Raw genomic sequence first — 144,179 nt, forward strand, 5'->3', positions numbered from 1 at the left:
TCAAGGGCCACGCACGCTCTCACCATCATTTTCGCGTAAGTATTACATAATGAAATTTTTGGTAGTAAGCCTAGCTGCATGCGACTTTGACCTCTGCTCAAGGAACACTGTTGATCGATCGGTTCCAAGCGTATATACCTACCCATAAAAACAGCCCCAGTAGTATCAGCAGCACACTGCTGCTATTAGCCCGGAAATGCAGTGGTATACGACGCCCGACTACTGTACCGGAGTACCGGAGTTTATACCTCACCGCATGTCCGGTGACAGAGTTTAGCAGAGTAGAGAGCACCACATCGGACAAGGAGACGTCACAAAGCAGAGTGCGGCGAAATGAAGTTGCAATATGCCATGACGTCTTGAGAAGGCAGACACAATAACTGGGCGCTGTATAGATGACCTTGATGACATAACTCGAGCCGCTCGAATTCGAATAGGTTCGAATTCACACTGCACGTTTATAATGAAGGTATATCTAATTAGCGGATTCCAAAGAAAAAAACAACAAGTAAACGTGGTTTTCACAGTGAATGGGCACAAAATATGAAATGCGCACAAAGCCGAACAATGTTACACACAAAATTGCAGACGGGCTGCAGACGGCGGCTCCCGCGCACATGTTTTTACTTATAGGTAAAACGATTTTGTACCTTATATTTGCAGGCTGTCGCAAAATCGAAAAAAAGCATGACCTATACGTTACATGACGCGAAATTCGTGCACGTCTATGCGTTCGCTGCACCCCGTGAAGCTGTCGAAGTTAAGCAGAACGATAAAGTCGGTGGAAACCGAGCCAATAACTAATTAAACACGCGCGGCCATTTTGCTGAGTGTGCGCTACGAAATGCGTATACTAGCGCAAATATACAATGGTCAAGATAAAATATGTGTGACTGAAAGCTCTTGCGCTTTCGGAATGTGCGCTTTGCATTTGCGGGTCTCTCTGAGCAAAAATAAAGGAAATGTTTTCGCCTGCATGCAGGGGTCGATTTCTCATAGGCTGCGAACTCCTGCTCGTGTCTGTATGTGCGACAGGCATCGACGAATCGCGGTCATGGTGCGGCAACGGTGGTCACGAGACGAGTATACAGCGCTGTCCTTGTCGTCGTCGAGCGGCTGCGCTGTTGCCGTAATTGTCCCCGTGCTCGCCGAGCCGGAACGCTCACCCGCGCAACCGGAAGGAGGAAAGCGTGCATGCCGCCGGAATGCATGGATGCATGCCTCTTTCAGCGCCAACACTTCTGTCTGTGTTACAAACGTGTACGGGGAATCTTCTTGCGTTCTCGGCACTGACAGATTGATTGATTGATTAAAAATTTATTTTCCGCCGAGAAGAGAGCCTATGACGTGTACATAGCGTAGGTATTTATACCCACTATAATAACATGCGAGGCTATATTATTAGATTTATATAATATATACACCCGATGTCCCGCTTAACTAGCGACGGGTATTATTGTTACTGATGACAGGTGCCAACGAACAAATCACCGGGATAAATCGTCAAACCGTTAACCAATATCCAATAGGGGTCAACATACATAACTAAGTATTCCGTTGGAGAGATACGTCTCGCGCTTTTATTTCCCTTTTTATAATAATAATAATAATAATAATAATAATAATAATAATAATAATAATAATAATAATAATAATAATAATAATAATAATAATAATAATAATAATAATAATAATAATAATAATAATAATAATAATGACCCCCGCCGGGGTGGCGCAGTGGTTACGGCGCTCGACTACTGTTCCCAAGGACGCGGGATCGAATCCCGGCCTCGGCGGCCGCTTTTCGATGGAGGCGAAAAGCAAGGCACCCGTGTGCTGTGCGATGTCAGTGCACGTTAAAGAACCCCAGGTGGTCGAAATTTCCGGAGTCCTCCACTACGGCGTCTCTCATAGCCTGAGTCGCTTTGGGACGTTAAACCCCACAAACCAACCAAACCAACCAATAATAATGATGATGATGATGATGATGATGATGATGATTGGTTCACAGGAAAGGAAGGACGCAGCATCTGTCTCACTTGTTTTCTGTGAGACCGCGCCGTAAAGGAAGAGAGCAAGGTCGGAGTGAAAGGGGGCAGAGAGAGAGAAAGAGGTGCCGTGGTGAAGGGCTCCGGAGTAATTTCGAGCACCTGTGAATTTTTAACCTCCACTGGAGGCTATAAATGAAGTGGCCCAGATGGTTCCGGTTGTTTTTTCCTTTCGTACCCGTTTTTTCGCGCTGTTTTTTGGATGATGTATCACCAACTCGCCCGCTTATCTATCCTGTTAAATTTTGTATGCCTCAGCCTGATTTCAAAGTAAGTTAACGAAATGTATTTTGCAGATATATATGATCCCCGAATTTCCTCCAGAAATGCAAATAATTTAATAACTTTATTGAAAGTGCAGTAATTTATTTATTTCTTCGTGGTAATTTTTAATGTAATGAATTACTTTACTGATCCTGTAATTTTGAAGTGCAAGTAATCCGTTTCTTTTAAAGTTGCTTTTACGGAAATGTGCCGTGTTCTTTGAATTCTTGAAGGTTAGTTAGCATTCGATATACATAGCTTACCTCGATCGAAAGCAGGAAAGATGTGCGGCATTGCTGGGGTCAGTGTACTACGTAACAACTATACGTAAGATAGAATACATCTCGCCAGACGCGACACATCATTTTCACATTTTTTCGTCTTCTCGCCAATTTCACAGGCAGCTGTTCCTTGCATCTGCCTTCTTAGAGCACGCGCCATTTCAAAGATAAGACAACGTTAAAAAAACAACGAAAACAAAACCAGGATGGAACACTTTCGTTGCGTTCAAGACACTTAAGGTCTATTCACACTTGCGACTAAATGAGGTCGCGCGACTACCAGTCGCGCGACCAGAGGAGAGGAGCTCGACACTACCGATGTTCACACTTGCGACATGTCGCCTTCTCGTTCTGTTCTGGTTCCGAACGAGTTGAGAGTAGCGGAGAGCTGCTGGGCGATGACAGCGAACGTCGGTAGCAGCCGCTTGCCAGGCACTTCAGCTTTTTCAGGCTAGCCCGTGCGCATGCCGCGCTCTCGTGTTGAGAACGCCGACGACGAATAGACGGTGTCAATATAAAATGTTGCGCCTGCGTTAAAACCCATTTCTCAAAAGTTCATAGTACTTACCGGATAGTCCGAATATCTTTCCAATCTCCTCCCAGGCCATATCCTTCTCCCCGCCTTTGAATTCCGGGTGCCGTTGTTGAAAAGGTAAGGGTATTCTTTAACTGCATTGAGAAGGTGCTCGATCGAGTACTTCGGGACCTCGCTGATTGGTGAAATGGTTTGCAACTAGTCAGTCGCGCGACTGGAAATTCGACCAGTGCTTGATCGGCCCGCGGCAGTCGCTTTCGACCGATGCGACCATTTGCGTCTGTCGCTTTTCGACCAAAACGGTCGCGCGACCGCCGCTAGTCGCAAGTGTGAACGGGCCTTTATTCTTCGCTTGTCCCAGGAATCGACCTCGGCGGCTTGCACTCGGTAATGTTCGCGCCGTGGGCATTGCGAGCAGGATCGCATTATTTTCGCGACCATGATATTTCATTCACGAGATTTTGAGAAGAAGAAAAAAAATCAATTAGCAATGCAACTTGCTGCCGTTTTAAAGTAATTTTGTCATGTATATGGTTCCCTCCCAAGCCGCCCTTTCCAAATGCTGGACATTAATTATCTCCTGCATCAGCTATCAGAGCCAGTCGCTTTATTTAAATTGGCAATTAGCTATTTCAAACTTTGATATTTTCTACGATAGTCTATGGCACATGCATTTTAAGGCTCCCCCTTCGTCAAACCGAACCCAAGTGAAGGAACAGCGCATGCTCTGCCGCAGTGCACAGAACACGTCACCCGGCTGCATCGTCACGGACCTCTTCTATGGAAATGGATCGAGTACCTGTGCCTGTCTTCGATGCGCGTTCGCGGGAGTGATAAGCTCACAAGACCGATGACGCGGCAGTTCAAGCATCGTTATCAGCCCTGCGCGGCCCGGCACAGATGTGGACGTCGGGCACGTTATCGCCGCTCCCTCCCGTTCATGGGGCTAAAGATAAGTGCACCAGACACGTATACACCGCCGGATAACCTGTTCCCGTGGATGTGGCTTTCCGCGCTCGCGGTTATCTCCTCAGCAGATCCGCAGACATGCCCTTTCTATACTGGAATAATATACGCTGTCACTATATGTGACGTAGTACGTCATTGGATGTCGCATATTCGCACCTGCATGAGACACTTGGATGGGAGCGGTAGCCAGGTGATCCGTATCCAGAGTAGCGCAGTTAAAAGCGCTTGAGATGCTTAACTGGCCACTCTGTTACGATTTGACATTCAAGGGAGAATAACATTTGTGCCGTAACGTGGAGACAAGTAACGAGGCTGAACAAAAAATAAAGGAGCGGAAAATAACTTCTTGGAATAAACCGACCTCACTATTGACGCGACAAGGCTCCGTTGACGGAAAATCCGTCGTCGGCGTGTTGGCGAAAAAATGGCGCTGGCAGGTGGTAGCCGGCAGCTGACATGACCCCGCACTGATTGAATGTATAGAGATGTCGAAGTTTGGTAGGAGCTGCCGGTTCGGGGTCATCTCCTTTCAAAAAAGGGAGGGGGGGGGGGGGGGGACTTAGGACCAGCCTGCCAGGACAATGTCATTCTGATTCCTATATATATATATATATATATATATATATATATATATATATATATATATATATATGTATATATTATATAAGTGCTCACGCAGGCACTTTCATGTATGGCTTGGTTGAAACGGTGCCTCTTCTCTATAGCTTTCCTCAGAGGTACATGCAGCAAACCTAATTTCCCCAATAGCCCCTAAATAAAGGCCAATTCTGCAAACGTTGTGCCACCGCTCACGGCCAACATCCACCATTTTTTATCCTGAAATGGCTCCGCGACAGATGCATTCACGCACCGGAAATATGCAAGATTGATCGCTGTGAACTTTGTAAATATGACAAACCCTTCAATCAGAGAAATGTTAAAAAGCCAAATTAAATGTTGCAATCCAATAACGTAGGGCATATAGGGAGCCGAATGTTAACAAAAGGCAATAAAGCTCGAACATCACTTCTGCTTCAAGGACCGAGTGATCCAACAAAGAATTAAAGTGCATTTAATTTTTTTAGTTCGACACAAGTGCGCCGTTAAAAAATATCCTCAATTGGGTATATATGTCTTGCTCCTGTGCGAGAACTGCGACATTTCTGCGCTTTTCCTTTCCTACAAACCAATTTACAAATTCGTGTATGCCACATACAAGAGGGGATAATATAAAAGAAAAAGCCGCAGTAATGAGGAGAATTACAGAAAGAATAAATTAGAGGGGCACAAGCCGCCATAGTAACATCCTCGTTAAGGTATGTATATGACGCGATAGCGCTTCACACATATAGACCATTTTTGGACGATAGACGATTGTTACTTTTTTTTTTTTTTACTTTTGTAATTTTTATGTCTTTTTTTATTTCTTCTCTCTAATTTTAATTTTTCTTTCCTTAATTCTTCTATTTCTTTTGATACAGCCATACTCAGTTTCGCACCTTTGAAAGTATTTTTCATTGTTTTATTATTTTAATTAATAGGTCTATACATACTCCAAATATTAATAATTAGCATTATAAGGCATTGACTCCATTCTGAGAATTTTAAGAGGTTTGAATAATAATGGTAATAATTGTTTCACAAGAAGAGAAAGCCGCAGTATCTGTCACAGTTGTTTCTGTGGGCACCTGAACCGCGCCGTCAGGGAAGGCAGGAAGGTGGAAGTACAAGCGGAAAGACAGAAAGGGATGCCGTATAGTGGAAGGCTCCGTAGTAATCCTCTTTTTCCATTTTTAATTTATTTAATTCATCAGTTAATTACAATGATTTCATTAATTCATCGCCTCCAATATACATCAATCAACCTCCAATCTACAACGGCGAATTACCATGATAAAATTTTCTCACGCTGCCCCCGATCATTTCCAACACGCAGTGGCGACAACTATATACAACCAGTAGCCAGGAATATTTTTCAGGTGGCGTTATATGCCGCCGATGAAAAGAAAAATTCGAGGGGGCACTTTGCATCACTAAACTGCGATGAGGCGAAAGCCTGGCTACTGCTATACTACTAGGACGCCGGCGGCTTTTCGACTGAACGAGCTATATAAGTCATCCGGGTCGCTCCGAGTTTGCCGAACCTTCAGTCGTTTATACTGTCACCGTCGGTTCAGATGCGTCTGCGCCTTCTCGAGACCATATGTGTCTTATGCAGACGCCTAATACAAAGCAAAGGCGAAAAAAAAAAACAAAACCCTCTGGGACACACACTCTTGGCAATGGGCGCAAAGGCAGGGAGGCGGGTCGTCTTTAAACGTGTCAATCCGCCATGCATAAGTTCGATCGCGTGGCTTTTGGGCTGCACAGACGTTGCAGATCATTTCCATCGTTTGCTTCGACAGCCAGCGTCTCTTGAACTTGACTCGAATCTTGTCTGGTGATAACGCTTCCAACCCTGCCTTGTCAGATGGAAGGAAGGATGCACTAGGTGCGATCCTCCTGTGAGGGTACAGACCTCAACCTGCGACCATCATCAACCTACGGCTACCCCAGGCAAAGCCTCCCGCACCATAAGGTTTGGGTTTTTTTTTTTGTTTCGGGGAGCGGGCTTTTCCCAGCCAAGGGGCTCATGCAATCCGGCCTGTTCCCACCGGGGCGGGGCCGCAGTGCATATGCACCACGTCCGCACCACCCCGGTGGGTCGAAGCCTGACGCGAGCAAGTCTTCTGATATCTCACTTCTAGTTTTCCGTTTTCTTCTTTGAAGATCACCATGGGGTGTCCCCATTCTTCAAAAAACTTCTTTCTCCCTAAGTGGCGTCTCTCTCTCTCTCTAGGTGGAACCATAGTTCTTTTCTGATTTTCGCCTTCACTTCAACCCTTGCGGAGTGAACGAACCAGAACAACCGGAACGACCCGAACACGCGGCTGTTGCCATCTTGTCTGCAAAGTCTTGAAAACCCGTGACAGACATCAGACGAGAAAACCCGGTGGAACCAAGAAAAGTGTTGATAGGTATAACAGCTTCATTTCGGAAAATCGGCTCCGTGATAAAAAATATACCGTAAATAATAGCGCTATGATTTCAAGTTGTTTTTACATAAACCGCCCATGTAAATTATATATTCAGCTGCGTAGGAAGATGCGTTTCGACTCCGTAGCTATAAATCAGGGACCTGTTAGGGGAATATGGTAATAGAAGGATCTCCCCTGGTGGGGCTGGTTCAGGTGGGTCACCGCTGCTTGCGGCAGGGGCTAGCCTGGCACCGAATTTATATCTGTTGTAGGCCGTCATTGCACCCGCCACCGCTGGTGGTGGACGACGACTGTTGTTGCGGCGCGCGTCTTTCTTTCCCTCTTACTTTTCTTCTCTATTTTCTCTTCTGTCTGCACGAGGCAGCGGAGGTGGCTCAGCTACAGAGCCAGTAGCAGGCCCGTGCATTTTCTTTTCCTTCTTCCTACAGCCACAACAACAACAATATGGTAATAGCGGGGAGCAGTGCTCAGAGTGCCGCAGTCCCCACACTTTCATCGCAGCATTCCGCGCGTTCACATTGTTGCCGTGCATATTACCCTATTCCCCAAACCGATAAGATTGCACCGCCAGTCGCCTGCTACGTACAAGGGTTCTTCGGACGCCAACGCCGCCAACACTGACGATTCCCGTGGACGTCAACGCCAACGACGCCACCAATGCAGGTCAGCACGGTAACAGATATATACTCAAAGCGCACTCGCCTCGAAGCCTCGAAGCTGTGAGCAAAAAACCGCACGCCCTCCTTTGTGTGTATCGTTTGGCTTGGATATATGTCGTATAGTTCTGTGTGTAATATTTCGAGTATATAGCGTTCTCGACTGTTAATGTTTTCTTAAGTTTTCATTGTATAGGTTTGGTGTAGTATAGCGTTCGTTTTTCTCTATAGTGTGTATTGAAATGTGTGTTTTCGCCGTCAATAGCGTCTCGCTTGCCCTTTCGATTTGCTTGCAGCGATCTCCGGGCTGAGACTCCTGACCAAATAAGTGGCGAGCCTGCCGTGATTCATCTTTGCTTGTTTTGTCTCGGGTCTCACGGTTTTCGCGATGGCTGAATGAACGGATTTAGCGAAAATTAGTGTTGACTCAGTTTGACTTGGATGAACCTTATGAGAAATGAAACAGCACTCACGTGAAGATGCGCGTGAAGCTGAGGAACGAGGAACGAGCGCGTGCAGCCGAGAAGAGAGCGTGTGAATTAAGCCGCGGTAGCACGCGCAAAGAGGAGGAACGTGAAATTATAATAGAACGAGAAAAAGATTTGTGTGTGTGTGGCCGCCTCGTCCGTATATGGGATCCCCTTTTTCATCAACCATGCTCCTGTCGTGTCTTCCTGTCGTTCAACGTTTAAACACACACACACACACACACACACACACACACACACACACACACACACACACACACACACACACACACACACACACACACACACACACACACACACACACACACACACACACACACACACACACACACACACACACACACACACACACACACACACACACACACACACACACACACACACACACACACACACACACACACACACACACACACACACACACACACACACACACACACACACACGCGCGCGCGCACACGAACACGCACACACACACACACACACACACACACACACACACACACACGCGCGCGCACACGAACACGCACACGCACACACACACACACACACACACACACGCCTGTGTGCTGTGAGATGTCAGTGCACGTTAAAGAACGCAGGTGGTCGAACTTACCGGAGTCCTCCACTACGGCGTCTCTCATAGCCTGAGTTACTTTGGGAAGTTATCCCCACAAACCAAACCAAACACACACACACACAAGGGGGTCTGCATGACGTCAGGTAGTTTCCTTTAAAGCTAATGACCATTGATTAACTTGTTAACTTCTATAATCATTTGGCCGCAATGATATACAAGCACACGCTCTCTTAAGAAAGGGCGTCAGACAATGCATCTTTCATCAACCATAAAAGATGGAGCTGCGTGAGGTTCATATACATACCGATCAATCACGCAGCTGGTGTGTGACATATACAATTAAGATAGAGAGGTATTCGGCACGAGAGAACAATCAGCCTTGATGCCGAACTCGCAGCTGCTTCTCCATGGATGTGCACTATGGTAAAGATATAAAGCATTTCCATTGGGCGGTCCGCACATTCATTTTTAGGCGGTGGCCGCGGTGACTGTGAATACAGCTAATGGCTCGAGCGAACCGGAGCATGAATGTCTGGATACGGGAGCAATTTGAATGAAATCATGTGTGAGGTATTATATTGAGTGCATGCGAGTGTGGAACAAATGGACGAGACGAGGTGTACACTGAGTTACGGAGACGCAAGCAGCAGACTGCAACCGAGGAGCTGTGTATGCAAACCGTTGCACCACCGCATAGGTGATGCACCGCTGAATTGAATAAAAACAAGGCGTGCAGTCTATCTCGTTGTTGGGAGTATAGATGCAAGCAGGAATTGCGTACGTAATGCTTAGCGCTTTATTGGTCACATGGTTTGGCAGCTGGGCTTTGCTTTCGCATGCTGCGGTGCATACACCGTTCAGCCGCTAAGATTTACAGTGTTGCAGTGTTCAATTAACTGGCGAACTGAGACAGAAGGAACGATTTCAAAGCGAACAGCGAAATCACCATGTAGCTGTGTAAAGGTCTGAGTACACACGCAGCATCGTATCGGAAAGATTTCCATGTGTCAGCGCCCAGTGGCGTCCGTCGGCACGCAAGTATTCGTGAGGCGCACGGTGTCAGCGGAAGCCTTTAATGACAGTCGTAGGATAGACTGCTGGCGCGTCTTCGGAGTTGGCATTACTTTTGTTCAAGCCTGCAAACAATCGGACCCCGAGCACATGGTTGGTATGGTTAGCTTGAGCGCGGACTTCTTTACTGGCTCAGTGATGTCTGCGAATCCCGACACGCTGCGAAAGAATGTTGCATTCTTGTTTGTTTGTTTTTCTTTCTCTGTTAGAGAGATAGATATGAATGAGGATGAGAGAGAGTTTTGCGCACATGGCAAAAGTATGTGCATGGGACTGGACCCAGAATTTTGTGGGCCAGAATTAGTCGCTTGGGTCTATATATGCCGTTTGTATATATGTTTTAACTGTTTGGCGCTCTCTTTGCTTGCATATATCTGCTAGGAGAGATTAGTAATAACGAGTAACGCCAGTAGGTGGACAGAAGTTAACCGATCTTGTGGATGCTTGCTGCAGGGATACGATTCGAGTGTGGGCTATCTCAGAGGCACTAAAACTGAGCGCGACAGCCTATAGTTGAGCGTTTTGTGCTTCACTGGCTTTATAGGCCGAAGTAGCCAGATCCATATTTTCCTTTGCTCAACCTTGCTGTAAATGTAAAGGTTGCTAATTATCAATTCATCTCTTTGTATCTCTTCTAGTGTCGTTATTCGTATTATATAATGATTGGTTCACAGGAAGCAAAAGGCGCAATACCTGTCACAGAAAGAGAGAAAGAGGAGCCGTAGTGGAGGGCTACGGAGTAATTTGGACCACCTGGGGATCTTTAACGTGCGCTGACATCGCACAGCACACGGACGCCTCTTCATTTCGCCTCCATCGAAACGCAGCCGCCGAGGTCGGGTTCGAACCCGGGTACTCCGGCACAGTATAGTAGGGCGGGGGTGCAGTGGTAATACAACCGTCCTGAATCAGCTCAGGAGGAACCTGGGAAATTGACTAGCTGCATGCACGTTTGTAGCAAGTATTTTAACTCACGCGGTATACCAGCCGACTTTACTCGTATATATAAATCGTCTTACTGCACGATGCGCATGGACTAAAGGGTTGAATTCGTTATTGCCGAAATAAGATGTTATTGAGGCAGGTTCGATCTGTCTAAGCCGCTGAAAACAGTTAACGGTTGACTGGATATTCTGAGCGAGAAAAGTACAGATTGTGACAGCTATACTAAATGTGCGTCCACGTAAAAAGAACGGACCGCCATTTGACGCCCTTGCAAGGTCGTGTCCGGCGCGCACATGCGATATGGGAACATTATTTAATTAAGGGGAAAATAATGTTGTAGATGTTTAACTGCCAGCTCTCAATGGATTTCGACCACCTGGGTACACGAACAGTACACGAGCGCGTTCTGCTTTCGGCATCGAGACGCGGCTGCCGCTGCATGCGATTATCGGAAACAAGTTGTTTTTTTTTTTTTTTTCATAACTTTGTTTATTGCCTCAGGTCTGAAGTTATAAGCTTAGTGACTCTTCGTAGAGCCCAAGGCGCTTCCGCAAGCAAACGAGGGCTTCTCTATAGTGCAAGTGGATCGCGGAACAGCTTCACATTCTTGTTTTATCGTTCTTTTCAAGTTGACTTGAAACAGCGCATAATGCTATGCTTACCTTTATCGTATACAGCAGAGAAATACTCTTGTTCATCATCCGGCGATTTTTGAGGTCGTGTTGGTTAATGTAATCACCCCACGGACTCTTCCAGCATATGTTAATCTGTGGCTGAACAACCAAGAGCACAGTGATGTGCACGATTTTTCGTTTTAACCAATACACATTTTTCTTTAAGAATTGATGAAGATGCGAAATTGTGGTCAGTGCGGTTGGATTATCTGGCGGGCATTATATAGTAGTATACATGCCTTGCACGTGAGGTCACTTCCACCCTTGTACAGCGCGAGCGGCCATGATGATGAACTGCCGAAACGGCCTGTTACGACCAAGCATCCGCATTTGCGCGCTCTATTGTTCGCCTGTGGGCATGGATAAGTTTTGTGAATATGTGGTGATGGTCCAATGGCTCTAAGTGAGCCTGTTTCCAGGAACCCTGTTTTGTAAGCATGTTTTGCTTTGTGGACAACCTGCAAATGCCAAATTGACCCTGTCAAGAGAACGTCTGGAAAAACACAAAGAAACGTCCCCCTGCGGGAAATAGCAGGAAGTGCTTTCTTTCTTTTGTTCACCCTTCCAGTCGAGAAGTACTATCCTCCAGTGATGAATGCCTCCTATCCAAAGGAGACGACAGAGTGACATGTCCGCTGACGTGCAGGACAAGAAAGGAGCATGACTCATACGGCCATTAAGTGATTTCCCGGGAATGCAGGAAAGATTTGCTATTGTCGAAAAGGGACCATGTTGGGAGCCCTATGCGGCGCCACGTGCACTCGGGTTTCTGAGAAGTAAAACCCCTTGTCAGAACCAGCCTGTGGTTTCTTTGCTGAAGAATAGAAATGTACCTCCTCTCCTCGCCGTTCCCAAGCTTTTCCCGCCAACAAGTGATCACGCCCAACGAATGAATGCCGGACCAGTCAGTGCTTCAGACCATCAGTGCAGTGATGTGTTCGATTGGATGCCGATACCTGAGGGGCGTGCCCTGGATTTGGTTGGTCAGCATCTTCAGAGAGGGGCTGGACATAGGGGGTTTTTAAGGACGCTGCAGAGCACGAAATGTCGCTCTGGGCCCTGGGTAAACGGCTCATCCAGTCGCTTCTCGCTATGAACTCTTAACGCTTGCCATTTTGCTGATGTACCCTTCTTTTTCGTGTAAATATTGTAAATAAGTTTTCTCAAAGTGCCATTAAACTTGCTTGTACATATTTTACCAACTTCGAAGATTCAGTCCTTCTTCAACCCGGAGTCTCTGCACGCTACCAAGTGAAGGCCGGGTCGCCATAGCCCCAGCGTCACGACAACTGGTGGCAGCGGTGGGGTCTGAATCTACAAGCACAACGACTGGTGCCCAGCGTTGGGATCTGAATCTACAAGCCACAACATCTGGTGATTGGAGGTGGATCTGAAGCTACAAGCCACAACACCTTGTGATCGGAGGTGGCATCTCAAGCAACAAGCAGGAGCAACAATCGGCCAACAAGAGGGCAGCTCGGAACATCGATCGCATGTGTGGGTGAGTGCTTGGCTTTTCTTCTGATGTGGACCAGGTTCTAGAACAGGGTTAGATTTTAGAACTGGTAAAGAGAGTGTGGAAACGCCTTTAGGTTGGTAGTTTGCACAGTTGTTTTGGAAGTAGCCGACACTCGGAGCGATCATGGACCTACAAAAGCTGCAGAAACCGGACCTGTTGCTATTGTGTGAGGAATTGGGAATTGATACAAGTGGTTTGGCACGAAAACCCTTGATTATAAAGGCAATCACTGATCTGGGAACCGATGATGAGGAGCTCAGTGAAACATGGAACCTCATCGGTCAAAAAAAGGAACAGCTCAGACAGCAGAAAGAGTGGGAAAAAGAGGAAAAGAAGCGTGAAAGAGAAGCAAAAAAGCTGGACCAAGAAATTGAGCTCCGGAAATTAGAACTAGAGTTGAGCAAGAGGTCGGGCGATTGTCCCCAGCTAGCGGTACCTCTTCTCAACAAGGAGACAGATTTCAAGATGTCAAAGTACATGCAGCCATATGTGATATCAGGGGATATCGGTCTGTATCTGGCTAACTTTGAGCGAACTTGCGAAAAACTGTCCTTCCAGCGAGACACTTGGTCTCAGAGATTATTGACGGTTCTGCCCTGCGAGGCAGCGGAGGTTGTCGCGCGGCTAAGCAAGGAGGACGCGGACAACTACGAGAAGGTCAAAGCTTGCCTTCTGAGAAAGTATAGGCTTAGCGCCGAGGCGTTCAGACAACGTTTTCGGAAAGCTACTAAGTCCAGGGACGAGAGTTACCCTGAATTCCTGTACAATTTAAGAGTCAATTTGAGCGAGTGGCTAAAGAGCACAGATTCCTACAGTGATAGGGACGCTGTAGTCGAGCGAATTCTTTTGGAGCAGTTTTATAACTGCCTCCCAGAAAAAGAAAGAAATTGGTTACAGGACCGAGGCGACATTAAGTCGGCAACTGAAGCTGCCGAAGTCATTGAGGAGTACGCTTCGCGCCGACAATTCAGCAACCCAGCAGTGGATAGGCTCCGCAATCCCAAGTTGAGTGTAAATAACCGTCAGAAAAGGCACTTTGCTAGATTTGCAAACGAAGAAAGGAAGGCTTCTTCAGGCAAACGCCCTAGAAAGGATGGCAGTGAGAAAAGTGGGGAAGTGACCAACGCGCAGAACACAAAGAACAAGCTTGGGGCTAGGAAGCCGCTCACATGCTTTAGGTGTAATGAGCAGGGTCACATTGCCGTCAACTGCCGGAAAGAAAAGTTTGTTTTCTCGTATGTCAGTGACTGCGATGAAAATATGCAGCTTTTGGAACCTTACATGCATGGCCTAGTAGTCAACGGGAAGCCTTGCAAGGTACTGCGCGATTCGGCCGCAACGATGGATGTTGTCCATCCGGTGTATGTGTCGCCTTCCGACTATACAGGACAGTGTGCATGGATCCGCCAGGTAGTGGAGGAACAGAGTGTGTGCTTGCCAATCGCGAACGTGGTCATCGAGGGCCCTTTCGGCAAGTTAACAACCGAGGCTGCCGTTTCAGGAAAGCTTCCTAAGTGCTATCCGTATTTGTTCTCCAACAAATCGGACATGCTACTGCGAAAGAGGGGCATCCTTTTCGGAGACAGAGTTGTGCAAGCCTTAACACGTGCAAAGGCGCGAGAACTAGCTACACTGCTCATTCCAGAAGAATCCACAGCGGAGGAAATGGCAGTTAAAACAGTGGTCGATGCGGAAGATAGCCGGTCAGAAAACTTTGAGAGCGAGGCATCTCAGATAAGTCAACTAGAAAGTGAGCTTGATGAGACGCGGAATGAGGACGTTCTAGAGAGTAACCTCTTGCCGCCGGTGTTTAGTAATCTCACGAGACTTCTAAGTGGAACCCGAGAGGACTTAGCTATGGAGCAAGCCAATGATCCCAAGAATAAGCTCGAAGTACAGTGGGAAGGACCTGCTAAAGTCGTTGCAGAGCTTTCTGACACTAACTACGCAGTGAAAATCCCCGATAGGCGTAAAGCAGTGCGCATTTATCATTGCAATCTTATGAAGCCTTATGAGCAGAGGGAAACCATGGTAAATCTAACGTTAAACCTTCCTGAGGAGATTGGGGATAACTTGATTTGCCTCAGCGGAAAAGGAAGCAACGCTCAGGAGCTTCTCAGAAAGACGGAGCAGAGAAGAGAACTAAAGAAATCCCAGCTGTCCGATCTGGGCGAGCTAATAACAGAGTTTGAGGCCTGCTTCGTGGACAGGCCAGGCAGGACTGATTTGACTGAGCACGATATTGAGCTGACTTCAGACGTGCCAGTGCGATCAAGGTGCTACCGATTTTCTCCAAGGCAAACAGAAATTCTGGATAGGGAAGTAACTCGCATGCTGGAATTAGGAGTAATAAAACCCTCGGAAAGCGATTATGCTTCGCCTATGATCTTAGTAGAAGCTCCAGGTAAAGACCCTAGGCCTGTGGTAGACTACCGAAAGCTAAATTCTCTCACCAGGGATCAAGTGTATCCTATTCCGAATATTGAGGAGAGAGTAGAACAGGTCAGTAGAGCGGCATATGTGACTACGCTGGACCTTACTCGAGGATACTGGCAAGTACCGCTCACTGAACGCGCCAGCAGATACGCGGCTTTCGTCACTCCGACGGGCAGCTACCAGCCAACAATGATGAGTTTCGGGCTCAAAAATGCTCCATTTTGTTTTTCCCGACTCATGGATAGGGTGTTAAATGGGTGTGAAACATTCGCGGTGCCTTATTTAGATGACATTGCGGTTTTTTCCGACTCATGGGCGGACCATATGGTACATCTAAGAGCTGTACTGAGCCTTTTGCGTCAAGCTGGACTAACCGTAAAGGCCGAGAAATGTTGCCTGGCAAGGGCGACCGTGGACTACTTGGGTCACAATGTAGGTCAAGGTTTCAGGAAACCCAGCGAGATTAAGATTTCTGCGGTAGCAGACTACCCGCGGCCGAGCACGAAGACGGAAATTCGAGCATTCCTGGGTCTGACTGGGTACTACAATCACTACATCCCTAACTATTCAGCTTTGGCTAGCCCTCTGACCGACGCTCTCCGCAAGACAGAACCGACAAATGTAGTCTGGGACGAACAAAAGGAAGCCTCCTTCGTAAACCTGAAGGCTGTGCTGATTAGCCGTCCGGTATTGCGAGCTCCAGACTATGACCGAGAATTCACGGTCCAGTGTGATGCCAGTGATCGAGGGTTAGGTGCTGTTCTCTGCCAGAGAGATGACGACGGTAATGAGCACCCCGTGCTCTACTTGAGCAGAAAACTGAGTTCTAGAGAGAGGGCTTATTGCGCGTCAGAGAAAGAATGCGCTTGCATTGTATGGGCCATTCAAAAATTGCAGTGCTATCTTGGAGGGGCCAAATTCACCGTAGAGACGGACCATTGTCCCCTGGCTTGGCTGCAAACTGCGACATCGAAGAACAGTCGCCTTCTTAGGTGGAGCTTGATTTTACAGCAGTACAATTTTGAAATAAGATACAAAAAGGGGAAGTTAAATGGGAATGCGGACGCGCTTAGCCGCTCTTTCTAAGCGGTCCGAGATGTTCCTCACCATGTATCCAAATTGATAATCAGGTTTTATTTTTTTTTTTCTCGTGCGCTTGTATATGTGTGACTATGTAAAGCAGCACGTTTGGTTTTCTAGGAATACGTGGGTCCTGAACGTCTTGAGAGTGGGCTTTTCTCGAACAACAATGGCAGTTTTCTTTTAACCTGGTCTCTTCAGACGGGAGCCGAGTGCTTGCTTCGACATGAGGTTGAGTTTCAGACAGCTCGAGCAATTTGGCCTACAACAATCAAGACAACGCGACAAGCAACAGCGAGCTTCAAGCGTTCACGTGCAGGCCATTAAGTCGTCTCTTCATGCAGCAGCTGGGACTGCTGCCCTCCGAGTCTCTTCTGGCGGGGGAGGAGGCTGTTACGACCAAGCATCCGCATTTGCGCGCTCTATTGTTCGCCTGTGGGCATGGATAAGTTTTGTGAATATGTGGTGATGGTCCAATGGCTCTAAGTGAGCCTGTTTCCAGGAACCCTGTTTTGTAAGCATGTTTTGCTTTGTGGACAACCTGCAAATGCCAAATTGACCCTGTCAAGAGAACGTCTGGAAAAACACAAAGAAACGTCCCCCTGCGGGAAATAGCAGGAAGTGCTTTCTTTCTTTTGTTCACCCTTCCAGTCGAGAAGTACTATCCTCCAGTGATGAATGCCTCCTATCCAAAGGAGACGACAGAGTGACATGTCCGCTGACGTGCAGGACAAGAAAGGAGCATGACTCATACGGCCATTAAGTGATTTCCCGGGAATGCAGGAAAGATTTGCTATTGTCGAAAAGGGACCATGTTGGGAGCCCTATGCGGCGCCACGTGCACTCGGGTTTCTGAGAAGTAAAACCCCTTGTCAGAACCAGCCTGTGGTTTCTTTGCTGAAGAATAGAAATGTACCTCCTCTCCTCGCCGTTCCCAAGCTTTTCCCGCCAACAAGTGATCACGCCCAACGAATGAATGCCGGACCAGTCAGTGCTTCAGACCATCAGTGCAGTGATGTGTTCGATTGGATGCCGATACCTGAGGGGCGTGCCCTGGATTTGGTTGGTCAGCATCTTCAGAGAGGGGCTGGACATAGGGGGTTTTTAAGGACGCTGCAGAGCACGAAATGTCGCTCTGGGCCCTGGGTAAACGGCTCATCCAGTCGCTTCTCGCTATGAACTCTTAACGCTTGCCATTTTGCTGATGTACCCTTCTTTTTCGTGTAAATATTGTAAATAAGTTTTCTCAAAGTGCCATTAAACTTGCTTGTACATATTTTACCAACTTCGAAGATTCAGTCCTTCTTCAACCCGGAGTCTCTGCACGCTACCAAGTGAAGGCCGGGTCGCCATAGCCCCAGCGTCACGACAGGCCATTCGCCCGACCGGCTGTGCTTCGCGCTGGTGGTATATCATACATGGAAAAATTAATTTTGAAAAGGAATTAAATTACATTACTAATTACTTTGCCGAAAATCGCAGAAAAGTAATTGCATTACATTACTCATTACTGCTCCCCAAAAGTAATGAAATTACATTACAATTACTTCTACTGAGTAATTCATTTCTTTGAAATTACTTTCTAGTTTCCATAAATGCAAGAACTAAGTTAGGCTATTAAACAAAACTACAACTTGTTCTCCAGAGTATTCTAGTTGACTATAGTTCTGCTCAATTCTGTCTCCTTTTGTCAATCCATTACGCTGGCTTCGGTTTGCAGCACGTCGTTTCTGCTTTCGCGCACTCTACTTTGTTGTCTATTGAAGGAGTGATGGCGCACTTGTAGTAAAAGTAATTTCGAGAGGAATTAATTACTTTGCTGCGAAATTACTACCAAAAAGTAATTCTCTACGTTACTAAATTACCAATCTGAAAAAGTAATTCATTACATAATAAATTACCGAACAAAGAATTAAATTACAGTAATTTCATTGTTGTAATTCAATTACTGCATTGTCTTGTGGCTATAGCTCCATTACGCCGGACCTCTGTACAGGCGGTTTGGGCGATATTTTCCCGTTATTTTGGGCGCAATGCCTCCTCCTCAGAGGAATGAGACGTTGCCCGGACTATTGGTTCGGCGCGAGTAAGCTATGAAGTAAAAGTGAAAATGTGCGACAGTACGGATTCATATACACAACTGGAGTCGCACGACGGCCGACGCTGTTGTATTTCCTGGAAGGCCCGACCACATAGCAGCGTTTCTTCGGCGCCTCGTCTGAGCCTCGTCGCTCGGTCCGCGTCGGAGAGGTTGAACAAACATGCATGACGGCCTACGAACTGGCATCTGCAAGCCAAGGCATGGGAGAATCCTGGAAGTTCGAAAAATTGTCCCCCGTCTGTAGCTAAAATCGTCTTATTCAGCGACGACGGGAACTTACTGGGGAGGGTAGGGGATCGCAAAGGGTACAAAGGCGCAGGCATGCGCGCGGACAAAAGAGGCGCTTTTGCTTCCACGAAAACGAGTTGCGCCTGTGGCGGTGGGTGCTGCAGTACCCATGCTTGGCTTCTCATTGATCCCCACCTGCAGAAAATTGCCGGTGTCGACGCTAAGTTCTGGCACGTCGCCAGATACCTGCGTCTTTGCAGAACTGCACCTCTGGCGACGCCGATAGCCGAGACGCTGAAGAAATGCTGCCATGTGGTTCGGCCTGAAGTGACCCATGGTGATATCGTCAGCTATTTAGTTCATTCCTCCAGCTTTGTAGGCTTGGAAGAAATGAAGGCATTCAATCATTAGAGCCGCACAACTATTTCACCAGCGGGTGAGTGAGAAGCCTGACTGCTATGCGCCTACAAGATGAAAAGCGCTTCTGCTCGGAGATGTAACACGAAATGGTTTTAAGAGAATGAATCGCCGCGACTTGAAGAAGAAGAAAAAAAAAAAGTTCTCACTGTATCGCCTACATAGCCATTTCATTATATTACCTTCAAGGCTGCTCAAGCGTTACACTGAGTGGAAAGAAAAAATTAGCTAAAGATACATTTACGCAGCACGGATTTTTCCAGTTCGGCGCAGTTTTTGACATAAGAAAAAACAAACAAACAAAAAAAAAGAACAAGGATAATTCTGGAGAGAGGAAAAGGTGAAAAACAGAAACTGCTTGGGCTTACTCTTAACAAAACATATTTTGTGAAAAAGTACTGGGGTTTAAATGTAATGTTGAATGGAAAGTTCTGTAAGATAGTTTTCATCGGACAATGGATACTTGCTGCATCCACGACCAGTTTATCTGCTGTGCATGTGCCTATTTTGCTCAAAAAGAAACGTGCTATTCGTGTCTAAGCCGAATAATTTTATCTGCAGGTCAACCACTCTCAGAGGCTCAAGCGATAGCCCTGACGGCGTCCCTGAAAAAAAAAAAAAAAAAAAAAAAAAATTCATTTGCGCAGTTAACCAAATGCGGCAGTTGTTGAAGCACGTCCAAATGGGATAAAATGTGAAGTATAACGCTATAATCCTGCTTCGCCTAAAGAAGCAACGCGACAACAGACAGCGTCCAAACGTATAACAACCTTTATGAGAGTGCATGCTATAGAGCGGTGTTAGAAAGCATTCACTTCATTCAGTTTTCCCTTTCCACTTCTTTGCAAAACAAGTTCCCGGTACATGGAAGCTACCTGTGACGAAGTGCGCTGCGCACACTCGTAAATTCGGGTTGTTGGACTCTGCAGACCAACGTGCGCCGACCTACAGGTGCTCAGCATCTTGGTGCGTTTGCACATATCTGCGATGGTTCTCGGCAGGCGAAAAACGTGCGTGTTTGCCGGCTTATTCTTTCGCCTCGAACTGTCGCTTCGGTTGCAGCGGCCAAATATATAGCGCAGAATACCATTTCGGTTTGGTTTGTGGGGTTTAACGTCTCAAAGCGACTCAGGCTATGAGATACGCGTAGTGGAGGACTCCGGAAATTTTGACCAACTGGGGTTCTTTAACGTGCACTGACATCGCACAGCACACGGGCGCCTTGCTTTTCGCCTCCATCGAAAAGCGGCCGCCGAGCACGGGATTCGATCCCGCGTCCTTGTCAACAGTAGTCGAGCGCCCTAACCACTGCGCCACCCCGGCGGGGCCAGAAAACCATTTCGTAGCTGCGGAAAGATGCAAACGAACATGAAGCAATACAACCTACATGTACGCAGAAATGCACAGGCGATCTGTATGACAATGGTCCGCCAGCATCGCCGACTCGCATTCCTCACTCACCGGAAGTGACGTCGGTGCAACCCATATATGCAGGTAGTTAAAAAACTCAGATTTCATTAATAAGATGAAGAACAATTAATTTTTGGTTTAGGGCATGGTGTTATATATATATAGCGGAATACATGGTACATTATTTATGTCAACCCCGTTTATAAAATTTCTATATCGATACTGTGGCCCTATATATATAGATATATATCAAACGCGGGGATGTCGCAAAGCGACGCGGTGCTGTAACCTTATAAAGTTGGTAGAAATGTACGCGCTGAGGTGGCTCTGTGGCTAAGACGTTCGTCTCTGGAGTAACCGGCTTCGAACCCGATAGCACCAGCCGCGTTTACGATGGAGGCGAAACGCAAATGAACCCGTGTGCTGTGCGATGTCAGCGCACGTTATAATAACGTTAAATTCAGACATGGTGCTAGCACACAAGAAAAGCATGCACACACAGAAGGGACAGGAGACGCGCTAGACTTGCAGTGTGTTCTGTCCCCCTACCTTCTGTTTGTCTTTCTTGTGCATGCGCTAGTGCCATGTTTAAAGAACCCAAGGTGGTCGGAATACTACGGCACCCTTACTCTCTCTCTTTCCGGATCCGTCCTTCACTTATACGGCGCGGGTCAGGTGCCCAAGGAGAAGGTGTGACGGATACACGCGCCTTTACTTTCCTCTAAACAAATTTGCATATTTACTTGGGAGACAGGAGAAATGCACGCGGCTGCAGAAGTAAGGACCTTGAACCAGCTGCGGCTAGACGTGCTCTTTGTATATACATTTGGCGATAGTTTCATGCTTTCCCAACGAAAGAAATAAAAAGTTCTTAACCTGCAGGCTGTCACTTAAATATATTGAGCTGCTCAAGTAACATGCGATGAACACACACATGCACACACTGAACAGTGTACAGCTAGAATCAATATGAAAGGGAACACAGGAGCGCGTGGCCTCCACGCTTTCAAATGCGCTGTCACCGACAGGTGATAAGAATCAGTAGTAGTGTTTACATGAATGCGACAGCTAGCGCATCGCATTCATGCAAACAGGGGTAATGCGCTAGGAAAGCCCATTGCATTAATGCGCCAGGAGGGGCTGGATTTAGAGGGGAAAAGTCGACTTATCCTCTCAATCTCAGTAGGTGACACCGCTTTCCGCCACCACCGCGCTGGAGATGATGTGCTACATGTAAACGCTGTCGCTTCGCATTACCGTGAGGCGCTACGAAATGCGATGCGAGGCGCTACTGTCGCCTTCATGTAAACGCGGCCAGTGTTAAAGACGCATCCGAAGTAAGCTTGGTGGGCTGCTCTTTCCAAGCATACCCTTGGTACATACCATTCTCGTCTTGTGTTGGTGGCAGCGCTTTGCAAAGCGCGGAGGTCACGCGCTCCTGTGTTCCCTTTCATTTTGCGTATAGCTGTACATCCTGTATATAGACGACGTGTGCATAAGTATCTGGCCGTGGCCGTCCATGTTGGACTCTTTAGGGGAATTCGGTAATAGCGGGGCGAGATTTCGCATGCCCATTGTGATTACCGCAACCCTCGCCTATTCATCGCAGCACTCCACGCGTACGCAGTCAGTCCGTCATTACCCTATCCATGGGCCCCCTATTGTAAAACTCTCTACTACTATGCACATGTAAGCGGACGCACTAATACGATCTGTTCATATAGCGTATACATGTATCCCTGTGAATTCATCGTCTTGCCCTAAAAACGCCGCGCCGAACTTCTGTTAATATAGGCGCACACACGATCAAGCGCCGCTCAATGGAGTGTTAGGTCTCGAAAGGACAAAATATACCTACCGCAGATATAGGAGCATAACGCAGACATCCAATTATGGAATGAATTTCGCATACTAATAGAACCTATCATCTTACTCTTGTTGGAAACAGACTGAATGATTTGAATAAATTCCCCTTTTGTGCCCCATCCCGGTGGTGCAGTGGATATGGCGCTCGCGACTGCTGTGCCCATTCAGGAAAAGGGTGGGATCCCGCGGCGGTCGCTTTTCGATGGAGGCGGGAAGCAAGCGCCCGTGTGCTGTGCGATGTTAATGCACGTTAAAGAACTTCATGGTGGCGGAAATTACCCGAGGTCCGCATTAAGCCATCTCTCATAGCCTGAGTCACTTTGGGACGTTTAACACCACATGCACTACAAACAAAACCTCCTGTTTTGTTCTCCTGGAAGCATAACAAGCCAAAGTATATTCTAAACTGCTCCGTGTGTGGAGGATTATGGGAGAGCGGCTTCTCCTTTAATTTTAGGACAGCAAGGCACCGCGCACGGCATTTTATGCATGTCCATACCATATTCAGGGAACAGTAGAGTCGAAATGCTGTTCACTGCTAAACTGAAAAACAGTAAATGGGGAAATATTAGAAAGAGCGCATGGCCTTCGAACCAGGGTGTACAGAAAGGCCTACTAACATGCGCATAAAACGAGCACGCGTGCGTACATTCATGCGTTTGGTGTCCTCAGGGTTTAAAGCAGTGACTGCATGACCACGAAGCAGGCAACAATGTTTTATTATTTTTAGTGGTAATCGGAACATTTCTTTTCTATCGTTTTGCAGTGAACATTGATAAGAATATTGATAAAAACCATTAATATATTTTCTAAAACCCGAGACAAAGAAAAAAATGATTGTCTCCTTTGCATAAAACGATCTGCCAAACAGGCCGCAGACGCTTTCTCTCCGTTTTCACCTGTGCTCGAATCACTAGAGTCCCTCCTCCGATGGAACCAGAATTTAAGCACTGGGTGTTCTATATGCTCACTGTGGAAACAAAACAAAGCTTATTAGCCATGGTCTAGTATTAGCGAAATGACAGTGAGCCTGTAACCTACAATATGGGAAAGGTAGCAAGCAAGAAAAAAAAAAAAAGTCGCAGAAGATTCATTAATTCTCAGGATGCTCACCGAGAAACAAACTTATTTGCGCGAACTTTCGCTAGACAGCCGGGGGACGCATGCAAAAAAGAAAAAAAAAAGAAAGAAAAGAAAAAAAAAAAGGCAGCCGTCAACAAAAACGCATCCCGCGTGAGCAGAAAACGAAACCCATGAAGGGAACAACAATGGCGAAATGGCAGCGCGGTCCTAACAATGACGCACAAAGGGCAGTCAGGGCAGCGGCGACGACCTCAGGTGTATTGTCTTCTAAACGCGCCAGCGCAGCCGGTGCGCGCACTAATTGCGCGCTCCGTCAAGCCAGCCACCGCCGCCGGGTAACAACCTTCAAGCGAGAGAGAGCTCGCCCCACAGCAACGACAGGCACCAAAGCACGCGCACACAAAAAATGCAGGAACGCCGCGCGACGCGGGGGAGCGAGCGATACGAAAGCGGTTCAAAACAAAACGAACAAAAAAATAAAGCAGCACAAGCAGGGGCGAGCGGCGGCGAAGGGGCCCGCGAGGCTCCACGGCATGCAGGCAAGCCGGCTGCAACAGCAGCAACGACAGCGGCGGCTGCTAGCAAAGCCGGCCGAGCCAGCAACCCCGCACGGCTCAACAGCGAGCGAGGAACGCGGCCGAGCGCAAATGCCATTAGCGTCCGCCGAAGGAGCGCACGGTTCTCCCGCGCGCTCCCATTTGCTGACGCGCACCGAACAAAAGCCATCCGGGTTTGGTATCACGTGGTTTTCGTTCACCAATCACGAGCCGTTGGAGGGGGCCTCCTGCTTCTCCTCGGCTCTGCGGCGGGGAGAAGACGGGCCTCACCATTTTCCAGCGGAGCTGCGGCGTCGTGTTGTTGTGTCGGGACGCGCTTCGCAAGGTTTACCTCACTTTGGACCGTTTGTCGGCCTCTGCCCTCGGATCCGACGGTGAGTGCAGAATCTGCACGTTCTCCCGATTGCGCTCGTGCATGCTGCTTGTCGCTGCGACGCTCCGTTCTCGAGCAGCGAGCGATTTCTGGAGCGTCGTCTGCGACCGGTCTCCTCGGCGGCCCAACATGGCGACTCGGAAAGGTGCGGCGCTTGTCGTCTGCTCCCCGGTTTTGCGGGGCTCGCTCGGCCGCTCGCCGTCTCCTCGGCGGTCGGCGCTGTGCGCTCTCAGTTGCGCTGGCCTTCGCTTGGCGCTCTCGAAACGTCGCATCTCACGTCGGCATCGTGGATTAGCCGCTGCGACGTGATTCTGGGAGCTAACCCCCCCGAGCTGTCACTGCTGCCGATCGCCGAGTTTCTCTCATCGGTGTTGTTCCCCGCGTCGACGGCTCTAGCACGCACGCCGGCGCATTGCCGGACGATCTGACTGCTGGAGCAAATCCTCTAGTGCCTGCGCTTAATGTCCACGCAGTCGTTATGCTGGCATGGCGATTATTTTAGCCTGCTTCGAAGAGAGTATGCTGTGCCCCGCTCTGCGGTTGGCGTTTCGAGGACTTCGATTAGGGCATCACTCCAAAGTGAGGCGCTTTTTCGGCCTAATCGTAATTGTTAGCGCCTTTATCTATTTTGGGGCATATAGTATACACACTAGAGGTGCCTGCCACGTAGTCCGCTTTATTGATACTGTCACCGTTCGAGCACAGCGAACTGAACTTGGGCGTTGTGTGGTGAGCGCCCGCTTCACGTGGTGGCACCATGGAGCGTTAGGCCTAACGGCGGAGGGAGATTGCGGACAGAGCTCTCCTTGCTTCGAGCGCTTGTTAGGGGCCCGGAAGTTGGTGCGACGTCCAAATTTCGCTTTAGTAAGGTTTGTGTATAGTCCAATGGTCCCAGTTCAAGCCCCATCTGGGAGTTTCTGGTCTATTTTTGACGCTTTTTGAGCTCTTCCGTCGAAGCACCCGAATGCTTGTGAGTGAATGACAAGGTTTGAGTTCCGAGTGAATGAAGACACTTGCACTCCAGGAACGGGTCTCAACTGTTACACCACCAAAAGGACGACGCACATTAGAAATTTCATCCGTCTCCGATCCGCGGTTGCAACGCGAGAGGACTTTGTCTGTTCGAGCATCAGGCGAGCTCGTCCCACTGGCGGGGTTTCGGTTCTTCGAGTTCTCAGCGCGCTCGTTCGCACCCTGGGTCACCAGCTTCCCCCAATTTGTCGTGTCCTTACGGTTGTTTTTCCAACTGAACACGACCGGTATGGCTCGCGGCAATTTTACCGCACTTTTCGGGCGCATCGTTTTTCGGCCTGCCGCTCGGAGCCGCGGTTTCGCGCCAATTCCGAGCAGACAAGTATTTACGTGAGCACCAAACGTCATTGTGCTACTTCTGGACTCGACTATGGCCTTCAGTTCACTACATTTCAGGCTGTCTCGCACGTTCGACCTTGCGTTTTCAGAACTGATCGTGTAGTGGTATAGTATAATACGTGTTCTGCAAGAGAAATAGGTTTACTGTCTTAGCGCACGCCTGGGCTGCTTCATTCAGACATGCATGGATTCAGCTGTTTGCATGCCGTGAAAGGATGACGAGTCGATGTGGGCTCTGCCTTTTCCTTAAACATTCTCACGTATATATCAGTTCAGTCGTGTCCGACTCTTCGTGACCCTATATGGACCATATCACACCACGTTTTCCGGCCTCTCACTATCTTCCTAACATCACATAACTTCATCTGCAGAGGATGCCATCTAACCATCGCGTTCGCTGCCTACCCGTTCTCCGGTGGCCCTCAACTTTTCCTAACATCAAATCTTTCTCCAGCGACTTCTCTCTTCTCATCAGATGACCAAAGTAGCTGAGCTTTAACTTTAGAATTTGACCCTCATATGAGCAGTCAGGGTTTATATGGTCGACAATATCAACTGATCACATATATGTGTATGTATATATATATATATATATATATATATATATATATATATATATATATATATTATATATGGTGCTTTTGCAGGGTTTAAAAGCAAAACGGCTTATAAATATGGCTGACAACAGAAAGGCCATTTGCACTCATTATGAAGGCTCTCTGTTTTCACGATGTAAACAGCGCAAATAACAAGGGACACAGGACGAGCGCGCCGACTCTCAACTAAAGGTTTATTCGCTAAGACCTTCATATATATATATATATATATATATATATATATCAAATGGATATACAATCCAATCAATGGACGAAAAACACACACAAAGAAAGTATCTGTTCCATCCCCTTAGTCGCGTTTTCGCGGTTTGTTTCTGAGGTTTCGCGGCAACTCCTGCAAGGCGAATCTGCCCTGATCAGTTGCAGATTATGGCTTCCTTCATAATTTTCTCATATCTCTTGAGAGATCAGGGGCTGGCAGTGATGCCTGTAGGCCAACTTGTGCATGTTGAGTGAAGATAAAAGAACAAGCAATGTCGATTACTGATGTCGTCTAAACGTTCATCGCGTATATCAAGGAGCCTAAGGTTTTATTGCGAAAGCACGCGGGGTCTGTAGACCCCCCTGGTCCTTGAGGATGAAAAAACGATGACGAAGAAGATGAACGCTCGGTCACCCGTATCTAATGCTTTCGCTGCGTATTCGGTTCAGATAGCGTTGAACCCTTTTCATTTTTTCGTTAGCCATGTATATATATATATATATCTGCCGACGCGAAGTAACCCCGTACGAGACAAAACCGAAGCAGCAACTACCAACCAGCAGCATTCGGCCAACACTTCGTCTTTTTCGTCGGCAGATATATCTGAGAACACGCATTTTAGGTGCCACCGCATCCTCCGCACAAAAACTAAAAACCCTTTTTCGCTGCCGGTAACCGCGCCATACCATAGCTTCAGCTCACTCGAGAAATGAACAGGAATGCTGTCATATAGTGTCCTTGGCACCCCGATTCAGAGATTGCTACATTATTGAAGGTTACCCGATCATTCGTTTTAAATGTCCGGAGAGAAGGGAAGGATCCCAAGGGTGATGTGGACGCATTTTCTCAAAGGAAACGAAATTGTCGGCATTCTGACACTCTTAGAACGCCAGAATTCATCAGTCGCGTCCGGTCTACCATTTATTGAAGACCCCGGCAAGTCGATATGAACCTTCGCCAAGGAGGTGAAGGCTGACGAGGCCACTGTCAGACGCGTGGTTCATGATAGACCTGCGCTACAAGTCTTATGCTATGCAGAGGGGAGTTCAAGTCCGAGAAAACCATATAGAACCGCCTGAGCTAAGCTAAGCGCCTCATGAACAAATAGCAGGAGAGCCCGGAATGCTGTGATTTTTCTCCGATGAAAAACAAAAAGAAAAACAAACTTCATCCAAAACCAGAAGCTGAACCGTAGAATTGATGGGTGGCTGTGCAAAGGTCCTGAAACAATCCTCTCTTTGATGAGGACAAAATCTCCAGCATCAGTGATGGTCCTGGTGTTGTGAGCAGTGAAGGAGTTGCGATGCCCCCACTTTTTTTTCTTCAAGTAGCAGGGTCAACGCTATTGCTTACACTAAGGTGCTGACCACGGTTGTGAAGCCTCGGATTACTTCTGTGGCACGTGCGAGGCCATGTTTTAACAAGACCCTGCGCCATCCCATACAACCCGAGAATGGATGGCTAAAAACCTCCACCACCGTGTCACTTCAAACACGTGGCCTCCCGCAGCTCCCCAAATCTCAAACCAATGGGCCATTATACGTATATATGACGTGATTGAGAGGGAGTCCAGTAGACACCCACACAACACCGTTGCAGGCCTAAGATGCACTATTGTAGATGCAATGGTAAATGTTCAGAAGACTTATACCTCACCACTGCCTGCGGTCGGTTTCGACACCGTCCGTGATTGCTGCTCTCGGCGGTTTCATATAAATAATAACATTCAATGTTCTCTGCAAGCAGGTGACCCTGGTCTGCTAATCACGTTATATAGTTTCGACATCCATACGCTCGAGCAGCCAGTACTATATAGTTTCGAAATTCTTGTGTGCGCTATGACGTCGGGGAACAAGTATTAGAGACCGCTAGCAGTGAAGCACCCGGGTACACTGCACCCGGGTACCCGATCTGCATGCAGCCGCCACATCGGGCGTTCTCATTGCGCCTCGATCCTTTGAGCAGCCATTGCATATAGCCCTTTGGTGCCCTCGGTCGATCTTAAACATTCATTGGATCGAAACTGCCATGTATAAGCTGGCTATCGCGCCGCTTGCGGCGTTCAACTGAACTGCGTGCATGCGCTAAATGTTGAAACCCACCGGCAAACAAGAAACTAAACGGCGATAATCGCAACTTAATACACATCGCAAGCTTTCGCTGTCTAATACGTGTGCGTGCACCGCCATACACGCATCTTCGGCAGCTCGTCAAAAGCATATTGAGGTGGACACGGGCGTGTATCTGCCATAGATTCCAACACGCGACTCTCTCGTCTCCTCCCGAGAGGGAGCGGAGGCAACGCCGCGCGCTCTGTACTGGCAGCGCCATCTGCCGGCTGTCGCTGACAAACGTGGCGTACGTCCCGTGCGCGAGTGTCTCCTCGATACCCTGATTGAGGTTACATCCCGTGGTAGCCGAAGCTGTATATCTTTGACGTAATGCGAAATAGTATAAGTTGCGTCCGGTGTCGGCAACGGACCTTCCCGGTCGTGGCGCGCTTGTTGCGAGCTCAGCTCACTATCTTCGTCCACTCGCGAATTTCTTGTTTTTTCTTGGATATCTGGAAATTTGCTGAAATTACGCGAAGCTTACATAGATTGGCGTGGCCGCGGGCTCCCTCTATAGGTATACAGCTATACGTATCCGATGCTGGTGCGCGGGGTCATACGGATAAGTTGGAATGAACAGGAAGTTCGAAGAACAGGCGAGTTGAAAATCCGTGGAATGTGTAGGGGGTGTAAAGCTGCCTGGTTGTAGCAAGTGTACGTCAGTTAGCGACTGATGAGAAAACGAATTCTACTCTTTAGTACCAATTGTTTCATCTCGCGCATCGTTCACGGCGATGCGAGAATGCGCCGCTTAATTGTCGTGCTCGAGGTTCCTGGTGGCATGCATGTCATAGAACGAGCGACGTCGGGTGTGATAACTCGTTAGCGATTCGTTTTTATTTTGTTATCACTGAAAGTGTGAATAATTCGCAATATCGCATCATGTGAATACATGATGCGATATTGCGGATCCATCCGTAACGTCGGTGTTATAGCGGTTATGTAAGGACATAACCTCCTTTAAGGCTATGTTAAGGAGGGAGAGATCTATGTGCGCTCCCGATTATAGCGGTTATGTAAGGACATAGCCCCCTTTAAGGCTATGGTAAGGAGGGAGAGATCTATGTGCGCTCCCGAATCGCGCCGTGAGCGAGGCAGCTGAAAGCATGGTGATGGACTGCGCATTGACTGCGATCAACTCGGGTGTTTTGGTATATATACGTGTGAGGTTCAACGTCCCGTAGCGACTCTTGCTACGAAGGTATACACGGTGAAGAGCTCCGTAATATTTTCGACCATGCATCTGGCAACGTGCACTGACATCGTGTACGTTTCACACGGGCGGCTTTTATACGTTTCGCCTCTTCCAGGCAGGAAGTCGGGTTATGCATTGCGGCGACATATATGTCGTAAAGTGCTTTGGCGCCTGGAAGTCGGGTTACATTGCGACGACATATATTTCGTAACAGTGCTTTAGCGCCTTTTTTGATCTCAAGAGGAGAGCACTTTCATGTGTTGCATATAAAACCGCGACCGGCTTTCACAGTGCAACGGACGTGTTATTAGCGCGGGTATCGACGCATCTGCGATACCGCGTTTGTAATCAATGGAGGTCCGTGCCATGCCAATCTCGGTGCTGCTTGCTGCGGATCTGTTACCGCATTTATTAAAGTTTCCGCGATGTGACGCATGGCAGAGAACTGTATGCTATAATATAAGCACGTGGACAGTGCACCCGCTATAGTCATCCGCCAGTTAGACGTTTCTTCTGCGGTCGTCACTGGGTGCCATTAGTCACTTTTCATCCACTATAGCCGCAGAAGAAGTCGCGTAGCCCTCATTTCGCCGTTTAGGCTTTATTATTATACCAGTACGCGATGACTTACGTCAATTCTTCTATGTCTAACAGTTTAAGAAAGAAAGAAGCGTATTTCTTAATGCACAGCTGCTATTCGAGGCTAGAGTGCATGCATTCGGTGGGCGCGGTGCAGAAGAGCGGCGCTTCGGCGTTTGCAGTCGGTGGGAGACAGAAAGTGGGTGTGTTTTGGCGATGGCTTTTCGCACGAAAATTTTCGCGAAAATATCTTTTCCAGAGCATGCAACAGGTCCCCCTTCATGTATGCCTGCTATATATATAGGACTGCCGGATGTGCACATATGAGGGAGCGGCACAATCAATTTCCAGCGGAACATGTGTATGCAGTTGCAAGGGGTCACATGTGCTGCACATTGTGCACTGCTGCCGTCTCGTCCAAGTGCACTTATAGTGAGTGCGCCGTCAGTCCCTCGAAGCTGCAGCATGCATGCTTTCTATACTTCGTCTCACAAGATGTTTGCAGCACTGCGAAATGCAGAGGCACCCCGGTCCAATCAGGATCGCGCGTGCATTACAATAGGCAATTGTGCTACTATACGCGCCTCTCGCCCCCCAAATTGGCGGGGGTGAAAGTAGGAGCACAATGCTCTATTATAGTGCGCAGGGGTCCTCTAGCTGCCTTTCGCAGTGCTGCAGATATCTTGTGAGACGAAGCCCCAGTGCACACACATGTGCCTCAGTCGGTGTATCTGTGCACTACCACGCATTCTGTTCATGCAGCGCGGTTCATTGAGAACTCAACTTGCTCCGCCAACGTGCGCGCACGGACGCAGCCGCGAGGAGGTATAATAATGCGCGGGCGGCGAGGCAACGGCTGCTCGGTTTTCCGGTTCATTCCCCCGCGGCCAACGATGCAGGGGCGCGCCGCGTTCGAGAGCGTGCATACAAGCTCGCACAAAGAGTGACCGAGAGTTCGTGTATGATGCATGCGCGGCGGTGTTCGACAGGGCTGACGGCACGCGTCATGAGGATTGAGCACATTTAGTGTGCTTTAATAATGAAAAGGACGTATGCCAACCTCAGCTGGGCTGTTTGCTGATGCGATTCCGCAAAGCGCGCGGGAAACGAGGCAACATCGTCGATCGAGCGAAGAACTATATCCGATAATTTTCGTGCGACTGTGAAATCAGTTATGGCTGCATGACCATCAACTCAATTCGCGTGGCGCATGGAATGGTCTCGTATTCAATGCACGAAAAAAAAAAAACGCACCTGTGCAGATATGGACACATTGCTACCGTCGCGCGATTAATGTCAGGTTCTTCCGTAAATTTACAGAAGTAGACGGTATTAGGTATAAAGACGGGCACACACAAGGCGCTGGCGAGGTGCGAAGTTTCACTTGGCTTCGAGCACTGTCCATGTACGCCTGCACTACGCTTTTTATTGGCCTAATGGTACGGCTTAGTTAATGGTGTTGAGCGCCCCAACGCAACTCACGCTAGATGCCGTAGATATATAGTGCTTCGAAGTTTAGGCTGCCATGCTGTTCTTCAACTTGCACTGGTATCGCGCAGCACACGGGGGCCGTGATTTTCGCCTCCATCGAAAAGAGGCTGCCGTAGTCGGAATTCGATCCCGCATCCTTCAGCGCAGCAGCCGAGCACCCTAACTATAGTACACCACTGCGTCGGGGTATATCAGACATGGCAGTAATTGAATTACAGTAATGAAATTACTGTAATTTAATTACTTTTTCGGTAACTTCTAATGTAATGAATTACTTTTTCAGTTTGGTAATTTTGTAATGTAGTGAATTACTTTTCGGTAGTAATTTCGCAGCAAAAGTAATTAATTCCTCTCTAAATTACTTTTACTAAAGTGCGCCATCACTCCTTCCATAGACAACAAAGTAGATCAAAAAACAGCGCGGCTACTTGGGACAAACAGAGAAGGGAGAATAACGGACAAGCGCTGACTAACAACTGAAGTTTATTCGAAAAAAGCACAGGTAATATACACTTTTTTTCTTCAAGAACCAGGACGCATGCGCTCCCAAACAAGCATCAGTCTAATCATGGGAATCCAAATATACAATCTCAGTGTCATGCAGAAGCACCGATGGCGTGCTCACGCAACTATCCCCTTTTTTATGGATGTGATAGGCTTCCGATAACTCCCTGGTTAGTTGATCCTTATGCCTGTAGATTACATTAGTGTTGTTAAAAAGAGGTGTGCATAGTTTTTTATCAGGATATCTCTGATCATTATTTAAAGGGCAGTCCCTGTAGTGCAGGGCAAGGTTCGAAGATGGGGCATTTTTCAAAGATGCCTTATGTTGGCGTAGCCGGGTGTTGATACATTTACCTGTTTGGCCTATATACCTCCTTCCGCAAGAAAATTCTATGTCATACACCACGCCTTCAGCACATGGTACGAACTTAACCTGGTGGTTTATTTTACACGACCTCCTCTCGCTTTTTTGTTGATTCTTCATTCTTCTGTCCACTATGGCACATATCTTGGCAAGTTTTTTGGGGGCTGAAAATACTACATCAACACCATATCTTGATCCTATGTTCCTTAACCTATGCGACAACCGGTGTACGTACGGGATGACTGCGTACTTCTTTCTACTGCCCTGCTCCTGTGGCTGAGATCTATCTACCGACTTTAGTTTTCTTAAAATTTTTTTACAGGCAAGTGAGATTACCTGATCCGGATATGCCGCCAATCTTAATCTGTCAATCTGCTGTCCAAAACTACTAATCATTTCATGCTCACACGATTTTGAAAGGGCAGACCCCAAGCACGCGACAGCTATACCACATTTTACCAATTTTGAGTGGGCTGATTTGTAACTAAGTAACGGCTTCTCCGAACGCTGCCGGAAAGCCCAGCATACATGATCTAACTTTAATACTAACCTTAAATCTAAAAATTGCAACTCCTTGGCGCTCAGTACCTCAAAAGTAAACCTCAAACCCTGCCCGCAACTATCAAAGACCCTCAAAATTTCACCAACCTGCCCCATTAAGTCCCCCTGCACAAAAATTAAATAATCATCAACATACCTAAAAACCTGTTTTACACCTACCCCCAAGCTACTTTTTATTGCCCTATCCACATAGCAAAGAAAAATATTACTTAGTACGGGTGCTACTTTTGAACCAATGCACACCCCCGCTTTTTGAGCATACAGTGCACCCTCCCATTCCACAAAAGTCGACTGCAAATAAAACATTAACAGTTCCAAAAAAGATTCAACAGACACCCCACAAGCCGAAATAAACTCTTCTTCATCATTATCAATCGTTATACAATTTCTAACATACTGCAGGAGCCTATCCTGAGGAAGGATAGGCTCCTATCCTTCCTCAGGATAAAGAATAAAATTATTAGAATTCTCTTCCTCAGGATAGGCTCCTGCAGTATGTTAGAAATTGTATAACGATTGATAATGATGAAGAAGAGTTTATTTCGGCTTGTGGGGTGTCTGTTGAATCTTTTTTGGAACTGTTAATGTTTTATTTGCAGTCGACTTTTGTGGAATGGGAGGGTGCACTGTATGCTCAAAAAGCGGGGGTGTGCATTGGTTCAAAAGTAGCACCCGTACTAAGTAATATTTTTCTTTGCTATGTGGATAGGGCAATAAAAAGTAGCTTGGGGGTAGGTGTAAAACAGGTTTTTAGGTATGTTGATGATTATTTAATTTTTGTGCAGGGGGACTTAATGGGGCAGGTTGGTGAAATTTTGAGGGTCTTTGATAGTTGCGGGCAGGGTTTGAGGTTTACTTTTGAGGTACCGAGCGCCAAGGAGTTGCAATTTTTAGATTTAAGGTTAGTATTAAAGTTAGATCATGTATGCTGGGCTTTCCGGCAGCGTTCGGAGAAGCCGTTACTTAGTTACAAATCAGCCCACTCAAAATTGGTAAAATGTGGTATAGCTGTCGCGTGCTTGGGGTCTGCCCTTTCAAAATCGTGTGAGCATGAAATGATTAGTAGTTTTGGACAGCAGATTGACAGATTAAGATTGGCGGCATATCCGGATCAGGTAATCTCACTTGCCTGTAAAAAATTTTAAGAAAACTAAAGTCGGTAGATAGATCTCAGCCACAGGAGCAGGGCAGTAGAAAGAAGTACGCAGTCATCCCGTACGTACACCGGTTGTCGCATAGGTTAAGGAACATAGGATCAAGATATGGTGTTGATGTAGTATTTTCAGCCCCCAAAAAACTTGCCAAGATATGTGCCATAGTGGACAGAAGAATGAAGAATCAACAAAAAAGCGAGAGGAGGTCGTGTAAAATAAACCACCAGGTTAAGTTCGTACCATGTGCTGAAGGCGTGGTGTATGACATAGAATTTTCTTGCGGAAGGAGGTATATAGGCCAAACAGGTAAATGTATCAACACCCGGCTACGCCAACATAAGGCATCTTTGAAAAATGCCCCATCTTCGAACCTTGCCCTGCACTACAGGGACTGCCCTTTAAATAATGATCAGAGATATCCTGATAAAAAACTATGCACACCTCTTTTTAACAACACTAATGTAATCTACAGGCATAAGGATCAACTAACCAGGGAGTTATCGGAAGCCTATCACATCCATAAAAAAGGGGATAGTTGCGTGAGCACGCCATCGGTGCTTCTGCATGACACTGAGATTGTATATTTGGATTCCCATGATTAGACTGATGCTTGTTTGGGAGCGCATGCGTCCTGGTTCTTGAAGAAAAAAAGTGTATATTACCTGTGCTTTTTTCGAATAAACTTCAGTTGTTAGTCAGCGCTTGTCCGTTATTCTCCCTTCTCTGTTTGTCCCAAGTAGCCGCGCTGTTTTTTGATCTTGCAATGCACCAACTAGCTCAGATTTCCGTTCTTCTACAACAAAGTAGAGTGCGCGAAAGCAGGAACGACGTGCTGCAATCCGAAGCCAGCGTAACGGATTGGCAAAAGGAGACAGAATGGAGCAGAACTATAGTCAACTGGAATACTCTGGAGAACAAGTGTAGTTTTTGCATTTATGGAAACTAGAAAGTAATTTCAAAGTAATTGAATTACTCAGTAGAAGTAATTGTAATGTAATTTCATTACTTTTGGGGAGCAATAATGAGTAATGTAATTTAATTACTTTTCTGCGATTTTCAACAAAGTAATTAGTAATGTAATTTAATTCCTTTTCAAAAGTAATTTTGCCATGTATGGGGTATATTAGCCTATATAAATTAATGAAGCTGCACATTAGCATGAGAGTGGCGTGGAAAGTATATTGCGACTATAGCGGCATAGTCTTCCTGAATGCCAGTCCTGAGAACACTTTGCACCGTATACCAGTTACCGTTATACGTTATTTTCGTACATGTATTTACTGGACTGTTCTTGCCTCTTTTGGACAATCGACTCGTTTACTGTTGCAGTGGACGCCTGAAAGAGTATTGGACATAAATTAGTTGACAAGCGGCCTTGTTATAGTCAACATTAAACTAACTATTCCATCTCCCGCTTCGCAAGTGCACTTTTTAGAGCATCTCCTATGCACAAACCTCAAGGTCAGTGGATGGTGGAATTGTGACCTTGAACTCGCGCTGCGAGAAAAACGTCATGCCCAGACACGAAAGCAACTCCGGGCAAGTATACGTTGCCGCGATATATGTTTGTTCTATACGTGTGCTCCAACAGAGGTGAACTTTAAAAAAAAATAAAAATAAAATAAAATAAATGAAGCGGCGACAACCAACTAAGGTATAACGTCTCCGTGATTCGCCGGCGCCACCCAACGCGAGAGCATGTGGGTTTGGAGCAATTTGGCGCAAGGATGGCGTCACTGCCGACATGTATAAGAAGGAAAGCAAAAAAAATTCCGACAGCTCTGCAGAATCTGCAGCGCAGAAACCGACCACCGGCGGCTGCGTTTCGATGGAGGCGAAACGAGGAGGCATCCGTGACATGCTGTGCGATGTCAGCGCCGCGGACGTTAAAGATCCCGAGGTGGTCGAAATTACTCCGTTACTTTCTCTCTCTCCACTTTCACTCCCACCTTCCTTCCCTTACGGCGCGGTTCAGGTTTCCACAGAAACAAGTGTGACAGATACTGCGCATGTCTTATCCTGTGAACCAATTATTATTATTATTAATGCGAAAGCCTGTGCGTTGCTGCTGCACGGTATACATAGAGGTTCGATTCCCGCGGTGGAGACAAGATTTCTATTTTTCTGGTGACGTCATGAGAAGGCTGATTGACAAGTGGAATCCCGCGGAATCTCTCTCGACGCTTGGGACACTTCCCGCGGACGGACACGTTGGCGACTCACGAGCCATTAAAGGCTTTCGCCTTAACAAAATGTAGAAGTTCAACTATCCCTGACCAAGTTTCATGAGCGTTGGCCGTCGGCCGCATTCGATCGGCCTTGGCTCGAACCCTTCCGCGCTTAGTAGGCTCTTGGTTCGATGGTCTGGGTATGCCGGCTGCGGTCTCGGTCTTTAGCGACACGACGTGTATATATATATATATATATATATATATATAGTTTCAGTAGTGCCTGATATTGATAAAATACTCAGGGTTGCTTTTAGTTGATTTGTAGTTTTTTAAATTCTAATCAAAGTTTTGCATTTTTTGTATACTTTTGAATTTGGACAATATCAAGATAATATGGATAAATAATGGTCAACTCTAGAGCTTCAAACTTCAAGGCCCGGATAATGCAAAAAAAAAAAAAAAGGTTTTAAGTGGCAACACTTCATTTAGTCGTGCCGGAATGTATAAGGCTGAATATTGGCAATTTTCAGGACAGACGCTCAGTGTTGTAGTGACTTTCGGAATTTTTAGCAATATAATGCAAACACTTTTTTAGACTGTAATATTTCTGAGGTACTGACGATTCTTGAGACGGGTTTTAATAAAAATCGTTAAAAAAAAAAAAAAAACTGGATTCAAAGTTGTCCCTGTTTTCAAATTTCGGGCGATAGTGATGCGCTGTGGAGAACACACCTATAGCCATCTAGAGCTCCAAACTTGAGTGAAATTAAGAACATGACCCACATAATAAAGAGAGAAAGTGTTAGTGCAAACAACGTAAGGCATCATGTTAGTATGTAAGTTTAAAAATTAACCTTTTTGCACCACTCGTGAAGCAATATATATATATATATATATGTTATTTCCATACTGCCATAATTTTACTGCCTGATATTTATAAAGTGCCTAGGGTTGTTTTTAGTTGATTTCGATAAGGATCGAAGCCGAGTCATCATCATCATCAGCCTGACTATACCCACTGCAGGGCGAAGGCCTCACCCATATTTCTCCAATTAATCCGGTTCTGTGCTAGCTGCATCCACTTGACCCCTGCGAACTTTTTAACCTCATCCGCCCACCTAACTTTCTGCCGCCCCCTGCAACGCTTTCCTTCCCTTGGAATCCAGTTTGTTACCCTAAGCGACCATCGGTTATCCTCTCTTAATTCGCACTACATATCCTGTCCATGTCCTGCCGCCAGGTAATCGATTTAAATTCAAATCAAAGTTGTATTTTTTTTTATATTCTTGACATTTTGCCGATTTCAAAATAATATAGGGAAAGAACTAGGAGGTCTAGAGCTTCAAATATTTCCAGAAACAAATAATGGCGCGCAGGTAATATATACAAAAAGTTTCAGTGGAAACACGCGTTATTTAATCATGTCAAAAAATAGGGTTGAATATGGCAATTTTCAGGGCAAGCTTTAGGTTTTATATTTATATTTATAATATTAAACAATGTAATGCATCACTTCGTTGGTCCTTGATATTTATGAGGTACTAAGAATTCTTGAGAGGGATTTGAATAAAATTCAAACTTTTTCTTAACTGATATCAAAGTTGTCCCTTTTCCGCTGTTTTCAAATTTCGAGCGAATTTGATGCTTTGTGGAGAACACACCTAGCGATCTAGAGCTCCAATCTTTGTGTGAAATTATGAACGCAACATGCATAATAAACACAAAACGTTTTAGTGCAAAAAACTTAAGCTATCATATAAGGTTGAAAGCGAACAGTTTTGCAGTGTGTCGTTCCTGAAGCAAAATTAAGAATTTTATTACCAAATCAACTGCAGCAATAAAACACGTTTGTAGTAGTTTTTTGTAAAATAAAAAGTTGCACAGATTTAGTGAGTAAAAGATAGTAGATGTTAGCGCGGAAGCAAGAGGTCTCCAAATTTGCAACTTTTTGAAATGGCGAAAACAGCCTTTTCCGCCTGTACTTATATACAATTTTTTTTTTTTTCGCGAAACCTATACGCCGTATAATGCAAAACAAAGGTCTATTCCTTTGTGTCGAGATAATTTCTCACCACATATAAAAATTGCATTGAAAACAAAAACAAATTTTTTCTTCCAAAACTGTTAGCCTTCTCACAAAAACAGCTTTCACTCTTTGCATACTGAGCAGTGTATATAAACGCAAAAGCGGCGTTCGAAATATTTTTTGGTTCCGCGGTTGAAATATTTGGTTCCGCGCATGCATGGCTGAACGGAAGAGCATTGAATACGCGGCAACTGCAACATATAACTAACATCCGCTTGTTGCATTTCGTTCGATCAGGTGTTGCCAAACAAGACTCAGATTTTATTGCAGGGCCATATATTGCTGTGTCAGTGAAAAAAAGGAAGCAAACAAAGGAGATGAAAAGCGCAGTGTAACTTTAGGCTTATTTTTTCCCTGGTAAAATATGGGGCTTCAGCATGATTTTTCTATGGAACAATTCTCAAATGGGTCGGTGTTTGCCGCAGCCTTACATCTACTTCTTATTAAAATGGAGAGGCAACATATACTATATAAAGCGAGAAATGATTCCTCCCGAATTTAATTGCGATGCGGGCCTTTCCGGTGGCTCCTATAGGTTTCAGCGCCTTGTCAGTAATCGTCGCATCACATTCCTCCCGAACTGTCGCTATATACATGTTAATATCGATACATCGTGGCATGCCCACGTTGCGGGGCCAGCGTCGGTGGACTGCCGCGTATATATGTGTGGTACATGTAGTTTCTTTTTTCTTTGTCCTTTCGGTCATACCGCGACTGCAGCTCTACAGCACGCGCGTACGTGATCCCCTAGAGAGATCTCAGCAATATCCACTAAATATGCGTGGCGCGTGTCTCGGAGTGCATGCTGGCGGCGGTGTCTGGGTGCCTCAAGTGAAGGACGTATAAATCAGGTTCATCAGCCACCTTCTCGCTGCCTGCTTGCCTCGCGGCCTATGCTGTTATTTTTTTTTTTCTTTATCCCCCCTTCCCGTCTTTCTTTCTCGCGCTCTTTCGCAGCGCGCCGCCTGCCTCTTTCCCGTGACGAAACCGCGCGAGCGTAGTGATTTATTTGTCGGGCGGCGGTGAGCGTTCGCCTCCTTACGTGTGCGTGTCTCGCTTCTTTTTGCAGGCGCGCCTCGTGCGTGTCCTGCGTGTCATGCTGCGCTCATGTCGGAAAGCGCGCGCAGATCTCGCGCTGTCCGACGTCTCTTGGACGCCTCTTTAAACTTACTTGCACTGCTTGAGGCTTTTTAAATGAAATTTAACGCCCAGCATTTCTGCGTACACACCAGCCGTCGGATGCTTGGTGCGCACGTGTACCGGTGCGGACAAAAGTAAACGGAGCACGCTATTTTCTTCTAAAATTTTCACGCGCTGCGTATTTGCAACTGGCGGTCGGGGAAAGCGCAAACCGGTGGCAGACGCCAGTGCCCTGTTACTTGGACAACAGGTTTGTCTGCTTCCGCTAATTGCGACAACAGATATTGTAGCGTGCAAAGATACTTTTATTCCTATTTTGTCACTATTTAAAAACCAACAACCAGTAGCAACTACTAATGCAGCTCCCAACCTCAAATATTCATTCCTTTTCACCAGTGCAAAAAGCGTAATTTTAATTTGAACGGAAAAGCGTGCTCCGTTTACTTTTGTCCGCACCTGTACATAGTGCATGCGCTGTTTCCTGGCACCGAAAGTTACTGGAGCAAGCAATTAATGAGGGAGCCACTTAAGCTTCGTCTAGAGGCTGACGTGTGGTCCTTTCTAATTGCTCACGTGCTTAATAGCATGCAATCGTATAAGATACCACTTCACATGAGAGGCCGCACGGCGCATGAATTCCGCTTGTTCACAAGCGTCCCTTGCAGTGCACCTTATCGCTGGTGCCTCTAGCTCGCATGTCAAAGGTCGTGAGTTGGAATCCCGCCTATAAATTGTCGAGTCAGACCACTTACTCCATCCAGCGAAATAAGCAAAATAGTTAAATCGTTTCATACATGTTGGGACTTTTAATTCACATTGCATCTTATGGCTTGATCACTTTCGTTCCACGCATGACGTCACGTTTTGCGACACCGTTGTAGGGTGTTTGAAATCATTTGCTTGATATCATGTGGCGGTGATGTCATGTCATGATCCTGTCGACCAATTAGGATTTTCGCGACACGACGCCCGGAGAAAGGTACAGTCTTTGTCAAAAGTGTAGAGCTCAAGGGGTCTGCTCTGAGCCACTTCGTATGGCTTGTAATGTATTTCCAGTGTCCCGAATTGCTTGATGGTGAGAAAACATTTTGTTTTACACTCTTCCATGGCAAGGACCTCCGCTAATGCTAAATCAGCGCCACTACACGACTCAGAATCAGACCCCCTGGACTCTATACAATTTTGATAAAAGCTGTGCCTTTATGTTTACCGTTAAGAGCGTCACGGGATAGCGTTGAGCGGGGCATTAATAAGTGCCACTAATTGGTACCGGTAATTAAGTACGCGTTACTGCGCTGTAATCTTCACACGGCATCATATATATGGCAAAAGTTTTTGAAAATGAATTAAATCACATTGCTAATTACCCCTTCTAAAAAAAAGTAACGACATTGCGTTATTAGTTCTGAAAAGTATGCAATTATACTCTTGAACTACTTTCTGTTTTCGCCTATATAATAAAAAAAAAAAAAACGAAATAGACGTCGTAATATACAACCTCTTTCTCCAGAGGCGACGTACACATATTCTTTCTTGTTCCCGCCGAATTTCGTGCAACTATACATATTCCTTTCCACTTCCATATAGTACGCGACATTATAAAGGTAAGCAAACGGTAACAAAACAACGGAAACGGAAACTCGTTTGAACGCTGGTCACCTTCACTGCCCTGCAAGGCAAAAACAAGCGGCGAACGTAACACGCTCTCCGGGAGTCGCCTCCACCTCTTGAAGCCCCTGAAAAATGTTATCCCTTGCTTCAGCGGTGCTCCCACGAATCGATCACCGCACCTTGCGCTTAATTAATGTTCATGCCGTGAATATTTATTTGCCACTGTCTCCCCACCCTTCTTTCACCACATGGCAACTGTTGAACGCGCCCCATGGCGCGTTGTTGAAAAGCGCGCTCCCAACTATAGTTTTTAACTCCGGCCGTCTAGCACCATCTATCCTTCAACTGCCTCTTCACGCGTTACATTTTGCTGCTTCGGGAACGGTTGCGACTACCCAATGGATACTCGCATGCAAGTGATCCGGATGCAAGGCGCTTATCGTGTCTCAGACGCACAGTTCTGGTCAGTTCTGTCTCTTGCAGCGTAACCAGTGACGCCTACATGACATTCGTCGAAGCGCGATCTTATGGTCTGCGTATGCTCGACGGTATAGTGCACGCATGCGCAGAGCGATAGATCGCGCCGCCGAATCTCTGGTTTGAAACTCCGAGTCATCACTCTGCCGTCATCGGAGTGTCACTTCTCCCATCATCGCAAGAGTACGCATTAAATAACACATGCATATGGCATACATGCCGCGAACGCGTTAACAGCCGCTCCCTCGCGCCGTGCCGTCTTCGTCAAGTTCGATTTGTGCGCAGGTCAGTCACGAAGCGAGATCGCGTAGGCAATTTTAAGCGCTTGCTTAGTAAATATACTGATATCAATATTTTGGCGGCTTCCCTGTTATGCGTTAACTAAGCTCTCGCTCGTATACTTTATTTTTTTCTTCCCGAGGTGCTCTCACGATCGTATCAGCGGCCTTCCACTATACGTGCAGTTTCATTTGCGGGGGACATTTGTATGTAATAAGGGGGCACCATCCCCCACCGCGGTCCTCCCCCGCAGACATAAAATCAGTTTTGTTCTGCCCTAGTGGCTTCGGGGCCATAAAAACGCCGTACGCACGCTTAATATATTGTGTTTTTCGTTTCTTCCTCCCACCCCGACTCTCCATCCGCGTTCTTCCGGGTGCTCCGCGCAGCACTAGCGGTCCAGCGCAAGAAAAAGGAGCAAAACAAATCCCCCCTCTCCCTCGTCACCCTTGGCAGTTCTGGCAGTGCGCGCCCGACTCCTCCTCGTCTTTTCCTCCCCCCCCCCCCCCCCCCCCTCCCAGCTCTGGGAGTCATCGCTCGCCCTCCATCTTTGCTCTTTTTTCCCCTTCGCTGCACGCTGTGCATGTGTGTGCGTGCGTGCAAAGGGAGCGTGCCATCTCCTTCACTGCTATCGATTTTCAAATTGAGCCCGCTCCTGTGTCGGTGGCACGTTTTCTTTCCTTTCGCTGCCGGGTTTTGGGGGTGCCGCGTTCCCGGCACTCGCGAACACTGCTGCGTGTTTTCGTGTCGTTCGTATTGCCTTTGCTGAGGGTCGAAGCACCGCTCCTTGCCGCTGCTAGCTTGAGGGGCTTCGTTAGCTTCTTGCGTGCGTCCATCCGGGGACGGCTTGTGCACGGGTGTAAAGAATATATATTTTTTCGCACTTTTTCGTCAGTCTTATCGCGGAGCCTTGGACCGATGGCGCTGTTCGCACCTTTCTGAGCATTAATGCAGTCGCCGCGCTGCGCGCATTTGCAACATTCGGAGCGGGCGCGTGCGTATTCTTTCATTGCGGATTCTGCGCCAAGGGCTTGCGATATGGCGTGTTTTGGCGGGAGCTTCCTACACGATATGTCTTCCTCGCTCGTTGGTCTTGTAACATTTGTATGACAAAACACCGCGGAGATGAACGGCAGCGTATACAGTAGAAGCATTGCCGGTGCAACAGCGCAGCCTGTACAAGTATTATAACTGCTATAATGAGTACGTATGATCGTTTTCTGGTACATATCAGCTTGAAACACTTGCTCATTGAGAGAGCAAAGTGTCGGAACGCGTAAATGTGAACCGACTGCGACCTATCGAACTTCCGAGGTATTGTAATCTTACGACGCATTGGGCCAGTCGTGATGTGTGAGCGAACCCTTCTTTTTTTCGTCTCACGTGAATGACAATTAAGCCCGGTATACATGCGTCTGTTCTTTTTTTTCTTTTTTTTTTTTCCACGACGTTCGCACGTCGAAAAGCTCCTCGCCGGCGCGACGCCCAGCTCGAAATACATAAAACAACGAAGCGGCGAGCGACATCGCGTATTCCTCGATGCGAAAGCAAATGTGATGAGCGAGTAGAAATAACCTCATAGCGAGGTCTGCGAGGGCAACGACGCTGTCTTTTCAGTTAAAATCACGAAAGTGCTCATTCCGATGCTACTGAGCTAATTTTAGCAAGTGTACATAAAAGTCGCTCACCTCGGAGTCGGAATGCACGCTCAGCCGCGGATACCAACGGCGCCGTTTTCTTCGACACATTTCGCTTCAGGGGGGGTACACACACTTTTCGAACCGAGAGTAGGTCGTGTACTAAAAAAAAAAAAAAAAAAAAAAAAAAAAAAAAAAAAAAAAAACCGATATTACATGTTTGATAAAGCGTTTATTATTGCGTAAGCAATACTATAGGGGGTATTCACATGACGTCACAGCTGACGTCAGTGTGCAGCCGACGCCATCTTTGCGTCCTGTTCTGACTAGTACGGGGCGGCGGTTAGCTTAGCTGATCATGCGCGTCCGTTTGCTTTGTCATTCTCATGCCAGCACCATTGTTATGAAAATTCAATCGGTATCATGAGTGACAGTTCGATTTATCTGCAAAGTGTACGCGATGCGGACAGAGACCTGTACGAAACAAAACTTTGGTACCGACCCGTGTGCAGTCGATATCCGCAACTGCACGGTAAGCGTCGGTCTGTGCCCACGCATAAATATGTGCGACATTCATGAATTACTTGTCCTACGGACGAGCTTCGTCACAGGAAACCAATTGCAAGCCTACTGACCACTCGAAGAACGCAACTACGTTACAAGCGGCTGGGTTAAGAGCCGCGGTTGAAGCAGACGAACTCGCTCTTTGTGCAATTACGTGCGTGCCGTCCAACGTTTATACCAACTAAACAGCTGAGTTTTTGTAGCTGATATTCTGCATAGAAATGGCGTTTGGTAGTCAGTATCATTTATACAAAACTTGTTTAGTGTACTTGCCTCAATCGATCAGAAGTCGGATGTTTGGATCGTCTGTGGCGGTAAGGAAGCAAAAGAAACCGCTGCCACAGGCCACAGGCCACTGCGATGGCACCGGTGGCGCCACCTCGTTGCCTTGCGGGCTCGAAATAACTTTTTTGCAACAAAACTCTTGAAATACAGCGCAGTTCTGGCCAAGCTAAACTTGATTTGTTATTAGAGATAAAGAAGTTTATAAAGTTTTTCAAACCTTCTGCAAAACAACTCTGCCCGCCCGCCTACCTTCCTTCGCCGAATCTGCTTTGATTAGCAGCCGACACAGACGATGCGAACATCCGACTTCTTCTGATCGAATGAGGCAAGTGCGGCAAACACGAAGTTTAGCGAGCCCTCTTTGAAGGATTTTATTGCAGCAAAACACGACGAAGAGGTGTTGGCGGCGCGCTGCATGCATGCGCATGACTGGAAGCGATACCGCGCTGCTCTTTTACCGGGAATGTGTCTTCCGAGTGCGTGAAAAACAGTCGTGCACGGATAGTGACAAGAGCTGGCTGCTAGGGCACATCCGGAAGATTTCAGTTCAGCCCATTTTGACATACATTTCTCATATTCCATGATACTTGTGCGGTTGAGACGAACCAGCCACACGTGACGTCGCATCTCGGTGAGGTATCTCGTTCGAGAGGAGTTGTTTGTGTGTACTACCGGAACCTTAAAATGCCGAGGTCGTTCGCGCAGCTCTTTAGCTTCCGTTGTTCACACTGTGCACCCACCTATTACCGCCTACGATAGCTCAATAAACAACATATAGCTTCGGATGCCACTGCTTGTAGAACCGCACGACAGCACTTGACACGTACGTTCGCTCTGTTCGTTCCGTGGACACAAACATGGCCTACTGCGCCTCAGTTACCCACAATGCACCGCGCACAGCGCGTCAGTGAATACCCCCTATACGCTAGGTTTCAACCCGTCGCGTAAACCCGACCGGTAGCCACGTTTGACCTTTAGAGCGACGGGGCCCCTCTTCAAGCAGTCGGGTAAACCCGGTCGGTAGCCACGCCGCGCCGCAGAAGAAGAAGAAAGAACAGAAAGAGGACGCTACGTCGTCTTTGCTATATACGCAATCTACGGGGTTTAACTAAAGCTAAATACCTAGCTAATGTTTTTCACAATAATCACATTTCTGCGACAAAATTTTTTGCATACCTCGTCGGCCATGTTCGCAGCGGCCGCTCAAAGCGGAAATACCAGCTTTTCGCGCTGCTATTGGCGCGCGTGGGCAGCAGCTTCCGGTTCCACTGACGCCGCGCCGCCCGCGCGTCAAATATCTGGCAGGTACAGATCGGCGGCGGCGCGCGTTTTTTCCGACGCTGGGTGTCGAGTGCGCGCCGTCGGGCTAAAAAAATGTCGACTTGCCGCGGTAAAAAGGCTCCATGTATCACGGGGGCTTTATGAAAATGGGCTGGGGTTTTCGCACGTGGCGTCCCGAAATGTTTGGGCACTGAAGCTACAGCTTTACCTACCGTATTTTTTTTAATAATCTTCACGAGTCGTGTGAGGCAGCAGCATTCCGGTTGGTGACTCCCAATGGCCGGACGATGAATCGAACGGTGTGCGGGGCTTTAGTGTTTCTTAGGCCCGTTTCGGCGGCCTTATGTCCTGCCACTTATTGCTAGTAGAACCTTTAATTACTTTGTAGAGTCTTTCACACCCTTCTGTAGAGCGCTGGAGTGGCGCAGATCTCTGCATAAGAACCATTTCGTGGCAGGTTCATATATATATATATATATATATATATATAATATAGCGAAGTATACGCTTCATTAAAAAAACATTTTTTATTTTTCATTTCACTCGACGTTTCGACCGGACTCTTGTGAAAGATCGGTCTCCGATCGTAACGTCGAGTGAAATGAAAAATAAAAAATGTTTCCTTTAATGAAGCGTATACTTCGCTATATACTCTTTTAGCAGTCTAGTACGTTATGTCCTGCCACTTATTGCTAGTAGAACCTTTAATTACTTTGTAGAGTCTTTCACACCCTTCTGTAGAGCGCTGGAGTGGCGCAGATCTCTGCATAAGAACCATTTCGTGGCAGGTTCATATATATATATATATATATATATATATATATATATATATATAATATAGCGAAGTATACGCTTCATTAAAAAAACATTTTTTATTTTTCATTTCACTCGACGTTTCGACCGGACTCTTGTGAAAGATCGGTCTCCGATCGTAACGTCGAGTGAAATGAAAAATAAAAAATGTTTCCTTTAATGAAGCGTATACTTCGCTATATACTCTTTTAGCAGTCTAGTACGTTATGTTCTCGCAACATATATATATATATATATATATATATATATATATATATATATATATATATATATATATATATATATATATATATATATTATAATCTCATTCCGCGGTATAGCGGAGCCTCGCATACCTCAGAGTAGTATAGTCACGCAATCTGTGGGCGGTTTTGTAATTTCGGTTTTCATTGCATGGTGAACTGTGCTCAATCGCCCTGCGCAAGGCTGACGCAGTGCCTCGGGCGCCAATGCTTCCGAACAAACAGCGCACGCGTTCGCTCCTCGTGTGAGGCAGCGGAAGAAGCCGAGAAATGGCTTCGCGTTGTAACCAAACTTCTTTCGTTTCTTTCGCCTGGCATGCGCCGCTTGCAGTGTGCTGCAAAATAAACTAAAAAGAAATCCAGTACTCGCTCTCAGCCGGCGGCGCTTTTCGTCCGCCGGGGCCCGCCCCATTCTCCAAATCACGCGAGCGCTTGTGTGCAGGCGGTGCTTCGTTTCGAGAGTTGGGCTCGGCAGTGGCACTCGGAACAGTATGCCACTTTGAATGGAAGGCTATAGTATATAAAATACAAAGCGCGCAAGTGTGTGCTCGGCTTTGCCCTCCCCGTGTAAGGATAGCTAGCAAGACTCCTTCCCAGAATGCGTCTGAAAAAAAAAAAAAAATATATTATAAAAGGGTCTTCCAGGAGCCGGGCAAACCGCGTACTCCTGTAACACTGGTCGTATCAGAGGATCTACCCTGAGGCGCCAGGCGAACATGAGTGCATGCATGAGGCAGCATTTCTTTTCGAGCTCCCTTAAGGCAGGATCCACCTTCGCCGACCATCTCTTGTTTTTCGTTCACTCGGCCCAAACGAGGGGCCGCGTTTCAGTGTATTTTTTGCAAAAGAAGGCATGGCGAAGCGAACTCGTCAGCGCGTGCTGTTGGGTGGCCTTTGAACCGCAGAAAATGTTATAAGCGTTTTTGATAGTATGCGTTTGGTGCGCGGTTGAATATTGTGCAAGATAAAGTGTGCGCCGAATGCAAGCTAAGTCCAGCCACTGCCTCGGATATAAAAACCGTTATGTACGACGTCAGTTTGGGGGCGGGTTTTATTCTTTGCGGTTCTTTTCTTTTCTGTGTGTGTAACTTGGTTTCGGGTGCTGCTTAGGCGCGCATTGTACGCTCTCTGCGTTACACGGCGGTCTGGTCGGAAGCATATTACGAGACGTCAACACATGCGAAGTAATGTAGAGCGGCGATTTGGGATAGTTAGCGCGTGTGCTGTTTTCCTTTCTGACCCCACCCTTAGCGCTGCTTTCGCGCTATGTGAACGTAAAGTTAGCACACACTGTAGAATGTGTAATAAAATCTTGTATAGGAAATCCTCGCCTGTTCACCTTGCACGCCATACTGCGCTCGGCCAGCATTATCTCTCTCCGCTGTCGTGAGTTCCTTAGGAATCGGGAAGACAGTATTTTCGGCAGCTTTCTTGTCGCCTTCCAGTAGCAGTCCTTGTGACAACCAGAAATGAAACAGTGAATTTAGTCGCAAGTTTTACTACGCGTTTTCAGTTCGCTCCTGTGGAAAGCCGTGTTGTGATCGGAGCATAGCTTTTGCAGTACTGACGGCGTCGGATCCCAACAACCGCTGTTTTGGTGGCGGCTCCCAGATGGCGCAATATGTACAGTTGAAAGTGCAGCAGGCTTCGAATTCGCCGGGGGCGCCAGAAACCGACACGTCTTGTGCTGGCGGACAGCGAAACCCCTCCGAGAGCTCAGCACTGTATTTAGCTGTCAGGCGAGAGCACGGATATTTCGTGGGATGGGGGAGGCCTGTCGCCAGTGGTGACAAAGGTCTCCCCACTCCACCGCTGCCGCGACTCTTCTTTCTGCATGCGTTTCACGGCGTCGCTCCCTCCTTGTTCCCGCGCTCCGCGGCTTGAGGGCGAAAGCCGCGACACGTTAGCACCTCGCTCACCCTCGCCCTACCATTTCCTCCTCTCCCACCGGCTTGCCCCCGGTGGTGTTGCCCCCGCTGCAGCAGCAGCCGGCGCTCGCTGGAACGACTCCGTCAAAAGGCGAGGAGGGAGCGGGCCAGATTACGGCTGCTGCCGGCGCTCTTTGCAGCGCCGTCAATGCCGGAGGCTCCTTCGCCTCCACATCCCCGGCTTCTTTTTTTTTTTTTTTTTCCTTCCCTTCACACTCTTTCCTTCTTCCGCCGTACCCCCATCGTTTTCTCCTGGCCGGGCCCGCGGTCCGGTCTCCCAAGCGGCGCGGTTCCCGTTTTGGGAGCAAGACGCGCGGGAGCGGCATACCAGCACGCGCGGCTTTCGTTGTGGCGCACATTTTCGTCCCCTCCTCGCCCACTTTGTGTTTTGATGCGCTCGAATCTTTCTCCGGGGCCTGCCGCTGTAGCTCGCTCTTCCGCTCCTGGTAAGTTTCTCCCTCCTCCGATCCATAAATTTGGCTCCTCGCACGGTGTGGCACAGTGGGGAAGTCGGTTGGACGGTCTGGCCCGCCGGACGACCTTGGCTTTGTTTGTTTGCGCGTCTCATTATCCCGCCAACCGGTACTCGGCCGTTTTCCCCCCAGGGCGCCGCTGCTGCTGCTGCTTCGCTGCGTTCTCTCTTTCTTATCTCTTCATTTCCACGCGAGCTCGAGACGGCGTGGGGCGGCGAACTTTGCTGCGAGGACTGAGGAGGCGTTGCTTTATATTTCTGCGCCCGCGCGCGTGTGGAAGAAGGGCGAGGTGCGGTGACTTCTGCGAAAAAGAGTTAGCGCCTCCGTCGTCGGCTTGTTGCCCTCCGCTGGTTTGTATTCCGCGCATGCCAACTGGTTGCAAACCCTCGCCGTGTTCTGCCGCTAATGGGGAGACGCCGCGCTCCCGCCGCTAATTTGCATGATGAAGCGCGCGCTCATTGCGCTAAGTCGGAGAGCCGCTCCTTTAATTCTGCACTGATAGGGTATGAAGTGCTCTTCACTTTGTGTGCCTCTGGTTTCGGGTTTAAATGCCTGCGTAGGAAAATGTAAACTATCCGTCATCTAGTGGTTTCTACATTGCCCAGCCATTGAATTGAAACCTGAAATTGGTGTCACCGAATGAGTGCCCCGAACTGTCTTCCTCGTGTTGGAGCAGCCTGCTGCACAGTGCTGATGCGTCGTGCCTAGGCCTAACTGCGCTCGCCCAGCTCACGAGCATCCGCTGGCCACGAACCGTGATTTTCTTGCGCCATCTGTACTTTCTGTACTTCAGCGCCAGCACTTTTACGATACGCTGTGTAAGCGACGTTATCACTCATGGGCGTTTGATATGCGCGGCTGGGCTCCTCTCTCAGAGGCCTTATCACGTTGACTGTACCGCGTTGTGGCGTAGAAATCCGTGCATGGAAATAGGGTGCAAATTCTGCGTAATTTGCTGCGATATAAAATAGACCAATCTTTGTGTGGTATAGGTATTGCCAATTGTCGAATATGCTCTGCGCTGCTTCCTTGAACAAGGTATGTCTCCAATTCTTAGGCTTAATTGCGCGCGTTGACCCATGGTGCTGCAGAATGATGTGTTTACCACTGTAGAATAGGAGGCGTGCCAGAATGCATGGTAGACATGAGCTCGTACTACTCCGACCTTTCTCGCGTCATATTACCTGCGTTCTGTAAGCAAAGAAGAAAAAAAAAACGGTTATGCAGGTTGTTTTCGCTAAGAATCCAAAGGGCGTAACGTCAAGCATAATAGGGAGTTTTAGAATAGGGGGACCCAAGGCTTGGGGCCCCCAAGGAAATAGCATGCGGCGGCGCAACGTGCTAGCCGAGCGGCGAGTTTTGGAATAGGGGTTTTCCCGACGCAGCGAAGCCGGGCTTGCGTTCGTCGATTGCAGCGCCACGACGGTAAACCAAGAAAAAGCATTTAAATATATAAGAGCCAACAACGCTATATTGTTCATCAAAAAGTGCCACTATTGTACAAAACTATATTAAAACTACCCGCTATATAAACTGTTTTTGTCATACAAGACGAAATCGGCCAATTGCCAATCCAGGCCGAGGCCGGGAAAACTCATTTGAACCTTCCGCGCTTTCCGCCGTCTGGTCCCCATGGCAACCAAACGAGGCGAACTCGCTAGGCCTAGCAGCTCGGTAAATCCGGAAGCAATCAGAAAATATAGGGCGTTTTATTGCTAAAATTTGGTGGTGCGGGCATCATGAGACATAGCATAAGCTTCGTTGGCCTTTCGTTTGCCATGAACGCGTGACACCATGGAGCGGTGACGACGAATGTGTGCCGAGGCGGGCGGCCGCCGCTTGGCTGGTCGCCGCCGTGTTGCCGTAACCCAAGCGACCCAACGGCGGCTTGGGGCGAACGCTATTTCCGAAAAATAGGGGCCGCCCCAAGCGTTAACCCAAGACCCCAAGCGCGCCTTACGTTCTGCGCATGCGCATTTCGACGCCCCAAGCTCCTTGGGGGCCCCAAAGCTTGGGGCCCCCTATTCTAATACTCTCTAATGTCACCATTAGCGAGTGGCACGCTGCTTGCCTTCTTAGAGCTTATGCAAATAAGCCGTCCCTCGAAGATTTGAACGCGAAAGGGGCCGAAGATTTGTTCGAATTATGCGGAATTCGAGTAAAGCGCGGAATATGCCATTTTAACATGGACGAAAGGTTGGGTTCGATTAAAACCGGAAGTTCGAATTTTGCGAGTTTGCATTCACGAGAGTCCACCGAGTAGCTTTAAAGGTATGCGCTATAATATTTCGTTCGGGGTTGAATGCCTCTTTACTTTTTGGAACAGCTGTCTGTTAACGATGTTATAAGTTGCTAGTGATTACAAGCGGTCCGCACAGCCCGATGTCGACCCTACGTCTCGTCATCTGACTCCCCACGGTCGTTGGTCCCTCTTCCTCGCCAGGGTTGCCGGACCGCTTGCCGGCGAGGCTTTTATGTGCGGGGCGTTCTGAACTAAAGCTTTCATGTGCCACACATCCTAGTTAGTATCTTTTCGTCTGCAACTTATTGCGGGGTTCAGTACCAGTAACCATTCTGTACTAACATGTATACGCTAATTAAAGTTCGGCATTTTCCTAGCCATTCTGCAGGCTTGATGTTGACTCCTATATCTATGCTGATATTATTACGAGTTTCACACGCGATGTTTGCTTTTACGAATACAAAGGAAGGAAATGCAGTGGATGCTGAGACCGGAAACCGCATGGCGCTCAAATATACGCCGCCATGGACTAACGGATGCGCGAAGTTTATTATTTTTTTCCCCGCTATTTCCTACACGCTGCACAGACCGTTGTAGCGCAGTCGTCCTATTATACTCGGCGCGGGTCGAAATAGCTGCGCGAAAACAAATGCGCGCACGATATATATATATCTTTATCTTGCACAATATATATATATATATATATATATATATATATATATATATATATATATATATATATATAGCGGAGAAAAAGCGGCAGCCTTTGACTATAGGGGTCGCAGGGTGTTTTACTTTTCGACGAATGTGGCGGTATGCGCTGGTTTAATTGTTCGTGTTTAAAAGTAAAACAGAAAAATAAAATTAACTTTCCCGTGAAATTCACGCTTGCGGTTTTCTGTAAGAGTGTCATCGTCTGCGTCACCGTCGACTTCTTTGGAGCGAGAGTTAACTGCGATTATGTACTGTGGCAGAATAGATAGGTTACATGGAACACTCGTTCACCACTCTAATGAAGACATGTATGGCCCGCAGTGAACCGTCAGTAAATCCTTGTTACGCGTGTACAAGTTCTACTTTACTCGCACTCATTCAGTAGCTCGCTTGTATACCTCACCCCCAACACGCACACCAAAGTTCATTATGATCGCGCGCCGGCAGTTCTCTCTTTTTCTTTTTCTTCCAAGAGCGCGTCTCAGAGTTCGCCATGCTTACGTTAGTTTCATTCTGTTGGCCTCCAACTCCCGCGCTTTTGCTTTCACTCGGTGAGAAGCAAAACACTGCTGGGGAGCCGGGCAGCTGGCAACAAACGAAAACACGACCGTGCGCTGGCCACGTTGCGCGAAACGGCGAAAGGAAACGACGAAGGTAGAGTGGGTATTGGGGGTTTCGTGTAAGTATAGGCTGGAAGCCGGTGCCCTCGGCCGTTTTCTTCTTCACTTCTTTTTTCCTTTTCCGCGTTCGATCGCGTGCCGCGAGCCCCGAAGAACCGCAGTATTTCCCTCCCGAGTGATGGCGCTGTCAGCTGTGTACTTTTGTGTATAGCGGGGAAGTTAGGGGGAGCGGCGACGATCAGTTGTTAATTTCAGGTGCGAACATATAGGAATCGGACGAATAAACGGGTGATTGCGGTGTATAACAGCAGCAATATAGCGAAAGAACGGGACCTGTAGGACGAAAAGGAGGCGTCCATCGCTCGTCTGTTTGTTCAGCCCTGCTGCTGTATTATGCAGGGAGCTCCCTCTGGCCGTTTGCTCTTGCATTTTGCAAACAAATGACGCCTCGCTTTGCTTTTGCAGCCGTTTCTCGCATTCATACGCCGGAATATGATGGAGACGCGTATAGAAGACGTGTAGGTATACGCGTTATCCTGCATTTCTTGCTCTTTACGCGTAGCCGTTCATTCAGTGCACGGTATACAACGAGACAGAAACGACGCTGATGCAGCACAGTTGCGGGTCGCGTAACGTCTTTTGTACGTGCGTGTGTTTCGTGTGGTGAAATGAGGTGGATTGGGGTGTGACAGAGCATAAAACACGACATACGTGCGGATTGTAAAGCGTCAATTTGCTGTCTCTCCTGGGGCCTTCCGGGCTCCATGCACGCATCCTTTTACCGAACATCACAATTCGTAGCGCGAGAAGCTGCCTCTGCCTAGTGCGGGATTCTCTTTTGTATTAACCTTAGCCATAGACAAAGTGCAGTTGACGTCGGGGAAGGGGAAGCGTTGGCTTTTCTTTTTTCTTTTTAATCTGAGCCGCGCAGCTGCCTAGCTCTGTTATATAGTGGCAGTGACGAGCCTGCCATAAATAGGGCCGTGGAATGTTGCCTATGCTTTCGATGAATGCCGTTATATAAAACTCCCGTTGGGTCCCTGTGGGAGAGTGGTGAAAACGTTCTCAAAACTTGCTCTTTCTATGCAACGATCCTCTCAATCCGCGTTCTGCCAAGTTCATGTATACGAAGCATGCGTTGTCGGTGATACCTGCCCCCTCTCCCCATTTTTCTTACTGCATATCGTAAGCGCAATGGAGCACATGCGACAGGCATACTCGTTGCGTCTTCGTCTATAAGCGTGGTGTCTGCAGCCCTGTTCTATATTTTGGACTCGCTTCGAGGTACAGCCGTCGGTACTCTTAGCGTGAACGCTCGAGCGCATGGCCTCGACGAATTTAAGCGCCGCTCAGCGTCGGCATGGGAATTGCCTGCTGCACTGTTCTACGATGGACAGCGGCGATCTTCACCGGGCCCACGCACATCGTGCAGCGGATCTCGGGCCTAGTGGCTTATGCTAAGCGCTGCAAATGTCCGTCCATCATACACGCTCGAGCATTCGTGTGAAGCGTAACTTCTGGCGACTATACGTATACGGGCTAACCTTTTGGTCTACCACAGTGCGACCGCTTCGACTCGGCGCTGCTACAAGAGTGCGTAGCCATACGCGTTGAATATTTAATCACGCTACTGATTTAGGCGGATGCAGGTGAGGCTTTTTGAATGACGTTAATTGGTGGACATACAGTCATCCTTCCCCTTTTGCCCTCCATTTGGCAGTGAAGTTGAACGCCTACACTTTCTACTCTGGAACTTTGGTTGCAGTGCGGCAGAAGGAAGGTGACGACGCCCATTTTATCTCTTTTTATTTGTCCTCTCAAACAAACAGCAAAAAAAAAAGAACAAATAAAAAGAGAGGGCCGGAGCCTAGACAATGCTTGTCTGGGCACCGGCCCTCGCGTTTTTTTTTTTTTTTTGCTATGTTTGTTAAAGCTTTAACCGGGCATAAAGTCAATTAAAGTAAAAAAGCAAAACTCACTTAAAGAAAAAAAATTAAAGTGAAAACGATTAACTTGAAACACGACATAGACTGGGTCATAAATAGATCCACAGGCAAGACGCAGGGCTCACCACACTTCACAGGAGGGAGGAGGCCGGGGGACGCCGTTCGCATATATGGATATCGACACGACGATTGCGGAGCGCACCCTACGTCGTCGCCGCGTCACGAACGGCCGCTTGTTGTGTCACTGCAGGCGTCGGATTTTACAGACGCCGAACTGTATATATTTGTTTCGTAAGAGCGGCGTCCCGACGACGATTTCCGGAAGACACAATTCAAATTGATATAGCTCCGTTTCTTCGTATCGCGGTCACACGGTCCAGACTGCTTGTCGCAGAGTGTCTTCGGGATGGCGCCGACAAAAGAGCATCAACACAAAGAAACAGCCCGGGAGGAATCTAGCAGCATGCGGCGAAATCAGCGACCCTTTCGCCGTCCGCGCAGCAGCAGCGCTAGGGCGTGTGGCTCTCGGTGCGAATTGTCCATCCACTGGACGCGAGGAAGCCAGCTGTGACGACGCGAGACCTGCCTGTAGGAGCCCCGCGCCGCTGAGGCGTGTGCTTGCCGGGCGCGGTTGAGGGGATTTCGAGCTGCCCATTCCTCATACAGAAGGCATTGTGCCCGGGAGGGCATTTTCGCTTTTCCTTTTTATTTGGACGTGTCGGTACTAGGACTCGCGGGTTGCACGGCGGCGGCCACGTCCGCTCACTTTGAGAGGTGACGACGAAGTGTGTTTGGCTCCGGAACTTATGGAGCACGGGCGGGATTTTCGACGCGGCTTCCGTGGGCGCGGCGCGCGGAAGACGTCCTTGCAGCATCCTCGCGTGAGTGCCGCAGAATACCGTCCTCCTCATCCCTATCACGCGTGCACCGAAGGGTCATGGGTACTGGGAGGGCATTGAACAGAAAGAAAAATGGCCGTCTTCCTCGTTCTCGACAGGCATCGGCAATAAGCCTTAGTACACGCGTGTGTTTTGAACCGTACTGTTTCTGGCCCCGCCCTTGATTCGATTTATGGCCAGCGCGTGGGGACGACTGTGTACTGTCGTCCGTGCTTCACGCGTCCCGGTACCTTTCTGCGGTAGTTGGGGGTCTGTATGTACAAGTGCCTGCTTTGGTTGGTCGATGGATTCCTCGCGCGCTCTAGCTCGCCACGCACTCGAGTTTAATCTGCGGTAGCGTCAAATCCCGTAGAAGAGAAAAAATGACGTAGATAGACATGCATCGTTGCCAGCTCGAGGTACGGATGAGTAGAGACATCGAAGGCACCCCCTGGGCCGACTCTGTCGCTGAGCGGTAGTGACCGACGCGGTTCACATGAGCTGAACGGAGGTACGCTTTACAGAGATGCTTCGCACTGGCGATTGCAGTCGAACGCGCTTCCCATGGCGGTGCCCGGTGGCGGGGAGGGAGCGGAGCGAGAGACTCTGTCCCTTTTCCGCCCGTGACAAGGAGAGAGCGATTGGTCTGCGGAGCCCTAATCACATAATGAGGGATGAGCACGGCGCGGAAGAAGAGGAGGCGGAGAGGGTTTGCCCGTGTAATGAGAGCGCTATTCAATTAGCGCGGCCGCCGCGGGCAAGCAGAAGTACCCCGCCGTGGCTCCTTCGCTGCACGCGGGTGGGCCAGTCCGCAGTTTGCGGGGCCGATAGATGGCGCCACACGCGCGCGCGCTGGGGGTGTTGAAGAAGCAACTTGGCGCCGTTGCAGCCCGTGCTGCACCTGTGCAAGTGTTTGGTGCTGGTGTGGACATCACTGCGATGAGGTATATGTCACACTGTTGGTTCCGCGGGGCTAACTTCACGTGATGTGGCTTTAGAAAAATTCTTTTTGGTAATGCGCGTAGACGTCAGAACGAGCGTATCGGCGGACCATAGCCTTCTATATTTTAGTCCATATAGCCGAGCCTATAGGGGGTATTCACTGACGCGCTGTGCGCGGTGCATTGTGGGTAATTGAGGCACAGTCGGCCATTTTTGTGTCCACGGAACGAACAGGGCGAACGTACGTATCAAGTGCTGTCGTGCGGTTCTACAAGCAGTGGCACCCGCAGCTATATGTTTTTTATTGAGCTATCGTAAACTGTAATAGACGCGTGCACAGTGTGAACAACGGAAGCTGAAGAGCTGCGCGAAATACCTCGGCATTTTAAGGTTCCGGAATTACACACGAACAACTCCACCTGAACGAGACACTTCCCCGAGATGCGAAGCCACGTATGGCTGGCACGACACAACCGCACAATTATCATGGAATATGAGAAATGTATGTCAAAATGGGCTGGACTGGAATCTTCCGGATGCGCTCTAGCAGCCAGCTCTTGTCACTGTCTGTGCACTTAGGTTCCGGAATTACACACGAACTCCACCTGAACGAGACACTTCCCCGAGATGCGAAGCCACGTATGGCTGGCACGGCACAACCGCACAATTATCATGGAATATGAGAAATGTATGTCAAAATGGGCTGACTGGAATCTTCCGGATGCGCTCTAGCAGCCAGCTCTTGTCACTGTCTGTGCACGACTGTTCTTCACGCACTCGGAAGACGCATTCCCGGTAAAAGAGCAGCGCGGCAATGTATCGCTTACAGTCATGCGCATGCATTCAGCGCGCCGCCAACACCTCCTGGTTGTGTTTTGTTGAAATAAAATCCTTCAAAGAGGACTCGCTAAACTTTGTGTTGCCGTACTTGCCTCATTCGATCAGAAGAAGTCGGATGTTCGCATCGTCTGTGTCGGCTGCTAATCAAAGCAGACCGCATGCAGATTCGGCGAAGGAACGTAGGCGGGCAGAGTTGTTTTGCAGAAGGTGTGAAGAACTTTATAAACAAATTTATCTCTAATAATAAATCAAGTTTAGCTTGGCCAAAACTGCGCTGTATTTCAAGAGTTTTGCTGCAAAAGGTTATTTCGAGCCCGCAAGGCAACGAGGTGGCGCTACCGGTGTCATCGCTGTGGCGTGTGGCAGCGGTTTCTTTTGCTTCCTTACCGCCACAGACGATGCAAACATCCGACTTCTTCTGATCGATTTAGGCAAGTACACCAAACAAGTTTTGTATAAAAGATACTGACTACCAAACGCCATTTCTATGCAGAATATCGGCTACAAAAACTCAGTGGTTTAGTTGGTATAAACGTTGTGTGGCAGCGGTTTCTTTTGCTTCCTTATACCGCCACAGACGATGCAAACATCCGACTTCTTCTGATCGATTTAGGCAAGTACACCAAACAAGTTTTGTATAAAAGATACTGACTACCAAACGCCATTTCTATGCAGAATATCGGCTACAAAAACTCAGTGGTTTAGTTGGTATAAACGTTGGACGACACGCACGTAATTGCACAAAGAACGAGTTCGTCTGCTTCAACCGCGGCTCTTAACCCACGTAATTGCGTTCTTCGAGTGGTCGGTAGGCTTGCGATTGGTTTCTTGTAATGAAGCTCGTCTGTAGGACAAGGAATTCATGAATGTCGCACATATTTATGCGTGGGCACAGGCCGACGCTTACCGTGCAGTTGCGCATATCGACTGCACACGGGTTGGTACCGAAGTTTTGTTTCGTACAGGTCTCTGTCCGCATCGCGCCCACTTTGCTGATAAATCGAACTGTCACTCATGATACCGATTGAGTTTTCATAACAACGGTGCTGGCATGAGGCAGAGTTACAGAGCAAACGAACGCGCACGAACAGCTAACATAACCGCCGCCCCGTACTAGTACTAGTCAAAACAGGACGCAAAGATGGCGTCGGCTGCATACTGACGTCAGCTGTGACGTCATGTGAATACCTCCTATGGGCTGACTGTCGCGCCTTCTAAACCTCGGCGGGGCTGCGCAATGCAGCCGCACACCGTGCAATGTCAACGGAGTGGCATGATTTTTAGTTTCTAGAATGACGGCTTAACTTGCCTTAGTCCATTAAGGAAACCCAGGTTGAAAATAACCGGAATCCCTCAAATGTACGGCCAGTGTTCCTATTTTTTTTTCCTCCTTATATCTTCTTCGCCCCTTACCTCACAGCTCGTTTGTTGTGTCCGCCGTGAGTCGAGCAGTAACTGCGCCTGTCCTTTCTTCGTTGCTCCGCGAACATTTACCGCGATTCAAAGCGAAATCACGTGCTGTGGAGGGAAAAGTCACCGTTGCATTACAGGAGCAAGACACTGTATCTGAACTAGCTGTATCGCTCGTGTGGGCCCGCCTTTCTTTCATCTTAAGACGGTTGTTTCTGTACACGTCGACTCGCGAAAATGATTTTTGGTACAAAACCTGGCCAGACGAGTTCATCGCTGGGCCGTTCGTTCCGCCTCGCCGAAGCGTAAGTATGCACATGCTCTCTGGGGAGGGGCTCGTACATAGCGGAAGCCGCATTCATGCACGCTCACTGTCTTTGATCTCCTGCTGCAGTAACGGGCTTTCGCTTGGGGCGAGCCGTATTGCGGCCGCCTATGTGGGCATATTCCAGGGATGATCCACCGCGGTGAGAGAGCTTGCAAGCTCGAGATAAGGTTTCTTGAGTGTTCCCGCACTCATGCGTGCATGTACGCACGAACGCTGTTGGCGCAGTAATCGTTGCCGTGTACATATACGCACCAACACTATACCGGCACGCTGATGCTCCTTAGCCGGTGTGACGACTAAGATATATGACATTGACGGGAAAGGTCGCGTAGTTCGATGTAAACGTGATCATCGCTCGCTGAACAGGATTTTCGTGCACACTGCAGCACGGAGTCTCCTTGCGCGCAGCGGTGGACACTTTATTGAGGTTCAGGTCGACGGAAGGAGACCTCGCCCACGCCGAAAATCTATCGTCGCCTGTTCGCCGTTGTGTGACACAGTGGAAAGTCGATAAACGTACCCGCCCAATTCACACTCTCGAGTGTTCTAGCCGACTACCTGTTCCCACGTCAGTGGCAAATTAAGATTTGTCCGCATCGTTGGGCTGATCGGCATGCACTCTAATCATGCAAGGGGACCACTGTAATCGAAAATGGAGCTTTTGTAATCGGGATAAATCCACACCAAGGAAATGCGCCTGTCGGCATCGCTGTTCAAGTTCGCGAGTGTATGATGCGTGAATCGGAGCCTCTGCATGCTACACTGCCATCACAGCAAAACGGCCAGAACCGGTTATCTCGGTGTGGACGTCCCCACCATGCAGTTCCAATAATGTATGCATTTTTCTTTCTATTTTTGCTCTCGGACAAAAACGTTGCCGTGGCCAGAAAGAGAGAAATCGTTTTTTACGGAGGACGGTAGTTCGATGTATGTGATTGGGTGTCCCTTTATTCCGAAATTCACTGATTTCGAACAACTTTTCCGGTCCGGTTTGATTTCGAATGATTGAGAACTCGATCGATCCCATGAGCGCTGAGGAAGCAGAGTTTGGTCACTGGGTTTGTTCGGAAAGGAAGCTATACTTCATCAGACTTGCTGGTGCAAGGACTGCTTGCGCGAGGCGTGCACTTGCGTGTGTGTCGTTTGTCATAAGCATTGTCTTCTATAGCACACTTGCAGCCAAGAAGAGTCGGAGTAAAGGTAAAAGGCACCGGCACGCGACGGCGAGGACAAGTTAAGAACGTAAGATATGCACTATAGACTCGACGGTCTGGTGCTGTATATATATATATATATATATATATATATATATATATATATATATATATATATATATATATATATATATATATGCGCATAGCCAGGGAGAGGGCCCCCACGAAATTTTTTCGTACTGTCATACACCACTGACTAAAACAATCACCAGAGCCAGAAATCAATCAGGACTTCTGGTCCGTCAGGAACACTTCGAACTAATCTCAATTGTATGGCTGGAAAACTGGCTATGATGGATTTTTAGTTCTGCATTTGTTAAATTAAACAAATGATTTTCGTCTGGAACAATACATGCGCAGCATACTCGATGGAACTAAAGGCCCGGATGGTACTATTCTTCCGTGCAATCTTTGCATCCGGGCATGCAAAATTTATGGAGGACGTAACCGCTTGTAACCGCTGCGACATCAGGATGCGCGCTAGCGTGCTTGTGGCACTCGCGTATTTACCGAGCACGGGCTGATTGATGATAAGCGGTTCGCTCTTTTGCCACTGAAAACGGGACTCCTTGTGCTGGGTTTCCGTGGAAGCGGCTCAGTTGGGCGTAACAACCCGTTTAGGCATGCCCGAGTCTCCCTAGACACGCGGCTCATATACATCAGGTTTGGCGTTCGGGTGTGTCGTTTCGCGCCTTGGATGGAGCCCTGTTCCTTGCTTTGTTCCCGGTAATCCCGGACGAACTTCACCCGTCGTCCGCTTGCTATCTCTCTTGCTCGGGCCGTGCACGTGGGCGGCGGCAGCCTGCTGCAACATCGTCGTCTAGGCGGCCCAAGCGCGCGTACGCATGCGGGCCTTCGTGGACGAGGCGCGATCGGTATCTCGCCGCCGCCGCCGCGCGGGGCATATCCGGTGCCGAGGGAGCAGAACGCGGCCCTGTGGTGGTGGTGCTACAGGGCGGGGCCTGCTGCTCCCGGTCTTCGCCGCCGAGTTCCTGCTGCATCGGGGTTGCTCCCCCTCCCGCCGTCCACGCTGAGCGCTGGCAGATAAAGCGAACCGCTGCGGGAAGAAAGAAAATAAAGGGCAACAAAAGAAAGAAAAGATAGGTCCAAACCTCCGAAGGGGAAGGGCCGCCGACCCACCGATTCGGCGTGCTCGCGGTGGAATTCGGCATTGACGCTTCGTGCCCATGATGCGAGGGTCCTCCGCGTGCGTGCGTGAATTTACGCCGCTCATGCTTTCTCCCCCTCTCGCGCGCGGCGAGAGCCCAATTCAAGAAACGAGTCCACGTATCCCCCCCCCCCCCCCCCTCCCCTTCTTTCGTAGCATCCCTTCCCGCGGCCCTTCCCCATCATCCAGCAGCCCTGTATCCGCGCCGGTCGTATGGATAGAAGTGAGGAGGTCTTTCATTCAAGGCTGTAGCGCGTCGCGGTGACGCGTGGCGTAAGATAGCGCAATTAGGATGCGTTAACTGGAAGGGCAGTCACGACGTCGCCGCTGCCTGTTTCGCTTCCGCAACGGCCGCCCGTGGTGTCGGAGTGCGACTGAATGCTCTGCGCCGCCGACATTTGGAAGCGTCGCACGTTTTTCGCGGACGGGAGAAGCTCGTTTTTTTTCGTAGTCGCCCTGCTGAATTGAATCCGACGAATTTTCTTAGAGAGACTGGTTTTGCGCAGAACCTTCTTTGTAGGGTTATATAAGCTTGCGGCCTTTGGTTACAGCGGCTGAGAAACGCGCATCATCGCCGTGTTACGCATAACTGAATGGCACGGCGCGGGGTCGCTGAAGTCCTTGTATATGTCACTTATTTCTGACTTCGTGCGTGAACACCGTCCAACGGTGTACACCTGCAGCGATGATTCTGCACTGACGGTATAGGTGCGTGTTGTCCCACGCGCTCGTTGTCTGTGTATTCCACACGTTTGTAAAACTGTTAAATCTTCGTGACACGATTTGCTCTGGCTGTCATACACAGGTGCCCTGTTGGTTTATACGTATCCGGCGTAGTTATCCTGATGGACGTGGGCGGCCGCTGTTGTTTTCGTGGAGGGCCGCCCCATAATGATCGCAGGCCGCACTCACCCGGCGCGGCAGCAAGGGGCGTAATGGTGAGGCGAGCGGGATGGCACGTGGTCACGGCTCGGCTGCTTTTGTTCGCTCACTGTTCGAGCCGTGCTTTCCGTGACGCGCGGTCGTTGGGGCCCAACTCATGGCAGCGCGCCTTTCTCTTGTAAGCAAACACAGCGCGCCGTATTTTGGCCGCACGCAGCTACAGAACAGTACGCGTTTGTTTTGTGTGCGATGACTTTGTTGTTGGTGGTTTTTAGCCGTCCGTCGCGCAGTGAATCGTAGCAAGATGCGTCGGAGGCGGCTGTGTATAAAGAACAAAGTGCTCACTCAATACCGCCCCGATCGAGTGTCCGCGGATGACGAAGGAGGCAAAATTAAGCGCGGGTCCGACGGTGAGAAAAGGGGTGTTGCCAATCGCTCGCTCATGAGGGACACTGCAGACACGCTTGCGCGTGGACGATTAGAGTGAACTTGCGAAAGTGACCGTCGTTTCCTGCGCAATCGACACCAAATATCGGAGATTATGTCGGATATATTGATCTATTCGTATTCGGCGAATGCTATTACAGGACTTAGTGCGACTATATATAAGAAAGTGATCGTTTCTATGCAAGGTTCCGAGCTCATGGCACACACGTCATCCTGCGACGTGTTGATCACACAGACGGATTCCTTTCGTTCTCTCCGTCTCGCATTTTCTTGCATACGGTGGCTGCAGGCGAACCAGCTACGCTCGTGCGGGGCGCATCCTGAGCGTCTATTTTCTGCGCGGCTGGCCAGGTCCGTGGCGCGCTGCTCGGTTGGCTGCTGCCCAGCGCAGCCTCCCTCTCTTCCTGCCTCGAGAGGCAATATGTTGCCATGTCTCTGCCAGCTCGCCGCTGCACCCGGCGACACCTTCATCCCCCCTCACTTCGTCTTTTTCGTATCATTTGCATGTCCATGTCTGTGGCTCCAGCCACTTTCTCAAACTATTGCCGGGAGCAATTCGGCTGCAGTGCACTTCTTTTTTGTTTTGTTTTCCGTAACTTTTGAATAGAAGTTAAATTACTTTAGCAATTGGTTTATTTAAATTACATTACCAATTACTGATCGCAGAAAAACCTTAGGGGACGTATAAGCTCCTTCGCCTTAGTGGTATACGGCGTGATTAAGTTAATGACTCCATTCGGCGCTCCTGTTCACACACAGTCATTGCTCTTTGTCTGTATTGCTACATTATATTAAGCTTCAATTAAGCCAACAGCACACATTTTTCTAGTACACTGCGAGCTGAATGCTATAGTCCCTCAGCCGTCATCTGGGCAACCTTCGAGTTTACAGTGACGGTCGCCTCAGGGCGCGCTCGAAGCATTTTCAGCCGGAAGCTGCGGGAAGAAGAATCCGCGAAAGCAAAGTTCCCGCTCCCCCCTCCCCCCCCCCCCCCTCCTCCTTCTCACTTTTTTTCTTCATTATTAATATCATTCGAAAGCGCGCGGAAGGTAAGCTTTCAAACGGTTGCCGTGGTCCACGTCTATTTGGCAAGGAATGACTCGGCGAGTGTAATTCTTGGGGTATAAAGAGTGGGCAGGAAGTTGGGATTCTTGGCGAAGACAATGTAGGGTTAAGGATCGAGGGAAATCAGCTAAATTTACCTTTTCCACCAGAAGACTTGTATTTGCCTTTGGGCGAAATCTTATTCTCTTAGTCGAAATGTCGGCTACCAATTATAAGGGTCTCATTTCAACCCTTGTTCGCTTTAGTCTCCGCTTTCGGTGAGTTTAAGAGGCCCTCGTAGCTTCACTTTTCTTTAATGATATTCTGAAAATTTCCGCGATTCGCATTCCTGCATGCGTTTTATAATTGAAATCGCGTTTTTTCACTGCATCTTTTTGCAGCATCGATTGCCGGGGCTTAAATAATGCACATCCTATATGTATATGCAGCATAAATAAGCCTATGTCCGCACATATCTTCAGCCATAGTGATTGTGTTGCAACGTTAAAAGAAGCAGATTCTCAATGCGACGAAGAATGCGACATTCGGCATTTGTTTGTTCGTCAGCGCCATACATGCATGCGCGTTGCAATTTACAAACTGTTCATGCTGCAGCTGTCTTCTTACACGGTTGTTGTCTGTCATTTAAGGCCGGAATACATGCACTAATAGTTTTGGGAGTAAGCATGCATGGTGGATACGCACGTATATAGGTATCGTTACATGGCGCACAGCTCGTGTGCTTCATCTGTTGTTATTCTATTACATCTATGCAAGAGGCGCCCGCGGGCGCCTCTTGCATCGTTCCATTAGATAAAATATGCAATAGACGGTCTCTAGAACGTCTCTGTACTGTTTAACGAGACATTTGTTGATCATTACTGAGGCATTATGCCGTCTCTGGAAATATGACGATGACCCATGGACTTGCGGAAGCTGTCGCTCGCCGACAAGCGTATACACGCATGCATGCAGAACTACGCGCATCCTGTCGTAATCGTTATACTTTCTTCGTTTCGCACCGTATTGCGCGCCTAGAATGCGATTCGTATACGTATATTGCATCACTTAACTATGACGCGAAGAAGCCACGCGCGTTCTTCTCAGTTTGTTGGCGATTCACTGCTCGATTGACATCTATCGCCATTGTATTCGCCTGTTCATCTGCGTTCGATTAGTTCTTGGGGGAAAAACTCTTCGCGTCAGCGCATGCGCGACTGCCTTAATTGTTGGAATTTTTCCGCTTTGGCGCTCGGGTCGCACGACCAGAGCGTGTAAGGACGGAGCTAAATGACAAAACGGATATCGCTTATATAGGTTCGAGTAAAGCCGGCTCCGAGTCATGTGCCGGGGAAAGTTTGATGTTGTCCCATCCCTCACATCGTTTCTGCGAGCTCCGACGCGAGTCTTCTCGCAGATACCAAGGAAAGACGGGGGCTCCGATAGCAGCTGACGTCGAATAGCTCGTGCACGTTTTAACCCCGAATGCATGCGTCGAGCGGATGTGCTTTTGCCAAGAATTCATGGAATTTTATGCCGAACGTGGCTCCCTCAGCTCTCCCTGAACGACGGTCGATATCCTCGGGTGCATCTATATATAATCGCCTCAAAGATATTTAGTTTGTCCGCTGTTTTGTCATTGATTCTTTGCCGCGCGCGCATAGCTCTGATTTCGCCCTGTGCTTCTCGGTACAAAAATGTGATTACAATAGACGCAGTGGCCTCTTGTAAGGTGTATATAAAATATCAGCTGACGCGTCATCGCTCCAAGTACTTTTTTGTAAGCGAAAATTTGCCCTTGCGCATGGTTCCGAAACAGATGTCTCCATCTCCAGGGGAGCATGCACACGCAAAAAGAGCTCGCGCAATCACTAAGAAGTTTGCTCCCAATGAGAGGGGCAAAAATTCTGATGGCGCACTCGTCGCACTGTGCTGCGCTCGCCTGCATAGTTTTCTATGCTGTGCGGGGGCGCCTCCTTGTTGGCAAAAACATAGCTGAGCCGCTGACTGCCTCTAGCGTGCAATTATTTCTTAATGCTGCAGATAAATGTGCGGTTATATTTTCGGCGTTTTGATGAGTCGGACCGGTGCGCCGCCTAGCCGGCTTCCCTAAATTTGATGGGTCGATAATTGATTCGGTTAATCAATTCGCTCGCTTGTCAAATGGTAATAATAGTAATAGTACCTGCAGTCGAGTGTGAGACCCGGCTTTGGATTGGGCGCGCTCTTTCTTGTGGGTTGCGTACGTAAACGTGTAGCGGTTGGCATACTCGTATATCTATCAGGAACGCGACTCGAGCTTCTCTGGCGGCAACAGTTGAACATTTTTTGAGTCCTCATTCTGGTGTCATTCGTACACTGGAGGCGTGAAAAGCGAGGCAGAATATCTGTGTGGGAATCGGGCACTTGCATCATGAGCTGCACAATTTTGGATGTTGTTCGTTTGAGCAGCGCACCTTTCTTTCCCCAAGTCCTTGTGAGGGGACGAGCGTATATGATTCGCGCTGGGCTCGGTAGTATAAGCTACAGTAGGGGTTTATTCGAGGATGAAGTAGAGGGAAGGAGGAGTAGGTCGACTCAAAAATAAAAATTGAAGTAGAAAAGAAGGAACACAGAGCTGAACAGCATATTTGGCGATACCGAGGGAAAGCATATACGGTAACCGCATTGCTTACAGGAGTGACGAGTCTGACATGTAATGCCAGAGATACGGACTTTACAGTCTCGAACGCAGTGCCGGCGATCACAGGACGGATGAGTAATTGGTGCGTCGAATAGGCAGGATCGATGGACATACCGGTTACGAGATGAAGTCATGTTCGACGTAACGAGATCATTCATTTCGTTTGGCTCGGCACAGGCAAGCGTCGTTGAATACTCGCACCACCGTATCGCATTTGCCTTTACGCAACCTGTTTATAGAGTTGCGGAACGTTATACCACACGGGCTGACATCGCGTCACGTGATCTACCACTTAACCTGCACAACGTGCGTAACGCAAAATTCTCGCTTGCAGAACGTGGCAGAATGCACTCTTTCTACTTCCTGACTCTCACGTGATGCGGCACAAGTTGTACGCTTGTTGACGCTGTGGACATAACGCCACAGCGTTCAGGACTAGAAGGAACAGCAGGTGCGTTCCTCTTAACGTCCTCTGCAAACAGGTGATATACGTTACATGGCGGGCGGAAAGTGTTGCCGCTGTCGAGATTGGAAGGCAAAGCGCAGCAAGTGTCTTTTCTTGGCGGCCGAACGAGCGCCTGATGATGTCGCTCGCACGAGTCTTGCAAGCGTGCGGGCTCACCGTCGTACACGGTCCACACGGCCGTCAGCGGCTGCGACCATCTGGCTGCGTGGCCGCGCCGTGCCCCGTCCTTCTCCTTCGGCGGAACGCCGCCGCCGCAGCGAGCCCCCCCACTCCGCCCGGTACAATGGCCCAAGGCCAACCACCCCGCGGGTGCCTCCTGTATTATGCAAGGTGACAGCGGCGCAGTGTCTCCCCCTCCTCCTCTCTCAAGGCGAGGATGCCCCCTTCCCTCTCGCCCTCCCCGTGGTCTCTCTTCTTTCTCCTTCTAGTGTGCGTGCGTGTGCGGATATGCCGGCCCTCTCTTATTACTCCCGCCGTGCCATCAGCCATCATCCCGGGGTATCACGACCCCTGCTTGTCCTACCACGGCCACCGCATGACGCTACGGCGCGCAGCCGTGGTAGTAGTACATGCGTTTGTTTGTATTGTGCGTCTGTACCGCGCGTGCTCGTCTCTTTTCTTGGGTGGCGCCAGTCGCGCGCCTGTATAAGAGGAGGGGAGGGAGAAGCCGAATTCGTTTAATCGCGGTCTGCTTTTATAGAAGGTCTGCGTGCAATTGAGTATTCGCTTGCTTAATCTTAGCACAAGCAACAGCTTTTTAACCGCTGGCATGCTTAACGTTTCGCCTTTGTCGCGTGCCGTCTTTCTGTTCGTGTAAAGCCTGTTGCGAGTGACGGTATTTCTTGAGGCCAGTAGAGTTTGCGCTCTTCCCGCGGGCGTACTTGCTCCGTACAGCCGGGTCTGCGCAGCACGTACGACTTTGGCCGCACTAATGAAATCATGGCTCATCGCGAAAGGAGGTGGGAGAAGCGGGGGGTGGGCGGTAAACCTCGGCTGAGCTAACTCCAAGTGATGGTGTGATGTAATGGAGCCTGTTTGTTCCCTGTGTAAACATCACAGAACGCTGCTCATAAGGCGGCTGCAATCCTCAAGTGACGCATTTCAGGTCGTCCATTTCATAAGTGACAAGGGAGGAAGCGCAACGCACTTTGGGCGAACATATAATTCCGGCAGAGCACTGAGGAGTGAGTGCAGGTTACGTCGAAATGTTCGCTTGGGTTGACGTGTATTGCTTTCTTTCTTTTTTTTTCTTTTTTTTTTTTTTGCCGTCAGTCGTTCAGCGAGTTACTAGTTGGGCAAACAACGCGAGTAAGGGAAGACGCCAAGCAGGAGGAAGGGGGAGGGAGGGGGAGGGGGTGCATTGAATTTGTATGCTCGCTCACAGATGTAGCCTCTTCAGCTAGGCATTCGCCTTTCCGATCGACCGCGTTGATTTCGTCGTCCTAGCTTCAGTTTGCTCAGGTTACGTCTTAGTCCGGTCCCACCCAGGGCTTCTTGCTGCAAGGCACACTCGTGGGAAAAAAAAAAAAAAAAAAATGGACGAAGCAGTTGTGCTGAACCGGGCAGAATATTGCAAATATACGCGAGGACGCGTTCTGATTTATGTAGCGCTCGCTTTGGGCGGGCTGAATGGTACGGCTCCAGCGGTGTTGGCGCGGTGACCGCGCGGCTGCGTTCCTGGTAGTATGCGCGTGGGCCGCGGTGCTATCCCGCTGGCGCTGAGGCGAGCAATAACAGCGTCGTCCCTGGACCGCTATCTTTAGCCGCCGACAGGGAGGGCCCGGAGCGCGGCCGCCTTTGGCGACACGACCGCGGGGGAAAGATAATTGACCTTGCGAGTTCGTGGACCCGGCGGGAAGGCTTTTCTGCGTTGCCGGCTCGAAGCGTCTGGGTGGCCTCGCAGCAGTCGGCGCGAACAGCTGTTGACAAGGGGCTTTTTTTGGCGAGGGATTTCGGCCATGATGTTTGCGATTTTTCGAGGCATGCGCGCGAATTTTCATTGGTTGTATAGCTAGATGCACCTGGAGCTTTCTTTGTCAATCCGTCACCTGTAGCCTTTACCCTGCGGTATATGCCCTAACGTCCTAACTGCAAGCAGCTTTAAGGATTCTGCCTGAAGCGGTAACGGTGGTGGTTCGTTACACAGGAGCGCTGCATTGCTCTTTTGATGATTATACGTTGGCATTCGAGCTGAACCAGAGCTTCTATGTCTAGCGCAGTGATGTTAAGAGGCCGAGCCTAATGATTCAGCGTTTTTCTCATTTCGTGGCCATGTTCTCTCTACATATTTCCCTATTAATGCGAAAGCATTACTTCGCTATGTCCACAGATTTATGTCCGCACACCGCGTCCGCAGACCGTGTCCGCAGAACGTGTCCGCAAAATCGTGTCCGCAAAATCGTGTCCGCAAAATCGTGTCCGTAGCAGTTGTAATTGAGAAGTGGTAGAGGTTAATGAGTGATGTCAATCGATAGAGGGTGGCGTAATGTTGCTGCCGAAAAAGTATTAGGCCAATAAGTTAATTAGGTAATCGATTAGAATAACTATAGTTCACATGAAAGGAAAGGCGCCGTATCTGTCACAAATTTTCTGTACACACCTGAACCGTGCCGTAAAGGAATGGAGGAAGGTTGGAGTGAAAGCGGAAAGGGAGACAGGGCTGCCGTAGTGGAGACGTCAAGGATGTGACACCACGAAACCGGAAGTAGAACCAAAAAAGGGCATAGGAAGTGATTGGCGCGCAATTTTAAAGTACCAAGGACTAAAATGGGTAAACGAAGTGAATTAAGCAACTGGAAGCAACCAGAAGCAACCAACAGCGGCATCCGTGCTTTCGCATTGCTCCAATGCAGATTCTGTAGTGCTCTTTAATTTTTTTACAGTGGAGGGTGGCTACGAAGCTAGTGTCCACGTAGCACATCCGCCTTACTTCGAACCTTAGTCGCACAGGCTCGCTCTCTGTTTACATGGTGTTTTTCATATATTTACTCATCTAAATTTGCTGTGTTTCCTTTTCTACTTTTACGCTATATATAGGCCGGCGCTTATTGATGTTTGCGATATGTGGCGCCCGAGTGATGTATATGTAACCCATATGGCTGAGAGGGTGCCCAAAAGAGGTAGATTAACGCGAACCATTCGGAGGCGTAGTTGTGTTGTAGAGAGGCGCGCCACGAGGAAAATGTCCACACGGGGGGTGTACGTGAGCGAAGTGAAGGAAGCAGCGCTACAAGGACGTGACACACAGCACCCGTCTGGTCTTGTCGTGTTCTTGTCATTAACGCCTTTTCTTTTTTCTCTTAACACGTATCACCTATCATATCACCTATATAATATGGCCTCGAGTCCTGATGTATACGGATGTTGCCCGGTCACTCATCGTCTCACGCGAGTGTACCCTGTGACGCGTTATTGAACCGACTCTTAGGCCCACTTTTGTTGCCCCGTGCTTGCGAACTGCCTTATTTGCCGCTGGTCGAACTGAATGTTTTGACAATGCTTTAGATCGGAAGGAAAGGTCATCTGGCTCCGAACATTTACCCTTCAACTTCGTCTTTCACTCTCGTGCTCTGCAGCAAACATGGTCGTCTTCAAGTTGTAACTGCAACACACTGTGTAGTGAACATCGTCGCCTTCCTGAAGTTTCATCTGCGCCGCTCCATCATTTAACCCATACGCCATACACATACTCCACCTGTGCGAGTGCGGGCGAAGTCCGCGAGCGTAGTGTCGGGTGAATCCACCAGGAGGCTTCTAGAGGAAGCCACTCTCGCCAAAAGTAGAGAATGCAGCCGTACCAGACTGTCAAGACCCACGAGAAGCGAGACTATAGCCCGTTGCCGAGACGCTTACCAAGCGCGGAAGCGAGCCAAGATCGAAGCGCGGCAGCGACTGCAGCCGGTGGCTTACCTTCGTGAAACATGGTCCAAAGATAGTTACATCTATTTTTTTTTTTTTTTTTTTTTTTTTTTTTGCAGCTGCCGCGCTACAGCAGTCGGCAGTTCTAATGTCCGCTTTAAACTCCCGTCGCATTGTATACCGTGCAGGAGTTTTGCAACGGACGATCGCTTATTACGTGTTTCGCGTCGCACATCGCGACGATAGAACGGAGCACTTGTACACGCCCTTGAAGAGCAAAGTGTCCTTCACATGGCCAGTTTCCCGCTATAATATGCTCCGCCGCAAGAACATCTTTGGCGCGCCGAATTGCCTGCCTTAGTAACCACGGTAGCGAGGAATAGCGTCTCAATTCGGGGACGGGCGGCGCCAGTTTCTTCGCGAAGCCTTCTCCCCTTGTGGAGCTTTTCGTTTCTTCCGCGATGCGCGGCATCCGTTGATGGCACCCCGGCGCTGGCCGAACCGTTCTCTTGAGAACAAAGGCGAATGAAGAATATAAAGACGGGCGAGGAAAAAGGAGGGCCGGCGGGGAGCGAACGACGACGCGGACGCTCTCTGCTTCCTCGTTGCCCGCGTCATATTGGAGCCGCTCGGCCGGAAGCAAAAGCGCCCTGCGGAGATGAGCCGCAGCTGCTGCCCGGATTCGCGAATCCGCGGTTGTAAGAGCGAGCGAGCATGACTTTGCGGAGCAGAGTGCGGAAAAAAGAAGAAATGAGTGGAGAGACAAATGACTTCGCCGCTTCTTCGAGCAGCGGCGGTGGCGCTTGTCACGCCAAGCGACGATGGCGCTTCTGGCGGCCGTCACTCGAGTGGGGGCAAAGGAAAACTCGGACTCTTCTCTCCGAAAGGAAAATGCCGAAGATGATATCGGGGCCCTCGCGTGTAGTACCGGTTTGTTTTGATACGCGGCGTGCGCTCGTAATGGCCTCTCGGTGCATCCGAAATTGAGAGCTTTGTCGCGGTCGACCTTGGAAGACACAAACCTGCCTGAGTTTCTTACCTTACACCCGCCGCCCCGACGCTTTATGTGTGTGCGTGCGTGCATGCGCGGACATTGCTTATGTCATGGACGGAAAGCAAGCGAAACCAATAACAGCCAAATATAAAGAACGGATGGTTGCTGGATTTGCTAAAAGGAATCCACGTGCACTCGGGGAATCCTTTGCATGGTCGTTAGATTTCAGGGCATAGAGTACGTCACGGTGGAATACGCTGCGAAATGACGTGTGCGCCTTTTTCTCTTTTCGTTTGCACAGGGTGCCGCCCTCGAACGATGCCGGGTGCGAGGCTGGCTGACCTCAACTCGGTTATTTCCTGCGTGCTTTGCGGCGGCTACCTGGTGAATGCCACCACGCTCGTCGAGTGCCTGCACTCATGTGAGTAGCCTGGGCTTTCTCTGCATCTGCTTCACAGCGCAGCTCTCTAGCCCCGACTAACCCTCTTCATCTGACCGCCACTCAAGTGTCGACAGCAGCGGTTCTATGCGCATGTCACCGCGGGAGTGTCTTTAGTGGATGCAGTAGCTGCCAAACAAGTGCACCCATGTTCATAAAGATAACTCGTACGCGCCTGTCTTTGTCTTACTTTTGAGTTGTCTCCTCTTCGCTCACCATAAAGAATGCGTGCAGTGCACACACGGCGACCGAGCCGTAAATATCGGGGAGTATCGGTGTGGAAGAATTGTGAAGGCGTATGGTGGGTGGCTTTTCGCTGCATATATACATGTATATCTTCAGCGGCAGCGTATCCTCGCGAACGGGAGAACAATCAGCAGTTTCTTCCGAAGACGACGACTTCTGTATAGGCTGCTGTTAAAGCTGTGGGCAGACGGGAACGACAGTTAAATTTTATAACTTTATGTGTTTCTGATTGCTTAATTTTTACTATTTTGTGTAATGAGTAACGCGGAATATTCCAATATGGGGCCATAATAAATGAGCCGCCCAGCGGCACGGGCAAAGAGAAAGTGCATGGCGCTACATGGCGCGTGTAACAGACGCCCTCTGTCGGCTCGTTCTTCCGCTCCGCGTGAGCCTGCAGATCCGGGACTGCGGAAGTCGAGCGCCCCAAAGTTTGGCGAGCGCTTGCTGCGTGTGACTTTCTTTTCCTTCCCTCGGTTCCCTCGCATTCGCCGCAGTCTGCCGAGTGTGCATCGTGCGCTACCTGGACACCAGTAACCTGTGCCCCATCTGCGACGTGCCGGTGCACAAGACGAAGCCGCTGAACTACATCCGGTGGGTACTACAATACGGCTGAGTTGGCTGTCTCGTGCCGCGGCATTGCGTGCATGCGTTAGCTCTTCGACTGCGTCTTCCGGCTGCTTGTGCCAAACAATTGCTGGCGCGTACCAGAAAACCAGAAAGGTTGCGGTGCAGGCGCACATGCAGCCAATAGGATTCGTCGGGTCCCCCCTTCCCCCCGCTCGCCCGCCTATTTTTGTGGGGACACCCGTGGAGCAGTTCAGCCCCCTCTAACCCTCGTTCCTCTTGCAAAAGAGAACCTTTGTTCTTGAGTTCCCTGTGAAAGGAAGTGCTGGCTGCGTGCCCGGTGTATAGTGTACAGCTAAAAATCCTAACATTGCAGTTGTTTCTGCATCGTATATGACTGTGTTGTGCCTTGTAGAACACGCGCAGTGGTTATATATTCCTGTGTGTGCCTCAACTTAACCTGTGGAATGCGTGTGAAATGTTTTTTTTCTCTTCAACCTTATCGGTATTTACCTAGAAACGCGCATTAACGTATATATACATATTATGTTCTCTCTATGGACACCCCGCTGTAACAAGTTTGTTTTCCATACTTGCCTGCGTGTAGGACGGACAACACTCTCCAGGACATCGTCTACAAGGTGGTTCCGGGTCTCTACCAAAGTAAGCGAAAACACGCTGTGCTCTGTTTATACACGCTTGTATAGATTGCGCACCGCAGCATCACGCGAAAAGCAAAGCGCCCAATCATGCAGCATCACTGCGCGTAGTGGACGCCGTGCAAACTTCGCTCCCGTCACCCCCAACGCGGGCGAAGAACACGATTTTTAGCTGATACATGTGGAAATTGCAAATAGAGGAAAAAAGTTAAAAACAAGTACTCTAAATTTCACCGTGGTCCCCTGTGTGCCATACATATATATCTGCCGAAAAATCACTGCGAGGACCTCTCTCTCTATATAATATAGCTCTGTGCCTGCGTTTATTTCACGTCATTCAAAGTGCTTAGTTTTTCGCAAACACTAGCGCTATATACCGTGTTTCCAATTGGCCGTTTCTTTGAGCGGATGTGTCATGGGGGAGCTGTGAGTTCTCAACAAAATATTCCTTTTTCGCAGGAGAGATGAAGAAAAGGCGAGACTTCTATGAGAAACACCCGGGGCCAGGTGAGCCTCATATATCTGCCGCTTCAATGGAGCATGCGAATATAGCTGCCGTTGATGTATTTAAGATGGTGTCGGCCGTTCTGGTGCGGCACCTGTACTTCGTTTCACATCCTGCTTGCAGCATTACGGAAGGGCCGGGAGGGCAGCTTGGCTCAATCAGGATGACGCGAGCGACATCATTGTGTTTTTACCACATTCTTACAGTGCGGTCGACAGGCGTTTGTTTAACACAGTCATTGAGTTTACGGAATCCTCGTTGGCCGTCGCTCTTGCCTTTCGTATACAACTCTGCAAATAGCTTATAAAACGAATTATGGCTGTCGCCCCCTTTGGTATATCTATAGCTTCAGTCAGCTTAGATTGATAGCACGAAAGGCCCGATTTATCAGTGTGTGTTGAATAATAGGTGGGATCACACTTCAAAAGTCAACAAACACTGCGATGGTTATTCAGTGTTAAAATGATGGCTTGCATGTTTTTGAAAAGCAGATAATGAATTGCTATCGATGGCTATAACCATTGTCATGCGGTATAGACCATTACGGGAAGGCTGTAGATGCTCGAAAAAAGAGCAAATAAGGAAACGTGGCATTGTGGAGATGATGGGCGGGCATCTTTTATGTGGATGACCTGCGCGGTGAGGTAATGAATGGGACAGGTGCTGTGTATACGGCGGTGGTACACCGTTCCTGACTTGGTCACATTTTTGGGGCTGGTTGTATTTGTATCAGCTATTGGACAACGCACGCGTTGCTTGCAGGTATGCCAGCGCCTGTATCGAATATTTCCGACTGCCTACCACATTAAGTCGTTCTATACAGCCGCTATAGGCACGCAGATCTTATAATATATTACGCGAGGTTGAAATTCGCTAGCGATCGTTGAGAAGCAGTTGGCGTCCTTCGGCCGAGGAACGGTTGTCGCAACCCTATAGGCTCCATGTATCATCTATGTTAAAACCAAGGCGATCGACGGTTGGTGGACACTTTCACCACCACATGGCAAGCGACTACAGATTCGCCCAGTTACTCTAGCTTGCCTGCAGCACATGGAAGAATGTTTTTGTTTTCGGGAAAAAGAAGCAGTCGGGATAATGACATATATGTCTTAACGCGACAGCCTTAGAGAGAGTTTCTGTTTTCCCGAGAATCCTGCGTTGGCGTGAACGGGAAAGCATATGAATGCCTCTGGTAGGCGGATGTTCGCAAGTTGCACGACTATAGTCACTGATAGCTTGTCGGGTTTTGCGACGTCACGAGAGCGGTTGCGAGATAGCTGGAGCTGCCAACTGAGGTCGCATCCTTCGCATTGTGGATCGAACCCTCCGGGACCTCCGGATCCCGACAGACAGGCAGCCAAGGCACGTTTGTAGGGCATTGTTATATATGCTTTTACTATATATATGGCCGGCGGTCTAGCTTTAAGGGAAAAATTAAGAGAACTGTCATTAGGCGAGCAGCAGCTAAGTGCATGCATGGCAAAGAGAACTATGCGCGTACCCATCTCCCATCTTGACAAGACGCGGCCATGTCACTACAAGCGGCTGTGCTGTAGCATTGGGCCTGCGTTTGTTCGTTTTCTGGATTGCGGTGTCTATACACGGGCGCGCTGTCTGGCGCCAGCATCGAGGCACTTAGATTCTACAGCGTGGCCTCGTTGCCTCCTTTGTTCTTTTGCCCGCCGCAGATCCTGGCGTGAAGTGTCACGAAGATCGGGGCGTCGTGGACGACGCGTCGAGGCTCATCTTCAGCCCCGACGACACGATCAGCGTTTCCTTGGAGTACAGCACGGGGTAAGCGATACGACGTAATATCTGAACAATCTCTGTACACTTGACAGTTCGATCGGCTTAATTACAAGTGACGGCTTGCAGTGTGATCTGTGATGTTGAATAGCGTTGGTAACACATACTGCTTACATCTATTGGCAATAACCGGATTTTTTTCTTCTGCGACTTTAAGAGCGCTGATACCGAAAACTAGTTTTCTTTTTCTTTTTCTTTTTAGTTTCTCGGTGTCACGGCTAAGCCCCGTTGCAGTTGCGTTGCAAACGGGAAAAGCGCAGGAAATGCTGGCTGCTATATACAGAACATATAGACTACATGATTTGGCACCAGGCCGTGTATTGTGGGCTCTTCCTATATATAGTTCCCTCAAGCTCTCATTTTTTAGGCGTGGCGGTAGTAGAGCCGAGAGGAAGGTTTTGATAGACTGTACAAAAGTGGGGAAAAGTGCGAGGTAGTGAACAAAAGTACAGGCGAAAGTTAGTTCAGCTTCAGAGGAGAGGGTGATTTTTCTTCCCCGTTCACAAGCTGCCTTCGCCCCTGATGCGCCTCTTCCGGCGACGGCAGTTCCGGCCATTCGAAAACAAGCACCTCTGCCGTCAACGGGAAGCGGTGACCCTGCGTCACACTTCGCGCGTGTTGATGATCAGCCTTGAGCGTTGCGTAATCGCTGACGTCATTGAGTAGGCGGCGTGACGTTGGCGACTGCCCGCATTTAATTCGCAACGCCCTCCCTCCTTTCCCCAACTCCATCGTCCCGAACTTTTCCTCTGCCGAGCGCGGACTCTCGCGTCCTCTGCCGCAATCGATACCGAGCTCGCCGCTGCTGTTGCCGCGCGCGCGTGAAGCTCCGACGGCTGTGCCGCGTGGCGCCCCGGCGGCTGTGCAACCGCGCGCGCTCTTTCCTCCTTTCTGGGCCGCTCGTTTGTTCCACCGGTCTTTCATTTCTTTCTCTTTTTTTTTCCTTCACTATACACAGCGTTTTGCGCGGGGAGCCGGCGCGCGCGCCATAAAAGCTTGGGTGTGCGTGCGTGCGTGTTGCACTCTGGCTAGCGGCCGCACGTAGACCGTTTTCTGCTATCGGCGGCGTTTTTCGCGCGCTCCTCGGGAGAGGCACGACCCGCGCGCTTGGCCGCTGCTAAATGGGAGGAGAGCAGTGGGCGACTGTTTATCTCAATTGGGCTGTGGCCGTATAAAGCGCGTCCTCGGTGGGGTCCACTCTCCCCTCGACGCCGCCGCCGCCCTTCCCTGGTGATTTGGAGGACCCCCTTCCACGTCGCCGGCGGTGTCAAGGCGTAGCATAGTAGGAGCGCCAGCTTGATTTAAAGGTCGCCGCGGACGCCCGTCGCCTCATTTTCTTGGTGGAGGGGTCGGGTGACTCGTGCCAACTCGCGCCGCAGGGCTGTGGAGAGTGTCGCGGTTGTGTTGATAATGGGCTGCGTCTGCGGTTTAGTTGCATTTGTACACCTTTCTTCAACTCGCTGCGTCGTGAAGTGACGCGCCAAACTGAAAGGTGGCGGAGAAGCGCAAAACATGTAACAAACTTAGCCTAGGCCTTGTGTCGAGTGAGGAGCTTTCTGAGTATTGCGTGCGAGTTTGCTGGAAGACGGCAGTGAAGCGGCAGTTTTCTTTTTTAAGCAAAAGAATACGTGTGCAACCATGTCTTGACATGTGTCGCACTAAGTCTCTCTGTCCTCACACTTCACATTTGACTGAATTGAACGCGTCTTTTTCGCTTTCGATTACATTTCGATCGCTAAAATGATCGGATCTGCAAATAGGTTTATCCGAACGCACATCGTTAGCCAGTGTTACGCGCGGGTCTGTCATGCATGGCAAACGTCCAGTTACCCTGTGCTGGAAGGGTGCATTTGCGAAAATTACATTTTCCCAGCAGCCTTGTGCGATATAGTCACTGACAGTTGCTTTTATAGTTGCCACAGTGTGTGTTTTATTCCGCTAAGACCGCATGGGAGACCCGTAGTGGTGTTTGCTTGCGGGCCTCCTGCACCGAGTCGCCTCGCGAACGCCCGCGCTCACGCGGTCGATTGAGATGCGAGGGAAATAGTCGTGGACTCAGGCACGTGCAAGGAGTACAAGTTTTGCTTGATTCGGAGCTGAAGCATATATAGTAGTTTTGATCGTCGTGAACGACGTATACGGCACGCATGGTTGCTATAAGGGTTTGCGCCGTAACCGCGCTCCCATTTCTTGCGTCCGCGCTGTCGGCTACGCGATTGTGTTATGCTAATGCTGTTTCACGTTTTCTTTCTCTGTCCTTCGCAGCAGCAAACAAGAAAAGAATTCCGGCGAGAAGAGCGGAGAGGCCACCGACTCCGGAAGTCAAACGGTACGCGCGCGCAGTGCTGACGCGACGACGACCCAATTCTTTCACAGCATGCTCCTTTGACGACTCTCGCATTGGGTCGTGTGTGTCGGCATTCTCTTGTCTCGGAGCGGACGCTGACACGTAGGGGCACGACTATAGTAGTCGCAGCTTTCCACAGGAGCACTTCGTGCCATCTTTGCTGAAGAACTAAAGGCTCCGCCTTGTCCACGTCGTGACCTTTGCCCTTTCGGTTAGAAACGGACACGAGGATTCGTTGCCCTCTCATCCTGAGCAAAAAGTCTGGGTTTCGTTCGGCCGTGTCTTTTGGGGGGGGGGGGGGGGGGGGGAGACGGCGGAGCCACGCGTTCAGGCCCTGTACTTGCAGGCGAAACGTGCAGTCCCCCTCAAAAAAAAAAAAAAAAAAAAAAAAGAAAGAAGGAAGCAGTCATGCTGTTCAACGGATTTGCTTCTAAGAACTCACTGAAATATCTGTGGATTGAGGACGTGCATATGCGTCTAATCTGTTTCGGACGGAACGTAGCGTTCTAAACCGCTGTTCGGAGCAGAATGGCGCTATGCGTGTGGTTCGTGTCGGCGTTATTGTTTCGCTCGTTTCCGTGCTGTGTGTCGACGGCCCCTCGTCTCCCGCCGCGAGCTCGGCTTTGCTCGGCAGCCGCTGCAGAGGGTCGCACGATCGATGCGCCGCTGCCGGTCGGCGGCGAAAAAGGGGTCGCACGCTGCTGCGCGCTTGTTTTGGGCTTTCTTGGCGGCGCTTTGTGCGCTCGCAAAGAACACGCGGACTCAAGAGTAGTACGTGGCGGTCGCCACAGCGCATCCCTGAGCAGCTGCGGTAACGTAGTGCTTATTGCGCGAAAAGCTGCTGGTCATGGCTACGTGCCGCGAGCGGAAACGGGCCATTACATCTCTCTTTGGTGCCTTGCCCAGCTTTGTGTCCGTGCCGCGCATAGGGTGTCGTTTGCTAAATGCGCAGGGCGCCACGCAACACACCGGCGACAACGAGACCTGGGATGTAGTTTATATATATTTTTTCCCCACGACATATGCCCGTTGAGAGTTGACTGCTTTGGCCAGCACTTATAATAGGTCTTGGCGTTGTTTGCTCTATGGGGTTTGTCCCAAATTGACTGAGGCAGTGAGAAACGTTGTAGCGGAGGACTCCGGAAATTTCGACCATGCACCTGTGGTTGTTTAACGTAGAGCCTTCGTCAAAAGTTTAGAGCCCATGGGGTATGCTTCCGAGCCGTGTAGTGCCGGTGATTTAGCATTAGTTCAGGTCCTTTTTAATGGAGAGGATATGGCAAAAAATCTCACCATCAAGAGATTTGGAGCACTGCAAATCCATTACAAGCCGCACGAAGTGGCTCAGAAGCAGACCCCCTGGGCTCCATACTTTTGACGAAGACTACATTGACGTCGCACAGCACACGGGAGCCTTGCTTTTCGCTTCCAAAGAAAAGAAGCCGCTAAGGCCTGGATACGATCCGGCACCCTTGGACATAGCAGTCGAGCGCCTTAACCATTGCACCACCGCAGCGGTGGTCTTTGAGGTGCGTAAGGTAATGCACTACTTTCTGTAATATACGTCAGAAGGCAAATACCGGAAGTCAGAGCCACACACCAAGCGTTTGCTAGAAAGCTGAGAAGTGCGCCCTTCTCCCCTCTAAAAAATAAAATGGGGGGGGGGGGGGGGGGGGGACTCGCGAGTCGCGTCATAGTGCTCCGCAAAACTTCCTTTCTCGTTTAGTTCTAGTTAGCAAGGAAATAGATGCTGGGAATGGATGCATCTCCTTCTCTCCATTCACGCGTCAAAAGCGTTGTGGTCTGGTGTACGGTATCTATACCTTCTCCCGTAGATGCATCGCGCAGTCAGCGGCACCGCGGGAACGCCCGTTACTTAAGAAGGAGGCAGGGGGAGGGGGGGGGGGTGTAGTCGTGAGGCTCAGAGCGTGACTATCTCGGCGGCCACTTCATCGTTTATCTCTACCGCGTTCTTTCGTTTAGTGTGCTGTTTACGGGCTTGTGGCTCCGCTTTCCCTTTCGATTGGCCCTCGTAAATGCTCTCTCCTCCTTGTTCCTTTGCGGAAAAAAGTGGTGGCGGAACTGAAGAGGGGGTATACACTATAGGGAGACGAAAGGAGGACTGCCACTGTCCGCCTTTTTTGCGGTATGCCGCTTCGGACGCGGGTTTACCGTCCGGAGGAAGACACGCAGCACAATCTTCTCCCTTGCCCTTTCGCTCACGTGCGCTCGCGGTTTGTGGTCAGCGGTGTGTACGCTCTTTCACGAGCCTGGTCCGCGCGGTCAGCTAGCCTTCGCGGATTGTCGCCTCCCGGGGAGACTGGCCTGACTGTAGCTGGGCTGCCTTTTGGAGGCCTCTCCGTGCAGTGCTTAATTTGCTGCTCCTACTGCGCTTTCCAGTGCATTTGATGATTGTGTCTCCTTAGTTTCCTCATTGCTCGGTATTTGCTCTGTCTTGCGGGAGCGCACTTCTGTGGCTATCGCTTTGGAGCGGGATAGTTGGCTTAAGAAACTCACCGCGCGGCGAGGAGACGTGTCGGTCGGTTCCCGCATTCCCTCTTTCCGAGTTTTTCGTTATATAGCGTGGTGCACTTACTCCGGGTCTCGGTTTTTCTTTATCGTCGTCCATCTCCACTCCCCCCCCCCCCCCCCCCCAACCTTGACCCCTCCCCCGTTCGTTTCGCTTCTTTTAAGCACTGTCCCTTCTCTCTGGGCTCGCAGGAACCCCAAGGGGCCCCGGCGGTACAGCGCCGCTTCCTCAGCTGCCCGGCGGCCTTCACTGTCAGCCATCTGCAGAAGTTCATCCGCATGAAGTACAGCCTGGAGGCCCGGTACCAGGTGGGTGGTGGCTCCCTCTCTGCCCTTCTGGGGGCGTTGTTTGACAAGTTCACCGCATCGTGCGGCGGGAATGGAGGACAGAATCGATGGGGATCCGCGCTCCGGTGCGATTCGTTTCCGGCGGATGTGCGTGAATCGGTCCAACGTCTCGTCGACGACGCGAGCAACTTTTTTTTTGTTTCGAACGTATACAACCAGTGGAATTCTGCCTCTAAATGAATTGACGTGGATTAAAGTTACGGTGTTTCGTATAATGTTTTCGTTGGTGTAGTTCGCGTGAGAGAAAAAAAAATAAAAGAAAAAAAAAATCGAGTAGATCGGGAGTTCGCTTGTCAAGTTGCTGTGAAGACGCTGTCCAAAACGCGATGCCGCATCAGACTTAGCCTATACTACCCGACCTGACCGTTAAAGGCTTCCATAAAACAGAGGCGGTAACGCCTGTAGTCTCCCTTTTCCTTGTTCGGCATTTAATGCTGCCGTCCTACAGCTTGCGCCGATCTCCTTTTACAAATATATAGCATAATCACCAAAGTGCAGGGCGGGATGACAACGTTTACTTTCTTTTTTCTTTGTTGCAATGCCCGTAAGTCTATAGAGGAGTGGCCAAAGAGCGCACTGTTTAACTGTACCTGCTGAACTCTATACTCATGATCATTATATAACCCGCTATACGCACTAGCTGCGACCATTGTGCGGTCTGCACTTCGTATACGAATTGAATGTGCTACGGTGCTTACTGCAGGAAGTGCATGTCATCTTGAATGGCAGCTGTTATCGACTGCAACTGAAGAACGCCCTTCGAATAGGTGGCATCGACGGATTGCTATGACGTCGGGGTATATCCAGTGAAGTCGATATTAATTAATGGTTATATATACCCTCTCACAGCGGCTAGGTTCCTGCTGTGTCACACTGGCTTCCAAGTGCGATTGAAACAGGGAGTTTTAGTTTACCGTAATCCGCTACCGCGATCCACAACCGCGCGTTCTACTGCGCATGCCCAGATCCCATTGACGCCGATAGATTGCGCCACATACTCGATGTCGGCACATATACCTGCCGCGTCGGGACCAATTAGCTTGTGCGCCCCCGCCCACGCGCGGTAGAGGGTCGCGGTGGCGGATCGGGGATCACGGTAAGCTAAATCTCTCTGTTAAATACATAAATACAGGCCGCCTCTTTTGAGGGGCCTTTGCCAAAGCTTCCCACACTCTCATAAAGGAATTTCCGACTGTACGCCTTCCGTGTTGCAATCTGCATGCATTGAACACTACGGTGTATACAGTTCCGGTCGTATGGAGCACACCTCTATGGTGCAAACTTCATCACGTGTTCGTTGCCTGCAGGGAATATTTGGAACGCGCCGTAAGTGCGCTCGCGTATTGAGCATCGTATCTTCTGGAACACGTGAGGATATTTCAAAGCACGAGGAACGCGTTTCGTAACATTTGCGCTCATCCTATACGCGCTATAGTGTGCACTGTTAGTCCCGTACGTCTACCTGCCGACAAAAAAGAAACAAACTGCGACGAGGCAGAGTATACTTTTGTCGAAGCTTTCGCCAAAGATTAGAGGCTACACACACAGCGCCGGTAAGAGGTCGTGAATTCAGCGGCTGCCGCGAGAGGCTCGCGTATAGTGTGCGAACCACATGGCCGCATGCGCGCCGGCCACAGCGTATCTGAAAGCTCCGGCGCTTTCTCGGACCCGCTGGTGTACCGAGAAGCGGTCATTCGTTCCGCTCTTTGGCGGGCGACAAGCTGCGCGCGGCCATAGAGCGGGGGGCCCCCGCGCTGCTTCCTGCGGCGGCCGCGGTTCGCGGCTTCGCGGGTGGAAAGCGCGAAATGTTTTTTCCCCCCTTCTGCTTGCTGCTGTCCGTTGGTTGTTGTGCTGGACGGAGGCGCACGAATGAATATGGATGTATGGATGGCAGCGAGGAGTGAGTGCACATGCTGCTCGAGAAGCGACCTCTGTGAGCCTGTGACGGTGACTCGTTGGCTGTGCATCCGCTTCTGAGTGCGAGTTCGCAGGTTCGATTGCCGGCCTCCTGTTGGCCTAAGAGCGCGCGGTGTATTTACTGAGTCGAATTCGTAGCAACTACGGCGTTTCTTGTGTAAAACCTCGTAGATAACGCCCTTCATGCACTTAATGCAGTGCTTCGTTCTCGAAGCCCGTCGGCTGTTGGGAGCAGGGAAGATTTCGCATTGATAACGACGGGTCTCCGATCAAACTCGGGGACCACTGCAGTGGCAACAAATTAACAAATGGAGCTCGTATCTGTTGCTCCTAAGTACACGACGGAGGACGACGACGGGCAGTATATATAGTCATGATGGGTCCTCTTTCGCCCCTTCTTCGTCGTGCCCCCCTCTCCCTCCCTTTTTATTTTTCTTTAATGCTGTAATGCCCTGCTACAAGCTAAACGGCAAAGCTAACAGAGGATGGACGTCGCCTCGCACGTAACCTTTTTCGGATTCCTTTCGATAGTAGAATACGAAGCGCCCTCGAACAGACTCGTTAAAAGAATTTCCCGCACCTCCGTCTCCTCCGCTCTCCTGCGTGTTTCGTCGCGTGGCGCCGCGAGGCAGATGATGACCCTAGGGTTCGTTTGCTTGCGCGGGAGGAGGACCGGTTTGGCGAAGACAATAGCGCCGCCGCCGCTGACTGAGATATGGATGCCGGCGAAGACGAAGAGAGGATCCCACGCTGCCGCCGCGCAACGATGCGCGGGCCGGGCCGCATGGTTTTGCGCATGCGCTACAGCCGCTTGCGGTTCGGCGAACGTGCTGTAGTAATACGCTCGGGAATTACGGCTGTGCGTATAGCATTCACGCACCAGCGGCACATATATCTGCAGGAAGTGCGGGCATGTTTACATATATAACAACAGACTGCGCTATAGCGGTCTTATTGCCTCCGTAGTACAGTCGGTATTTATGTGGTATAGTATACGGAGTCGCGTATACTGGGTGCCACGTCGTAGTATGGCGCTGACACAGTGTTTTCTGCCATTCAACTCGTTTCAGCTCTCCTTGGGATTTTTTATGCAGGTGCAGTCTTAGTTGATGTTGCAAAGATGCTGCATAATCGTATACCTTTCGGAAGCCTGAGAACGAGATTATCCCTCTCAAGAAACATCGCTTGTTTGTCTACAGAGGCAAATTTTGTGGGCGATGTTCGAACTCGCCGCGATCGGCGACATGAACATTGCCTTCACGTTTACTCGCGAACATCGCGATTGTAACCCGTGAGGAGTCGCGCGAAGTAAAGAGTTGCGTGCAGTAATAGAGGTTGTCCTACCCGAGACAAAGATTAAAAAGAAAAGCTGTCCGTTCTTCTGGATCGAAACCCAACTGAACTATATATGTGATAGCGCACGGTATGTGTCCGCTTCGATTGCAGCGCTCTCATTCGCGACACGATAAAGCGTTGCTGCAGATTCGTGCCCTCTTCATGAGCTGCCGGTTGCGATATTAGCTGCTAACTTTTCATTCCGCCGCAGGCGCTAATATTGTAACCAGCAACAAAGTAAGGCTCTGTATAATGGGTAGCGCAGAATGAGCGAATCTGGCGGCGCTTTGCCAAGTCGCTGATGAGAGCATTGTGATCGCGGCGCATTTTGGCCCATGGAGCGTGCTGCCTGTTGACGTTTTTATACAACTTCTCGAACTGTAATAAAAAAAAAAAAAAAAGCGATGCGTTCAGACTACGCGTCGTTGGAACCCTGGGTCGGATCATTTTCGTGGTCCTCGATATAGATAAATTTAATTGCGTTCCTGCCTGAGCGTTTAAAGGCATATACACTCGAATGTTAATTGACGTCGACTTTCAAGTACAGGTGGTACGAAAAAAAAATAATACCCAGGATACCTTAACAACATTCACTTGATTTATAGTCCGAAGAATGCTCTTGTTCATATTGATTTATTTTATAGCTGAGACAACCTGAGCTCGGTGTGGTCTTGCAGGCCATTGTGTGTACAGTTCAGTAATGTATACGACGAATGTGTATGACGAGGTATACTGTATTTCTGTGGCGCATTTGCGGCGTGGTTGCGTAACAGGAATTGTTCTGCGTACTAAGCTCACCTCTCAGGTTACGTGTACATACGCTGTGAGACATGGTAGCTGTCGCCATTGCGACGAGGTTTGCTACCTCGAGGCGAAGCATCGCGCGAGAGGGACGGAACTGTCAGAACGAACAGCATTGCATCACCGCGACGACACATTCTTTTATGACCTGCTTATCAGAGGCCGCGCGGTCCCTGTGCACATGGTCTGCTCAGCGTCGAGTGAATGAAAAGGGAAGGTACATTTTATAAATGAAACATCACTTTCGGGATCGGATTGTACGGCACGTCTATATTGCTTCTTTGCATATGGATGGCACGCTGCGCTTCGAGCGCGCGTCTGCTAGCTGGGGGCCCAAGACGGTTGCGAGCCGAAGCAATTACGGCGGGCCCTTTCAGCGAGGAAAGAGAGAGGCGAAGTCGCTCGTCGGTGCCTCCAGAGAGAGATGCCTAACCGACGGCGCGCCGCCTGTCGTCGACAAGGGACAAAGCTGCTGCTGCCTTCGTGATCGGGGCCTTCGCGCGCGCGAATAATGAGGCTGGCGACATGTGGCGCCGAGAACAAAGACGCTGCAGGCGGGAAGTCCGTATATCGCACGCGGTGATGGTGCTGCTTATGGAATCGCGCCGCGGCTGATGTCATGCGCGGGCGATGGGGGCCAATATGCGTCCCCCGACGTTCGATTCTGGCTTGTTGCTGTCAAGAGCGTAGAGATGTTACGCGCATGTCTGCCTCTTTTGTAAGCCTTTCCGCGCACCGCCAAACATTGCCCGACTGCTCGTTGGTGAAAAATGTAACCTTGATTCAAAAACAAGCTATGTATAGAAGGTAAGGAAATCTGCAGACTCGAAAAGGTGACGTGTCCATCGAAACTGCGCTGCATATTCGGAAATGTGACAGTTTGTAGGCATGCTCGTTCTTTTTTTTTTTTTTTTTTTTTGTTTATGTCCGATGTCTTTGGGAATCGCGCCTCCTGCTCTTGGCTGGGCCGCGCTTGAAGGCAAGTAAAAGAAGATGAATGGATCGAGTGATAAAAGCGTTGACGATTTCATCCGGGGTCTTTATGAAGCAGACTGCCTCCAATCACAACGACGCAATAACCCTAAGGTGTCCTCGCGTGTCTTTGCATGACACTCTATTGGATTCAATAGAAAATATCTGAGCGGCAGTCGCGTGCTTTTCTTTAACGCGGCTTCTCACGCGCGCCTTTGTATGCACTTTGGAAACGCCACCGGGCAAGCAGTCTTTCTTTTCGTGTGCATGCGCGATGTCGGAACTACGATCTCTCATCGTTTAATAACCGCGTCGAAAAATATTTGTTCGCTCGTTTTATCTCCTGTCAAGGTGAAGAATGTCTGCCCTCGCGCGTGTTATATGCCTGTTTGTGCCTGTTCAAGCAACGTCTGCCTTTGCCTCGCCGAAACTTGGAGCTCAGCTGCGATATCGCTTTTTCGTCGCCGCGAAACGCTTCTGTGTATGAATGCCCGCGGCGTGCTCGAATTGGCATTTCGGTGCTCTTGTGAAGCGGCCTGCTTGAATGAGCCCAATGTGTGCTCCGCCGGGATAACTCGGGAGCTCTACAGCTGAGCCGTGCGACCTGGGTTCGTTCCCAGCATTGGCGGTCGCGTTTCGGTAGAGGCGCTGGGCAGCCTCACCATATATGTGTATGAATACTATGTGTTCATTACACGGTGCTCATTAGCCAGATTCGCTTTGGGACGTTAAACATAAGCCTCCTAAATCGATCAATAAGGCCAAGCCAAGCCCCGTGAAATCACGAGCTCTGCATCGTCGCTTCTCCTTGCCACACTTTAAGAAGGAGCGCAGTGGGCTTCAGTCAGTTCCTTTCGACGCGACGCGCCGTCACTCCGGCAATAGAAGGTCAGCGCCGTTCCCTGCGGTTGTGGACGCAGCTTCGCCCTTTTGAACGGACGTTCTCTCCTCTCTCCGTGTCAAAGAACGGCAGGCGGTGACCGGTCAGCCATCCGTGCAGTTGACGGCACAGATCGTTCGCAGCCTGCGCGAGCGCCGTCCCGCTCGGTCGCGCTTGCCTTCCTTTTCTTCTTTCTCTCTGCCCTTCTCTGTAGCGCTTTTTTTTTTTATATATATATCTTCGCCCACCCCCTCCTCCTTCGCTGCCATCAACACAATGGCGGCGCTCATCGCTCTTCTTGGTTCGGTCGGCCGGGCGGGCAGGTTGCATGCGGGCAGCGCGCATGAACTCCCCTTCGCGCCCATCTCGGGACACGCGCGGCGGCAGACCGGTCACGATCGGCGCGGTGAGGAGCCGGCTTCCGATATGGCACCTCGGAGGCGTGGACTCGCTGGCCGCCGGCTGCGCCTCGCATGTTCTTCCACCTGCGCCGCAGCCGCCGCCACTTGCCCCGTGCGCGCGGAGGGCCGAATGGCAACCCTCGCGCCAGAACCGGTGCCTGCCCCGAAGCCCCTCCCTCCTCGCGGGGGCTCCGCGTCGTTCCGCTCGCCGCTTCCACCCGTGCATGCTGCGATGGCCGCCGCGTTTGTGTTCCCCCGCCACTCCACCCTGCCTCTTTTGTTGTTGGTGCCCGTCGCTCTTTCCGCCGAGCCCTCGGGCAGCAGCGAAGCCACGTTGGCGTGCTTCCTTCTGTTCGTGTGGCCGTTGTGCATGGGCTACAGCATTTCTCGTGGCATTCTTTCAAGCTGCTCTCGCTGCGGCTGTAGACGCGTGCGTCGTACAGCGCACGCTTCTCTTTCTGAGGGTTGGCCGCGCCGCGCATTGAGAATAAAGATTCCGCGCAGGAGTTCTCGCCGCACGCTCGAAACGCGGCCGTTTTGCAAATTTCCTGGGTTGTCGCTCAGGCGGTTGCGCGTCCGTGGTTAAAAGGCACACGACGCAGCTTCGGAAACGAAAGTGGTAACGCGATCTTGTGGGGAGCTGGCGCCATCTACACCGCGTCTGCGTGACTAGTGCTATGCGCCGGGACGTTTAAATTGCCATTCGACCCTGACACCGATCTCGGGGCTGCGTGAGGAACGACATCCTGTAACGGAACCCACACTTCCACTAATTGGCAAGCCAAGGCCTCGCCGCCCCGCATGAAGCTGGGAGAATTAATCTCATTCGGTCCCTTCGCTGGACCGATTGAACCCGCTTTGCATCCATCTGAATTGTGTGAAACGGGGAAGAGCACCTTGTTTAATCAGTTCTATATTTTTTTCCCGTCATACCTTTCGCAGGTTGATATACTGTATATGGATGACATACTTTACCAAGACTACTCCTTGATGGACATTGCCTATATCTACACTTGGAAAAGGGTAAGTAAACTGGCGTAGTGCCTATATCATGACGGGAACGTATTAACGTGTACCATGAAAGAGAGTGTGATAGTAAATGCTATTTTTTTTTCTTGTCATCACCTTCGTACCACATATGAGGCGTGCAGTTGGTGCACTTGCATTACCAGCCTCTAGGCTATCAAGGTATCGAATATCAATGGAAAGTACAACCTTTGCCAGAAGTTTTGAGACTCTGGAGTTTTGTTCCCTGGGCATGCCATGTTGCTTGTTATGCATCCCCAGTATTCCAAATCTCTTGAATGTAGGTCCTCATTGTGTGAAGGTTAGGCTTTCAGTGATCCTAGAAGAACCTCACTAAATAGCCTATGTGAAAGCTGCCTTAGGCTCAAAATTTCCACAAAGGATGAGCCTTTGCACACAAGTGCATCTAGCAGACACAAAATTTTGAAATGTATAAACAAGTGACTGTATGGTTGTCATATAATAAGGCATACTCGATGCTACAGCAGATGATCATTGTGGCTGGCACACAGGATTAATACACAGATGCATCTGCTTTTTTTGCAGGATTGTCCCTTGCGCCTCTTTTTCCGGATTTACCGACTTCCTCCGAAACCTGCCTTAGTGAAAACAGTTCCCGCGGAAACCAGTGCTGTAGTTCAGCAGACTGTTTCAGGCGAAGCCAACAGCAGTGAACAAAAAGAACCGACTAAACAGCCAGAGGCATGCCAAGCTAATTTGTCAGAGTCTGCTGAAGAGAATCACGCGCCTGCTCCAGTTCCCCCGGCTCCGGAACAAGTCGACAAGCCAGTTGCAAAGCCGTCGCCTGAACCTGCCGCGCCTGTTCCAACCAGTGTGCCGCAGCCAGAAGAGCCCACCGAAGCAGTTGCTACAGTGGTACCTGCTGCTGAACCTCACTCGGTGGAAACACCTGAAATGTGAGTCCTATATTTGTGGTTCTGGTAATGTTGCAGTTTTATTATCAGATAATGCTTTTGTTATAACTTTTTTTATGCTACTCCGTCACATTTGTGTGTCCTTGATGATCGATTAAAGGATCATGCCTGAATGGAGGTGGAAGGCACATCTTGTGGCTCCCCACTGAGCAATGTTGGTTACTTGCAGTACATAATTGTTCATTGTTCATTTCATGTTTTGCTTATTACCAGTCCTGTTGTAACCAAAGTGCTGAATTTCCTGAATTGTTTCTGTGCAGGAAAACAGCCGTGGAGGAAGAATCAACAGCACCAGGAAGTCCAAAAGCAATAGCCTTGGTGCAGTCAACATCCCCCCAGCGACAGAAGGCATCGGAGCCACCAGCAGAGGCCCAGTCGCCACCTCCACTCCCAAAGATCACCATAAGCACACTGGACAAAAACAGTCACAAGATTCTGATCCACACCAAGGATGTACCACCAAGCTTGGGTCAGGCCTTATCACCTCCGCAGAATGGACAGGACAGGTCGCCTCCTTCTGGAAAGAAGTCAAAGCGTAAGGAGCAGCGCGATGTTGATAGGCACCAGTCAAAGCGCAAGTCGCCTGAGAAACCAGAGAAACGGACTCAGTGGTCTCGCTCACCTGTAGAGGACAGCAGCCCCAACAAAAAGCTCAAACTGGATGGCTGCGACGATGCCGTGGAGGTAGATACCGCATGTAGAAAACCTGCCAGCTCCCCGCTTCAAAGGTCTGATGGTGCGTCGCTCCCAGAAGCAGCCAAGCACAACATGCCGAAGACTGTCCCCAGTCCACGGAAGCCGCAACCACCACCGCCGCCCGCCCATCCCAGAACCCCACCCTGTGCCCCACTGCCACCACCTAACCTGTTGCGCAGTGAAGAAGACACGCGTCCACTTGACCTATCGGTCTCTCATCGTGGTGGTGCTCCTCCCCAGGAGCCACCTCGTCGTCCAAGGGGCCGGCCTCCTATCCCACTGCCCACTGTCCCGATGCCCCTGCCTTTAGTGACCAAGCGGCCTTCACCTCCTCCTCCAACGTACAGCACTCCCACTGCCATGCCACACTTCCACAAGCTGCCAGCCACTCCACCTACTTCCTCATCCTCGCATCATCACCACCACCATCATCGTGGCAACAGCAAGAGCTTTCTCAAGGGTGCCAATTTGACCTGCATCAACCCGGATCCCAATGCATTTCACACCAGGATAGTGATCAAAAATGTGCCTCCGCGCAACTCCACCAACAACAGTGCGCACAGAGTGTGAGCTTGTTGACTGTGCCCAGGATGTGAGTGCTGTGAAGCATGTCTCTAGTCTTATGAGCTACGGATTTGCTGACTTCAGTGAAGATGGTGTAAGCTTGAAGTTTACCGTGTGAGTGCGTGCTAGTGAAACACTAGTGTGTGTGTGTTCAAGAAGACTACCTGTTGGATTTTTGGATTGCTGCAAGAATGAAGTCACCTGGATACATGCTTGCTTCGCCGTTTGGATATGGATAACACATCCTGTTCTGCTACCCTGGATTACAGTGAAGCCATGTTTCTCTGTGCGAATGCCGGTGTTAACACTAAGATAGTGAGATCAAGTCCTATGGATGCACTTTTTATTGTGTGTGTATGTGTGTGCCTTGTGTGTATATGTGTATGAGAGTGTCAAGAATTCATCATGAATCTCCTCTTGTGGATTACATGGATTACTGTTTCTTTGGATGGTGTTATGAACATCTGCAACGTCGAGAGGAAGAGACCTTGGATTCCTATGGATTACCTCGGATTACCCTTTGGATTACAATTGGATTACAGTGACCTGCCCTTGGCTGACCAGTGGCTCGTAAGGTATTGCCTCAGGACACCAAAGGACAACCTTTAAGTTGCATGTATAAAATTGTTGCCTGCAAATGCATGCCACGCAATGTGTTCATGACATTGCTCTAGTGTTGTCATTTGTGTAAGTGTGCTAGGTGGTAGTAAGACCAGTATTCTGTAATAAATTTGAAAGCTAGTGCAATAGCCTGTTTGGCACATTGCATAAACTCCATGCATGTTCTACAAGCACTGTACACGGTCTTCATTAGCAGTCACACTTGCAGCAGTGGGATGGTTGAACATAAGTAACAGAATGCAGCTGCAGCATTTTCTTAATCAGTTTTGGGTGGATGCATGCTATATGATTAGACTTTCAGAGGTGAAGTGGATTGTTTCTCAGAAATGCTTGGCAAATAATTTTAAATCCAAGAAAGAAGTGCAGTAGCGTTGCTGGAATAACTCTGGACATTTTAAGGCCTGCTTATGTTAACTGCAAAGGCATTAAGTGAAGTTTTACGAAGGTGAGCATTACTAGCTGATATTGTCAATAGTGTAAAGAAGATGCTTAGTACTTGTGACTAGGAAATACAAGAAATGCCACTAAGCAGCATAATGGTCATTACAGGTAAGAGCATGACTGTGCAGTTTGCTTGCTTCTCTCTCTCACTAGTGCAAGGTATCCTGGGGAAACTGTTTGCTAAATGGCATAATTTGATGGTATGGACACTTTGTTGAAGAGAGGCATGCTTGGCAGCATTATTTTGTATAAACACCCAACATTTCTACAGTATACAGCAACAATTATGGAAACCAGTTTGGGCTGCCCTTTGAGCACATTATACCCATGTGCCTGGGTGTTGTTTAAGATGGCACCTGTGTTGATTTGTATATACCTCATTGTCTTCTGTGCGTGGGTAGATGGTAGTGCAGTAGTAAGTAGTTGTGGAGTAGATGTGTACTTGCAGTGGGTTCTTAATAAACAAAACCTTCCAAGGGATGGGACTGTTCATACAACTTTTTCTAGCAACCTATGCTTTCAGTCAAAAAGGCTTTTCCATAACTGAGGCATTTTTGTCATGCTTCATTTAAGACACATAGAAATGGAAGGCTCTTAAACTGCAACGGCTGCATTGTGGTACTGACTATTCATTAATCCAAGGTCAAGAAAGCAACAAATAGCTCGAATCACCCAGTGTGTGAGTTGCATGGGAATGACCTGCACAGTGACATTATTTAGGGGCTTGTTGGCACAGATTGTACTTGAATTGCCATGCTTACTCACTGCTGTGGATGATTCACAAAGGATAACCGTGACGCTATGTTGTGGCATGGTCTTGTTGTCTGTAGTGGGAAACTTAGTTTTCATGTAATCTATTCCCATAGTGCAGTGAAGACACCTTGACCTAGATATCTAAAAGAATTTTGGTTGCCCTCATGACAATATTGCTGCTTGCAATAAGCTGGTTTACGGTGGACTAGAATGGGAAATAACAAGCATGGAATAATACTGGCCCACTTTCAACAGGGCTCCGTCACTAGCAGTTGCTGGGTAATACTTCTGTCACACTAGAAGCTGTAATGTAATTTCATTAAAATGACATCAGTATACCATAAATTAACTTTATGCTATGCTATATGAGAATTTTAATGCAAGGCCTGCGTGGCATTTGTGATGAAGCGAACTTTGCAAACTCATTTGTGTTCAGTTCCAAACAATGCTAATCTGTACCAATTTCTCTTATTTCATGACCAGGAGTTAACCATTTCAGCTCGAGTAATAAAAAAACGGGGTGTAGAGGTGCACTGAATTCAATTTCTGAAATTTGTTTTTAACTGAAAAGGCCCAGTACTCTTGACATGTAGCTACAGCTAACTGTTTGTCAAGTAGAAGTTCCACTCAGTTAATGGACAGGACTAATATGGAAACCAGGTGCACAGTGGACGGCGTGTCGTTTTATTAAGCAGCACAGTTGCGCTGTTCTAAGTAATGTACCTTTACACTACACATGCCTCTGCACATTGGCAGACTCCATTGTCTGCGAGAGTAACACCGTTCACTATCAATGCCCGCTTAGAGCAGTCACTTGAAAATGCATGAATTTAAGCACACTTGAAACCATGCATAAGTGTTTCAAAAAAGTATAACGCTATGCCCACTGCAACAGTTCGGCAGATGTCATCAGAATGCAGATCACATGGGGCCCCATCCCTGACTTGACCTGCTGTGATGAACGAAATGACATGGCAATCTTCCTTCTACATATTAAATTCTATTTGCGTTATTGTTGAGCAGTTCTACACTGCTTTCATAACTTTTAGTTTTGACATTTCCTTCGATAAGCATTGCTATGAATGCTCTGGCTGTAATTATCAGTCATTGCTGCATTAATTACTGGTAAATCAAATGCTTAGATTGACAAGAAGGCCCAGATAACTTCCAAGTAACTTTTGACTGCATTGCACAGAAATATCACATTACGTGCTAAAAAAAAAAGTAATTCATCCACAGGACATAACGTTTGTCACTAGCAACCACAAACAGCAGTCTAAAGTAAACACCATAAGAGTTCACTGAATTTTCAAAAATTAAACCAAAAAGCTGAAAGTTTATTCATAACACTCGGTTCTTTTGCACCAGTTGCTTGGACATATCTATTGCTTTCACTCTGGATTCATCCTGCCTGTTAAAGGAACACTGAGGACCGCATGCAGTTATGCTGTAAAAAAGTGACTCTATGGCTTTTTCTGTCCATGTTGACATTTGTCCAGCACTTAGATACAACAACATTGGTGAGGAAATTGAATTTAAAAATCTTCCTCTCAAGTTACTCAGACTTGTGATGTCCTTACACAATGTCATAGTCATGTCATAGTCAAAAGTAGCATAGGCTCCAGGACCTGTGCTCAAAAATTTTTCATGCAGGTATTTTACTTCCTCAATGAGGTGGCGATGTCGGCGCCTGTATTTTGTTTTTAGTTTTTGTCTAGGCTATAGCGACTCTGTTTTCTCAGAAAGTAGTCTACCCATAATTGGCATTAGATTGCCATATTTTGTCAATGCTGGCCAACTTCGATTTATTCTTTAGTGTCCTTTTAAGGGTGGGAGGTGGGTGGTGGATGCAGCATTCAGCAAAAGAAAAAATGAGTTTTTGTTTAGTTTTTAATAAACATTTTTTGAGGATATATTTCTTATACGAGTCTCGCGAAAAGTCTGCGGAGTTGGCAAAATGTAGTAGGAGCGTGGTTCAACATTCATTGCATTTCTGCTGGCACGCTAGAGGTCAAGGCATTCTTAGGTTGACTTTTTGTTCCACACAGTTGCTGTGGATGTGTCAAGACTGAAAGGAAAATTTAATGAGAAATTAAAAACATTTTAGAACAATTAACACTTAAAATCAATTAAAAGCACGAGGGCAGCAAAACAAGTGGGGTCAAAATGATGAAACAGTCGTGAAGAAGTCTGCTTCACAAAGTGGCCATCTAATCAGAAAATCAAAATGCTAATTAATCGAGCATTTCCTCAGTGTATTGAGCCAACAAGGCTCAAAATTTTTTCGGGCACTTTCCTCTGGATTTAGCAACAAAACTGGGGGGCAGTATACAAAATGAGGCACATAAGGAGATATAAATATGTTCTAAACAAGAATCAATTTTTTTGATCATTTTCAGCTATTTCCAGGCCATATCCTCCGTCATGAAAGGCCTTCATGTCGACAGTGCCAGTTGCAAACTAATTTGGTGCTGCAGCTTAGTTCTGCTGTTTACATTCGCTAAGTGCATGCTTGATTTATGTTAGATAGATACCACTGAAGTACTTATGTGGAACTGAATTATTGTTCAAGTCACATAAAATGGCCTTACAGTATCTGACATCAAATTTAAATTGTAGGTGCTTTGCACATTCACTGTTTTACTTTACAGGCTGTATTTTTACCCTGTGATTGTCATTGCTACCATCTTTGAAGGACATCTTTTGCCACATAGCACAGGAAAAGCAAATGACTTTAGGCGTATTATTCACTTGGAATAACTTCTTTTGTGACAGGGGTATTAGACAGCTAGGTATAAACCAGCTCATCGTGTGCGAACATTTTTTGTATGCCTTTGGTGTCCAAAATATTAAGAAAAAAAAAAGGATATTTAGACCACTTTCGCAGCTTTGAAATCAACTCGTTTGAGGAATTATGCCCTCTGCTCTGTTTAGTTAACAAAAACTTTCTTTCAACAGAGTCCACTTAAAGTGCAAAATAATCCCAATCAGGCAGCAAGTAGAGTACTCGAAGCTATCTTAGGCCCTTGTAGAGGGCATTTAAGATGCTCTTTGTCTGCACAGCAGCACCTGCAGTGGATTAACTTTGTGCACCAAGTGCTTACAGGAGCACCTATGCTGGTATGCACTTCATCTATCAGGCGGGTCGGAGCTACGTTGCACTGTCAGCCTGTAGCCAACCGATGCAATTGCAAGAGACGGCATGGGCACGACTTCAGCAATGCACATGTAGAAAGCAGGTTTCATCTTCAGCATTGTGGTGTACAGAAGAGTGTTAGTACAAAAGCAGGAGTCTTGTAGTTTTCCTTTTACAATTTTCAATTTACCTGAATGATATTTATGTTGCACATTGAAGGGAAAACAAGCATTTGCTTATAGTCTATTGAAAAGGTGAAGCTATGCACAAATGTGTGACTTTGTTATGAGTTTCTCTGACTGAAATCTCAGTGACTTGCTGTCTGGTAAATGCACTTTCTGGTGTCTTACGTCTGCGAGCTTAGGTTTAGTATGCTTATCTTTCAAAATGTAGTGCTTTTAAAGTTGAATGTCAAATAAAATGTTACTCCTCATTTGTGGTGTTTGTTTTTGCTCCAGTACTGTGCATTACAGCGTGAACTGTCACAGTAAATGGATGAACTGCCATACAGCTTGACAGGATATATTACGGAGGACTATGGGCATTGAAGCATAAAGTGAGCTGTCACTGTGTTGATGCAGCTGGGCTTCTAAGTATTGTAACATGTTTATGTTGGCGAAAAACATCTGTTCGGACAGGGCAGTTGCAAAAGGTAACCAATTTAATGCAGTGAAGAAGTTTTGTTTGGGACTACAAAAGCCATTCTATCCATGTAGAAATTCCAGAAGAGATTTTCATTCATTCATTCATTCATTCATTTGATTGATTGTCACACTTTTTAAACATATATTGTTTAGCAGTTGCATAGCCGAAGGCTAGTGTCGGATCCACGTTAATTAATATGATATAATGAGGTGGTAGACTACACTCGCGGACACAAAGGATTACACACTTCATGACATTATTACAATTATACAATAATAATTGGCTAAATGTTCATATCATAGAAACACTGTATTATTTGCATTTTTTATGGGAAAGCAGTAGAGAAGCAAGGGGAAAAAAAAAGTATACATATCACACGTCTTGATCAACCTGTAAGGATAATGGATACATTCCAATACATATACATTCTTAGGTTTGAAGGAGTGGAGACCTTCTTTTTTATAAGGTGTATGACAATAGTAAACATGGGTCAGCATGTGGAGTTCACCTATGCAAAGATAACAATATATATTTGTATTGCTACTCGTATATTCGCCACCTTTATATTAATATATTCTTGCTGTGTCATTAATTTGCTCCAACTATTTATTAAGCTAGCCTGCTTGACAAGCTGGGGTGATGTTAAGCGAATAAAGTGTTGATGTTGAAATTTTTGAATGCTTCACGTAATTTTATTCCTACTTGTGACGTAACGACCACTGTTCACCCCTTGAAACTGCATGGGAGAAGGAATTACAAGTTGTTTGGCAGGTGCAGGTGAAGTTAACATGGTGCTCTGTTATATTTACTGATGTCATGCGCACCGTTCCAGAGCAAGAGCGCTACAAAAAATGTGTCGCACCAATGCCATAATACCACACAGCTAGGCCGAACTTAATTTTCTGCTCTCTTGCTCTCACTTGCATGCTCTTTGCTAACTCCTTTAAGCGATCCATCACTTGAATCTTTCTCGTAACAATATGCGTGATTGTAACGCAAAAATTGGAAGCACTGTAGTACCACCATGCAGCCAAGTGAGCTGTAAGGCTTCAGTCTCAATAACTACATTCTATTATTCTCTTGCTTGCAAGCAGCGGTCACAAGCAGTAAGAGTCAAGCCAAATTTTTGCCCAAGCAAGCGTACACCTCGTCACTGAGTGCTGCGTTTCATTTGTGGAAGTACGAAGGTTACTTGCTATCGCCAACTACAAAACTGGCCAACGATGTCGTCACTTAACTTGCTTGGCGTGCCGTAGGTGTAGTGGTGTGGAGGATTCGCGTACAAAGGGGCAAATTCTATCTTCGTCAATATAAAGCTTCTTCGCGGTTTGTCCACGCATCGGTGTTTTGGGGGTTATCGCGTTTCATCTATTTCTCTGGCAATATTTCTTTACTGATCTTTGCTCCTGACCTCTCGCAGCTGTAGCGTCGATCATCTAACCGTTATCGTACTGTTGGCTTCAGTAGTGGTCTTGCCGCATGCACCGAAGGCTTGCGCATTTGCTCAAGCGTTCTCTGCGATTTGCAACCAGTGGGATACACGAAAACAGCAGCATCGCATGTTAGACTCGGTAAACGAATTTCCGCCGTGCGTACGTCCGTGCGTTTGGTGGTGCACTTGTTTGTTTCCGTCTTCACATATTTCTTCTTTTTTTCGTAAATATTTCCGTAATGCTGAAGTAGGATGCAAGGATTGTTGTCAGTGGTGTGAAGAAATATAAAAGTACAAACTGATTTTGCCGAACCCTTGGAATCGCGCAACTCCTGCCGCCATCTAGCGTACGAGCGCACAGACGGAGTGCGGCTGTGTTTGCCGTCGCACACTTGGTGGCTGTAGGTCCGCGCTGTGCTTGGTGATGGTGGCATAGTGCTCGCTGTGGTATTTGCATTGTCTGCATCCCGCGTGTGACAAGGCTACGAAGTGTTAGCAGAGAATGTCAGAGCCTACTTGTGAGGGAAGCCCACAGGTCAACCTATCGCTGAGGCTAGGCAACCGAATCTCGAAGACTTTTCCTAGCGTTACAGAACGATATTACAAGCCGCGATTCCTCCTCGGTGAGTTTGTCGGCTTTTGTGTGCCGATCTCCAAAGGCGTGCGCAATTTCATCGACTTTGTAATGTTAATAGTAGTATTCCCCTTGGCATTAGCCAGGCAGCGAACGCCTTTCGTGCCATTCCAGGCGTCTTGCTTTCACTCGACTGCACGCTAGGAACAATGAATGGCGAGTCGCAGCGCGTTGCGTTGTAGCATCTCAAAGCCGGCATTCTATTCGCTCGTCATGCGGTGACCTGCCGCCGGAGTTTGGTCATTTTGGATTAGTGCTATTTCTAACGCATCTTACCACACGAACGGTCTCTATTGGTCAGCAGCACTCGTTGCTTTATACATATTGCCTAACTGCTCGCGAATCGAATTTCGCCGCTGCACGATCTGTGTTCTTGCCTGTCGTTCGTTCCCCTTGTGTGGAGTGGCAGGCTAAGACCATGCTTTAATATTATTTATGCTGGTATCGCTCTTACTGCGAAAATGCTGCTGTCCCTCAGCACTGGAAAAGGAAAAAAAAATAATGCTCTAGAATTGCAAACTGCAAGCCATACTACAGGAGCTTTATTGTTTGGAATGTGTCAACAGCGCACACATTCCTAGATTACAAGTAATGAACATATAGTACGCCTTGAAAATTGCGGCACATTGCTACAATTCATGTTCAGACCGTGTTAGACCATGTTACTTTTTTTGTTTAAAGCAGTCACAAAAAAAAAAAAAAAAAAGAGGGTTCATTTTTAAGCTGTGGCTTGACAAGTACCAAATTTTTTAGTATGCAAACAGAAACGTGCTGGCAGTCACTGTCCAGATGCAGTGTAGTTTAAGCCGTCACGGCGCCATTAAAGACTAAAGGGCCGTGAAATGCTATGAGGCAACTTCTTGCAGTGATAAGAAATCATTTCAGAGCATTTTAAATGGCATTTGGCCTTTAATGATGGTGTGACGGCGCCATTTTGCGGCTGACACGAAAATCTTTCTTTGCGTTCAGAAATGAATGCAAAGCAAAGGATGGTCATTATTTTGTATAGAGCAGTGCAACTAAAGATAATGCATGACACACTCCGGTGGGGCAGGCAGTTGGAATTGGTGCCATAGCTACTGCAACACACTATAAGCGGATGTTGCTTTAGCATCGAGCTTCCTTCGCACCTAATGGAGGCAGGAGTTTTGTGCTGAAAAATTTCGTGGATTTCCTCATGTCAAAGAGCTGTAGAGCAGGGGTTTTCAAACGTTTTGCCTCAGGGAACCGCAACAGTATCAATATGTGCCAAGGACCCTCCCCCCCACCTACCCAACAAATCAATGTCGCTCATGTAGGAACCCATCCTGTTTCTTGTTTAGTAACTTTTATAAGCATTTCTTTGTTTTCTTACTTTTTGGCAATCACCTTATTAAATGCCCAACTCTTCCTCATACAACAATAATGTGGAAAATGATCACAATACCAACGTTTCGTCTCGCTGTGTGGTTGAGAGGCAGCCATGTAAGAGCTTGCAGAACCCAGTTTGAGAACCTCTGCGCTAAACCTGATATGGCATCTTCTTGTCCATGGTTTTAAACTCGCCAGTTGCGCTAATTGCTGAACTGGGCAAATTGAAAGTTATTCAGTTTAGATAAATGTCTTTTTGGTTGCCGCGGTTTATACGGTAAATTACATATGCAGTACGAAGTGTGTGATGCGGAAGTGCATTGCACTGCTCTCATTTTTTAAGTACATTTGCATACTTCTTGTGAAGATTTATTTGATGTCTTTGCTTAACGTCGGTGCAGGCTGTAAGTATGAGACTACACGTTTGATAACCACTGAACAGCAACATTTCTTCCATCACCCAGACTACATTTATCCCGTTCATAAAGGAAACTCTCACACTTCTTGCTTCAGCCACGGATGAGAAGTGACCTTAACTGCTCTGGTCCAGCCTAAGCGAGCACTCTGTACTACATTGTCTGATGCTCCATTTGTCTGCTTCTACCCACACTACCTTAGTAGTGTGGATGAGGTCTCTTACGACATCAATCCAGTTTGGCTATCCTTTGCTTCTGGGTTTTTGTATCTTCTTTTTTTGGGCTGCGGTCAGTGTTGCACATTTGATGGCTCATCGTTGCCCATTTGTAAAGTTTTATTTTCCCTCTTTTATAATGAATCTCATGCACGTGACCAGATTGCGTGCAAAGTGAAAGTGTCCTGCAAAATGAAGAGGTTGCAATGTTCTGAATGTGCGTAGGCAAATAGTTATTACTGCGATAGTGGCTTCGTGAACATTTCGCTATTTTTGTGTTTCTTTGAGTGTATAAAAAGTGCACTTGTGGTGCATGCAATATGTGCAGCCAGCATCATTACTTCAGTTTCACTGTGAATATTACTAACGTGAAACTTTAGATAACGTCATGGGGGCATTCGTGTAAGACAGTCAACAAAACGGGGGCAGGACGGCCACCAATGGTAACTCGCGCCATACACCTGCCAACCACAGCAGCAGGGCTGCCATTGGCGACGCGAACTGTGGGTGAGACGGTTGGAGTAAGGACTTTCTTGAGGCGACGGCGAAAGGAGGAGCTGAGAACGAACACTTGGGCACCGGTATCAATGAGAGCAGAAACGGGAACTCCACCCGCAAGGACATCGATGCGATTATTTTGTAGGGCAGGGGATAGCAGAGGCTTTCCAGTCCAGGTCACAAATGCAGCGTCACCTCCGGGAGCTGCATTGGGTAGTTTTCCCGTGTGTGGCTGGAACAGAACGGTAACGAACTGCGGTGAGCAAGAGGAGAACGCAAGCATCGGTTTTGCGGGGATGGTGAACGATTGGCAGGACGGACAGTGACACTGAGGTCAACACTGCTCTGGTGGGGGCGAGGTGAGGAATAGTGAGGGGCATAGTCTCCGCAGCGGTCAACGTAGGTCAACTGACGAAATGGCATATACCAAAGACTACAGCAGTGATAGGAAATGTGACCAACGCGTGAACAAATAAAACAAATGGGGTGATTGTCACAGGTACACCATTCATTCGGATTGCGGTACCGATATCAGGGCAAGAAACCGGCGTTGAATGAGGCTGCTGCAATCACTGGAGGGGCAGGTCCAGAGTCCACGGTGTCGGCGGCACTGTCAGAAGGGATACCCATATTCGCAACCTCTTGGCAAACAACAGCCTGAATGAGTGATATTGTAGCCAGGGTGTTGTCGGGTGTATGCGATAGTGAGGCTGCGGTAGTCATTGCCTCAAGCTCTTGGCGGACGATGCGGGTCAAATTGCTGTCGTTAGCAGGCGGTCGAGGGCTCGGAAGATTGCATAGGAGAAGCTGGCAGCCGTGTTCGGTAGCCAGTCGAAATGGTGAGATATGCACCTCTGTTTCGCTTGCTTGAAATGTCAGCACACCTGCAGCACAGAGTCCACGGTGGAACACTCCCTGCATAACAGGAGGTTGAAGGCATCGTTGGCAATTCCTTTTACTATGTGGCCGACTTTATCTTCCTCAGGCATGGCTTTGTCGACTTTGCGGCACAGAGATAGAACGTTCTGGATGTAAGTGAGATGAGACTCTGTAGACGTTTGGGCTCAAGAGGCGAGCGCTTTTTTGGCGGTGAGGTGACGGCCAATAGGCTTTCCGAACAGGTCGTGGAGCTTCTACTTACAGATATCCCAAGATGTCAGGTCATCTTCATGGGTTTCAAACCACACCTGCACGGTCCCAGTCAAGTAAAAGATGACATTCTCGAGCATAAGTATGGGATCCCACCTGTTGGGCTTGCTGACGCGTTCGTAGAGGGCCAGCCAGTCATCTACATCAACGTCGTCGGTCCCGTAGAAGGTTCTGGGGTCACGGGGGTGGGCCATGACGACAGCAGGTGTGGGGGCCGTAGAGGTAGCGGTGTCTGTAAGCATTGTGGTGGTACCGACGTGACGGCCGCTGCGGAGATCCAGCTTGTTACAGGGGATCGAAGGATTCATCTCCACCGAGAGATGTTACGGGGAATATTCACAGTCCAATAGCTGTCCGCACAACTAATGTTGATGACAGCACAGATCTCAGCACCCATCTGAGTCGTCGTCTTCTGGGAGTCCGTCGCACTTGATCATCCTCAGCACGACCAGCGAATACCACTAAGTAACAATGTAATTGAGACCACACAAAATTCAAACAAAAGGAATATAGGCACCTTTTACCTATCAAGGCTGAATTAGCTATGACTCAAGAGCTTTCAGTTAGGCGCTGACCACATGAGACAACAATTTATGACAACACGCCATGCAATGAGCTGCCAAAGCATTGCTGCTGGTTCATGGCACCCAAGGTCTGAGTTTGTAGAAAGGTTTGCTCATTGCCCAGAAGCAGTTCACAGGACAGCCTATTGCAGAAGGTTTTGCGGTTATGTGACTTCTATTCTGGCTCGTTTGCGAGTGGAAATTGTTTTCCTAGCACAGGTTCAGGGAAGAACCTGCAGGCGTTCTCTTTGTCTGAGCTATGCATTCCAAGAGCATCAAGATAGTTGGTGAAACCTTGGTAGCATAATATAGGGCAAGAAAACCACTGCAGAGAGCAATTTGGCACCACCATGATGTGTCAGATGTTATGCATTATGAGAATTGTCATCAGTGCTTTTGTTGTAATGCTGTTGTAATGTTGTCTTAAAGATGGGGTACTAGCATAGTTATACTTCCCTTCTGAGATGAGGAAACAACAAGGCGATGGTAAAAGAAAACTGCTTTATTGCTGAGTCCTGTTGCTTCGTTTGTATGCAGCAGTGCGATGGCGTGGTCATCGCGCAATGCTACTCATCACCAAGGAACATTACCTCATCTGGTTGCGGCTGCAAACACATCACCGTAATCCTGTAATAGACTGCTCCAAATAATTGGTGTTTGAGACGCAGGCCATAAAACTACTGCATGGTGAAATGTGCTTGAGGATGTTATGAAATTAATTGGGAGGTCACTGTACACCACACTTGTGTTGGTTCCAGATGCAAATGGCCAGAAGGGACATGATCAATGTGCACTCTTTCATTCCAACAGGTATTGTGTTGTTTCCATCTTCACAACTTGAGGACTCCCACTACTCGCGATGCAATTTCCTATTTCACCTTGCTGGGTCCGAATGGCCCTGAATGAAGACAGATACTGCGCCTCGCTTTCCCCAATAACCAACTTAAACAAAGGATATATAAAATTCACACAATGAAAAGGCAGTTAAAGTGGCTGTCACATCTGTTCTTAAGGTGAAGTGAAGTTTGAGTGTTACCTGAATTCAAACAGTTGGACTGCGTACAACCTTGCTAAACCATGCAAAAGCATACTTAAGAGAGCAATTGGTTGTATAACTAGGTTCTGGCCTAAACACCTACCATTTTTTTAATGTCTGCTTTGGCTTGAAACGATGTTAGTGATAGATGAAAACAGAAATGAACTTAATAAAATGCCTAAAAGAAAAGTGGAAGTGGGAAGATTAGGAAAAACAACAGCAGTGAAGGACATCACCTTTTTGCCAGCTGTGCACACCGCATATACATGTATGACCTTTCATTTCTAGGTGGTGCTCAGTTTTTTCCCAATTTACCTGGTTTTTACCGCACTCCAGCTCTGCCAGTAAGGATATAACGCCTTAGCAGCACCCGGCAGTGGCTTCCCCTTGCCGATGCTTGTTCGCGCACATGGACTTCAAAACGGACTAAATGAAATTGTGCCTGGATTATCTCACACATATCCTTTAGCATTCAGTTATAAACTAGAGTATTATGTGAAAGACCACTTGACCATAGAAAGCCTGACTTAACTAAGCAATATGAGAAATGTGCATGCGTGGCTTTGGGGTAGCATGCCTGATCTGAAATGCACAGAGTGTTTGATTTCACTCACTGACCCATTTAAAAGGAGAAGCTTGGGATGGCAGCTCCTGCAATGTCCGCCATGTCACATGGTCCTGCGATGTCAAACAACCCAATTACCACCAATCACTGCCCGGCCGTGTCAACTGCCAGCTAGCACCTGCCAGGGCCATGCCAGTGATTTTTTGCTCACAACACCGACACCAGATTTTCCAGCAAATGGGGCCTTTAACGCTGTCCACATTAAAAATGGTTAGGTTTTGGCATCAAATTTGCTGGCCTTCTTTAAATCGGCTGCGGTTAGGCATGCCTAGTTACAAGAAGTTTCACCACATAGTGCCAGCAGTGCCAGGGCTGAAATGAAGTTACCGCAGTGGTAGCAAAAAGCCGGGCCATTGTTTGCCAGGCACACTGTTAGCACGGTCCTGTGGCGGAACTGTTTCATGAAATGATGCAATTATGGAGGCTTTCTGCTCTTCCCCTGTAGGCTCCCTTTCACTACCAGTAAAACTCTCGCCGAGTATAATGACATCCTGTTTGAAGGCCCCTGTGCATTTAAAGCTGCTGTTTTCATGTTGAATGAATCTTTCCGCAGTTTACTAAGGCAGGCAGGTTTTGCACAGTGTGCATGGGGTGTGCAGGAGATGGTAATTTACCTTGCAAAAATTGCAATTAATAAGAAAAAGGCATACCTGCTTTCCACTCCTCCATTGTTTATGAAGTAATGAGTAGAATTAAACTATTCTTGTGCTACATAAAAATGAGCATTTATAGGGAATTGTTTTGTACCTAAAAAGAGGGAACAAATATACCCAAATTATGAAACTTTTTGCTGAATAGCCTGATCTATACCGAAATTTGAGCCAAAAAAAATGTTGCATTTCAGATAAAAAAATATGCTATAAGCAAGAGATTGTAGAAACCTTGCTATTTTAAGAATTAGAGTGCGCTTGCTTTGTATGTTGGGCAGCATAAGAAATGATTGTGCTGTATACCTTATTGCTTGGAGTGGAGTGTTCCTCTTCTTCGTCAGTTCTGCAATGGAGGACAGTTTATTACTTGAGGTACACTACAGAATAAAAGGCTCACTGCAATAAATGGGCTGTTCAGTGATGTTTAAGGATCAGAACAATAATGTTCACTTGTATGCAATGTAAACATAAACATCTTTGTTCCAATAGTAGTTCAAAGGTCCAGAAAAGCACGAGCACAGTGCTGCAGGTTGGACGTGCATTCCTTTCCATTAGCTTTTTGAAGCTTTGAGCATTAGGAGATGAAGGGCAGTAATAGCGAAAATTTTCACTTGCAAAAGCTGGTCTTGTTTTATTGGAGGAGCACTATAATCTGGAATGCAAGAACAAAGCGGCTAATGCCCCTCAAAGGAGACCTCCCAGCAGTGGCATTGACTGACTATAATGACATCGTGGTTAATCCCTTGCACTTGCCAGCGTGTTTCATGTCTCACTGCCAGATGTGATGTCATGAGAACTGGTTGCCGCCATTGGTTGGAAAGCCTCGTTTGATGGGCATTTGCATTTCTTTCTTGAGGTGCATTTGATTGCAATGGACACATCCTAGAAAATGCTGTGCAAGTCTGGATTGATGTCAGAGTTGCCCAGGCTAGTTACTGTAGGTAAATGGAATGTGTAATTCGGTATATAGCTTTTTTAATATATATATATATATATAGACAGGTGTATGGCTCCCAAAACACAAAAATACGGGCAATATTCTTGCCAGGGATGGGAAGTATTTGTTCAATAACTCTACCTCTGTTTTATCAAAACACTGTGTGTCCACTTAAAAGTATGTTTAAACTCAACCAGCATAACCATTTATATATTTATTGTGAAGAATAGAGCTACAGTGGATATAAGGGTTGATGATCTTTGAGGCTGTTATCACTGGCTACAAGGACCAAAACTGGGCCAGCCAAGAATTATATTTATAATATGCATATGATCTTATCTTTTAACATCTTGCACCTTTGTTGAGATACACTTTTAAAAGTGAACAGGCTTAGGCAGATCCTTTGGTTAGTCTGGGACCATATTGTCATTTGATTGGGCTTGTAAATTTGATGTGTGGTGTGCTTTTGTCTGAATAGCTCAGTGGGTGTATTTGGGTCCATTTGAAGTCGGCTCGATCGCAGTTTTCTCTCATAGTTGGGCATGCTATAGAAACATGTTTTTTCCTTTTAGAATTGTACTTGTTACTCTGGCTCCATCTCATCCCATACTTAAGGAGAAGAAAACAATAACAAAAGTTGATTATCAAGTGAACGAGAAACTGAATCGTCTCCACAACCAAGTGTCTGGGAAGTGGAAGAAGGTGAGCTGCTACAGAATTTGGCTGCCAAGCAGAGGCAGTTTGCATTATGGCAACCTATTTGCAGCTTATTAGGATGATAGCATGCCACTTCTGTAACTGCTCTTTACAGATGTAGTGGCTTTTTGTTTTGTTGCTCAAATATGAGCTCATCTTTCTATGATGATTTTAATTGTGATGCTTTTTGGCTGCAGAACATACATTAAGCTAGTTTACTTGAGTGTTTTTGGAAGTCACCTTCAGCAGCCACATTACTTGCAGCTGGCATTGTGGGTACTGCCATGTTAAAGGGACAAGTTACTTTCTGAGGACTGTAGTTTTTATAAATTTGCCAACAGCTTGCTGTTTGAAGCACCCAACCTTGCAACTTCAGTGTTTGGAAACTGCAGTTGCTTTTGTGTTCAATTGAATTAGCACACTCATCGTGAAAGCTGGCCTGCAAGCGTGGTCTCTAAGGCTAGAGTGGTGTATTATGGACATTTAGTTTGTTATTTTTAAAGGAAAATGCCTTTTTCATACATTAGCATGCACTGCTGTAAATTCTGTTTACACACACACACCTTAAGCTTGCATGTAATAAAGAAACATATGTGGCATAGTCATAGTTTGATTCAGTATTAACATGCAGATTGGAATTTTACTATGTTGTTTTGACCAGGCATTGACAGAACTGAGCAATGTAAGACATGGTGCATGTATTTGACATCTTCATGCCCTTTTTGTGCTATCCTGAACACTATTCATTGATGCTTCCTTTTGTTTTTATCTGAAAATTTTCCACTGCTGTTGACATCGCTAGTGTGCTGGAAAGTGAAGGGCTAGCTCAGATGCATCATGTTGAATGCATTTGATAGTTGCCAGTCATAAGTTGGAATACAACACTTTTCATAATCTTTTTACGTTAGATATCCCTCTTCTGCCTGAAGGAAGGCAGCAAGGCAGTCTTCCATTTACATAAATTTTACCATTCTGCTGTTACGAAAACTGAGGTCTGGTTTAAAAAAATCAAATTAAAGGCCTTCAATCTGATCTTTATATGATTCAAGACCTCTTTTTAGGACATCTGCATTGCACAATTAAATTTTTGTGTTGTTTGCTTATGGTTCGGTTTGCTCCTAGGGTGGTCAGAAGCTTCAGAAGGAATCGGCACTATGCATCATCACTTGCTCAGATGGCCAGACTTACACTGTAGTAAGCACAGTTCCTGGCAGTCTGATAGAAGTCAATGAACATCTCACCACGTCACCAGAGCTTTTAACGGAAAAGGTAACAACTTATGCATATCTTTGTACCTTTCTTAAGCCGTGTTCGGACTACAGTCGCATCCGTCTAAGTATCGTATTTATCGCACTGCGCATAGAGGCTGGAACTTCCGTTTACGTAGCTTGCGACCGCGCATGTTCACAGTGGGCCGTTCGCTAAGATTTGTTCTTTACGACCGGCCAATCAGCGCTCTGGGCCAACTGGTTCTAGCATTTCTCAATATGGCGCCGGTTAGCAAGCGGCTGATATAGCTGAGGTCTGGGCTCTTCAAGCTCAAATTGAGCTTATCGTCTGTGCGCCCAATCTACGCAGACGGACGAATAATAGAAGAACATGGGTTTGTCAAATCTTCGATAGCGCATGCCTGCCCGCATGGTCCGACAGTGGTCTTGCACGCCAGCTTCCGTCCTCGCGCTTCCCCAATACTACTTTGGCGAACGTCTGATGCCGCCGCCCTGCAACACTCGTCAAAGGAGCAAGGCAGCAACTTTTTTTTTCTTTCTTTTTTCTTTTTTTTTCTTTTTTTTTCTTTTTTTTAGAAACCCTCTCTCGTATGTAGTTCCGGCGTGCGGTCCGCCTGCATCCCTGCTTGCGATTTTACCACTGCTCCGGAGTGATCTTCGAGACGGGCCGGTGCGATGACTCAAAGGTCTTACTACTGACTTCAAACAATGAGCCGGGGCGTGCGATAGACACGGAAACGTTCGCGGTACCTCTTCTACCCTCAGAAGACGCTGTTTTTCTTTTTTGTGGTGAGCTTCTTTCAAACATCGATGGGTCCGCGCCAGCTCCGTTTTGCGGCCCGACCGCAACGTCGCCAAGCATCGGCCTTTCGCTGCAGGCCAACTGTTCCCTCACTTATCAACGAAGCCGATGGGCTGCGAGAATGCACTGGGACGAAGCGGGCATCCGCCGCCGCCATAACCTCAATTTTCTAAGCTAGAGGAAGATTGCGGTTGTTGAGAGCTTGTTCGCACATGAAAAAAAAATAATAATAATAATAATTGGAAAAGCACTTACGGCTTTGACTCAGCGCTCTGGCAGTTTGCAGCCAGACATCGTTTAGCACTTCTTTCAGTGCGATTTCAGCCACTTGTAGTGGAGAACAGGCCTGTGCCGAACTTTCTTATGACATGCTGATAATTCCACAGCGAAGAAGATTCCGCACTGCACATGATCAAACTGCGGGCGGACACAATCACCGACAACACCGATAACACCGGCGAGCCGAGGCACTGCAGCAGCGTAGGAGCGGACGTTGCGCATCTTGCGTTCAATGCGACAGCAGTCTGAACAGACACGTTTTTTGCGCTTACGATCCTTACGAACGATCCGTAAATTGCGCACGTAGTCTGAACGCGGCTTAAAAATGTCTTGATACCAATTTTTTGCTTTGTTTGCTGTGCCATGCCTGGGGTGTGCTATTTTTGCTTAGCAACTTAATCTCAGGTGGCAGGGTTAAATTTCTTGCTTTTTAAGTCAAACAATCTAAAATGTCAAATATTCACCTTTGCAGCCATGGTCATCTGGCTATATTGCCATTGTCCTGCCTCCATTGAAGTTGGACACAATGCTGCTGGACACAATGACATCACCTGAGGCTTATGTCAAGGCCAGGAAGGATGTGATACCAGAATGCTATATTACAGATGAAGAGATGTTCGTTCATTCACAGTGTCCTGTTGTAGAGGAGAGCTAGGCTAGATGAAGGCTGGTGTTGTGCTGCCATGGTATACGCAATTGTATGCATTCTATGCAAAAAGAAAACATCACTGCTAGAGGGATGAACTCTTTACAAGTACTTCCAGGAGGTGGCACTAATAGTCTCAGTCTGGAACTGGTGTATATACTTGTAAAATAAATTTCTCCGAGAAGCTTTCTTACAGCATGTTCCATCAAAGTTCTATAATACCTGTGAAGTACTAATATGCAAAGTGAGAATTAATCCACACGTTCAGAATTTGTTCAATTCACAGCTAGCTGTGCTACTCAGTAATAATTATCTCATTGCTTGTGCATATCAGGTCTTTAGTTATGTCAGTTTGCAAAAGGGGGGAGATGATTAGCCAAAGCTTTAGTACCCCCTTTGAGTAAATGCAGTAGAGAAAAACAGTCCCAGATACATTTTTAATGCTAATGGTTTGAAAGGCCCTAGTATTTGCACATTAAAGGGATGCTACGGGGCATGGATTGGCATACAACTACACTGAGCGCTTACAAGGGTACAAGGTGCAATTTCTTCGCTATAATTGGTCTTCATTGCATCTGGTGTCTTCTCATGTAATACTATTCCAGAGCTTCAAGCTGTCATTCTGGTCATATTCATCTTCAAGCCCCAACTGAACAGCATTTTGTCTTGTCTACCTCTTCATTTGTTTGCGCTCATCAAGAACTCAAGGAATGCTTCTCTTTTAAAAATAATGGATGTCAGCCAGGATTTCTCCCCCAGAGTTCTTGACACCTAGAGTTCATACTCGTACGCTTATAAATGTCAAACTCGCCTGGATTGCCTTCTCATCTTACGTTATGTATACAGTGGTGTATCAATGTACGCATAAAACTTCATTTTCTTGTCACATTTCTGCCGGCTGCTTAATATCGTGCGCACGGCGTCTTACCTGGCAGTTTCTGCACGAAAAGTACACTCGCCAGGAACAGGTTTTTCGGAAAAAGGTCTGTTTTGAAGGGGATGGATCGGAAATTGATCTACAGCGTATTTTTGCTGTGCATGATACAAGAGGTGGAAATGTAAGTGCCACTGTCGGCAGAGACAGTTCCAAGGACTGTGTTCGCAAACCTTAGGGGGAGATAGATTCGTTTTTTTTTTTTTTTTTTTTTTTTTTTTTTTTTTTTTTTTTTTTTTACCATGCCCACACCATGTGGGAAATGTCCGAGGACTTTTCCTCACAGTGTGGGCACCTTCCCGTGCAAGCGGAGCCAAATTATTTTAGTACTGCTGGGCACGGTAAAGTTTTCGCGTAAAGGCGAAGAAGAATGCGCCCTTCCGCCTTTGTGAGGTCCTTATAGGGCTTAGGATAGATGGAATGACCGGATGGGTAGAGTTCACCGGGATTGGGTTTCCGGTCCGGGTCATGGGGGGACGAGTGTGGTGTCTGGAAAGTAAGCGCGCGGGCGGTGTTATCGGCCGTCTCGTTTCCCACGCGGCCAGTGTGAGCTGGAGTCTAGACAGTCGATCGGTGCGTGGAGGCACCGAAATAGTCGCTGTTTTGCAAAATTGTGTAGGCGAAGTGCGTAATGTTACCCGCTCGATATTGTGGTAGGCATCCCTTGAGTCGCTGATGATTACCTGCGAGTCCTATCTGCGGCTGCTAGCGCAGTGGCAATCACTTCCACATGTGTAATGTGTGCACGGAAAGGGAGTCCGTTTACTACATCGTTTTGATGGTCGATTGCGGCTGTGTACCGACCCTCATGGTGCGGGCTGGCGTCTACTTAGAAGATTCCGTGTCTGTGTCCGTATGGGCGAGCCAAGGCTTCCGCCTGCGCGAGACGTCTGCCACCGGTCCTATCGTGTCATATTGGCCGGAAAAGGGCGCACGTTTAGGGCATCGTACATATCCTTACATATCCCAACTGTGTTCGGGTGGGATATGTATTCAGTGAATGATGAATGTGTAGTCTGGCAAGGAGGCGGATACCCAATGGCGTTTTAGCCTCTCGGGTATTGGTTCATGAAGAGTGCCTCTCTCTCAGCTCAGTAAAGGTGTTAATCATCTCCAGGCCAAGTAGGTGCTGATTGGAGGTGTAACCGGGACGCCAAGGGCACGCGTATATATTTTACAGAGAAAGACCGAGTGCATTCTCGTCAAATTTACGCACGTGCAGGCATGGAGCCGAGTATATGAGCCGTCGCAGAAGCGAATTTTTCACTAAATTACTCCGTAGCCCTCCACAACGGCATATTTCTCTTTCCGCGTTCACTCCCACCTTCTTCTTCTCTTACTGCGCGGTTCAGGTTTACACAGAACAAGTGTGACAGATATAGCGATTTTCCCTTCCTTGAACCAATTATTATTCACTATAAGACCCGACTGGTTACAAATGCATGCGCCAGCTGCAAGGGGTCTTTGTATCGCAACCTCCCGCGCTTGTTCGAAACCCGGCGGACCATGCAGCCTACCTGTCCTTCATCTTACGCAGTTTGGTCAGTGCTGTGTCAGTTCTGCGATTTTTGTGAAGAGGCCCAGTGCTCGCATCTCGTCGTTTTCGGGTGTGGATGTATTATTAAGGGACAGGTCATTTTGGTAGCGCACTTTGCTGAAGAGCGTTCAGATTTGCCACAAATTCAAATTTGGACGAGGATCACTGAAGGCTGCAGCGACGGCCTTAGTTGTCGACGATGTCCGCCGCTTGCTGTAGGTGGTCCTCTATTTCTTCCTACCGAGCCATGTTTAGCCTAAATGATGATGTCAGTGGCATACAGCGCGTGCTGAATGCCGTTGACCCTCGCCTGTCTGAGTGGAAAGTCTCATCATTGCCCGATTAAATAGAAGGGGCGAGAGGCCTCGCTCCCTGCGGGGTCCCTCGCGGGCTTAATTGGCATGGGCCGTGTTCGATGTCCTTAATCCGAATGTGTGATTGTCGGCCAGTGAGAAATTGATTATATAGTTGGTATTTTGTCCGCAATGTGTCTGGGAAAGGTGTGTTAGAATAATTTCGTGCGTGACCCGCGCCACCTTCAAATCCAAAGCGAGTACTATACTTTTGGCAGGGAATTGTGTCAAATAAACAATACCCAAAAGCTATCGCTTTATCGCTCTTAAGGGATCTGAAGGGCCTCCAAAACTTTTTTGTCAAAACTGAAAGAGAAGCACGCTTCGTATTGATCTCTTTCCTCTATGCCGTCCTCGGAGAAAAACGCTCACGGTAACGAGCCAGAGCATTCCGTAGCTGTCGGACTTGCGACGGTCGGCCCACAAACACTAGGCCTGACAAGTGAAGAAAAAAGTATAAACTGGTTTAAAAAATATAGACGTTCCGGGGCACCACTTTGATTATGGCTTTGGCGCCATGCGTGCCGACCGGCCAACTGATAGCCTTACAGCCTCTGCAAAAGTGTTTATGTCGTAGAAGGTCCTCTGCTAAATAAAGCTTCACCTTGTATTGAGCATCAAGTTTTATTCTTAATTACGCTGAGAGGCAGTGACTTGAAGAGAAAGATTAGGAAAACTGACCGTTAGCGTAGTGGCTTGAAGAGTGCGCAGCGGAAATCCGGTCAATCCATCCGCTCTCGCGGAGCGGATTCCCCGCGACAGGGCTGCAGTTGTTGGTCTCCATCTTCTGAAGGCTAAGTGGGCGTTTAACACTCCTATTAATTGTTTTAAAGGGGCCTCAGCCGCCGCTTGGAAGTTGGAACCAGTTTTGATGTGACCGTGATTGTGCCGACGTTAGGAAGGTTATTAACTGACTTTTTCATTTTGTGCTTTATATTGGCCACCTACGTAAAAATGATATCAAGTGCCTTGCTCGTTTACTTATCGAAGTTCATGCTGTGCTTGTATTGCCTCCGTTCTTGAGGGACCTTTTGCCATTGTCGTGTTCAGGCAATAGTCGAACGCAGTCTCTGGCGTCTTCTTACTCAGAAACTACAACTACCACCAATTAAAAAATTGCCAGTAGTGTATATTGAGCAAATTGGAAGCGGCCAATGCAGTATCTACCTGTAATCTTACATTTGGCTCCCAACTGGACGATGAGCAAATGGCAGGTTCAAGCGTGCATGAAGCTATTCGAGTATTGCAGAGTTGAGACAGGACCCCAAAATGGTATATGGCCGCAGAATGTCTTTTTAATCGAAATTATGCCATGTTTACGGGACATGCTGCAGTCATTGTCGCTTGCCCGTCGAGCGAATTTAGTTTAATCAGGACCCCACCAATGGCGCATATAAAAACGGCCCGTACAGTTGTGTGCGTGTGTGTGTGTGTGCGTGTGTGTGTGTGCGAGAGCGAGCACCAACAGCCGTTTAGGCAGCCTGCGGCCACGCGCACTTAGTCCTCTTCGTCTTTCAACGAGTGCGCAGCACTGATGGCAACATCCGATACCATTGGCGTAGTTTCCAATGCATGCAGCAGTGCCCCATCCTCAGGAAGAGAAACGTCTCGATTCTAAACTAGCGAGGAAAAACAAGCGCGACAGAGAAACAGACAATGCACAAAAGCAGAGAACGAACTTAACACTCGAACAGTGCACTTGTGAGTGATATTCAGTCTGTAGACATGCATAATGTTAAACCGATGAGCAAGAAGCGAAGAGCGCACTGTCTTGTCAGTGCGGGACACGGCACTATAACTCTGCAGAGGACTCTGCAGGGGCCAAGCGACGCAAGAGGTTTTCGGAGCGATGTCTCCGTCGGAAGGGGTCCAGACCTGGTTACCTCGATGAAATTCGACGTTCCCTTGACAGACTTATCTCTGATCATCTCAGTTTTGTTGCTGATGAAGGCGAAGTCTGGCTAGCCGGCGGGAGTTTTCGACAAGCTGGCAAAATGTTTCGTTAGGAACGGAGGTGTGTGTTTCATTGGCTAGGAGCATCGCATCTAAGTTGTCACTTTACGTCATGAGCAAGGTGGAAATGCGTGTACCTATGCGGTACAGTCCCTTGAACTGTGGTATTATTGCAAACATGACGTAGGGCAGGACAGCATGCCAGTTCTTGTGATCGACGTCTATCGTACATGGACATCATATTGGTCAATACTTTGCTTAGGCGTTCCATGAGTCCGTTCCTGTGGGGCTCATAGGCGGTAGTCCTCCGTGAGCTGTGGAACTGGCATTACTTTCTGTGCTAACTGCGCATTAAATGCGGCTCCACTGTCTTAACAGCTGGAGCACCATGGCGAAGCGATGTTGTGTACAAAAAAAAATAAAAACCAGCTATTTCAGCCATAGTACTCGTGGCGCGTGGATGGCTTTTGTTTTGCACGTGATAATCGATGGCAACAACAATCAGCCTGTGTCCCGGAGATTATGCAGGAAACGGCCCCAGTAAGTCGATGCCGACTTATTGAAACAGCTTCCGGCAGATCACCAGTTTGGAGGTTTTCATATACTGTCCCACTGTGGCGGCAAGTTTGGTTTAGTAATACTGGCGAATTCGGGCCAATGTGTGAGTGAAGTCAAGACGTCCAGATGACGGTTCTTCGTAACAGGTGCTCAGGAATTCGGCGCGAAGAGCGACATGTATCCGAATAGGTACGTGGGCTGAACTGGTGCGAATGAAGAAGGAGGGCAAAACATTTATTGACGCAGGGGCCCTCTGGGTCTCCGCACTACCCCACCGCACTCAAACGTCCATGTTCAATCTGTCCATGACGTCGGTAGCCCGGCGAATTGCGATCTTTTGCTTCGCCGGGTCCTTGGAGCGTAGTGTGGTCTCCCAGTCTTCCCAAGTCCGGAGTGGCACCGATCCACAGGGGAGAGGAGACGCTGAGCAGGTGCGAATGTGTGTTTGTACAAGACGTCGCGCAGCCCGTGCCTCATATTTTTCGAAGCAGTACTCTACACGCTAGGACATCTACGCGGATGCTTCACACAATCCGGACATTCCTCATATCTGGACTGCTGTGTTCACGGACATTCGCCGCTCAACGTTCAATACCGCCTCCATCAAATGCACTAGCATTGCTGAGGCCGGATGCTTGGCCATTACACTCGCTATTGCACACATCATTCTACTGCAGGCTCAGCACGCCACGATATGTACAGACTCCCGAACAGCATACAGATATCTCCTGCGAGGAACTCTCCCACACTCGTCTACTTAAATATTATCTACTCTACCTACCCCTCCCAATCCTATCACCATCACATGGGTATCTGGACACGAGGACATCCTCGGAAATGAGCGCGCTCATGCGTTTGCCCGAGAACTAAGCTTCCGGGTGCCACTACAATTGTTCACTACTATCGTCGTTGCCGTGCCACGTACCCGCCACCACATCACATGCTTTCTCACATCGACGGCACGTACTGGCGACAGCTCCAGACACATTCGTTCCCATCTCCTCAATTTGCCCACATCTTTCACCCCACGAACTTCCCACCATACTGCACCACATGCAACGCCACCCCACCCACCCTCTACCATTACTTATGGGAATGCCCACATCCCATCCACCCTTTCCGCACTCTGTCCGCTTGAGGCAGAAAACGTGCGGGTCGCATGCGTGCGGAGCGGGTCAAAAAAGCAACCGTACAGCGGCCTGGCCTTAAGCTAGAAGGAACAGCCAGAGGGCTCCTGGATTGAGAGGTCCTCCTGGGAGTGTTTACATTTTTTTTTATATAAAGTGTTTTTCCTCCTCCTCCTGCTTGCATAGATATAGGGAAAATGAGGCTAGCGCGCGCGAGAAACGAGAGGTGGTTCGTGCGGCTTACAAGGTAGTCTGAGCGGACAAAGCTCAGAGTTGTCTCACTGCAGTTGAGCAAGGATCGGCGTTGTGACAGCCCCAGGCAAGGCGTCATAGTCGGATGGTACCGGAGTCGCGTTGGTGTGGTTTTAGCCAGGGACGTCACTCTTGGAGCCGCAAACTCAACCGGGCAAACAGCCCAGAAAGGTCCTTGAGGTTCGCCAACCAACACAGGAAATGGTGGTCACTGACGACCGTGAACGGTCGTCTGTCAAGGTACGGCCTGAACTTGGCGAGCGCTCACACCATCGCGGCACAATCTTTTTCCGTGGTGGAATAGTGCTTTTCAGAGCGAAAGAGCGAGTATGGCTGGCGTAGGTGATGACGCGCTCATTGCCGTCCTTCGGCTACTGCCACTGTATATCACGCCAAGTCCAGTGTTGTTCTCGTCTGTGTGGACCTTCGTGGAAGCGTTCTTGTCAAAGTGACCTAATATCGGCGACGACTGGATACGTCTTTGAAGGTCGGCAAATGTATCTTGTTGCTCATCCTGGAAAAAAAGGAACGACGTTTTCGGTGAGGAGCGTTAAGGGCTCGGTGATTTTGCAGAAATTAGCTACAGAGCGCTGGTAGTAAGCGCAAAGACCCAAATATTGGCGCAAGGACCGCTGGTCGTTTGGTGTCAGAAATGCCGCCACTGCAGTCGTCTTCTCATGGTTAGGGCAGATGTCAACGAAGTTGAGAACGTGGCCTAAAAATTTTATCTATTCGAAAACAAAGTGACATTTATCCGGCACAAACCAGCAGACGGATAGCTTGGAGGATGGCATGAAGTCAGTTGAAGTGCCTTGAAAACATCTCATAAAAAACAACTTAGTTCCTATATCGTTTAAGTAGACGAGACAAGTTTGCCATCTTGAGGTTCGAGAGTATGTTGCCCATAATTCGTTGCAATGTGGCCGGTGCAAAAGATATGCCGAATTGGGGCGCCTTAAATCCGTGCAGGTCATCTGGAGATATAAAGGCGGTTTTTTAACGGTCGCGCTCGCCGACCTCAATTCGCCAATATCCGCTCCGCAAATCCATGCGTGACAAAAATGATCCAGAGTCATCAGATTGGGGCAGGGGATAAACGTCTATTTTTCACGTTGCTCAGTTTTGTGTGTGTGTCTCTGAAAAACTTCATTGCAGAGAGGAAGCGTGAGGTAGCCGGGGAAATCTCTCGCAATCACTAGGTGGGCTCCTCATTACAGGAGCCCATTGGCAACCGCCACGGCTCGGGCTCGGTGGACCAGGGCCTTCTGGCTTTCCAGGTCGGAGCAGCCGAGCAGGGCTGCCTCCCAGTCCTCCCGGGTGGAGTTTGGTTTGGGGGCGAAGTTCGGGGTTGAATGGCATGCCCATACCATGTGAAAGATGTCTTGAGACTTCTCCGCAGAGTGCGGGCATTTTCCTGTACAGGTAGAATCAAAGTGTTTTAGAACTGCCAGGCACAGCAGCGTTTTGGTATAAAGACGGATCAGTGTGCGTTCCTCCACCTTTGTAAGGCCCTTACAAGGCTAGGGATAAATTGCATGGCCGAATTGGAATAATTCAGTAAGTTCCATCTTTAGCACTAACCCAAAACAGTGAAGCACGCCGGAAAAGTAGCCTCATGGATTCCACCTCGAGCAGTGTGCCGTCCAAAACGGCGTGACTGAATGACCACCTGCCGTACGAATCTCTGGCCCCTTAACACGGCATCATCACTTCTTTTCTGTTCGGCGGCCAGTCCTTGACTCGAGTGATTGGCGCTTGTGTCCACGAGGGCACTAACACCATGACCGTCAACAGATACTGGCAGGTCGGCGGAAAGACTTGGCATCGTCGAAGAACATGGACATGGTGGTATCTGTAGTACTCTGCATCGGTGGAGGATGTTCGAAAGTGCGATCAACAGCGGTCACGCCTCTGGAGGTCGCTGTTCTGTTTCCCCGACGCTGGCTGGGAGACTTGGGCCTGGCTGGCTCGGAGGACACAGCAGAAAAAGGCGAGTAGAAGGCAACTGAGACTGGCGCCTAGGTGAACTGGGGCAGGACAAACGGCCGGTTAGATACTCCTGAATTTCATGCGATCGTTCGCCATAACGAGGACGTGGGGCGTCAGGTGTGCAACCCTGCAGGCCGCCCCGATGGTATGAGCATTTCCGATGTTGATGGCCCGGCTCTCCGCGATGATAACAAAAGAGGCGGCGGTTGTCAGATGTCTGCTAAATGGCCGCTTTCTATTTAGGGAGGCCTGTTCGCTGGAGGCAGATGTGCAAAAGCGCTGCTGGAGTGATTCGGGCTCTGGAGAAAAGTGGGTCGGTGTAGCAACGGGAAATCGCAGTACCTTGGCGTAAGAGGACTGGAAGGTTGGGAGGCGATGGTGTAGTCGCTGCATCACTTGCCGATAGCTCATCACGGATGTTGGAAATGGCGGCTGGAGGCGCTCAGTGTGAGGGTACTGTCGTTCCTCCCGAACTGTATGGCACCCCGATTCCCGGAGTGCATGATCGTTGTTATCACGTTGCATGCCAAAATAATCGAAGGCTGCAGAGTTGCAGTGTGCAGTCATACTGGACGGCTCGCATATAATGCAGCGCCCGTTACCCCGTTCCATGCATGGTGGTAGCTTCGTGCATGGAGGTAGCTTCACGGACAAATTCATGTACAGTGGTGGGTGGACTACGAGCGAGACGAGCAAAACAGCTGCTCCTCTACTCCGTGTATTAAAACTCACCTTTTTTGGTTTCGGCCGTGGTCGGACCAACGCCGAAAACGTCGGGTCATGTCCTCAACGAACATCTTGACGCTCTCATTGGGCCTCTGTATTCGACGCTGGAGGGCCTCTTCAGCCTTTTAAAGCGACAGCTTTACTTGCCCTATTACGCGAAAATCCGGCCGCCGGCATGTGGACACGATGGTACCCCAAAACGACTTCAGGTGTCCACAGAAACAAGTGTGACAGATACTGCGCCTTTCCCGTCCTGTGAACCAATTATTAACGCGAAAGCCTTTATAGGCTCATGGTGTAAATCTCGGGTCGGCGAGATTTGTCCGCGAGATGTGTCAGCGAAATTCAGCGAGTGGCAGATACTGCGTTTTTCATTCCTTGTAAGCCAATTATAGAACGCCGGTGAACTTTGATGCATTCAACGAAACTCTGGTTGCGTTTTACAAGGGGCGCGCGATGTACCGCGTATGCAGTAGCAACGTTCAGGCTTTCGCATTTCTCCCCTGCAGAAAGATGTGCCTTGAATCCGATCATCGTATCTGGGTAAAATTCCTGTTCTAGGAATTCAGGGCACATCTTTCCGTATGTGACGCCATGCTTCAACTTAAAAAGCAAGTGCTAGACAATAAAACGTTAGATACAAGAGTAATAGTCGGTCTAGACGTGGCCAAAGCTTTCGACAACGTTGACCACTCAGCCATAGTAGAACGCCTAAAAACTAAATGTAGGTAGAAAGACATATAATTACGTCAAAGACTTTCTTTCAAATAGAAGGGTTAATATCTGCCTAGGAGGGAAGGAAGAGAAAGAAATAAGACTGGGTAACAAAGGTACTCCCCAAGGCTCAGTCCTATCACCAACACTCTCCAACATTGCAATGATTGATCTACCGAATAAATTGCAGGTATAGGACTCAACTACACAACATACGCGGATGATCTCACCCTCTGGGTTACCAGAGGCAGTGATGCACACATCGAGAACACGTTCCAAACAGCGATTGAGGAAATTTAGTCGTAACTGCACCAAATAGGACTCAAATGGTTTGCCGAGAAATCGGAGTACTCTTCCTCGGACGACAAAATAGACAAAGAAAGCCTCAGGAATACGGGATAACGCTAACGGTAAATGGGTGCAAAATACCCTAGGTAGAAATGATTAGAGTGCTGGGCCTCCAGATCCAGTCAAACGGTAAGAACATCGAACCGATACAAAAACCCGAATCGACTGGGCCATACGTGTCGGATAATCAAGAGAACAGCAAACAAGCACGCGGGAATGTAAGAGGCGAACCTACTGAGACATTCATTTGTTATCAGTAGGATCACATATATGGCACCATACCTACGGCTTGCAAAAGCAGAAGAGAACAAGATTAAAATCGTAATTAGAAAAAGTGTCAAAACCGCCCTGGGCCTCTTTCCCTACACATCCACCCAAAAAATTCTCAACATGGGGATTTCAAACACGTTAGACGAGCTCATTGAAGCTACCAAATTAGCACAGCAGCAACAACTCCTACGCAGTCGCTCGGGACTAAATATACTAGAAAAGCTAGGCTTTGAACCTCGAGCAAGGCTAAAGCTGACTGGGGATATCCCAACAAACATGAGGAACGAAATAAGAATCCTACCACTTCCAAGGAACATGCACCTGGTACACCACGAGGGTAGAAGAAAAGACAGAGCGAAAGCTCTACAGAAAAAAAAAAAAAAAAGAACTAGCAAACAGGCAGGACGCGGTTGACTGCTGCGGTCGAGTTTCTGTCAAGAGTGATGCAAGGTGTATTTTATCATGCTGGTACGTTTCTCTTCTTTTCGCTATGAGCGCTGAACTTTCGGGTGTGTCGGCTACACTGTGGGACCTGAATGGCGGCGTTAAATGTATCGCGCGTTCTGTACGGAGGGTCGCGGTAAAAGCTCATCTTCTACTCCAGCCTCCTTGACGGCGAGAGTGGAGAGGTAAGTGCTGATTAAGTTTTCGTGGCATATGCCACTTTTGCTCCCGATAGTACTGAAAATGTATACGGGTGTCTGCCGGACGTCTACATGGACCTCTGTGCCTTCACTTGTTGCAGGTATATACGCCTACTTAGAGCCTTTAAGTCGATTCAGCAAGCAGCGCGAGACAACAGTCATGCACCGCGCGAGATATTCCCTGTCTGTCTCGCGTATTCTGCAACCTCCCGTCACGAGTTGCAGTCTACAGAGTTTGCAGTCTACAAACATTGAAGTCCCACCAACGCGATATGTACTGGCTGAAGATAATGATTGAAGAAAACATACACTCGTCAAGTATTGAAAAAAAAAAAAAAAGGTTTAAAACATGACGTTTCGAGACCCCTACGGGTCCCTTGATTATTATGAAGAATGAGCGGAATTGGCCGCCTCTTATAAGCGTGCTTGACAGCGTAGTGAGTGTGCGCGAAGCGTACCCTGATGAAGCGTACGCAAAATTTTTAGAGATATCTACTGACATTTATATGCTTCCTTTCCACTGAAGAAATTCTCCCAATCAAAGAAAAGTAGAAAACCGTGGGTCGACAAAGGCATGTTGCAGTTGATAAGAAAACGAGATAAACTTTACAGACAGTTTTTACAAAGTAGGTGTCCTGAAGCGCTAAAAACATTCAAAAAATTTAGGAACTTGGTCACAAAGCAACTTCGCGTCGCTAAAAAGCAGTATATTTATAACAGATTTAATTCAACTGGTGGACAATCTGATAAGGTTTGGAAGGTTTTAAAATCTATCTTTGATAATTCTTCCGAACCGACCACAAAAATTATTCATGAAGGGATTGAATTAAAGGGAGCCGACCTAGCAGATTCCTTTAATGACTACTTTCTTTCCTTTGCTGATATATCAAACGGCGACGTAAATCTGTCTAATATGAGTGCCCGAAATAGTGAAACAATATTTCTAACACCGGTTACAGTAAATGAAGTCATTACAGAATTTTTATCACTTAATAATAGTAAAGCTACAGATGCGTCAGGTTTCCAGATACAGACCATAAAATTTACTATCGACATTCTTGCACCTTGCCTTGCCCATATCTTCAACCTATCTTTGGTGTCCGGCGTTTTCCCGCGTCTTATGCAAAGGGCAAAAGTCACAGTAGTATATAAAAAAGGAAACAAAAATGAAGTGGCAAACTATCGCCCGATATCAATCTTACCTGTGTTTTCAAAAGGCCTCGAAAAAGTCACTCTTAAACGGCTATCCTGCTTCACTGAAAGATATAACATTATCACTACCGCTCAATATGGCTTTCGTAAAAACAGATCGACTGAGTTAGCTCTCCTTGCTCAGAAAGAGTTCATACTAAAAAATTTTGAATAAAAAAAAAACATGGTACTTGGATTATTTTTAGATTTTTCAAAGGCGTTTGACCTTGTTAATCACTCTGTGCTGCTTAAGAAACTGGATTACTACGGCATCAGAGGCATAGCTCATATGCTGATTTCCTCATACTTGCGACATAGGTCTCAGTTTGTTAGTATTGCCGGTGAATGCTCCCAGTTGAAAGCGGTAGCTTCTGGCGTTCCGCAAGGGAGCATTTTGGGTCCATTTCTTTTTCTTTATGTTAATGATATTGTCAACATCGGCAGCACTGCTGAGTACATAATTTACGCAGATGACACTAGCCTGTTTTTTTCGGGTACTTCAACAGCTGATCTCGCAAATCGAGCTAATAAAACCTTAAAAGAAATAAATACTTGGGCGGCTGATAACCACTTAAGGATTAACGTTAGCAAAACTGCAGCAGTCATGTTTCACCCACGTCATAAACATTTTGAACCTCCTCTAATGGAATTAAACAATACCAGAATAGAATTTGTGCAGTCTGTGAAAACTCTCGGCGTTTACTTTGCAGCAGATATGTCGTGGAATGATCATATTAATTACGTAGTTCAGAAACTTTCCAGAACAGTTGGTATCATGCGCCGAAATTGGTTTAATTTTCCTACGTCAGTTAACATGTTACTTTACCACTCTTTGTTCTCTTCCATAGCCAACTACGGATGTATGGTGTGGGCAACAAGAACAGCTGAAAATATTAACAAACTCACTGTCTTACAAAAGCGCATTATACGCATTGCATGTAAAGTGCCGTATTTCTTCCACACTGCAAGCCTTTTCCATCAACACAACGTTATACAAATGAAGTCCATGTATCACTATAGGCTGTGCTATAAATATAAACTCGCCATAATGAAAAAGGATGACTTCTTACTTACACTTGCTGGGTTAGAGCAAAGCAGAACTGTGTATGATACCCGCGCAGCAGAACCTTGGCATGTTAAGAAATGCCGCACAAACTATGGCAAACAAATGTTGCAGCATACCTTACCGACCCTTCTGAACCAGTTGTACTGCTCCGAAAATATAGATTTAATCAATATCTTTGAAAGAATTGCCCCAAATGTTCATGTAGTATTGTACTGTACAAGTACAATGCACTGCGTACTAAAAGTACGTCTCTTTCTTTGTGCCGACGATGTTTTTTTTTTTCCTCACATCTTGTTTGATGTATTGTACTCCGCCGCCGTCAATGCTGCTCTGTAAGAGGAAGCCAGGACCTCTCAAGCTGTTTATACAGCTTTTTCCCTGGCTGTCCTGGCAACACCAGTTGCGGAAATAAACCTTCAACCTTCAACCTTCATAGATATCAGGGAGATTGCCCTTCGTCCGGTTATTATTCGTCGTTGTCTATGTAAAAAGACTCCAAAGTAATTGTATAAAGATTTCTTCGTGTCCAAGATTGTCGCATGGTCCGAATCAATGGTGTGGTGGTCGTTTGAGCATGCTCAGCAAGGGCGTTGGAGGACGTGCGACCTTTGTTGACGTCTTTCTTATTGTCTCTTAATCTTATTCTAAAATTGCTGCACTCGTCAACGTACGAAGCATTGCAGTCCTTGCAAGGTATCCTATAGATGACTTCGGGGTAGTGTGGGCGGTCCAGACGATTTTTCACGTGACAGAACTTTTGTTTCAGCTTGCTGGACGGCACGTGCGCGATGCGCACACCATATATTTTGCAAATTTACGCGCAAGAGCTTCACTTGTCCCTGGGAGTAGGGCACTGGGCTGCGCGCCCTTTATTCATTCCAGCATGAATTCTGCATGCCTTCACATTTGTTTGCCTCATGCTTAATCTCGTTCTAGTCCAGTGATGATATACGATACATATTTTCACATAATCAAGCTGCATCTTCTCCTGTATATAACATCTAACACGCCCGGCTCATAAGGGATTATGGCTCCGCGTTTATCACCTTTCAGGGACGTGATCTGCTCCGCTACGTGCGTTAAAATGTGCAAAACGCAGCAATGCCGCCCGTTCTGGCCCTCACGCCAAATCTATGCTAAATATCTCTCCGTGGGGAACATCGCGATGATGTGTGCCCGACCAGAAGTGCGTGTCTGTGCTAAGTGTGGCGTCAACAACCCGCCTTCACCCAACCTGCGTTTCATACTATGTGTAGTACCATGGACCACACTCAACTATGGACCGAAGCTGCCCTTACCGCTTCATGCGCCCAAAGCGTCAGTTTGAAGCAGCCCATACCAGCACCGAAGACTTATCGTTCTCGAACTCACACATTTCAGTCGGCCGTAAGCTTGGCTGCAAATCCCAAGGATTAGGAACCACTCTTCGGCCTCTACAGGCCGGTGTGGTGAGACGATCCGAGTCAACATTTCGCCCCCCCTCATCCTGCCTACAAGTCTCAATTCCAAGATATTCGCGCGCAACGGTATAAACAAACACACAAGGAAGCATAAAAACTGACGTACACAGGGCAAGGGCGCACTGACAACTATGGTTTATTCCACGTGCATCCTTATCAAATTTCTTGAAATGTTCAGCCAACTAGCTCCCATTGCTGCTTTGCTGCCGATAAGACTGTACAAATATCGATCGGTGGAAATAAGCGACCGAGAGAGGACGACACTGTGATCGACACCTCACCGAAAGAGCACTGTCGCCATTTGCGTCCCAGGTAAGATGAACTGGCCTCCACACCCAACATCAACCTTGATCCTGCCACTCCCTCTTCTATCCCCAACCTTCTCAGCCCTCCGTTAACCATCAGCCCGTACCCAACGGGCCCTCCTCCGCTCATCTCCCCCGCCATGACTACAGGACCCTTCTGGAGGAGCTTGACTGGCGAGCGGAACTACGGCCGGAAAAACAGATGACGCGCCTCATCGGGGCCTTCATGAAGACCACCGTGGAGCCCCTCATAGCAAGATTTAAGGGATGGCTTGTCTCACAATTTTTTAACTTCGAAGCCTGGTTGAGCACATTAGAGCGCAGTCAAGCCACTACCTTCCTAGTTTCGCCTCCAGCTGGCCCTCCATCGTCTGCTGAGCACGTACCCTCGGACCCTGCAGTGGATAAACTTGACTTAGACTGGGAAGCTATCACTGTATTCTCCAAGCGGTAGTGCACCACGTCCTCCCCAGAAATGGGCTTTACAAGCGACTAATGGATTGGAGTGCCTTCTGCAAGCACGGAGATCAACTTTCTACGGAAGATGACGCCATAGTGGACTACCCCGGCCTGGCTTCAGCAGCTCCAAAAAGACCTAGAGAAACATACCCAGGAGCTCACGCTTATACCGGCTGATCCTCAAGTGAACGCCCACCTTCACCTATGGGAGGCATGTCATGACCTCATCAAGCGCTGGAAACGGCAAAAGCATAACCTAAAGCTCAGGCGCCGCATTACCAAGCTCACAATTGAAGCCGAGACATACGCCACACACTTGGCTTCCTCAAATTGGCATACCTTCTGTAACCGCCTCCAGTATACGCAAATAATGTGCACACGCGCCTGCAGGCCGCCCACCTAGGCTCCGACGCGGACCTTCTACGCGATCTCCAAGAGCGTTACCGGCACATACTCAGAGCTACACTGACTATCGCGGTAGCCCCATCTCGGACCTGGATGCTCCGTTTACAGTGAAGGAGATGACGCAAGGCGCCTTTGGACTAACGCGGAACACGATCACGTGACCAATAAAGCATTACGAAACCTTGACTCTGGCATCCTGTGGCAATCACTGGCCTCTTCAATCAAGTGTGGGACAGGGAGAGCTTTCGGCAGACTGGAAGCATGCCGAAATCTGTTTGATCCCAAAGACATTCACTGAAAGAGCTCTTCAAACGACAAAGCTCGGCCCATTTTGCTAATGCCATGCATCGGCAACTTGTTTGGGAGGATGGTCCTCAGTCGCCTTCAGCCTTACCTGGAAGATACGAACGTCTTTCCTGACACCATGCATGCTCGGCTTCCGTCCTACCTATCAGCACAGGACATCTTTCGACAACTTCAAGATCTGTACACCTCTTTACACCATACTCCACTGAGCGGTTCTTGGCCTCGACATTAAGAGGGCTTTTGATAACGTCGGCCACGCGCTCATCCTTGACAACTTGGATCTACCGACTGCGGTCATCCAGTGTACGCCTACATTCAGAGCTTCTTACAAGGCCGAACGGCCATTGGCCTGGGCACCTTGCGCGTCCCCAAATTTAATTTCCAAACAGAGACAACCTACAGGGCTCGGTTTTGTCGCCGATACTCTTCAATCTGGCCCTCTGAAAGCTCCTCCCTCTGCTTTCGGCCGTCCCGACCATCCAGCACTCCCTGCACACCGACGACGTCATAATATGGACAGTTTCGGGTTCCGTTGGCGACAAAGAGGACGCCCTGCAAGCAGCCATAGATGTCACCCAGCATTATCTCACCCAGGGAAATCTTCCGTGCTCAGCCACCAAGTCTCAACTCGTTCTGCAACCTACTGGCGCAACCAAAGTGTTCACCTTCTCCTAGTATCAGCCTCTTTCTGGATCAAAAAACGTTCCACAAGTGGCCTTGCTCCGCGTGCTGGGCCTTATCTTTCAGGAGAATGGCCGTGCCCCCTCCCCCCCCCCCCCCCCCACTGTGAAGCAGAAACCTCCACAGCAGGTCTTAGACATGGCTTCCCGAGCATGACAACATCCGCTTGATCCATGGCTCTCATTAACAGCCGCCTTTCATGCCTCGGCCACTTAATTTCCCTTAACTCAGACCCAACATGACCGGCTGGACTGCCTAATTCTTCGAAAATCATATAAGCAAGCCCTCGGTCTGCCGTATAGCACACGGCCACGAGACGATTGCAGGCAATGGAGTCCACACCTTTCAAGAGCTAGCGGATGTGCATATGACAAGCAAAGAGAACATTGCCCTCACTACAGTCGGAAGAGTCCTCATCACATGCCTCGGCCTTTCCTTTCCGGAGGGTTTCCGAATGTTGGAGACCCTCCTTCGAATATACCGTACCCAAATCACAATCGTCGCGGTATATATGCAATTTTCATATCGTGTTTTTTTATTTATTATGCGCCAGTCACGTGGTACGCGGCGTCACAATATATTGCCACCTGACGGTTTGAGGTAGCGCTTGAAAGACGAAGAAGTTGGAGACTCGCGCGCTTCGTCTAGCTCTGCACCCGAATGTTGGCCGATCCTCCTGTGTGAGTATGTGCCATCAAATTAGAGGAGAACAACAACGACTGTGGACTCTTGAGCCGGTGTCTTCGTGTTACCGTTTCCTGTGAACCTTTGTCTTTACTGTGTGTATCTGCCCCTGTTGCCGATTCCCATAAATCCCTGTCTTCGTGACAGTTTTGGTAGAGCCGCTGGGTAATTGTCCCCTCAATGTCGCACATCCCTCCGCGAACCAACGACACCGAGCTTTTGCCTTTGGACACGCCAGTTCATCGCGTCAGCCGGAGGAACCTGGGCCTTCCTCCCGAACACGGGCCCTTGGAGTCCACTTCAACAATGAGCCTCCGGCCAGCCACGCAAAGCACCACGTCGGTCATGCAAGGTACTCCTGTTTACCTTCAAAACCCTCGAGTGCCGAAATCGTTCCATGGTACTGCGCATGAAGACGTTGAGGATTGGCTAACTCAGTTCGAACGAGTCCCATGCTTTAATCAGTGGGACGACAACTTAAAGCTACGGACATGTCCTCAACATCATGGCCTCAGTTTCGCCGTCTTATCATAGAGCCGTATGTCAGCCTGGATAGGCGCAAACGAGCAGAACGTGCTCTATAATCTCGTAAACAGATGCCAAACCAGTCCGTCATGAATCATGATGTATGTTGAGGACATGATGAAACTATTTCGACGTGCGGATTCCAACATGTCTGAAGACAGAAAGCTGCGCCACCTGATGCGTCACGTTAAAGAACAGCTTTTTGCTGATCTTGTACGTAGCCCACCAACTACGGTTACCTCATTTTTAACAGAGGCGGTCACCATGGAAAAGATCCTACACCAGCGCTCGGCGGTCTACGACAGCCCAATCCTCGCTACGACTGCTGCTGAGCCTCTTACAGCTGCTGTAAGCAATACTGATCACCTCCGAGATCTTATTCGTGCAATTGTACGCGAGGAAGTGCAGGTTTGTGGCACGTTCCAACCCAGGGGTGATTCTCTCGCACATATAATCCGCGAAGAGATTCAGCAAGTCACGTAGCCATCTCTGCATATTGCTGAAGCTCAAAGTACCCCTGTTCCTGATTATTCTCGTCCGACTTAAGCTGCCATTCTCCGACGCCCAGTTCCCGTCCAAGCTCCGTTGTCTACGTTACCACCAACCCAGAGCATGCCCGTTCAGCAGCCAACGCAATACATTCCTGTACAGCAACCAACGCGGTACGTGCGGCCACCGCGGTCAAACATTCGACGAACGGACGTCTGGCGGGCCCCTCGGAGCCGCCGCCTTTGCCACCACTGTGGGGAACCTGGTCACATTTTCCGGTGGCGCCCTTATCGGGAACTCGGACCGGAGGGTTTTTACACCAACGCACCTAGACGCACGTTCTGTCAACTACCTCGTGACATTGGAGACAACCTCGCACAAGACAGCCTCCGGATGGCGCGCCGACAATCCAGGTCTCCATCCCTACGCCGGCCATATCCCCTTCAACAACTGGTGACTTCCCGCGAGCACCGCCTGATCGCTCGCCAAGCCCCCACCGGGAAAGCTGAGTAGAGCGACCTCCGGAGGCGGGGCCGCTAAATGTCAGCACAAAGAAGTCCCCCCACTGAGAACAGATATTTATTTTGGAGCAGAAACGACAGCATTTGGTTCACAAAACCGGCTGTCGCTGGACATCCCTGTGTGCATCGATGGTCATTACGTCAGCGCTTAGTGGATACCGGAGCAGACTTTTCGATTTTGAGTGGGAAACTGGCAGCGCATCTTAGGAAGGTTATGACACCATGGTGTAGCACGCAGATCTGGGGGGCATGTAATTACTCCTATTGGACAGTGCACGACTAGAATCCAAATTCGTATGTCAACGTTCGCTTTCAGCAGCGTCGTTCTCCGGGAATGTTCTCGTGATTTGATTCTCGGTGTGGATTTCCTGCGGGAATATGGCGCCATCATCGATCTCCGACAGCGAACGGTCTCGTTCTCAATGGAGAAAGCGGCTGCCAGCCCCACCGACGGCCAACGTACGTGCGCCCTATACAAGTTTCAGCCGAGTGTGTTTCAGTGCCTCCTCGCTCCAGCGTGTTTGTGAGTGTTGTGTGCGACGGGCTTCGTGACGGGCCGATAATTGCTGAAGGCAACCGTTCGCTTTTATTTTCTCATGGCATCTGTGCAGCTCGAAGCTTAATTATTCTCAGCAATGGTCACTCTAAGCTTCTCGTCACGAACTTTACGAATGGATCTCGCCACCTCTATCGCTCTATACTGCCACCGCTTTCGGCGAACTGTTAAACGAAGTTTCTGAATGTTTTGCGTCTGACATTATTGATACTCATAGTGTTCTAGACCACATCGATGTTAGCAGTGACCTTTCTGCCTGTCAACAACGTGACCTGCGTGTCTTACTGCTGGAGTACACCCCGTGCTTTGCCTCATCATCGAAAGTACGACAAACTTCTATCACCAAGCATCGCATCTTAACGTCTGACGATGCCCGACCTATTCGACAACAGCCGTACCGTATTTCGGCCAAAGAACGTGAGGCAATTCGGACACAAGTCCAGGAAATGCTTAATGATGATGTTATTCAGCCGTCTAAAAGTCCGTGGTCGTCGCCAGTCGTGTTGGTTAAGAAAAAGGATGGCACGCTGCGTTTTTGCGTTGATTACAGGGCACTGAATGACATCACAAAAACAGATGTATATCCGTTGCCCCGTATCGACGATTCGCTCGATCTACTTCGCAACGCCAAGTTCTTTTCCTCCATTGATTTAAAAAGTGGTTATTGACAGATGGAAATGGGTGAGCGCGATCGGGAAAATACTGCCTTTGTGACACCCGATGGCTTATATGAATTTAAAGTATTACCTTTCGGTCTGTGTTCAGCGCCAGCGACGTTCCAGATAATGATGGACACCGTACTTGCTGGTCTTAAATGGCAAACCTGTTTGGTTTATTTAGACGACGTCATCGTGTTTTCAGAAACGTTTGACCAACATCTTAAGCGGCTGCGAACGCTCTTCGCTCGGCCTATTTGACACTCAAAATGGAAAAATGTCACTTTGGATATCAGCAGCTGAAATTTCTCGGTCATGTGGTTAGCGCTGACGGTGTCCGGCCTGATCCTGACAAAACAGCCACTGTAGCTAATTTTCCCATCCCTACCACGAAGAAAGCAGTCCGACGTTTCTTGGGCCTGTGCGCGTACTATCGCCGTTTCATTGCCGATTTTGCCAAGATTGCAGAACCTTTGACGCGCCTGACACGTGATGACGTCCCGTATGTCTGGTCTTCCGAGCAGCGGGAGGCATTCACCGAGCTGCGCCAACGGCTGCACTATCCCTCCCGTTCTTGCACACTTCGATGAGGACGCTGCCACGGAAATTCACACCGACGCCAGCAACGTCGGTCTGGGTGCTGTTCTGGTCCAGCACCAGCAGGGCGAGGAAAAAGCGATCGCTTATGCCAGCCGCACCCTTTCTCGGGCAGAATCAAACTATTCAACTTCTGAAAAGGAGTGTCTCGCCATCGTTTGGGCCACAATGAAATTCCGACCTTACCTCTACGGCCGTAAATTTAAAGTTGTGACAGACCATCATGTTTTGTGTTGGCTGGCTAGTCTTCGAGATCTATCAGGACGTCTTGCACGGTGGAGTCTTCGTATGCAGGAATTAGATTACTCTATCGTTTATAAATCTGGACGTAAACATGAAGATGCTGACACACTGTCTCGATCACCCGTGGAGTTGGCCCGGGACAGTACGGATGAAGGCGCCCATTTTCTTGGCATTATCAGTTCATCTGATTTAAAGGCCCGGCAACAGGCTGATCCAGACCTCAAAACTGTGATCGATCATCTGGAGGGTTTCGATTCTACAGTATCTCGATTGTTTGCTAAGAACTTGTCATCCTTCTGTACGCGCGACGGAATCTTCTACAAGAAAAGCGCCGGCAACAGTGACCGAGCCTATCTTCTAGTCATCCCTGCAGATCTCCGCGATGAAATCCTTCATGCTTGCCATGATGAACCCACCGCTGGACACTTGGGCTTTGCGCGCACTCTTACCAGAGTGCGCCAGGCCTGCTACTGGCCCAAACTTACCGCCACCGTTCATCGATATGTTAGAGGTTGCCGCGAGTGCCAGCGACGCAAGACACCGCCATTGAAGCCAGCGGGTTTCCTGCAGCCTATTCCCCCATCGCTAGCACTATTCGACCAAATTGGTATGGACTTTCTCGGCCCTTTTCCTCTATCGTCAGCTGGCAATAAGTGGATTATCGTGGCTAGAGATTATCTGATACGTTATGCGGAAACTATTGCGGTGCCACGTGCAACATCCTCCGAAGTGGCACAATTTTTCATAACGCAGATTGTTCTCCGCCATGGCGCCCCTTCATGCGTCATCACTGATCGTTGCAAGGCATTTACAGCGCGTCTTCTTGAAGAAGTTTTCCAACTAAGCCAGACACATCACCGAAAGACTACTGCTTACCATCCTCAGTCTAATGGCCTTACTGAGCGACTAACAGAACAATAGCGGACATCCTCCCCATGTACGTGGATGTGCGGCATAAAACATGGGACGAGATATTGCCTTATGTCACATTTGCATATAACACGGCCGTCCAAAAAAAAACTCGATTCACTCCGTTTCACTAGACGCGATGTACAGACCATGCTCGACGCTATGCTGCCATGTGCGGCTGACGACCAGCTGCTTACCGCTGACGCAGAAGAATTCACCAACTACGCTGAGGAAGCTCGCCAACTCGCCCGTAATCACATTTCAAAACAGCAAGCAACAGATTCACGCCGATATAACGACCGACATCGCTATATCGTGTTCCAGCCTGGTGACAGTCTGGGTATGGACACCTGTCCGGCGCCCAGACCTGTCAGAAAAACTTCTCAATCGTTACTTCGGACCCTATAGAGTGTTGCGTCGCCGCTCAGAAGTCACGTACGAGGTTATTCCAGACGAAACTATACCGAGAGTCGTCAGTGCTCGCCTGACCTATAGTGCATGTGCTTCGCACGAAGCCGTATTTCACCCGCTGAAAGTCGTATTTGCCATCCGGATCAGTTTTTTTCTGTGAGCTTGCAATATTTTTTTGAGGGGGGGGGGGGGGGGGGGGGATAATGCCACCTGAGGGTTTGAGGTAGCGCTTGAAAGACCAAGTTGGAGACTCTCGCGCGCTTCGGCTAGCTAGGACTGTGGACTCTTGAGCCTGTGTCTTTGTGTTACCGTTTCCCGTGAACCTCTGTCTTGACTGTGTGTGTCTGCCCCTGTTGTCGATTCCCATAAATCCCTGTCTTCGTGACAATATGAAGACGGCGGAGTGCCTCTGTGGGGCCTCAGCATTTTATACCACCCATACGCCAGCGCGCGATCTTTTGTCCTACGCGTGCGCGAGAATACGAGTATATTTGTACGGACGGATAAGCACAATAAAACCCGCCGTTCGTTCCTCCGTCTCAGGTTTCATTCAGTGATCGTATAATGCCACAGTTGCATACGAGCCTGGAGGCGAGAACCGAACTCGATGCAAGTTTCAACGCCGCGCATCATCACATATCCCTTCATTTAGCACACCATCCTGTCCAGCAGGTTTCTTCGTGCAAACTTCTAGGCATTAGTATTCATGAAAGGTCTCATCAATTCAGTGTTAATTCGGCAATCGGCACGTGCCGCTCCATTACTCACCTGGTCAGGCGTGTTGTTAAACGTCAAGCCAGATTACAAAAAGAAAATGGTGGCTTAGCTTGGTTAAGACTGGATATCAGAAGCGAAAAGCTTCGGCGATGCCATGGCTTGTGGTTCATTGGCGCAGTTGTGGCTTACTTTGTTATTCATGGTTGCACCTTATAGATATTCCATGGCTTATCATCAGGATGAAACATTGATTACAGCCGAACATCACATTCCACATCATCATCACCGTTACACTTCTGTATAGACATAAACACAGCCCGGTGAAAGCGCGCGACACCGGCTAAAGGTTAACCGGCGGAGTCGCGGCGGCGATTGCGGTGGCTCCGACCACTTGCGCCTCTTCTGTGACGTCACGTGGTTTTCGCATGCGCAGCTATGGCTTTTATTGCGAAAGCGATACCACGCCAGGTCTAACCGCTCGTCGCTGTGTGCCGTGTCCGTGTCCATGACTGTGGTCCCCTGGCAGGAGCTGCCAACTTCGGCCTCTCGTTTCACATGGGACGGTTATGTCAGACTAAGCCTGCCAGGACCCTTGAATTCACATTACCCCTACAGGCCACTAAGGCACGTTCATACGGCTTGTTTAAAGCGGGGCTTTATATGTGTTTCTAACGACGGAGCACACGCGAGACTCGGAGTTGACTAGCCTAGTGAAGCTTTTCGCTTCAAAACAAGCCAGTTAGTTACTACACAACGTTTTGTATTATCTTCCGTGTTTTGAACTCGCACAACAACAAATTATAAAAGCTTCATCAGTGCTCAACAGCATCTATAAAGCATCCCTTAACCTCCCTATTCGCATTAAAAACAAGAGTCCCAACGACATGGTCCTTTCTTCCCCTGCCCACATTACTCCTCTAGAGAGAGAGACACAATGGGTCTGGCACTTTCCAGGGCCGCTGGCTCCTAGAGAAAGGAAATCTGCCTCCTAACAATCTAACTATTCAAGAATCCTCTTCATCCCTTCCCACTAACAGTCACTTCGCCCCTACACCCGTCATATGACATCTGATATTATGGTCGCAAAGGGCGCAGGCAGCCGATCGATCAACCGATAAGGTGCAGACGACCGTATCGGACACAGGTTCGGTGGCATAGGTAATCTTCGCCCCTTTGCAAGCAGACCCATCCCTTCATACATGCGGCCCATACAGCAATCCCCCCAATCCTATCATTCATGCCATCATGTCCTTGTCTACGCTTCTTCGCAGTTCTTCGTATACACCATTTACACTGACTCCATGGCGGCTACTCGCTTGCTGCAGCGTCGGCTAATTCCTTCTAACCCAGAAGCAGAACTAGATCACGCCCTATAGTTCTTTTACTCCATCGTCAGTCGCTATACGGTGGGTTCCTGCCGCCGGGATCGCAGAAAATGAGCTGTGTCATCAGCTAGGTCGCGATATTCAAATGCGGGCGCTTGTGATCTGCCCTCACACAAGCCCTCCGACGAGGGACGAGACATTGGCCCATAAACTCACTATTAAGGAACAGTGGAACACTACCGCCAAATAAAAGCGTCATACAGACACGAATCCCGCCCCATCGACATCTCAAAGTTGCTCAGGCACACACAATTCATATAGCATCCAAACGAACATTCTTATTACACCTTCCCGACAATACCATTTCTGTCTTCGTTCTGGCCCTTCTTGTTCTAGTGGTTCTGCCATACTGGACGCACATCTAGAACACTGCCTCTTCTCCTGTCCAGTCGCCCAGTCCAGTCACTACATCTCCTTCTCTTCACCTTCCTCCTGGAGTGCCTGGCTGTTGTCGGCACGTGCAGATGAAAGACCAGCTTGTCTTGGTTAACCAGGCGCAGATATGTGGAACGCTTAATCTGCGTTCTTAAATAAGTGTTTCTTTCTCTATCGCCGCGCATGTGCAGAACACAAGATCGCGCGCCGGCGAATGCTAGTGGGGCTTCATTGCCTCGGTGCCTCACTGGTTTTTCCAGTGAGGCCCCTTAATTCTCAGTATAGATGCAGCTCACGCCGCAAAACAGCGATGCGATAGCTCCTTCGCCATTTTGATTCACCACAACGCTAAAACCAGCCTGCTTAAGAACAGGGATCAAAAGTGAAGAAACGCCGATTCTATCCTAGAATGCTTTTAAGGCTCGTGAACGCATTTGTGCGTTTGCGGAGGGTGTCACACCGTCATTATCGGGAAATTAGTCGACTGAGATATAATAATCATCGTGTGAGGTAGAGGGTGAAAAATATTGCCTGTATGAAAAATGTCATTGATGTGGAGTAATTAGTTAGTTAATAAGAGCCCCAAAAGTCAATTAAATTTCGAGATAGGCAAGGACGTCGATATAGAGTGCGGACGTCAAAACAGCCACGGCCGTTGTAATTGTGCAAAATACGTCAAAATTATGTGAAATACTTGGGAATTAACGAAACAATAAAAAAAAACCAAAAGAGAAAAAGTATAGGGTAAAAATATAATAAAAAGAGAAAACTGAGAAAAAAGGAAAAGAAAAGAGAAAGAAAACGTGAATGGGCGCAAGAGTAGCAGGAAAGGCTTTCGTCGTAGAGATCTGTTCATCGTTTGACTAGCGGATTTTCGTTGCGTCTGGTCTCACTTATAATTTGTTATTTTTGAGCATGGAACCCTGCACCTGATATCTAGTATACATCTTTCTGTATACTAATTTTCACTATATTCTTATAGGCCCCGCCGGGGTGGCGCAGTGGTTACGACGCTCGACTACTGTTCCCAAGGACGCGGGATCGAATCCCGGCCTCGGCGGCAGCTTTTCGATGGAGGCGAAAAGCAAGGCGTCCGTGTGCTGTGCGATGTCAGTGCACGTTAAAGAACCCCGGGTGGTCGAAATTTCCGGAGTCCTCCACTACGGCGTCTCTGATAGCCTGAGTTGCTTTGGGACGTTAAACCCCACAAACCATCCAATTTTTTTTATCCCCTCACTTGACCTGTAGGCTGCACTCTTACGTCATAGCCGTCACTCGGCTGTTAAAAGCCGAAACTGCAGTGAGATAAGAAAATTAAATTATAAGTTGTAGCGCTCGTAGGCGTAATCCATGCGGCTATCCATGTACAGTGATTCCTCACGCATCATAAGAGCGAACATTCAACCAAAACTCAGTCTGTTTACTCTTTAAACCAGCCTCATAATTTTTCATTGAGATTCTTGATGATCTTGTAATGGCTAGCCCCGTTCTCCACTGCACTTTGCTGCCGTCTTAGACCTTTTTGCGAGATGATGCTGACAGCGCGGGACTGCGCACATCCTTTTCGTTTGCGTGCTCAGATGTAGGGTTTTGTATGTAAGCTAAGTTTGGAATTTTCAGATGCTCGTGCACTCCATGCGTTGGCATTTCGTTGCGAAATTGTTAATGGTTCTCGTTTACGATAGGCTGCGACTTTTTCTTTTTTAACAGTATGTGGCGGCGGCCTCAAAGATCTGGTGACGACTCTCATGCCCCTGCACGGCGGAAAGGATTTCGAGGTGTCCTTCACGATTTGGTGGAGTGTCGTACATGCAAACCCCTTCCATAGACGAAGGCATTCCATCCACGCTGCTTCATGAGAGCATATTAAGTTTATTTTCAGGTAATTTGAGGTTTGACATACTCCTTCACTGGAGCAGCCAGCATTCAGCCGAGCATCAACATAACCATTTGCTGTATTAATATACATTCAGGCTCTCTTGAATTTACGTTGACTTCTATAGGTCGTTCAGGACGTCGCAAATGGTCGACCTTGACCTCTCGAGGGGCGCCTTGTTCCTCTATAGGGCATTTTCAAGGAGGCAAACTTGCGCAATGACTGTGCCGTCTGTCGCCGCGTTTGCTGGAAACAGATGGTTGGATCTGAATATGACGACGTAGGCGACGCGGCTCCGCTATTAGCATTCACCATCTGCCGCAAAGACGGAGTGGACTTTGATGCTGTATATATCTACAGCTCCAGGAGACTGGCATCTACAGTGCAGGAAATAATCGCTGATATATTTTGGCGGGAATTCACTATAACGTCGTTGGCGTCAGTCGGAACGCCGCTGTCGGGGAAAAAGGGCAGGACCATGTCAGCTCAGTATGCATATGACTGGTGCTTTGGTGGAGTCCACCCTTCAGCGTATATCTATACACCTTTCAGTGATGACGGCGTGAGAAATCTTTTCGTATATGTCTTTGTCGCTCATGATGCTTTCGAAACTACTCTCAAAAATATATCAGCGAAGCGTCAAATGTCACTCAGAGGACGCCTTCCGACCAGTCGTGTCGAACTATCGTCATGGCGTAGCGGTCAACCACCTTGCATCAATTACGATGGAATCGCGAATGGCTTTCTGTTGCAAGGTGAGTGACCACGATATCAAGCCAACAGATCAATGCCATTAGTTGGAGGTCTTCTGCCGACGGACGTTCTTTGTTTCGTTCTTTAGGTGCATCCTGCTGATGCACTACATGAGACCTCTCCCATTGTGTGAATGCACTACTTACAGAAGAATCAGGGCAAAACACGAGGCCTCCAGAGCGTTTAATCCCCTGCTGATCTCACGGCTTTTAACATGGCGCTTAGCACCTCTTCGTGCGCCCTCATCCAAAAGCCTATTCTTCCTCATTTCGATTGCAGATACCTGCGTGAATCCGCAACATGGTAGGCGCCCTGAGGTGAGAGGTAGCTCGAAGCTGGAGCAGTGTCACCTCAATGGTGACACTGCTGATGAAGTCACTACTAACATCTCGCTCGTGAATCGCATGAATGATGACATATGAGATACTCCACGAAGACCGGTTTCCAACTTCCGCAACAGGGACACCAACAGTGCAGAACAAGATGGATCCGGAGGGGCGTGGCAGCACAGATTCGAATCTTACACTGTAGCCCTCACTCCGAGTCCAAGTTCTTCCGAGCATTCTTCTGGTATTCGCCCAGCAACAGACTGCGCCGATTCGTCGGGCTGAGCGACCGCAATATATCAATCCCTCGTTTCATGTAACAGTCCCATTCTGTACTGTGGCACCGTTTTCCCGACGCCTGAGGCACCCCTTATGATCAAGACCTGCGACTGATGGATAGCGTCCAAGAGGCTGCCGTAAGAGCTGTAGACGCGAAGTTCATAGTGCTCGTCTAGCATCTGCTTCAGTTTCACGTCGTGGTTCCCTTGGTAGTTGTAACTGTTCGATATATCATCGGATCTGCTTGATCTTCATCGTAGCCATGGATCCACGAGGATCAATGCTGCGCGATGTCCAGAGATTCCGGTTCTGTTGGACGGAGACCAGCGCATTATCCCTTCTTGTGTCAGCTGTGACACCACTTGCACTTTTTCCAGATGACGTGCTACCTTTGAGAGAAAATGTTCACTCAGCTGCTTCGCGTTTTCTGGAAGAGTGACAGCCTCGATGCCCAGAGCACTGATGGTTTCGTGCAGTTCCTATACTGGACCTCTGGTTTGAAGCTCACTTCGGTCTGGCTTGCTGTTATTGTGAAAGCAATACTACTCTAGGTTTCGAGTCTTCAGCGGGACGCGGCCGCACCCACGTGACGCTGTGGCGTCACACCCCACGTGACACAAAAGCGGTCGGCGTGGCGCGCTAGAGGCGCAGCTGGTGCTCACGCGATACGTGACATCAGACACATTCATACGGCTTGGTTAAAGCGGGGCTTTATATGTGGGCTGGCAGGAATTGCCAACTTGGGTCTCTCGTTTCACGTGGGACGGTTATGTCAGAATCAGCCTGCTAGGACCCTGGCATTCAGGTTACCCCTATATAGGCCACTATGGCACGTTCATACGGGTTGGTTAAAGCGGGGCTTTATATGTGGGCTGAGGAAGAAGAAAAAGAGAAGAAGAACGCTCGGTCACCCGCAGCTAATGCTTTCGCTCAATATTTGGTTGAGCAGTGTTGAACCCTTGTAATTTTTTCTTCTTGGTGACCCTCTTGTAGGGCTTTGCGGCGCCGAGATGGAAACGCTGGCGCACTATAAACAGAGCGCAGGACTGGAAATTCATAGCTGCAGCTCGAATGTTAGACGTATACTTCATGTCAACACTCTGACACAACTCACACAATCTGACACGACATAACAAAACACAACACTCGGTTTCCACCGTGTTCTTTCCCTGCGCACTGGCCTTTGTTTCTTTCTGTGCTTGTGAAACAGTGGCCGCCGCTTTTCCAGGCCGTTCGATGACTATTTCTTTTTCTTCACCACCCTTGCGCACTGCACAAGTGCTTGCGGCATTGCACGACTCAGTTCCTGCGTTTGTGTCATAAAACCGGAGACAAGCTCTTCGTTTTGCACCTCGTCCTCTTTCGTAAGGTCTACAGAGGTCTGCGCGTCTGCTATAGAATCACTTTCGAGGCGTCTTCCTCTCGCATATTCTTTTCACAAGTTGTACTTCTGATCTCTTCGATGGAGGCTGAGTATATGTCGGCTGTTCGCTTTCTTGTCTTGCTCAGAGCCACTGCATGTACTTCCATAGTTCTCTGTTGTTGCTTCTGGATTCCTTTGGATGATAGCTCAGTGGATATATGTATTGTCAGGCAAAGATAAACATGTTGCACTCGTTCGCAGTCTTCTTTTGTTGGCGGTCCGAAAACAATCTTGCTTGTAAACTGCAAGGAATCATCTCTCCGACATAAGTTAAACGCGCACGACTGAGTCGATGCTTTCTTTATTTTGGGAAAACTCTATTTGGATCGCTCCTTCATTGCGATATGTCTCTTCCAAAAGTATTTGCCACAGTATGGCAGCAACTCTTCGGTGACTGCTGAGATCTCTCTGGGCCTGCTCAAAATCACCACTCATCAATGACTCCCGGCGATATCTCGGTGTACTGCATGGGGTTCCTCCGATAATGTCTTCGGAGTTGACTCGAATAAATGGAAGTCAGGCATCCGTATGAAAATGGTGATATTTACATGTCTCTCTTTAAGCTCAGTGATAGAACAGACAGGCAGTTGAGTTGAAAGGTGATTCGGAGAAACTATTCGGTAAAGCTGCTTTCGTAGACAGTGTAGCTGTTGCAGTGAGCTCAACTGCTGCCTTCATAAAACTATGGCTGTGGGCCGGAGCCTGAAGGGCATTGATCTAGTGGCAGAGGAGCGTCATTATCAGTGTGGCAGTTTCCTCATGTACAGCTGTTAAGTCTTCAGTACAAACGTGACCGACTAAAATCCTGCCCTTCTCATTTAACATGCGCTGTCGTCACAGGTTTTCAGTCTGGCGTGAATGAGCTTTAAGTCGAGAATAGTCCCTTCGTCCGATTTGAATTGTTCACTTGCCTCATGGCAGAGCCGGGTCTGAGAAGCTCGTTGAATGACGCGCTTCATTTTGATGCAGCATAGCGCCTCGATGAAGCCCTCATCGTCTTTCTCGGGTGGGGTTCGCTGGCGGAGCTCCTGGTATCTTTCTGTAGTGTCGTTGGCGTTCCTCTTGCGACCTCCAGGAAGGATCGATAGAGGCGCTGACATTACCTTCCCGGGTTTCGGCACCAAAAATATAAAACAAGCAGGCAAAACAACAGGCCGCCTCTGAGTACATTTAATCCCCGGCTGATGGGACCCTCATGAATGTTGCACAGAACACAGAACAAACGGTCGAACAGTTATTTGCTTCTTGAAGTTGTAGTGACGTAAGAAGAAACTTTTACTTCTATGCTGCTATCCATAATGCCTCCGTTCAAAGCTATTTTCCGCTATCGCAACACGCGCTGACAACATCGCGGCAGAACTACTCTTGTTAGCCATTCTGCGTTGGTCGAATAAAAACAGCCGCTGCTGAAATCGGCTCTTTATAAAGTATCTGCGCGGCGCACCAAAGTAAGAGCGCTCACACGTACGCACCGGCACAAAGGCGTGCACGAGACATGTCCAGACGCGGAATCTTAAGCAGGGAGCTCTCTGCAAGGCCAAGGTCTGCTATACCCGCTGCCTTACCAATAGACACTTGATGTACCGCCTATCCGCATTAGATGCACTTGAATGCATGCTGCTCATACCTGGGCGTGGTACCCACTCGTATTGCGCCCACTCTGCCTCCCCCTTAAATCTGTCCCTGCCTGAGCGATCATCCGTCCAACCCACCTTGTATGCAGCAAAGATGCTTATCTTATTGCATGTGTGAAGCTTCGCTGGCTGGTTCGACTTCCACCAGTGTTCGTAGACCAGGGGCGCTTTTAACTGCTGGTCCATGAGGTTACTTAACGCTGGCGTACATCATGCGTGCTAGCATGGCCGCTCCTTTGTTCGTGCTTTGCTTTGCTGTGATTCTTTAACCACCGAATCACTCTTTGGTAGCGAAAAATCCTTACATGAAGCATTGAAAACAGCCCAGATGATCACGATGAAATCAGCGCAGCTTCGCAGGCGATAAATACGCATCAACAACAACATGCGCTGGTCGTGAGGCGAGACTCAGGATGCGTGATGTGGTGGTGCAAAACATTTAATTAGAAAATGAGAGTCGACGCCCGTACCTCTCTAACTATAATAACCATTCGCTTCCGCTGCTGAGGCGCGTTGAAAAACTATCTCTCCACATTTCGTGTGCTCCATTTTCCTTGTTGGGGCGCGTACATGGTCGCTGCAGGGTGACACCTGGAAAATACAAGACAAGACAAACAGCGCGCGCTCAGTTACTGGCCTGAATGTAGTGAGCATCCGTTGCATGATACTGCTTCGGGGGAAATCAAATTTTGCGCCGCAAACACCATCGCTGAGCCTAATCACACGCATGTTGGGGCGGCTCGGGGCCTCCACTATGCGTACGCAGAGTCATCCCACCTGATGCTGGGGAAAGTTTCAGTCTATCCGGAGATTATAGTTAAGCTTAACTGGTTGTTTGCTTGTGGTACTTGACCACGGACACACAAGCAAAATACACACACTCACACATCCCGCGAATCACAGCGATCGCAGAGAACTCAGTGTGGCCTTGGTCGGCTTAATTAATAACCAGGCACCGGCTAGACGTTCGCCCGTTCCGGAGCGGAGACCAGGTTCTTACTTTTTTGTGTGTCTGTAGGCGCGGGAACGTCGGCAAAAGGAAGAAACGGCGCAGACAGTTACGCAACAGCTGTGCACGGACTGCTGGCGTGCTCAGACGAAGGAAAAGCAAGAAGAGCCAGACGCCAGACGAGATGCGGCCCGACGCTGCAGTGGCCATCTGTGAGGGGCGAGGACATCGTCCCGATTGGCAGCGTAAAGGCGAGCGCGCGGCAGCAAGCTGGCGCATCGAGCTCGAAGTTGGCGCATGTGTGGCGCCCGACGACAGAGCCGACCGAGCGAACAGAGCGGCCACAGCGTCCTCGGGCGCTCTGGAAAGATGGCCTCACCACTCCTCTGTTCGGCCACGCGCGACCTGCGCGGAGCGGTGAGTGCCAGCAGCAGCTCTTCCCGATCTCGCGGGCCGCTTCGATTGATTCCTGTCTCAGTTTATCCGCCGAACACGGTATCAAGGGGCTTTGCTGCTTCGGCCGCGTGCTACCTGTACCGAGATGCGCGTATAGGGAAAAAGACTAGGCTATACATTAGTTCCCGATCTCGTTTAATCATGCCGTCCTTCGATCAGCGACTGTGTGAGTCTGAATAGACTCGCTACTCTCAAGACAAGGCTGATCTAAGCTTAATATAGTTACTAATTCACAAGAAAAGAGTCTGCATTCACTGACACAAAAGTGAAGCATTGTTTATTTTTTTTTATTTTTTTGGTGTTGACGAACGTGAAGTAATGATTAACCGTGGAAGAAAAAAGTAGTAGAAAAAGAGAACAACCACACGCTATTGGTGGGTTCCATATAGGGAGATTTCACCGCCGGCAGGTGTATTTTTTTTCTTCTAGTTTCTAATCTATTACTTCGATGATTAATTATTACTTCACAATCATCAATACCAAAAAAAAATAAATTCCTCTCCTTTGTGCGTGGCGGTTGGATTCTTTCTCCTATATGTCATACCGAAGCCACTCATTTTCCATGCACTTGTTTGTTCGTAATTCCTGTATCACGCGGATGATAAGTATAATTTTATTCACACATCGCGTACCAACTGGACGCATTGTTGGTGAAGCAGATGCCATAAAATTTTAAAATTATATGGTGACCATGGTCGCGTCATAATGCTTTTGAGGGCTATATAGTTACCGCGTCTTCCTTGGTAAAGATATTCTGCTATGATCCGGCTATTTGCAGACACTTCCGCAAAATGCCTAACTGGCCTTATTGCTATTGGTGGCTCTAATGGCGTATGCAAATCAGCAATGCGGATCGTCTCTCTGAATACCCTAAGGAGTGCAATATAAGTCGCGATTCAATCAGAGCTTGGGATCCGAATTGAAGCCGGCAGTTCCAAACATGCTCTTCAGTTTTACGAAGCTACAAAATTGCGACTGAA

General features: G+C 48.4%; 2 protein-coding genes across 3 annotated transcripts; both read left to right on the top strand.

Moving 5' to 3' along the window:
• Window positions 1-24,424: 24,424 nt before the first annotated feature.
• LOC146199716 (uncharacterized) lies at window positions 24,425-96,788 on the top strand. 2 transcript variants are annotated; one of them, XM_084595212.1, is made up of 11 exons: window positions 24,425-24,620; window positions 72,733-72,852; window positions 73,614-73,710; window positions 74,291-74,346; window positions 74,802-74,849; window positions 76,536-76,641; window positions 78,919-78,982; window positions 81,722-81,838; window positions 89,126-89,206; window positions 89,756-90,126; window positions 90,405-96,788. In XM_084595212.1, exons 2-11 carry the CDS (start codon window positions 72,750-72,752, stop codon window positions 91,408-91,410), a joined length of 2,049 nt encoding a protein of 682 aa, XP_084451338.1. In that variant the 5' UTR covers window positions 24,425-24,620; window positions 72,733-72,749; the 3' UTR covers window positions 91,411-96,788. The 2 variants fall into 2 exon arrangements, with proteins under 2 accessions (XP_084451338.1, XP_084451339.1); XM_084595213.1 differs by having other exon boundaries at window positions 78,922-78,982.
• A 2,041-nt stretch (window positions 96,789-98,829) lies between these two features.
• On the top strand, window positions 98,830-111,045 carry LOC146199717 (protein Abitram). The gene is made up of 5 exons (XM_084595214.1): window positions 98,830-99,055; window positions 104,016-104,067; window positions 107,078-107,207; window positions 108,324-108,470; window positions 109,984-111,045. Exons 1-5 carry the CDS (start codon window positions 98,935-98,937, stop codon window positions 110,164-110,166), a joined length of 633 nt encoding a protein of 210 aa, XP_084451340.1. The 5' UTR covers window positions 98,830-98,934; the 3' UTR covers window positions 110,167-111,045.
• The last annotated feature ends 33,134 nt before the right edge of the window (window positions 111,046-144,179 follow it).

This window comes from Amblyomma maculatum, chromosome 2, assembly GCF_055883805.1.
Source record: "Amblyomma maculatum isolate TAMU_Amacu chromosome 2, ASM5588380v1, whole genome shotgun sequence".
NCBI classification, from domain to species: Eukaryota; Metazoa; Arthropoda; class Arachnida; order Ixodida; family Ixodidae; genus Amblyomma; species Amblyomma maculatum.

Coding starts and splice junctions, on each gene's coding strand:
- LOC146199717 (XM_084595214.1), top strand. CDS start 98,935: ATGTCAGAGCCTACTTGTGAGGGAAGCCCACAGGTCAACCTATCGCTG. Junction 99,056..104,015: donor CAAGCCGCGATTCCTCCTCG/GTGAGTTTGTCG, acceptor TGTTGGTTCCAG/ATGCAAATGGCCAGAAGGGA. Junction 108,471..109,983: donor CAGAGCTTTTAACGGAAAAG/GTAACAACTTAT, acceptor TCACCTTTGCAG/CCATGGTCATCTGGCTATAT.
- LOC146199716 (XM_084595212.1), top strand. CDS start 72,750: ATGCCGGGTGCGAGGCTGGCTGACCTCAACTCGGTTATTTCCTGCGTG. Junction 89,207..89,755: donor ATATCTACACTTGGAAAAGG/GTAAGTAAACTG, acceptor CTTTTTTTGCAG/GATTGTCCCTTGCGCCTCTT. Junction 90,127..90,404: donor TCGGTGGAAACACCTGAAAT/GTGAGTCCTATA, acceptor GTTTCTGTGCAG/GAAAACAGCCGTGGAGGAAG.